The 116,454-nt window shown below is 37.7% G+C and overlaps 3 protein-coding genes and 1 long non-coding RNA gene across 38 annotated transcripts; 2 read left to right on the top strand and 2 right to left on the bottom strand.

Annotated features, from left to right (window-relative positions):
- Window positions 1-957: 957 nt before the first annotated feature.
- Window positions 958-39,979, top strand: LOC131430975 (chaoptin). 12 transcript variants are annotated; one of them, XR_009229589.1, is made up of 9 exons: window positions 991-1,243; window positions 2,252-2,906; window positions 11,924-12,084; window positions 28,406-28,728; window positions 28,788-29,237; window positions 29,298-30,909; window positions 38,961-39,183; window positions 39,264-39,787; window positions 39,886-39,979. XR_009229589.1 is itself a non-coding variant. In XM_058596317.1 (8 exons), the coding sequence occupies exons 2-8, from the start codon at window positions 2,785-2,787 to the stop codon at window positions 39,694-39,696; spliced, it is 3,324 nt and encodes a 1,107-aa protein (XP_058452300.1). In that variant the 5' UTR covers window positions 958-1,066; window positions 2,397-2,784; the 3' UTR covers window positions 39,697-39,979. The 12 variants fall into 12 exon arrangements, 11 of the variants coding, with proteins under 11 accessions (XP_058452300.1, XP_058452298.1, XP_058452297.1 ...); XM_058596317.1 differs by having other exon boundaries at window positions 958-1,066; window positions 2,397-2,906; window positions 39,264-39,979; XM_058596315.1 differs by having other exon boundaries at window positions 983-1,066; window positions 2,365-2,906; window positions 39,264-39,979.
- Window positions 28,244-49,619, bottom strand: LOC131430977 (uncharacterized). 24 transcript variants are annotated; one of them, XR_009229602.1, is made up of 6 exons: window positions 48,987-49,619; window positions 31,522-35,002; window positions 31,443-31,470; window positions 31,247-31,361; window positions 31,036-31,180; window positions 28,244-28,740 (listed from the first exon to the last, which is right to left on the bottom strand). It is a non-coding gene; the product is annotated as an uncharacterized LOC131430977 (long non-coding RNA). The 24 variants fall into 24 exon arrangements; XR_009229605.1 differs by having other exon boundaries at window positions 31,443-31,465; XR_009229599.1 differs by having other exon boundaries at window positions 31,247-31,470; window positions 31,522-31,562; window positions 34,933-35,002; window positions 48,987-49,608.
- Window positions 49,620-84,006: 34,387 nt separating this feature from the next.
- On the bottom strand, window positions 84,007-85,521 carry LOC131429299 (uncharacterized). Its single transcript, XM_058593358.1, has one exon. The coding sequence runs from the start codon at window positions 85,519-85,521 to the stop codon at window positions 84,007-84,009; it is 1,515 nt and encodes a 504-aa protein (XP_058449341.1).
- A 19,452-nt stretch (window positions 85,522-104,973) lies between these two features.
- LOC131430972 (forkhead box protein I1c-like) lies at window positions 104,974-110,635 on the top strand. The gene is made up of 2 exons (XM_058596303.1): window positions 104,974-105,992; window positions 109,253-110,635. Exons 1-2 carry the CDS (start codon window positions 105,517-105,519, stop codon window positions 110,478-110,480), a joined length of 1,704 nt encoding a protein of 567 aa, XP_058452286.1. The 5' UTR covers window positions 104,974-105,516; the 3' UTR covers window positions 110,481-110,635.
- Window positions 110,636-116,454: the final 5,819 nt, after the last annotated feature.

Here is a 116,454-nt window from a genome sequence, read left to right as displayed (position 1 = left end):
AGCCGCGTTGTTCTAAATTTTTATCCATTATAAAAATCGCCACAGGAAAATTTGTCAACTTCTTTGTATAGACGCCAAACAAAAACTAATCGTACAATATGCGTCAAAATTTGACAGAATGTGTATAAAAGTGTTGCCAACGTTGACAGAATAAAAGTTTACCGATTGGACAAGCGCGGGAATTTAAAAAAGAAAATTCCGGTTCATTTTTGTTCATAAGGTATATATATATATATATATATATATATATATATATATATATATATATATATATATATATATATATATATATATATATATATATATATATATATATATATATATATATATATATATATATATATAAAGGTAAAACAAATTAAAGTTTTGAAAGACGGGAAATAACATGAAATGAGAAAAAAATTGAGATCAAACATTAAAGAATTATGAATGAATATTAAAATTATTCATTCATAATGAATATAAAAACAAAAATTGTTGATTGAATAGATTGTTAGTTTAGTTAAAAGTGTCGCCAGAATCTGGAAATTGCGAATACAGGTAAAAAGAAACTCCTGCAACTGTCGCATTTTACGACATGAAAGCAGGAACCCGGCGGACAATGTCGTATCTAGGGAGCGAAGGGGACATTTGCACCAGGTGTCACGTTTTCTGGGGACGGCGAAAGAATAGGTGGGATAATAGGTACTATCAATCTCCTAATGTACCCCAGCTCCTAATATGAATTGTTAACAGATCGATTTTGTATAGAAATAATTCAACCAACCTACCAACGAAAACCCATGAGCTCGGGGTAATGATCGTAGGTCCGTTTTGTGCTCAACATTCACAACACGGAAGGAGACAGAGAAATGAATACACACACTCACAAGCGATCGTGTGCTAAGTCGTTGGGCGAAGAGCTCAAGATATTAAAACAGACAGAAATGAAGTTGGGTCTACCAAAGCGAGTGTGGCTTTGGAGATTTTCGTTTCAGTTACACTTTCACATTCGTCGCGTTTGGTCGCAAACCTTAAACTTCAGCTTCGGTACTTATTCGAAGCATACGATCGTGGTTGAGTGTTTGTATGTACTTTTGTTGAAACTAATTGATCTCATTGCACTGTGCGTGCAAATAGTGGTAAACTGATCGTGTCGTAGGTGGGTGATTTGATCGCGGGACAAGCATTCACACGTTCACCATTCTGCGAGGTGCTTATCGAAGAGCTATTAGAGATTACACAACATACATCCGATTTTAGGGTATGCCAACTGTTAACAGCCTATGTGCTAATATTTATGAAGGTCACATACATTGAACAATCGATAAAACTTTAGTGAATTCGATAGATTTTCGTGGTGAACCTTGGATACACCCATGATTGTAAAAAAGTTGCAATCTGTCGCGATAAAATTGGTTACAGGTTTTTCACTTCCAAACATCTTCCAATTCATTGTAATATGATTGACGCGAGTGTTTAGTTGAATTAATTATTTACAGTGAAGCGTATAAGCGAATTAAGAAAAGTGTAATGGTCAAGCTACAGCGAACAGAGGACCGTCTGTTACCAATCCGTCCGACGGTGATCTGTCGAGTGTGCGGAGTGGGGGGACTTGATCATAAATGAATAATTAGTGTAAATGAAGAAAATGGCCCAATTGAAAAATGGAAAGGAGATCAAAATAGTATATAAATTTTGCTGGTTTTCGCTGTCAGACTGAGTAAAGAAAATGAAATAGCAAGCTGGGTGATAACCGATCAAGATTTACTAAGCGTGAAACGGGAGACTTGAATGTCAGTGGCGACGAACCTTCATTGATTTAGCGATGCCTTACAGTAGTGTGTTCGTTGAGCTCGCATGAACAGAAGTCGCAGCACAATGCTGTGGTTAACTGTGGGCTCTGTTGGTTCAATGCTTGAAATCTTTACTCATGCCTGGAGATGCTTGATTGATTTTCAAATATATAAAACTAATGATTGCTCAGGCGTTTTACTCGTATTATCCGATCCATTAAGCCTATGGTTGTTTTGGCATGGCCAGTAAACTTGAGTGACGCTGATATTATTTTCAGTTGGAATTCACACACATTTTTTATTATGGATCAATAAACTCATGCCGGTTTACGTACATGAATACTAATACATTAAATTTGGAGTTCAAAAACATTTTTAACTCAGTATAGGATTTGTGTCTAGCAAAATCTATACTTTGGTTTATCATTCTCAAATTACATATTGCACAACTCTAACACTCGTTTAAAACATTCCAGACAGAAATGTTGAACCATTAACATTTGAGCTTTAAGATTCGAACACTTATCCGGTGTGTACGAAACATAGCATAAAACCTGATTCCAACCCGACAGTTGATACGAGTTCACAGTGAAGCCCGCTGTGTTAGTGTTTTACTTTCAGTTTCAGTTGTCCAGCCCAGAATTAGAATGAAGCAACAGTCCCGGTCACGATAGTGTACCAGAACTGCCAGGAGTAACGGCACCGGGTTGCGCCACACCCGGTTGTGAATGGCAGTAGCAAAATCGACACAAACTCCCTGTCAGCATGGTCTTGAAGGTCAAACCGTTTCATCGCATGACTGACCACTGTGATTCCTGTATCAGGCAATTGATTAACGTGTTGGCTGCGTTGCAGCAGAGATTCGAAGAGAACGAAGAGAAGTGAAAAAAAAATCTAGCGGCGTTGTTTTAACATAGGCCGGCCGTTTCGCAACGCAAGCACAGTGGTAGTGAGGGCGATAGTTAAGCCCGCTTAAAAAAGTGATTGAGCATCGACATATTTTTCAACAATGAAACAACACCGACTGCTGATCGGTGTGTTGGGAACTTTAATTGCTTTTCTGCTGAGTCAGCTGCAGACCGTCGGTTCCGAGTACATTCCACCTGGGCCGAAGTACACATGTCCGGAAAAGTAAGTACATGATATACTTTCATTATTTTTTTTTAAATTTCATAATTACCCATTCCCGAACTGTTACCACCGGGAAAACTTTAATGCAACATTGTAATTTTGTTTTCATCGAATGTAAATTACCAAATATTTGGATCTGAAAGGTCAGAGTTGTTATAGTCGGATTTCGCGCGAATTTTCAAGAAACATTATTTCACATTTGTCATTCATTTGTTCGAAAAATCTGCAAACTTTTGAAGCTTGTGAGTTTTAGGAAACAAAAAAAAATAATAATGACGGGCGTCGGAAATATTTACAACATTTTTAGAAACGATCGTGAGTTCCATACAACTGATAAAATGTCGGGGGTAGGTGTTTTCATTGCTGTTTGACCAGAATTTGACGCCGAAATGATAGTTGGTTAAACTACCAAATTTAAAGAATTTGAACATGTATGAGAAAAATAGCATTCAGCCGGTGAAACGCTTTTTTTTGCCTCAGTATATTTCCCCTTAATAATGCCCAAAAAGAAACATATCCGGTTTAGGTTTTAATCAAATAAATCATGTAAGAAATTTGCACAACTGTTATTTAGATTTTTTTTATTGACTAATATTCAGGATGATTCCGTGTAACAGAATCATCAATTCCGTTGTGAAAAAATGTAGCTTTTCATACAGCAATTGAATTCTCAATATTTAAACACCAGTTTAATAGACCCAATGACTATGAGTATGAGGTGATTCTCGATTCGCACTCGGCAAATTATGACAATATTAGTCGTAAGCTACGAGAAAAAGATTGGCAAGAACTTTTTAGTCCTTCGTTTCTATGTCGAAACTTCTGTTGATATTTTTACACACTGTTGTATGATATAATAATTGAATATGTTCCATTGAAGAAAATCAGATGACAAAATAATTCCTCTTTGGTATAACGAGTATATTAGAAACTTGAGCAATCGAAACCAAAATCACATGAAAAGTACAAAGGGAAAAATAACAGTGACAGTTTATCGAGTTACATACACAACTGCAACCAACTGAGCTTAGCAATTGATACTGCATTCAAAGAGTAACTCAAAAACAGAACATAAAATCCTGCCCGAATTTCTTTTTTAGTTATGTTAGAAACAAATTGAAATCAGAAAACAATCCGTCAAGAATGTATCTACAGGAAAACTTTGGTAATAACTCACAGGAAAATTGTAATCTTTTCGTTAATTTTTTTTACAAATCTACACGAGGTTTTTTGAAGATGAAGACGCTTCGAACAGCCCAGTGATTTCTTATGGGCTCTTGCGTTTGAGCTTTCATACAATGGTAATTTATGCGTGCAAAGTCGTGCGCAACGGTGATTTTTACTGGATTTTCACTTGTATGCTTTACACAGTTTTTTTTAAATAGTTTATACTAGTTTGGATGTATGTTCTCTGTGGTTTTATGAACGAACACGAAATTTTCAATAAAAGACAAACAAAACAAAATTTAGATAAATTCTACCAATTTGTTTTGAAGCAAATGACACTGAGCAAACATGTCAAGTGGTGCTTTTACGCGGTTCAAATGTGTAAATTTTGACATGGAAGACAAAGAACCCCATATGCCCTATTTACCAGTCATTGCTCCATCCGATTGCCATTTGCTCGAAACTATGGCGCATGGATTGTCAGAGCAGTTTCAAAAACAATGAAACCTCCAATAATCGATTCATTCGCGAACCTGAAGCAAAGGAATTTGTCTTACGTTGTTTCCGAGCGCTAGCAGAAAAATGGCTAAAAATGAAACTCTCACAATATATCATGAAACTTTACAAAAAAAAAGTACGGGTGTGTAATGTCAGAGACATAACTGGATGTCGTGAATACGAATATGACACGCTTTATTTATGCTTCCGAATTCGAATTGGTAGTTCATCGATTGTTTGAATTGTGCAACTTTCCCCTCTTTCATTACTAGAAATTTAAACGATGCGCCTAGACTAAATTACAGATTAGTTACATTAAACATTCTGAAACGCACTTAAATACTATGAAATAAGCAGTATAGTTCTTTATAATAAAAAAATGGTGACGATTTGAGTTAGTTCAGCACGCAGACTCTGAATTCTAAACCCATATTCCAGAACTAAGCTCTAAAACATGAAGACGATTTTTCGCCATGACTACCAGAATGGGTTTTATAGAGTACAGTAAAGTAAATTTCCGCATAATTCTTTAGGAGTATTATTATGGTTCTAAAAAGAACCGAATATAAGAAGTATGGAATAAAGAACTGGATCCTGAGTTCAAGAACTAAATTTAGAACCAATAACAGACTCAGAATCCAGTTTCAATTCTAGAATTGCAATTTCGAAACTCAAATTAGTTCCGGAATACAGTTCCAGAATCCAGTTTCAGCACGCAAGCTCTGAATTCTAAACCTAGATTGCGGAACTACAATCTGAAAATTGAACTTCTCGTTATGACTACCGAAAACCAAATGATGGCAGGTGCTCTCTCCGTCGTTGATGGTTTAACTCCCGCGATGGCAGTCTGCTCGCCTTGAAGCCCAGCAAGCGAATGAGAGTTGCTACCTGAGCGTTTGAGGTTTTAACCACGCAGAAGGCGCTCTCTCCCTCGCTGCTGGTTGATGGTTTAACTCTCGCGATGGCAGTCTGCTCGCCTTGAAGGCCAGCAAGCGAATGAAAGTTGCTACCTGAGCGTTTGAGGTTTTAACCACACAAAAGGCGCTCTCTCCGTCGCTGCTGGTTGATGGTTTAACTCTCGTGATGACAGTCTGCTCGCCTTGAAGGCCAGCAAGCGAATGAAAGTTGCTACCACGCAGAAGGCGCCCTCTCCCTCGCTGTTGGTTGAAGGTTTAACTTCCACGACGTCTGCTCCCATCGAACGCACGAAAAGAAATGATCGTTTTTCACCACGGTTCCCCTTTTATACGCATTCAGTTGAAGATATGTGCCTGGCTACCTCAAAATCGTCGTCCTTGCGCGAAAAACCCAAGCGAAAGTAAATAGTTTTCCGCATTATTTTGAAATTTTGAGAAAACTTAATTTTTGAGTTGTTGTATGGGTATGGGTTGTATAGAGGTACAGTAAAGTAAATTCCGCATAATTCTTTAGGAGTATTATTATGATTTTAAGAACAACCGAATAGAAGTCTGGAATAGAGAACTGGACCCTGAGTTCAAGACCTAAATTTAGATTCAATAACACTCAGAATCCAGTTTCAGTCGCTGCTGGTTCTCGCCTTGGTGGCCAGCAAGCGAATGAGAGATGCGACCTGAGCGTTTGAGGTTTTTATTAACCACGCAGAAGGTGCATTCTCTCTCGCTGCTGGTGGAAAGTGTAACTCCCGCTGCTGCTGCTGGCTGGTCCTCTCGCCTCGATGGCCAGCAAGCGAATGAGAGATGCGACCTGAGCGTTTGAGGTTTTTAACCACGCAGAAGGTGCATTCTCCGTCGCTGCTGGTTAACTCTCGCTGCTGCTGCTGGCTGGTCCTCGCGCCTCGATGGGCAGCAAGCGAATGAGAGATGCGACCTGAGCGTTTGAGGTTTTTATTAACCACGCAGAAGGTGCATTCTCTCTCGCTGCTGGTGGAAAGTTTAACTCTCGCTGCTGCTGCTGGCTGGTCCTCTCGCCTCGATGGCCAGCAAGCGAATGAGAGATGCGACCTGAGCGTTTGAGGTTTTTATTAACCACGCAGAAGGTGCATTCTCTCTCGCTGCTGGTGGAAAGTTTAACTCCCGCTGCTGCTGCTGGCTGGTCCTCGCGCCTCGATGGCCAGCAAGCGAATGAGAGATGCGACCTGAGCGTTTGAGGTTTTTATTAACCACGCAGAAGGTGCATTCTCTCTCGCTGCTGGTGGAAAGTTTAACTCCCGCTGCTGCTGCTGGCTGGTCCTCTCGCCTCGATGGCCAGCAAGCGAATGAGAGATGCGACCTGAGCGTTTGAGGTTTTTATTAACCACGCAGAAGGTGCATTCTCTCTCGCTGCTGGTTGATGATTCCACTCCCACGACGTCTGCTTCCATCGAACGCACGAAAAGAAATGATCGATTTTCGACCACGGTTCCTCTTTTATACGCATTCAGTTGAAGATATGTGCCTGACTATCTCAAAATCGTCGTCCTTGCGCGAAAAACCCAAGCGAAAGTAAAAAGTTTTCCGCGTTGTTTTCAAATTTTAAGAAAACTTAATTTTTGAGTTGTTTGTGGTTATCGCACACTGTTCAAAATATTATCCTGAATTCCTGATCATATTTTTGATGAAATGGTGAAAGAATTATGTTGCTACCATTAATACAAGTCGAGATATTCACGATTAAGTTCTGCCCATTCTTCCATATGGCTAATTTTGAAAAGGCACCCCATAGTAAAGTAAGTCGTATTCACGACAAAAATGGTGACGATTTTAGTTAGTTCAGCACGCAGACTCTGAATTCTAAACCCATATTCCAGAACTAAGCTCTAAAACATGAAGACGATTTTTCGCCATGACTACCAGAATGGGTTTTATAGAGTACAGTAAAGTAAATTTCCGCATAATTCTTTAGGAGTATTATTATGGTTCTAAAAAGAACCAAATAGAAGAAGTCTGGAATAAAGAACTGGATCCTGAGTTCAAGAACTAAATTTAGAACCAATAACAGACTCCGAATCCAGTTTCAATTCTAGAATTGCAATTTCGAAACTCAAATTAGTTCCGGAATACAGTTCCAGAATCCAGTTTCAGCACGCAGGCTCTGAATTCTAAACCTATATTGCGGAACTACAATCTGAAAATTGAACTTCTCGTTATGACTACCGAAAACCAAATGATGGCAGGTGCTCTCTCCGTCGCTGATGGTTTAACTCCCGCGATGGCAGTCTGCTTGCCTTGAAGCCCAGCAAGCGAATGAAAGTTGCTACCTGAGCGTTTGAGCTTTTAACCACGCAGAAGGCGCTCTCTCCGTCGCTGCTGGTTGATGGTTTAACTCTCGCGATGGCAGTCTGCTCGCCTTGAAGGCCAGCAAGCGAATGAAAGTTGCTACCTGAGCGTTTGAGGTTTTAACCACGCAAAAGGCGCTCTCTCCGTCGCTGCTGGTTGATGGTTTAACTCTCGCGATGGCAGTCTGCTCGCCTTGAACGCCAGCAAGCGAATGAAAGTGGCTACCTGAGCGTTTGTGCTTTTAACCACGCAAAAGGCGCTCTCTCCGTCGCTGCTGGTTGATGGTTTAACTCTCGCGATGGCAGTCTGCTCGCCTTGAAGGCCAGCAAGCGAATGAAAGTTGCTACCTGAGCGTTTGAGGTTTTAACCACGCAAAAGGCGCTCTCTCCGTCGCTGCTGGTTGATGGTTTAACTCTCGCGATGGCAGTCTGCTCGCCTTGAAGGCCAGCAAGCGAATGAAAGTTGCTACCTGAGCGTTTGAGGTTTTAACCACGCAAAAGGCGCCCTCTCCGTCGCTGCTGGTTGAAGGTTTAACTCCCACGACGTCTGCTCCCATCGAACGCACGAAAAGAAATGATCGATTGTCACCACGGTTCCCCTTTTATACGCATTCAGTTGAAGATATGTGCCTGACTACCTCAAAATCGTCGTCCTTGCGCGAAAAACCCAAGCGAAAGTAAAGAGTTTTCCGCATTATTTTGAAATTTTGAGAAAACTTAATTTTTGAGTTGTTTGTGGTTATCTCACACTGTTCAAAATATTATCCTAAATTCCTGATCATATTTTTGATGAAATGGTGAAAGAATTATGTTGCTACCATTAATACAAGTCGAGATATTCACGATTAAGTTCTGCCCATTCTTCCATATGGCTAATTTTGAAAAGGCACCCCATAGTAAAGTAAGTCGTATTCACGACAATAAAACGCTTCGCATCAATTCCAATACTTGATATATTATGAATAGATTTATATAACGACATTGTTGCTGTGTTCATAAGTATCATTTCATTAAAATATTGTGAATCATTAATCTAGTTCATGCAATTCTAAATTATTTATTCGTAATTGTGTAATGACATTTAAACTTTAATCAGAGTTAATTGCGTATAAATCTCGACAATCTGCATTCAGTCGGTTCTGCGAATGATTACCAAGTTTTCAGATACACAAAAATAATAAACAACTCACCTAGTTATTTCAAAGAATAGTTGTATGATAATTTGAGAAACAAGAAGAAACAGAAAGAGAATCTGAACCAGCTCAAAAGATTTAAAAGTTCCTGATTGCCATTTATTCGGTAATTAGGAATTTGTTAGGTCCTTTGAGCTGGTTCAGTAAATTCTAGATAAAGCTTATTTACCGAATGCTTTTTTAAGCGGAATTTGAATGATAAGAAGTTTAAATTATTAGAATAATTAAATAAATATAAAATATACTAACATATTATCGTCATACAAACTCTAGCCCTTGTTTCTGCGACTTTTATTGTCGACCGCTCAAACAATGAAAAAAAACATATAAGACGCAAAACTGCGCAGGATCGCATAGTGTTTTTTGGAAAGTAGAGGAAAAATGCTATAAAATCGAATACTGAAGTTTTCCATGGGCAATTTCGGAAAAAGAAAGTCGAATAAGAAATATTTAGTGTAGTAGGCGATCTATGGGTGTGGTAAACTACGGTGGGACAAGGTTGTATGGGAAAAAGATGAAAAGGTTTATTTTCTCGCTCCACCAAACTTTATGTGTTCCTATTGGATCTCATAAGAACTATGCAAAATTTTAGCTCGATCGGTGAAACTATATTTTCGCGCCCGAGGTATAAGGTTTGTATGGGGTTTAGTATGGGGAAATTGATTTTTTACAAAAAAATAGCTGGGGATCAACCTAACAGAAGCGCCTGTTACCCTTACTCCGATTCCACGAAGGTGACACTCTGTTTTGGTTGGAACTTGCATTGTCCCGTTACACGAAACCAGTGATGGAGTGGAACGAAGTAGAGATGTGCAAAACCGTTCTTTTCAAACCGCTCAGAACTTGATAGTTCTACCGAAAGAACTAGTTCGTTTGTTCTTCTGAAACCGTTCATTTGTTCTTCTGAAACTTTGTACGATTCTTCGAAAATAATATGAGAACCACAAAAGAGTAAAGTAAAGTGATTCAATAACAGTGAGTTCTCGTTTGTATACATTTTCGAAGGTCACAAATGTATGCAACTCCTACCGAATTCCTCTCGGTTAATTTTCATATATCCTCGAGGAATTTTATCACTTCCAGTTCTATCATTCTTTAATAAAGAACTCTAGTTCGGTCATTCTTCGATGAGAACTAGGTCTTTTGGACCATTTGTGAACGGATTTTCCATCTCTAGTACGAAGCCAATGTTGATGTTTTGTCGTGAATACGACTTACTTTACTATGGGGTGCCTTTTCAAAATTTACCCTCTGAGAGAGTGATAAGTTTTTGATCGTGAATATCTATTGTTGTATCTAACGAATCGACATAATTTTTGCTACATGTCATCGGAAATATGATCACAATTTCATGATAAAATATTCAGTTGTGTGACATAATCTCAAATAATTCAAAATTAAACTTTTCTGAAATTTTTGGTATAAACGAGTATCAAAGAGGATAATTCATAAGGCGCGTTTGCCTTTCTCGTATTTTTAAAGCTCATAGCTCAGTGATCTGTGAAAGGATTTATATAATCTAACTACCAATAGAATCGAAATTTTTCAACTTAAGTGTGTATAGAAAAAGCATTGAAGTATTTCAATAGTGCACTATTGAAAAACCTGTCTCATTTGACCCATGCCAACACCAGCCAATCAAAACGCGTTTTTAGGAAGAGAACAAAATATCTGCTGCTGTACAACAAATCGTTCGAGAAAATGTTCCGAACAGTGTTTAATATCGTAGTGAGTTCCACAATTTGGTCCTTCTGAAAGGCAGGAATGAATCCCGTACAGCATCCGGATAGTTTCTTTCAATGAAATGCAAATCCGAAATGAAATAATCGAAATAAAAATTCTATATGCTACTATTTTTATAGCCGTTAGGACCGCCCATTAGTGAAAAAACTACAAACGAAATCAGGTAAAAACAAATCTCTCAACAAAAATTGGATCAGTTTGGATTCTATCGTCACTGCGAGCAGATGTATTTTGTGTCGTTTGCAAAGCTAGTTTCGCTTCCGACAAGAGCGATTACGTCACAGCTGCCAGTCATTTGCATTGGTGAAAAAGCAACGGTGGAGAGCATTACACAAAATCAGCCTTTCTAATGGCTTTAAAAGTTTTCTAAAGAACTATTAGAATTTGTTGTTCGCAAATCGAAGGGAAATATCCTCAGTTTAGTGCAAATCTAGAACAGTTTGGTTGAATTTGTGCACTTTTCGCTGTGTGGAATTCACAGTAATCAAGATCAAGTGAAGCCTACTTTGTTTTTGCGAAGTTTTCGGAAGTGTTAAGGAACATGTCAGTTGTTTTAGTATTCACGACATCCAGTTATGTCTCTGACATTACCCGCCCGCCTTTTTTGTACCGAGGGAGACAAATTCGCTAATCTTGTCAGAACTTCTTGCTGGTCGATTATAAAGGGAAAACAGCAAAAGTTTTCAAAAACGACGAGAATTTGAAGAAAGAGTGGATGAAGGTGTGTAAAAAAGATTGCGCGAATGTTGCACAGAGTTTGATTGGTAGATTTAAGCCTAAGATGCGGGTATTTACCCTTGGAGAGGAGGTTGAATGAACCAACTTTGTAAAAACATAGCTAACATGTGTTTATTTATTCAAAAATATCCGATGTTAAATGATTTTTTTTTCTTATACATTTTTTTACTACAGTCCCTAATTTATTTTGTCTGGTATTACATTGAATTAATTGATCCAAATTTTAGCTTCGATTCTTCTTTAATACGTCTATAATGAAAACATTACTACAGTATGTACCTTGAACTTAATCATTTTGAAGACCGTGAAGACTTCCGCTGCATTATACTGCAGCTTTTTTTAATACTGCACTATATAAATTAGTCAATTAACCTACCAATGTAAACTGCAATCACAAATAATTCTATCACATTGATGCAATGATATTATTTTTTTTCTTGTAGAGTAAAATTCCTGTACCCTTGCGCCTGCACTCATGGGACGGACGACGGAATCTACGTTACATGCGAGAACTCGAATCTGGCCAGTCTGTCGGTGGCTTTCATCAATCTAGCCAGCCTGAAAGTACCTGTGGAGGAGTTGCACATAAAGCGGTGTAAAATAAGTGAGTAATAGAGGACTGTGTACTGAACTGAAATGTGCATGTTGAAAAAGGTCCACGGGTATGTTTCAACAACTCACTTGAGTTGTCGTTTTGTTTCGTTTAAGATTTCACATGCGCCACATGAGCCGCCAGGCGGGCTATTGTTGTGTGGCACTTGTTCCATTTGGTAATTTGCCTGGTTTGCTCTTGCCGGTTTGCCGGTGGTTGGTTTCATTCGTTTTATTTGTTAATGCAGCATTGAAGAATTTTCGCAGATAATTTGGTATCATTGTGTACACCGCTCGAGTAATTTCAATACTGTCTGGAAATTATCTAATTCATTTGCAAACGATTCGCAAGTTCAAGCGATCGATGAAAATCCGGAACATTCATCAGGTGCTCCCAAATTCAGTCCAATCTGCACCAACTGAATTCGTGTTCCAAAATGTTTCAACTCTACGCGGAACTAGTGGATAATTCCATTTACCCGTCGACCGCATATTTAAACAAGCTGTTCCCAAACTTTCACAACATGTCATATTAATCCAAATTTTTGATCATTTCTTTCATCCGCTTTGACTTGCTCCACTAGAGAGCTGCGTGTCGCTGACACAAGGTACATTCAAAGCATATTCGACGGAAAAGCAGTTTAATGTTGAACTTGAGCCGGAACCACCAGCTTCAAGCTGCACTCTCACTTCCTTATAGACTTTGTTTCAAAAATGGCTAGTTGACAGAATAAAACCATTGCTCGAGATCTGTAACTAATTCGATATGATCCATTTCATTGGTTAAATCGCTGGCAGTTCTACAGGAAAGCATCAATACTAATGAATCTTTCAAATTAATTTTGAAATCATTATTATCAATTACTAAGAATTGGAGGTAGTAAATTGTGCTGAGTATATGATATGATTGAGCACTGCTTGTATTTATGGGCATGAAAGGTCGATGAACAATGATCCCATCGGGGAAAGTGTGCAGTTACGGAATGAGTTAAATTACATTTTACAGGAAATATTTGAAGGAAAAAAATTTCCACGATTAAAAGCAGAAAATATAAAGCCATCACACCGGCTATGAGTAAAGGTACTTTGGGAACCGTAGCGATCCGCTAGTTTCAGAAAGGTAGTAAATATCAGCCTAAGTTGTAGCAACTTGAAAGTCGTTGCTATGCATGGATTGCGATGAAAAGCATGATCGAATCAAATCGATTTGCGCATGGACACTTTGTAGGTTTGCATAATATGCAAAGTGATGGTTTGCTTTGTGATGTTCCTCGATTAAGCTATGTATGTTATAATATTGTTATATACTAGTCAGGATCGGACATTCGTTACACGCACTTATCAATTATTCATAGTATAATCGTGATTTAGTTTATTATAATGGTCGACCTAAATTAAACAGTGTATTTTTCAGATTTTGTTTCTCAATTGCGTATACAGGGTCCGCCATGTAACTTTTTTTTTAAACACGCAATAAACGGTTCATCCGATTTCAATTTTTTTTTCATATTAAAGTATAATCCTTCCGGTAAATTATGGAATATAATTTGATTCAAATGGCTGCCTCGGCTGGCCTTGCAGTACGCCATACGGTCGGTCCAGTTTTTTAGTACATTTTCGATTGTATGCAGCTTTATTTCAGCTATGGCTGCACGAATGTTGTCCTTCAAGTCTTGAATTGTCTCTGGCTTGTCCACATAACACTTATCTTTGACAGTCCTCGAAATATAATAGTCTATCGGCGTCAAATCACATCTCCGAGGCCGTCAAACGACATCCGAATTTCGACTGATATTTCGATCTTCGAAGACTGTGCGCAGAAGATCGATCGTAGCGTTGGCTGTGTGGCACGGATCGCCGTCTTGTTGGAACCAAATGGTGTCCAAGTCTTCCTCTTCAAGTAACGGGAAGAACCAATCGCTAATCATGGCGCGGTAGCGCTCGCCATTGACCGTGGCGGCGGCTTCTGCCTAATTTTCGAAGAAAAATAGCCCAATGATGCCGCCAGACCAAAATCCGCACCAAACCGTAACTCTCTGAAGATGAATCGGCTTCTCCATGATAACGTACGGGTTTTCCGTCCCCCAGATACGATAATTTTGCTTATTAACATACCCGCCGAGATGAAAATGTGCCTCATACGAGAAGATGATTTTTTTCGCATACATTCCGCAACATTACCATGATTTTCAAAATAAAACTGCACTATTTTCACGTGTTCCTCAAGCGTATACACAACAATTTTCGTTCAGCGGAAGGATAAAACTAAGTTTCTGACAAATCAGAAGTGACATTAAGGTTACTTACCTTACCTAACAGCTATAGGCCTGGGGTGTCCTTTGCTGTATCAAGCATACGTCTCCACATAACTCGGTCCATGGCTGCTCGTCGCCAGCCACTCAAAGCACGGATGCTTCTGAGATCACCCTCCACTTGATCGATCCACCTTGCTCGATGCGCTTCTCTTCTTTTTATACCAGTCGGATTAGATTCAAGAACTATTTTCACCGGGCTGTCGTCCGACATCCTTATGACATGCCCAGCCCATCGTAGACGTCCGATTTTAGCTGTCCGTACGATAGGTGGTTCTCCTAGCAGCTGTTGCAATTCGTGATTCATACGCCGTCTCCACGTTTCGTCTTCCATCTGCACTCCGCCATAGATGGTCCTCAGTACCGTTTTTTCGAAAACACTGAAGGCGCATTGGTCATCTGCCAACATAGTCCAGGTCTCGTGGCCATAGAGAACAACCGGTCTAATGAACCTTTTGTAGATGGTCAATTTCGTGCGGTGGCGTACTTTTCTCAATCGAAGGGTTTTTCTGAGTCCAAAGTACGCACGATTCCCTGCCAGAATACATCTCTGAATTTCTCTGCTGGTGTCATTATCGGTGGTCACCAGTGAGCCCAAATACACGAACTCTTCAACCACCTCGATATCGTCACCGTCTATCAATATTCGTGGCGGGAGGCGTAGTGTTTCTTCTCTAGAGCCTCTTCCTCTCATGTATTTTGTTTTCGACGCATTTATGGCCAGTCCGATACGCCTAGCTTCAGCTTTCAGTCCGATGTAGGTTTCCGTCATCTTCTCAAAGTTACGTGTCACAATATCAATATCGTCAGCGAAGCCAAAAAGTTGTGCGGACTTTCGGAAGATCGTGCCACACGTGTCGATCCTCGCTCTTCGAATCACACCTTCCAGGGCAATATTGAACAAGCTTAAGGTTACCAATGTCGAAATAACCGCTAGTTAAAAAAAATGTTAGATGGCAGACCCTGTAGTTTGATCTTATCAAAGTAGATGCCTCAACTCACAAGCTCAATTTACAAAATAGGAAGGAGTAATCAATAATCATTTTGACAATGAAGCCGCTATATTGTTTTCAGAAGTTTTGTATACCAGGTGCGCAAGTTTAAAAGGCCGATTTTCATCAATACGGAGGCGAAATATTTTGTATTCGAAGTATTGTCTCTGTTTTCCAACACATTTTGTCTATTTTTCGTGCCATTTTCGTACATCGTCGAAAGTCACTTAGCCAGTGCATGTCTCATCGATGAAAATAGGTAATAATTAGAAAGTGCCAGATCTGGTGAATATAGTAAGAGTGGTAGAAGTTCTCAATCAAGCGTAGAAATTGTTTCTTAGATCACTTTGGCTGAATGTGGAGGAGTGTGAATGTGTTGCCATATGACTCTCCCATTCTGGTCGTTGCTTCGCCGGGTTTGAGAAGCTCTTTTCTGATTTCACCACAAATATAGTCTTATTTTTTCTCAAAACAATTCGATCTTCAAATGTTTGGGGTTTCGATCTTGCACTCGATGTTGTATTTTTCGTCATCAGTTGCAATTCGATGCAAATAACTTTTTCATTCGTAGCGTACCGTTTTCCATCTGCCATTCGCTCAATTTTTGTGGAACACTTTTACCAACCTTTTTTTCCAATGTCTCTCAGGTGATTGGAATCGACTTTCTGACATTCGACTGTTTCGCCATCATTTGTAATGTGTATGTATCATTTTCGTTCTATAATGTTTGAAGCCTGTCAACTTTAAACTTTTCCGTTCGATTTCCGCATTGTTTTTTTAGAAACAATAAAATCCAAGGAGTAAATCACTCTAAACTCTGGACAAACTCAGACAAATAAACTCATCTTATCCGAAATAATCACGCGGTAATTCCACACGTTCCCTCCTAAACTTTCTTAATCTTATGAAATCCCTCCTAAAATTTTACACAATTTCGTGAGGTGTTTTTTAAACCTGCTAAATATTCTTAAGTTTACGTTTCGTCTTCGACTCATCAGTGCGTCAGCAGATTATGTTGACGCAAACCCCCGGATCAACATAATCCGCTGAGCAGACGTAAAGTTAATGCTATTTGCAAGACACTTTTTTATTACACAAAGGAGTGTAACGTCTAAACTGACGTCTCGAACGAAACAAATTTCGGCTTATTGGCCGTACAGATTGTGGTAATTTGAAGGGGAAAAAGCTTGTTTTTACCCCCAAATTTATGCTAGGTGCACAATAAAAAAGTGTCTTGCAAATAGCATTAACTTTACGTCTGCTCAGCGGATTATGTTGATCCGGGGGTTTGCGTCAGCATAATCTGCTGATGCACTGATGAGTCGAAGACGAAACGTAAACTTAAGAAAATGGTTATGTGCACCTAGCATAAATTTGGGGGCTGCTAAATATTGTTTGCGTCCAGACAAAGTTTATGATATAAACAAGTTCATTTCGCTAACACAATCCTGTTAGAAAAAGCAAGAGAAGAATCATTCGGTGTATTTGCGGCCTACAGTCACCTGGCTTCAAATCAACATAAAACACGGAAGTGACTAAGAGACCTGATCGGCAAATAGTTTTTCGAGGAAATGATTCTTTCCGTGAATACGGCAAAACCGGGTTTCAGTAAAATTGCTATCTGTAAAATGACTTTCGGTTCAACCTCTTTTTGTATAAAGGCTTTCGGTGAATCGGGTTTCGATGAATCGGCTGTCGATGAACCGGCTGTCGATAAACCGGCTATCGATGAACTGGCTGTCGATGAACTGGCTGTCGATGAACTGGCTGTCGATGAACCCGTTGCCGATGAACCGGCGTTTCATTAAAACGATTCTCGACGTCATGACTTCCAGTGAAACAACTTTCGGAGAAGCGACTTAGCCCGGGTTACCGGTTCAATGTATAAAGCACTGGACTTTGGTTTAAATGGCCCGTTTCTTCTACCATACTGTTGATTTAATGGATTTGACTAAAGTCAAAACCAGTAATCCGGAGAACTGTGAAATACCGGTTTTGACTGAAGAGTATCATCCAATCAAGCACACGTGAACACCATTATAAACACAGCTCACTCCGTTTTTCGTTTCGACCGAGATCCACTGCCCTGTTCAATCCATTCGCTCGAAGGAATTCGTTTGAAATAATTCTACATTGAAAAAAATAACAAGGTATGCAAGTCGGATAATTTAAATATAAAACAAATCATGTTCTAATTCTGTGAGTGAATAGGTAATATTGGCATTTGACCAGTTGATGGTCGTAGCTGGCAAGCAATTTACATGGAATTCTTGTACCCAGACCGGGAATCACACACGGAAAGACCGAAATCAGCATTTTGGCGAAAAAAATTGTTTTCAACAATATATGAATGGTTGAATTGGCTTCTGCAATTTGCAGCTATATGGCGCTCTGTCACCAAGAAAATGTTAAAACCGTAATGACTACTAGCCACTAGATGGGACACTACTACCGAGAAAAATTTCAGTCGCGGTTGTCTTTTCTATATTGGCAGGTATAAATACGATGTTGTATTGGAGAAAAAGACATAAACGAAACAAAAACTTCTTTTTGAAAATTTTTCTTCTAAATCGCTGTTTTCTTCATACGAGTTCGCGAAATCGACTCTCTCACTGAAAACTTTGAGCACTCGGAAAACAAAACCGAGTACAAGTAGTACACCGGACAGCGTATCCTGGAAGTTTGGAAGATACAAAAAAACATCATTTGACATATACAATTAGAGTGCAACATTCGAAACTCGCTACACTGTTCCGCGTAAAAACATTATTACGCACAATCGCTTCAAACGCGCACAAATTCTGAATAAACATACTTTCCACTAAGAGCCTACGTCATTTTTACATATCGGCTTAGAAATTTATATATGGATATATAGTAACACATGCGAAAAACATCTAATAAATTTGCAGGCAGTTTCAACAAGGCAGTCCGTTTTAGCTTTTTAATGGATTGACATTTGCTTTGACACTTCTCATGAGTTGTTGGCTAATAAACTTGTTAATAAAACCAATTTCATATTTGTTTTCTTTGTGCTGTCCTTCAGTAGTGATGGTGATAGATAAATAGAAACAAACTTTCTGATTTTAATAATAAAATTAGTTGTCAATGAGAATTTCGTGTTGGATTGAAATATTGCTGGTTTGTGTCCAGGATATTCGCCAACTAAACTTATTCTCTAAAAATAAGAGTTTTTTTCAGCAAAGTAAATTCTCAATTTTAACTAATTTTATAGTTATTTTGGAAATTTTGTTGTTGAAATCAACTAATTCAAAAACAGTAATACGAATTAGGCGCAGAGCTAATTTCGGTCGTTCCGTGTATATAATACTGTGGTATTCTTCAAAATAATTTCCTTCAATTCTTAAAAGAATAACCGAAATCGGTTTGTTTGACCGTCTACTGATAAAAACTATCAATTGGAGAAGATTTGAGGTCGATTTAGAAAACTTTTTTCGGTTTTTCGCCCTTTTCAGTGATGGTATGTAATTTTTAACACACTTTACCCTATATTTCCGGATCCGGAAATCGGATCCGGATGAAATTCAGGAATTACGTATGGGACCACAGGACCTTTCATTTGAACCTAAGTTTGTGAAAATCGGTCGCGCCATCTATGAGAAAAGTTAGAACACAAATTTTCTTTTTTTGCACATTTTACCCCATAATTCCGGAACCGGAAGTCGGATCCAAATAATATTCAGGAATTTTGTATGGGACTACAAGACCTTTCATTTGAATCTAAGTTTGTGAAAATCGGTTCAGCCATCTCCGAGAAAAGTTATTGCAAAAAACGTTACATACACACATACGCACATACACGCACACACACACACACACACACACACACACACACACACACACACACACACACACACACACACACACACACACACACAAACACACACACACACACACACACACACACACACACACACACACACACACACAAACACACACACACACACACAGATATTTTGCACACTTGACGAACTGAGTCGAATTTGTTGTTTTTTATAAAGAGTATAAACTTTCAATTAAAAAGCTTGATTACTTTATTAAATATTGGTAGTTCTTTTTAAATTTGAAAGATTCACTATTTTAATTAAGTGTGCATCATTGTTCAAATGAATGTATGCTCATTTTAAAATAAGAGGTTTTGGATTTTCTAGCAAATAGAACATGAACATTTAGGGTTTTTTGGTTTGTACAGGAAAGCACATATTTTATTTCAGCTTTCTTCACGTTTCGTTAAATGTTCATACTCTGCGGCGATCAGTAGTCAGTCGTCACTCGTTTTCGTTCTAGCCATCAGAATGGATGTTGCATCCCGGTGCAATATCCAAAAAGTCGTTTTATAAATAGTAAAGGTTCAGTTCATATATTTCATTATAAGAAAAGTTTCGGCCGATCGGTTCAGTTGTCGGAACGGTCGGTTTGAAAAAATTTTCACTATAAGAACTATATCTCCGGTAGTTTTTGAAATTCGACTTTGAATTGTGGCAATTATGTTCTAAGATAATATACCTATTGATTAAAACAATAAATATCGATTGTTCTTAGAGTACCCCTTCATAGCGTTTTGAAGCCTACACGGGTAAAAATCCATTGCCGGTACCATGATTAAAAATCATGAAATCATGAATCATGTCTATCATGAATAATAAGTCATGATGTCATGGGCAAAATGATTGGCATCATGCACAATAACACATCTTTCAAGAAAATTTTCATGATATCAATCATTTTGCTTATGAAATTTCATGAGAAGGCATGGTTCATGATTTCATGATAAAAAATCATGGTACCGATAATAGATTTTTATCCGTGTACCATCCGTGTATCCCACTTGTGATAAATTTGATTTTTTTAACAGAAGTATTGTTTAAAATGTTAAAAAAAGCACAGTTAACCTAAAATAAGCCTTACTGTAAGCTGCTACATTGCATTCCAATAACCCCGTCTCTTGATGAACAATTGATACTTTATTCTTCGTCGTGCCGACAAATTGAGGTCGAAATGTGCAAATATTACTATTTTTTGTATCGGTTACTCGTGCTTATTCCTTACCTACCGTAATTGATGCTAAAGCACTCATTAAAATTCAAGCAATTAATACAAAGCATCACCAGCGGCCAATGAACATAAAAGTCGCAATAGTCATGAAGTGTTCGTGTTCGCCAAAAAGAACGTCGTGCTTACTAATAATGCAATAAGCCGCAGTAAATATATTCGAGCGAATCCGTCGCGCATTCACCTTTCTAATGTGTGCGCTATGGGCACAATATGCTGGCGTTGGGTTTCGCGGAGATCACGTCTCACGTCTGCTGTTGGATTGATTCGACACCGATTCGGTGATTGAGCTGAGGGAATCATCACAAATGATTGCTCAAGGGTAAACTGGAATGCCAACCATTAGCTCACCCTAACTACTTCTTCGGTTAGTGTTCCAAATTAGATTGGAAAAGTATCAATTGTTATGATTGAGTTTCGATTGCCATTGGAAACGAACCGGCGCCATTAGTAAATGGATTCAAATGCATGTACTTATAAATTTAGTTTCTTTTGGTCGATCGGTGGGAATGATCATTACGATTGGCGATGGAATTGTCAAATTCACTGCTTTATTTTTGGACAAATTTCACTATTATTTCTATGCAATCTGATGCGAAATAATATCAACCAATGCTTCCATATCTTGGATTGCGCAGTTTTTGTTTCATGTTAGTGCAAATTGACCTCAAATGTAGCAAGCGGAGCAATAAGTAACATTTCCACAACCATTCACCAAACAAAGTGCTTGTTGTTAGTATGCTGTGAGGTCAAACAAATTTTCAACATGAAAGAACTCTGCACAGCTTGGAACGGAGGACCACCGCAGCAAGCTTCGTAAACCGGCCATTTAGTAAAATTATTCCCAATGATTAATGAGTATGTTTCGTTGTGTTTCCACATTTCCAATGAAGTGTTGATGTCCAAACAAATCATAAAACGCGTTCACGCATGACATACTCAACTCAGTAACCTTTATGATTTATTTTCGCAATGAAATAACATCTAATTTCAGTTGGCCTGCAACGATGCGTGCCGATTGCTTAAAATCGGATTGAGGAAGCAGCTTTAGTTCCACCCGGCTAGATAGCATTGCTGGAAATGTATGAGCAACTCGAGCACATATGTATCGTTAGTAGGTATTTGTTTTGTTTGTTCGATGTTTGTCTGCAAATCCACGTGTAAACCTAGTGCTTTAAGCTAAAACCAAGTTCAAGGTTTTTTTACTCTCTCGCAAGAGCGTATGAATGAGTTTTTACTTTAGGTATATCGATGAGAGGTTTTAAAATCGTCCGATGCTCTATTTCACGATATTTCGAGAGCTTGAAGTTGCTACTACATTCATATCCTGTGCCGGTATTAGGAAAACTTTTTTTTATCATATTTGATGTTTAAAATTCTAGATAGAAACAACCTTCAATTGTATCTTCCAATGAGTTCATTTTATTTCTGCGGCAGTTTCGATTAAGGTTTGTGGTAAAAAAATTGTGTTTATAAATTGTTTAATTTTGGTACGAAACAGATTCTGTGTTGAGTGCATCATTGAACGTTGAACCGTAGTCAACCAATGTTGGTTCATTGCGGTGCAACGTCTAACAAATAGCTCAAACCAGGAATAGGACGAAACTGAAATTGAATTATATATTTTTAAACGCGTTTGTTGAATTTCTTACTGAAAAGCGTTTATCGTAGTAAGTGTGATCAGATGATACCATGTAGGTGAGTATAAATTACCTTAAGGAGCTGGCTGAAAAAAGTAAATTGGTACGCACAATAGAGAAGGTCGAGTAAGATATTTTTCAAACCCGTGCTCGTCCCGTACCCGATCGAAAATAAAAAAAAACTTTTGCCCGTACCCGACCTGAACCCGAGATTGATTCTTTCTTCCAAACTCGAACCCGACCCGTATCCGATAAAAAATAAAAATCTACCCGTATCCGACCCACATCTGAAAAAAGACCAGAAACCCGACCAAATTTTTAACCCGAACCTGACCCGTACCCATACCCGACCCGAAACCGACAAACTTTTTTTTCCGTTCTCGAACCCGACCAATATTCGTCGGGTTCGGGTTCGGGTTCGGGTCGAGTTACGGGTATAGTTTAAAAAGTCCATTGAAGGTTGTTTAACAATACTTTTATTAAAAATCCAATGTTACAGCACTAGATAGTTGCATTTCTCCAGTTCAAACCAAATCCCGAACCTTCCTCTTGATGTAGCTCGTCCGCGCCCGTCTCGCCCTTGACTGTACCGCCGCTTCGTCGCAGTGGCTGATTTGAAAACTGTATTCCAAGTATTTTTCGATTGATCGAAATTCCGGGCAATTCTAAAGGTTCATCACTTCTGTTGGCAGCATACCACTTCTGAACCACCTTGGAGTAGTGGTAGCTGGGCATATCCATAACCAAGGCTGGTAATCATCATTGCAGCTGTTTTTGAAAGAAGGGCGAATCTAACATTGACAGCATATGAAGAAAAACGTCGATGAATGTTTCGACTTTGGTTTCAAATCCTATTTAGAAATTATCGTATATTCTCAGATCAATTGTTGATTAGTCGATGAACTATTGCTTTATCTTTAAAAGGCATGCGAATTTTACCACTTTCCTTCTATATCTACTCAATAAATCAAGAGTTTCACCCTTTTTCGATTTGTTTGCTTTTATGCTTCCTGTGTGATTATTTCCAGTATTAAAAGGTTCGTAAACCATCTAAAATAAAGAAAATAAATTGTTTCGCCCTTCCTTGCTACCAATTAAGGTATCGCCCTGTTTGTTGACATGGAACACGGAGGGCGAAACTTACGTAAACAAATGGAATGACAGTTTCGCCCTTTATAGTTCTTTGTATTACTAAGATTGAGATTTTTATAGAATCCGAACTTTTGGGCAAAATTGTAAATGAGAGAAAAGAAGAAGAGAATTTGTTTACTTTTTTAAGATTCGCCCCACTTTGAAAAACAGTTGATTTTTTTTACTTCATCATCAGTGAGCTCAGCATTTTAACAGTTCAGCAGTACTGGTTACAAACAAGCTTAAACAAAAATCGAAGAACACATCTTAAACAATCATCTTAACACTTTGCAACTAGTTCTTTTTATTTAATAAATTTCTAAAACAAACCGTACCCAATCGTGAACAAATGTTTTAAAACTCTATTTAGGCGATATGGATCGTTAATGGTCTCATCCAATTTGTCAACAGACAAACAAAAAAATCTTTGTTTACAAACAGTACTGCTGATTTGTCAAAATGTGTTCATCCGATTGAGGTTAGCTGTGACGGTAAAAAACCTAATAACACTATGCTCGTATTAGGTTTTACACGATGACGACTCAAATGAACTGCCGAAGAATCAGGTTCATCTTTGACAGCTGCCGGTGCTTTGTTTTGTTTTGCGACTGAAAATTAAAAATTGAATGAATGACGAAAAAGTACCTGTTAAAAACGTGTCCCACAGTGAAAAGCAGAGCTTAAAATTGTCACGCATTCTCAATGAAAGAAACCATTCCAACAATCTCATTTTCAATATTTTACTGTCTTATTCGTAAATGACCGACAACAGAACAAACAAAGAGAATTGAAAAAGAGTTCAAATCGATGTCACTTCAATCCAACTCCTAAAGGGTTGCGAACGGTACTGGAGAATGACACGAAACAGCAGAGAGTCAAACCGCGCAAATAGCGGCCCTTACACGTGACAATATTATTGTCAATCCAAAGTATTGTCAATACCGTCAATCCAATTGGCTTGGTAACTCGAGTCCGCGTTTTCCGAAAAAATCAAGCGTTTGGAGTTTAAAATATTGCAACTGAATATTGAAACGTTGAGAGAAAAGGGGTTTGTACATATTTAACTGTTTCCTCTCTGGAGAGAAAGTATTGTAGGATTGATGAGCAGTTTTGATTTTTTGACAATATTTTCGTCAATCCAATGAAGTTTCCATCACACGATCAAAAGTATTGTCAATACTCCTTGTATTGACAATAATATTGTCTCGTGTAGGGGCAGCTAATGACAGCAGTCGCCGATTGTACTACCGACTGTAGCAGACAGAGATGCCATTTATACAGATTTATCTGTATTATAGAGATTATTACATGCTCATACAGATTAAATACAAAGTACAGATTTTATACAGATTTCCACAATTTAATACAGATTTATACAGAATACAAAAAATAGAAGAAAAATTAAACTTTTCTGTCTGAGCTATCTTCTAGTATTTGATTCCAGTGACGAGATAAAATTCTATCAATCAACGGACAAATCACAAATTTATATGGAAATCTGTTGTGAAATCCATTTATATTATAATTTGAAACCAATTTGAACTGATATTCAAGGAAGTAATGGCATCATGAAACTTGTGACCTTCCGTTCACTTTTCGTCTGTACATACTGCTTTATCTTAGTCCCAGGAAATAATTTACATAAATATGGGGTAAAATCACTTTATAGAAAAACAGCTAGAAAGGATATATGGAAATTAGATTAAATTATGATTAAATCGTTAAAACCCTTAGAATGAAATATAAACGTTCTCAATTAGATTAAAATAAAATATATTCATTTACAAGTATAATAAGCTAGCTAGACGGCGCAACGAACATTTTAAAACAAAATAATCTCTACACACGTTAGGCATTATATTCAGTTTGTACAACCCTACACGCCACAACCACCTACAGACCCCGTCATTCGACGTCCACTGAACTGAAATTGGTAACGGTAACGACAATCGTACGAAGGCGAACTCGGGATCAAGGTTCCGGGGAACTCGGGTACAGGGAAAGACTTCACTTGGTCTTACAACAGCGAATAGAGTGAATGTGTTTTTTAAAACGGCCTAACGATAACGTTCAAGCAACCATTGAACTAATGAACAATTATTGGAGACTCTATCGGAGTGGAACCATCAAAACCATTTGGTTTGGCCGTGCTGGAAGCAATTCTCAAGAAACGGGAAAGTTGTCATCGTGTGAGCAACGAATCGGTGGCTAACCCAAAACTCCAACACGTGTCCAAAGTTTCTTCGGAGACCCGTAAGCCATTTCGATCCAGCGGGACGAACTGTCGGAGGCGCCCGAGTTCCCGGTTCATCCACTGCAACTATACGGCGACGATAAATGGGGAGCATCCGAGTTCCAGAACACCGCAACCGTACGATTCAGGACCGAATCTGATAGCAGCCGGAGGTGCGCAACGGACCCTACACTCGAAACATTTTCATTTAAAACGTAAGTGTATCAAATAAATTGTAAATTAGTAGGGTATTAGGGACGTTAGGGACCATAAGGACAAAGCGCCGAATAAACGATTGTTAGGAGTAATAAAAAAGTGATTTTCCCCCTTTCATAATGAGAAACTTCGGCGAGGATTGTGCCGACCCTGGGACAGGGCAGAGTATTGTGTGACTAAGCGGGCGGTAACGAGAGAAAGTTACAAACTTTACTGTCAAACTGAGAGTTGTATGACCCGACTTGACGTTGCATATTTTGTGTTGAAATTCCATGTCAAATTATAAAGTCAACCATTTCAAAATAGATGAATATGCGGAATTACAATTCAATTGTTGTGGATAAAAAATTTAAAAAAAACTATGAAATTTCGTCGTGGAATATTCTTGTGAGTGCGGCAATGACTGATTGAATGTACCATCCTACAACCACAATCTATTGGAATAACATCTTTTAGCATCATTTTGTTGTAAGAATTTCATTTTATTAGTGAATACAGATTTTTTATATAAAGCAATACAGATGTTCTATGAAAATATCTGGCATCTCTGGTAGCAGATCAAAAATCTCGGTTGATTTTTCATTAGGGCGTATAAGCAAGTCACAGTTTCTCTTTGATCACTCTCTCTTTCGATTATTGTAATGTGAATAAAAATATTTTCGTTGATATCACTATTCTGTTTGAAAGTCGAAAGTTTCGGGTATCATTTCATGCAAAGAGTTGGGTGATAAACGTGGAAACCGCTTGGTAAGTAATAGAAGAGAAAGTAAACATAAAGAAACTGTCACTTGCTTATACGCCCTTTTGAAAAATTAACCGAGACATGACATTTTCTCTCTTGATGTCGCCGTTTGCTCTCATCGATAGCTGCCCTTACACGAGACAATATTATTGTCAATACAAGGAGTATTGACAATACTTTTGATCGTGTAATGGAAACTTCATTGGATTGATGAAAATATTGTCAAAAAATCAAACCTGCTCATCAATCCTACAATACTTTCTCTCCAGAGAGGAAACAGTTAAATATGTACAATGACCATTTCTCTCAATGTTACTATATTCAGTTGCAATATTTAAAGCTCCAAACGCATGATTTTTTCGAAAAACGCGGACTCAAGTTACCAAGCCAATTGGATTGACGGTATTGACAATACTTTGGATTGACAATAATATTGTCACGTGTAAGGGCTGCTGATAGCTGTTCTACTCTTTTCAATCTGTGAATGGCTAGCCACAATAAACAGTAGCTCCTTCCAAATTCAACAACTTTCGAGAGACAGTCGCCAACAAGGCTCAACTTTGAAATTCGTTTAATGTCGATTCTCATGAGATGTAGTGGGACATGCACAAGAAAGTCTTGCTTCCCAATTAGGTTTTTTATCGTGACGACACAAATGAACAAGTATTCATCCTTGACAGTTCAGCGGTACTGTTTACAAACAAGTTTAAACAAAAATCGAAGAGCACATCTAAAACAATCATCTTTACACTTTGCAACAAGTCACTTTTATTCAATAAATATCAAAAACGAACCGTATTCATTCGTGAACAAATGTTTTAAAACTTTATTTAGGCGATACGGACCGTAAATGGTCTGATCCAATTTGTTAATAAACATACAAAAGAAATTTCTGTTTACAAACAGTACTGCTGGACTGTCAAAAAGTGTTCATACGATTGAGGTTAGCAGTGACGGTAAAAAACCTAATGCAGACGGTTTTTTTTGTGTATCCTAACGTGTTTTGTCTCTCTGCACTCCCGCTGGAAGGAAGCGGTTCAGTGAGAAAAGCAAAGTAAATGCTTTGAATTTGGATGCACTTTTTCGATCAAACAATTAAGCCCCTTTTAGCATGAACCAGAATGGTAGAAGTAATAAGAGCGCAAAACTTATTGTCTCTGCTGTAAGATTTCTTGCCTTTGCGTCATACTAGAAAGGCAAAAGCTGCGCTCCTAATAATTCGTGTATAAAATTTAGGTAAATAGTTGTAATATTTTTGAAACATCTGCATGAACAAGCTTTGTGATTGAATATTTTCAAAATTGAAATTGAACCGGTAATAAAAACACCGCCGTTCGCATTCAATTTATCGCCAGAGATCGGTCATTCTCGTGACATTCTCGAAACCCGTGACCGAAAATGAACAAAGCAGCTACTTATCCAGTATGTTCGTAAACTACCACAAAGCGAACGCTGTGGCTGTGACTACTGTGAGAGAGTGTGACAAAATTAACTGCTCTAAGTATTGCTGTCGTGTGTCGTGGCTCTCAGGATTGCGCCAAGCTCTCGTGTCATTGCGTGTTGGCTACTGTGACAGTATAAAAAACTGTCACTGCAACAGTATAAAAAAATGTAAAATTTTCGCACCCTTGCCCCTAACACATGTTCTCATATGCTGCACATCGCGTTCGGTTCAGTATTCACGCTAATAGTTTTCATATCTGAATGTTGTACCAAAACTCTTTTCTACTAACTTTTGTGAATTTGTTTTGTATTGAGATATATTGAAACGGACATTTCCAAAGTAAACTACACTTATCCCAATTTTTATTATACAAGAAAGTCATTAAAGGATTGTTAGATGAATTGATGGTTTTATTTTCTTCCTAACGTTCTCCATGTACAAGCAATCTGTATTACACGATTACCACCGATTGACCGATTTTTTCCGGTAACACGATCATGTACTAATAACTTGTTCATTGTTTCACGCCTGTGGTTTTCATTTCTCAACAGAAAACCTTTTCGGAACCCTGCTGCACAAGCTTAGCGTGAAACGGCTCTTCATACTCGACACACCCATCGCCACCATCAGTGATCATGTGTTCTACGGGATCAACGATACGCTGCTGGAGCTGCATCTGGTGCGCAGTGAGTTGACAGCTTTTCCCGCGGATGCTATGAAAGTGCTGAGTTTACTGAAAGTGCTCAACATCGATGGGCATCGGGTGGAAAACCTACCCAAAGGTGTGTTCGTAGGCATGACCTTCGATGGGGCACTGGAGAAGTTCCATTTCGTTAATGGTCTGCTGACCGATATGGCGATGGAAGTTTTCATGGTAGGTATATTTCTGTAATGACAAAAAATGAAACATTATTTCGCATTTCTTCTTCACAGGCATTTAAAAAGATAAAAACGTTGGATCTGCATGGTAATCAATTAGCAACTCTAAAAAAAGGACAGTTCAAAGGTCTTCGGGAGGCAGAGATCTTAGATATAAGTTACAATAACCTAACGAAACTGGACGCTTCACACGTTTCCGATTTGACCAAAATGACATGGATCAATGTATCGCACAATGCGTTGTCGGAGATAACGAGAGGCACATTTGCTCGTAACGCTGTTCTGAGAGTGCTCAACATGGCCCATAACAATATCAAGAAAATTGACGCAAACACATTCCGTGGGATGAGGTTTTTGCGGCGACTTCATTTGAATGACAACATGATAAGTGATGTTGGGCGAGGAACGTTTGGATCAGTTACAAGAATCGGAACCATCGATCTAGCGAGAAACAGGATCAAGAAAGTTGACTACCAAATGTTCTACCAATTGAATTATATTGAGGTCAGGAAAATAGATTTCAGTTTAAAGCAAATGTTGATGATTTTATTTATTCCTTTTCAGATATTGAACCTAGCAGAAAATGAAATTACAGAAATACAGAAAGATTCATTCAAAGATCTGTATCTGACCCACATTAACATTTCACATAATCGGTTGGAAACGATAGAGCCAAAGTCCTTCATCAATTGTGCTAATATGACTGTGCTCGATTTGTCTCATAATCTGATCAAAAGCATTCCTAGAACAGCATTTGACGAAACAACGTACGCTTCAGAGTGGCTGCTTACGCACAACCTGCTGACGAACATGTCCCAAATACCATTGAGCAACATGACCGGATTGAGAGTGTTGAACGCTTCGTACAACAATATTGTGGAAATCCCCAAGAATACATTCCCAAAACTCTACGAACTGCACACGATCGACATATCGCACAACAACATATCCTTTATTTACAACGCTGTATTCCAGAATTTATTCTCATTGCGAATACTAAACCTGAGCAATAATGCCCTTGAGAAAATAGGTCCGTCGACCTTCGGAACGCTTCCAACCCTTCTCGAAATGGACATGAGTAACAACAACCTCAAGGATATAACTCGTGGTGCATTGGCCAAAACGAGTGGGCTTCGGTTTTTAATCATGTCTAACAACAAACTGGAGCGGATTTTCCAAATTCCCATATCACTGAACCACTTGAACCTGGCTAATAACGAAATCAGTGAAATTCCCGACAAAACTTGGCCCGTAATGAATTCTCTTCTTACGCTTGATTTAAGTCACAATAAACTTCAGAATAATCTTCAACGAGGTAGCTTCGCTGGTTTGCTAACTCTCCAACGTTTGAACTTGGAAGCAAATGAAATTTCTGAACTACCGCGTGAAAGTTTGGCAGATCTTGGTACCCTGCAGTATTTACATTTAAAAGATAACAATATCACCAAATTACCGAAAGCGGCCCTAGGAAACCTTCCGATTCTTTTCGAGGTACAGTTGATGAATAACGGTTTGAGCATTATTAGCGGGAAGGCTTTTGAAGGTCTATTACAGCTACTCACGTTGAACATGTCCAATAATCTACTGGATAACATTCCAAATGACGCTTTTATGGGACTTGTGTCTCTTCGGAAGCTGGATGTATCGAATAACCTTCTGAGCACTTTGGACAACAAAACGAATGGACTGTTGGATGACTGTCTTAGTCTGGAAGAGATCGATTTGAGTAACAATCGAATCAGTTTCATCACAAAAAAAACTTTTCCCTCTAATCAATACATCCCGTACCGTTTGCGGAAAATCAACCTCAGCTATAACACGATGTCGATTATAACCCACGATCTGAAATTCGGTACAAAAACTGTGACGCATCTTAACCTGTCTCACAACAACATCAAAGACATCCGAAAGGGTGTGCTGGGAAACTTGACCTCGCTTCAAACGCTGGATATGTCTTATAACGAGCTGACCAAGCTGGAAAGTGATGTTTTCAGTATGCCGGAGAACTTTTCGGAGCTGATATTACACCACAATCGAATTCGAAATGTGTCCTACGACAGTTTGTTGAAGTTGAAACAATTTGCGTTGCTTGATCTGCGGGAAAATCAAATCCGTAGTTTCGACAAGGAACTGGTGACCAGTATGAAAGCAACCAACTTGAGTGTGCTCTTTGAAGGTTTGTAAAATGTTAGTTAGAGACGTTAGAATGATTGGATGAATTTTGATTATGATTATGATTATGAATTTTGATCAGGCAACTTAACGAAAAAAATGACTTTATTATTTTACCATTATCACTTACGTTTTGAAAAACCTATTTCACTTCACCGACTGATAACATTCTCATTACCGCTTGTATCCTCGGTGTAATTAACATTTTGGAGCGTTTAAGGCCATTACTGCTGGTGTTTCCGGAACCATAGTACGGGTATCAGTGTAGATTGGCACTGAGGATAAGAGGAAAATAGGTGCATTCACTTCGAGTTTTCGCGTTGCTATAACATCAGGATTACCAAATAATTTTCAATTTTTTTTCCTGCGATATTGCTCCTTAGGGCCCAAGCAAAGATATTGTATTCGGTTTCATCTAATTTGTTGACAGAATGATTCACAAAATACAAAGCGACTCTACTAATGAGATGATTATTACAATAACAATAAATATTTTCGTCAATTATATGACGATTTGAAATTTGTGAAATTCATTACCGTGTTATTCCGGAGCCGGAGGTCTGATCTGAAAAAAAGACATCGTCATTACTGCCCTTTCACGCTCATTAAAAATGACCTTATTGATCCTTGTGTTAAGTCCGGTAATAGTATTATAACCTGTAATCGAAGACTGATATAGACAAAATGTTTTCAGGAGGCCATGTTACTAAATATCCCTGTCATAATAAAACACTTTGAATTTAGCTGCAAACAATATAGAAAAAGTGATGGTTCGCACTAGGAATGTGCTACGACAGTTATTACATTTTTCAAATCTTACGAATTACTTATTTATCGTAAATTTATTGTATGTGTGTATGCGTATGCAATAAAAATATGCACTCACTTTCTCGAAGATGGCTCAACCGATTTTCACGAACGTATGTCGTTTTCGCTTGAGGAAACTTAAACTGATCCAGGGTTTTTCATTAAACAAACACTGAACAACGAAACTGTGTTGGATTCGCACTTAGCAACGGAGGTTTGAGTAAACCTAATATCAAAATCAGGTTCGAAACTGACTATATTTTTAGTTCAACAACGTTGAAGCTATGTCTGAAGGTGGCTCAAACAAATGGTTTGACAGCAGTAAGGATGGATACTGAGTTAGGTTTGGTATCAAACGAAAACGACATTAGATTCAAATAAAAGGTCATATAGTCCCATAACCTGCTATTGAATTTCATTCCGATCCGTCTTCCGGTTCCGGAGATAAAGAATGATATGCACCAAGAAAATGGAAAAAAATATGCACTCACTTTTTTCAGATATGGCTGAACTGATTTTCATACGGGAAAGGTCTTATGGTCCCATAGTCTACTATTGAATTTTATTTGGATTTGAAATTAAAATTGTTAAAAATCCGGATCCAAAATTAAAATTGTGAAAATTAAGGAAAACTGTGCACTCAATTTGCTCGGAAATGGCTTAACCGATGTTCATAGACTGAGATTCAATTGAAAGGTCTTATAGTTCTTTAAAAGTTTCTGGAATGTGAAAAATTTTCAGTTCTTGGGGTATTTTTTCACAAACGATGGTAAAACCAGGTACAAACAGTTTAAAACTGACTGATCAATTTTTCTAGTTTGTAGAACTTGTTAGTTTGTAGGCATATAAACTTATTCGGTACCAGAGCTGCTAAATGTCACTATCAACGAGCAACTTTGAACGACGAAGATTGGAAAGTTTATGTCACTGGACTGCTGCCAACCAGGCTCTACCAATCATCATATATTGAGTGTCTGAGAGCCGATCTGTCATAATTTGAATTCTCTTGATATTATACTCACCAGGACGCTCATTGAATGCCGATGCGATTGATATTATCTTCATTTCTCCTGTCACTGCTTGATTACGATGTGACTAAATATTAATCAAGTAGCATAAACATTGAATTAAATTCATGTACACCAATAAACTCCGAAATCCAATGACTTTTTACAAAGAACAATGAACTTTATCAATTTATGTTTATGTTAGTACTCTCATGCATTGTTTTTTAATTCAACAGGGAATAGGAGAATGAGACAGAGAATAAAATGCGTCACCTGTCTTTGACTGAGTATACTTCTACTTGGTCATTGAACTATCGAGTATCTCATTTAACAGACACTTTGATTGTACCGCTTACAGTTGACGATGATTTTAGTCAGTCTGTCAAGGTCATTTGACATGACTGACAATTTGCAGCTCTGTTCGGTACTACTGGCCCCCCATTTCCAGCTCTGGAAGCATCGAAGGCAGTGAAGAAAAACTCGAAAAGTAGAGCTAACCTTGATTTCTCGGCGATACTTGATCCGATTTTCGCAAATCTTTCTTTAAATTAAAGCTTACATTGAACAGTGGTTCGAAATGGGAAATTAACGTGACAAAAATGTTTTCACTATTTAATACTAGTTTTTTGTAGTTGGCGTCTTCACAAAAGTTGTTTGTAATCAAATGGCGCTCCTTTTGATGAGAAAAGTTACTAGCAGAGCAAAGTCTTGGCATTATATTCCTTTTGTGGAATTTGGCCTTTCTGCTTCAACAGACTTCGCAGCCGATCCTTAGTGTACAGAATCATTGCATGGCTAGTACTATGGATCCTACTGACACTAAGAATCCTTCCAGGTCGGGACTCGAACATACGACAACTGGCTTGTAAGACCAGCGTCCTATGCATTGAACCGCCAACCTGGGACAAGTTACTAGGGTGGTCCTTATTTCGATTGAAATCTGAAAACTAACTTTCTTAATTGAACTCAAAAGTGATTTCGCTGTACAGTAAAGTTGTAGGAAAGGAAACTTTTCATTTGACGTCTCATTTTGTTTTGAAGTTTTTTGAAGGTATTTTTAAGACTAATTTAAGTAAGTTAAAAAAATAACACCCTTTCAATTTTCTCTTAAATTTTTACTCATATTATGACCTTTCAGAAACCGTATAAAATATATTTTTATCGATCTGGCATTTAATGAATATTGGCATTTGAAGGTTGACTAGTTTTTGATGAAAAAACGATCATAACTTTTTACTGGTAGCTCATATGAAAAAGCTTGGTTCAGCAAAATTGTGCGCAGTTTCCCCAAATACAGGGCGAAGAGTTTAAAAACTTTCAAACCGTAATATAAAATGAGGATGCAAAACCGGTACGCACCGATAGGTGCTGGCACGGTAGAAGTAAATACAGCGCGCCTTTCACGCAACGTACTATATTCAATTTCCTACAGGCTATAAAGAAAACGGTTACGGTTACGAATGTCTGCTACTGGTGTGTGATTTTGGTGAAACACGGTGTTGCTGTTGAGAAAATCTTAGCTTTTTTATGATAAGTGCGACTAAAAAAATAGAAGAATATCAAATAATTAAAATTTAATTGAAAAATAAACATACTTCGGAATTTCATGTTTAGCAATGTAGATGCAATCGTCACAGCCGTTAGTACAGTAATACTGGGCTGGTGTTGTAGTGATGTTAATGAAAAACCGAAAATAATTCTGACATACATACTGTTACGGAAATTATTTACAATGATAATAATTACAACAATGGTAATAATCCTACTACATGTTTTATGCTGCTGACCCATGCTGCGTAGCTTGAATTACATGTACAAAAGTAACAGAAATGCAGGTTCGTTAGATTTCGTTTAATTGATTTAATCGAAATAGAGCATGAGAGATAAGTTGATTCAAGCAAAGTCTTTGTCGCTATAATCAATCTTCAAAATAAAATGTTTTTTTTCACGGGATTTTCGTTCTTCTCATACACAAGGGTTATACAATCACTGTGAAAAACCGATCTTTGAACCGAGGCTTGAATCAGTTCATTTAGTAGGCAAAATGGCTGTGTAGCATTTTTGTGCACGCACTTTACTCGGAGATAAAGCTAAACCAATTTTCCCAAACTTGGATTCGAATAAAAGATCCCATAGGAAATTTCAGAATTTCAAACTCATTTACAGGGTGATTAATGTATTTGACTTTTGTGTTTCAATTTCGGAATACTTACTTTCCTCAGGTAGTGTGACCGATTCTCATAAACTTAGGTTCGAATTAAAGGTCTTACGATTCCATTAAATCTAAACAGGGAGTAAACAGGATTTGTAGATTTTAGTAGATTACGTCCAAACAAACTATCCTGCTTCTATTCAATGAACAGTTGTTTATTCAACATTCAACAGAATTCCACAGCTATATTTTTGTACACATTCCACAGAAATTATTATTTATTTATTTGGAGCAGCAAAAAGCCCGATGGAGCTGAAATATCACAATCTCTCACTCCAGCAGGCATAAAACCTCCTCATCGTATATACCAACAGATTACAACAATCTAACAGATGCATGTATGTTCTTGATACTATCATTTAAAACTACGCCACTAGGTGGGTAAAAAACAGTTTTTTTTGTATTTCGGAGTAATCTAGTAATTCCATTTTTCCCCAGTGTCAGTCGTAAAGTCTTTCTTGTATTCATATTTCTTGCTTGGCCTTCAAAATGGAAGTATTACAAAATTTTCCTTTGGAAAAATCTTCACTTATAGTAATGTTTTTTTTGCATTTATCATATAGGTTATGCAATCAACCGATTTTTTAACCGAGGCCTGGAAGGCCGAGACTCATATACAATTCGATTCAGTTCATCGTGTTGAGCAATGTCTGTATCGAACTATTTTACAAGATTTTCACGGAGAAGACTTGACTAACCATCTCAAATATCTTGTGCCATACGAAATTCCTAAATTTCATCCGGATCCGACTTTCGGTTCCGGCATAGCAGTGTGCAAAAGGTTAAAAGGTGAAAAAATTGAAACAGGGCTCAAAATTATTCCAATCGCAAGACATTGTTAGTAAAAGACCAATCAAAGCGATTCCGGTTATCCTGGTTCGAAGTTTCCGGAGGCACCAGAAATAGAGATCATATATTTCAAATGAAACTCACTCACTTTTCTCAGAAATGGCATGACCGACTTTCACAAATATAGGTTCAAATGAAAGGAATTGCCAAATTTCAATCGGATCCAACTTCCGGTTCCGGAATTACACGATGATAACTATAAAACTTCAAACAGCCGTTCAAAGTACGATGCCAAAACCGTATAAAATCTTCGAAATTTGACGAATAACTAAATGATTTTGAAGGTGTTGTTAATTGATGGTAATACGAATCTGCAACAGTAGGGTACACTTCGTTTTCCCAGAAATGGCCCACCAGACCTGAGAACTGTTTTATTTTATAGTTGATGCACAAACAAATTATTTTGTTTTCTTTCATAAATCAAAGAAAAAAAAAGTTATATGAGAAAGGCATCGTTACATAACCAGGTGGAGTAAAACCGGCGGGTATTTTTCTGTCATCATCATGCGATTCCTATATCAGTAGTAAAATCCGGATAGTATTCAATAGCAGCCGATGGAACCATAGGACCGTTCATTCGTGCCCATATTACAAACGATCCTGTTATCTCAAAGAAATAAGAAGGAACATTTTTAGCATTCATTTCGGAACATTTTTATCATTTCAATCGTTGATTCCGTTATTCCATCGTATTGGTGTAACTATCAAGTTGCACTAATTTTGGGACAAATCGGAAGATTTCATTACTTTTAGTGCGTCGTCACTAATGTGACGGATGGACCTTCCTAAACTTATTACCCTGTAATTCGGAAACTAAAAATCAATGGGAACCGATCAGACCATAATCCCTTTCATTTTAATTAAAGTTTTTGAAGACTGAAGTGAGCTTCGTTTTGAAGTTTTTTGCAAGTGCTTTAATGGCTTTCAGAACGTTTTTTTAAATAACTATTTATTGGAATGAATCCTTTGAAGCGTTTTCTTCCTGGTGGAACAACAACTTGACCAAATTGGTACTGCATAAAGCATGGTTGGTCTGAAAATTTGTTTATAAATTAACAGCTTGTTTTTTAGACAGAGCTTAGAATTTCTGTTTATAAGAGGATATAAACATTTAATATGCTTATTTACACTTTGCCTGGATTCCTTCAATGTGATCCCTGAAAGTGAGTTTTTTGTCATACGTTAAACCTAAGTATTTAGCTTGATCAGACCATGTCAATTCCAAGCCATTCAATGTGAGAATGTGATTAATGTTTGGTTTAAGAAAAGGAGCTCTTGACTTAATTGCGTTTTTGCTGCATTTGGTTTAATTTTCCATTTTGACAGATAATCACTAAAAAAATTTAAACTTTTTTGTAGGCGACTGCAGATCACTCTTAGATTCCCACCTGTGGCTAACAGACTTGTGTTGTCACAGAATAGCGATTTCCGACAACCAACGGGTAGATTTGGAAGATCAGAAGTGAAAATATTATACAAGATTGGAGCTTCGCTCGAACCCTGCGGAACACCGGCTCGTACGGGTAGCAATTCAGATTTACAATTCTGATAGCTAACCTGAAGAGTACGATCAGTTAAATAATTTTGAATCATTTTGATCAAATAAATAGGAAACTGGAAATCAGACATTTTTGCTATTAAACCTTTGTGCCAAACACTGTCGAATGCTTTTTCTATGTCTAGAAGAGCAACTCCAGTAGATAACCCAGAAGATTTATTTGCTTTTATCATGTTCGTTACTCTGACAAGTTGATGAGTAGTTGAATGTTCATGACGAAATCCAAACTGCTCTGGTAAAAAAATTGGATTCTCATTTATATGAGACATCATTCTCAACAAGATATTTTTTTCAAAAAGTTTACTGATAGAAGAAAGTAAACTAATTGGTCGATAACTTGATGCTTCTGCTGGGTTTTTATCAGGTTTCAGGATAGGAATTACTTTAGCGTTTTTCCATCTTTTTGGGAAGTAAGCTAATGAAAAATACTTGTTGTAAATTTTTACCAGGAGTAGTTAAAAGGCAACATCGTGAAGATTTTTAATAAGAATATTAAAGATTCCATCATTACCAGGAGTCTTCATGTTTTTAAGTTTGCTAATAATTGACTTAATTTCATCAAAATTCGTCTCAACAATGTCATCTTGTAATAACAGTTGAGTTGAAATATGATCATATTTCAGTGAGACTTCATTTTCAATAGGACTCACAACGTTCAAATTAAAATTGTGGACACTCTCGAACTGCTGAGCAAGTTTTTGAGCTTTATCGCCATTTGTAAGAAATATTTGATTTCCTTCCTTGAGAGCAGGAATTGGTTTCTGAGGTTTCTTAAGAACCTTAGAAAGTTTCCAGAGAGATTTAGAATACGGTTTAATTTGTTCAACTACTTTAACGAAATTTTCATTCCGCAAAAGAGTAAATCTATGTTTAATTTCTATTTTGTAAATCCTTAACTATGTTTTTCGTAGTAGGATCACGAGAACGTTGAGATTGTCATCGATGATAGGAGAATTTATTTTAGTTTGATCATTGGGAACTGAAAGATTTCTAGCTTCGATAATGTAATGATTCAAACTATCAATTTCTGTGTCAATATCCGCAGAATTTTCTAAAATAGTTTCATGATCCACATGATTTTCAATGTAAGATCTGTAGTCCAACCAATTAGCTTTATGATAGTTGAATTTAGGACTAATTGAATAATTTATAGCTTCGTTGGAAAGTCTGAATGTTACAGGAAGATGATCTGAGTCAAAGTCAGCATGTGTAATCGGTTCACTACAAATGTGACTTTGATCTGTTAGAACCAGATCAATTGTAGACGGGTTTTTCATGGAAGAGAAACAAGTAGGATTACTGGGATGAAGAACTGTGAAGTAACCAGCTGAGAGTTGATTATGAAGTATTTTACCATTACTGTTATTTTGCCTACAATTCCACTGGACATGCTTAGCATTTAAGTCCCCTATTACGAAAAACTTCGGTCGATATCTTGTGAGTTTTTGAACTTTTAGAACGTTCTTTTCTCTTCACAAATTGTATGTTTTATTAACAAATAATTGCATTGTTGGTGGTGATGATATCGAAAGGTGGACACTAGGGACCATCTATTCGATTGATTATGTACTAATTATTAAATATTTTAAACATATCAATTTCTTATTCTATTTACTAAACAGGCAACCCATTACTCTGTGATTGCTACACCCGACCTCTGTATAATTACCTGAAAACTTTGCCAACGATTCCTGACCAATATCAAAGCATAGGTTGTTCGGAACCAAGTACAAACTCGGGAATGCGCCTGTACACAGTAAGCGATGAACTTTTGTCGTGTGTACCTGCAGTGAATCAGGATATCTACAAAATTCTTCCGGACCTCCGGTTCCGAGAAGTGACGTAGTAAGTTCTATTCTACAATACCTAACTCCAACCCATTTCCAGAGCCTTTCTGACCAATGATCTTTTCTAATACTTTTCAGTTTTCGGGGTCAACTGATTGCTCACTGGTACGTCACCTCAACCAAAGACATCGGAGACTTCTATGTGTACATTCGCGATCGACAAAATAATATCATTTTCGAGCGAGTAGTGTCATACAGTAGCCGATTGGCGACTATCAAAGGGAGGGATATCAATTCGAACGATTTGTCCTCGCTGGAGCTCTGTGTGCTTGCCAAAAGCAGTAGCGAGGAGATCAATTTTCTCGAGACGCAGTGCGTTCAACTGCCGAAAGATTTCGATGCGGTGAGACAGAAGTACAACGAGAACTACAACTACAAACTGCCCTTGAGTCTGACGGGTGACCGGAATGAGCGATCCGGTAGCTGTGATAATGCTGTAATAAATAGTTTAGTATTGTTAGTAAGTGTAGCCATCGGTGTGCTTAGTGGCCGTGCTTGCAGGTTCAGTTAGCGTTGGTAGTATGCAGAATGAAAAGTTTAGCACCTAAGTGACATTTTATTTTTCATACCACGATGCAGCAATGCAAATAAAATATTTATTGGTAAAATATCGTTCGTTTCTAATTCAGTTAGCACATGGTTGAAATTCATGCCATCCGTGAAAGTTTGCAAGAGAAATGTTAGTACTTGACATTGATAGCAATAAACTCGTCCAACAAACTGCTGACGCGTGAATAAATAAGTGCGATATTCGACAACCAAAATTTCCAATAAAAATGAATTACAATTTTTCATTAACTTTTTCTTTTGCTCGTTTACCGCTCAACGCCATTCTTCCAGGCAGCGCAATGAAACTCGGTGGATGAATTTAATCAAAATCTTGAATAAATATTAAATAAAAGAATCTTCCACTGAAGCAGATCGAAAAGAATGAATAACAAACGGCAAACGGAGTGGGTGGCAGCGTGGTTCTCTTTGTAGTGGTGTTCGTGAGTTTTGTGGGGGAAAGTACATCGGAGACAGCTATATTTTCACCCACGATTCACTTTAAATTATCACTTGTCGCTAGAGGGCAAAGACCGATTTTTCTGTTGTATTACGTTATTGATTGTTTCCTCGAGACGCAGTGCGACAGTAATCACACTACTATCGAAAAAAGTGAGGATCAAAATAATTTGTTTTAAAGTTTAAAAAAATGGACACTGGTTTGGTGTATTAATCAATCAAATTATTATATTAAAGCAGTGCTAAGAATTCGTGACGGAAAATTCTGGAAACGAGAATTAACGATCCACCTAGAACCGTTTACCGAATATGAAAAGTATTATTATTGAGGTACTAGATATTTAAATATTAAAAAAATATCAAAGATAAAAAATGAAAACACAAGCCAATTATAATCTACCCGTTTACCCACATTACTCAAATATAGACACAAGGGACAAGACAGCACACAAGACGTCATGCACAAATTATGTCACAAAAATTCAAATAAACTATACTCTCCCTTGTCCAAATAAGTCACAAATTTTGATACTACCCCTAAAGAATTATGTAACAACTTTCGAGATGTGTTAAGTACACGCAAAAGCCAGTGATCGAAAAACAACTAAATTGTAAGTTGTTTTTTTTTGAATTTGATTGGTTAAAATTTGGTACAACTAATCGATTACTGTTTTAACTAAACTGTCATTTTTGATTTATCGTGATGGCAGTTTAGTAATGACACCCAGCAAAGACACTCACTACAAACGAGTAATGAAACATTACAGTTGAGCAATGACATACACCCTAAGCGGAAAATGAAACGTTTCAATGACAGCATCCCAACAAAGTTACCTGTATGCATGAAAGCAACAAATGTCTCAGTTGTTCTAACCAACTATTTGAACTTAAGATTATTGCAATAAATATTGTTCTACTAGTAGTCTCTTCGGAGGACAGCTAATCGTTCACTGCTGGATCAACGAAATTTTGCCTAAGTAGCTGCTTATAGCTTTATCAAAGCTTACAATTCCCAAGAAGAAATTCAGCAGCAAAATGTTCACATGGCATTAAGAAATTTATCCTCCACTTGCAGAATGGTTCGCTGGAAGATACTATCACTTTACTTTAGCAACAATTTTCAAGCGTTAAGCGTTTTAATTACTGTGATATGAACTGTCCGAAAATACGTTCAATCAACAACATTTTAGTTGAAAAATAAAACAAGACGTGTATCAACAATTGCAATATTGTAATTTTGTGATATGCGGATTCCCCGTGTAGTATTAGTATTAGTCGAAATCTACCATGTCATTTCTTATTATATTTGATGATTTTTCAGAATGTAAAGCCTCCTTTAACATCGGTATGTTGATTAACTGGTTGGTAGCATCGGAAATGTTGCAGATAGGAAAGAACGTTTCATTAGATTTTTTTTTTTTTTATAACTATTTATTGGAATATGAGTTAAAATTAAATTATTAAGATTTAAATTGGGTGTTCAGCCACAAGTGGTGACTTTTCAGCCCTGTTATATATATATATATATATATATATATATATATATATATATATATATATATATATATATATATATATATATATATATATATATATATATATATATATATATATATATATATATATATATATATATATATGATTTGGTTATTACCATGAAGACATCATTTGCTTCCGCAATTCTGAGATTTTTGTGTAGGGAAAATTCTAAACCTACTTGTATTGTGTAATGGGGAAAAGGAACTTATATACTAACTTACTAACTAATACAGAGAGCGAATCGATTCAATTGAAGATTGCATCGATTTTTGTCGGAATTTGCTTATAATATTATGTGACATTACATCTAATGGTTCTATATTTGTGAGTCTGTGTAACTCATTTGTACTAAACCAGGGAGGACGCTTCAGAATCATTTTCAGAATTTTATTCTGAATCCTTTGAAGCGTTTTCTTCCTGGTGGAACAACAGCTTGACCAAATTGGTACCGCATAAAGCATGGCTGGTCTGAAAATTTGTTTATAAACTAACAATTTGTTTTTTAGACAGAGCTTAGAATTTCTGTTTATAAGAGGATATAAACATTTAATATATTTATTACACTTTGCCTGGATTCCTTCAATGTGATCCTTGAAAGTGAGTTAACGTTTCATTAGATGTTCATGAGATATATTTGAGACACCGATCGAATCGATTTCTAACTCTTTGGGCGGCTACTGGAACAGGTAATTAGAAACCAATGGGCTCAACAGAGCTTCAGTCAATCAACTATCGACAAGACCTACAAATCGAAAAAAAATTGGTTTCTTTTTTTAAGGTTCTCTCCTTTTAGTGTTGATTATCAAATTGCTATTTTTAGCCAACCCGAATCTCCGGAATCCGTAATCAGATTTGAATAAAATACAATAGCAGTTATTATTTTACCTGATATACTTATCCGGTTAAAATCGGTCGGTATAAAATTATTATCCTCTATAAGTTGTAGCTGGCATCAAATTCAATCTACTGTGAACGATGTGAATAAAATTCAAAGTTCATGATTATTTTTGTATTTTGAGTGGATTATTGTATTAATAGGATTGGAGAATCGCAATGGTTGATAAACTTTCATTTCCTTTTTGTAAGAGAGAGCGTAAGTGTTTCCTTAACCTATCTCTAGAAAATTTGTCTCACACAAAAGCATCGTTTTCAAAGACTATGTCGTATATAAAAGTCGGAAATTTGAATAAAAAACATATTTCAATAGTAAAAATGTCACAATTTGTCACAATATTTTAACGACCTCCTTCCAAGCGTAACGTAATTTGTGAATGACGCCCAAGTTTAGCTCGGGTATTCGCGACTCTCTCTCTCTCTCTCTCTCTCTCTCTATGTTTTTGACATGTTTTGTTTCCCCACTTTCACGTAACATCGTTTATCAACTGTTTGTATTAGTTTACGCTATTTATGTATTATATTAATACAAATAATTACAATTTCATTACAAGATAGATATATTTTCACTTTAGAATCGCATAATCACGTAGCATGTTAAATACAGACGATTCGACCAAATTATTTTATGGACATATGCCATTATACTATATGACACTAATGTAGAATTCTGTCAATTATTTTAAACTAAAATAGCTCGAATCATATCTGACATGTCAAATTATGACTTTTGAAAATATGTAGGGGAAGGTGTTCGGTTGCCGGCACCCCACCGTAACTTTTGACAGAAAGCAGATAGCGTCAATCCGATAAATGTCATGTGTGTGTAATAGCAGCACGTTCTTTTTAAATTACGTGAATATCAACACAAAAGTTTACACATCCTGCACGCTAAGACAACTTGCCGACGACAGCGTTGTTTCTGTTATAGGACCCAAAGCTGCTGATCTTCAAGGACCATTACAAGATACCCTCGAAAACTTGTCGACATGGGCTCTTCAAATGGGTATCGAGTTCTCTATGCAGAAAACTGAGCTGGTTGTATTTTCGAGGAAGCGAGAACCAGCACAATTACAGCTTCAACTAGGGGGTGAAACCATAGCTCAGGTCTTCACATTCAAATATCTCGGGGTCTGATTCGACTCCAAAGGCACCTGGGGATGTCATATTAGGTATCTGAAACAAAAATGCCAACAGAGAATCAACTTTATTCGTACAATAACTGGATCATGGTGGGGTGCCCACCCAGGAGACCTGATCAGGTTGTACCAAACAACGATATTGTCCGTGATGGGATACGGATGCTTTTGCTTCCGATCCGCGGCGAACACTCATTTCATCAAGCTGGAAAGAATCCAGTATCGTTACTTGCGTATTTCCTTAGGTTGCATGCAGTCAACTCATACGATTTGTCTCGAAGTGTTGGCGGGCGTCTTATCCGATGCGATATTTTGAATCCGATGGTGATTGAAAACTTCGAAAGGCTTGTCGAGCTAAATTCTCAGACCCGTTTTATGTCCTTGTATTTTGATTACATGTCTCAGAATATTAACCCTTCTTCGTTTGTTCCCAACCGTGCTCATTTTTTGGATACTTCTGATTCCACTGTGTTTTTCGACACATCCATGAAAGAAGAGATTCGTGGAATTCCGGATCACGTACGCCCTCAAGTGGCCCCCAATATTTTTTATAACAAATTTAGAACAGTTAACTGTGAAAAGATATTCTACACTGACGGATCAAACATCAACGAGTCCACAGGCTTCGGCATCTTCAATCAAAACATCACCGCTTATTACAAATACTCAGTGATCCGGCTTCAGTTTACGTCGCAGAACTAGCTGCCATTCAATACACCCTTGAGATCATTGAAACCTTGCCCAAAGACCATTACTTCACTGTCACGGACAGTCTAAGTTCAATAGAAGCTCTCCGGGCAATGAAGGAAAATATCCCCCTATTTTCTGGCGACAATATAGGAACACTTGAGAGCTTTATCTGGACGGTATTATTCGATATCGTTAGTTTGGGTCCCTTCGCATTGTTCCATTCCGGGCAATGAAAAGGCAGACTCGTTGGCTAAGGTAAGACCCTGTCAGCTTGGAGCGATCTCAATCTTCAGTTCAGCAACGCCATCGCACGGCATCACATTAAACATATCATGTCAATTGTATGGGTCATTTCGCCAAAAGGGTCATTTCGCCGAAAGGGTCATATCTCAAGCATGTTATGTTTTCTGTATAACTGATGTGGCGCAGCCACATAACCGAAGCCAAGATGGCTCGGCGGCACAAAGCCGCCGAGCCGACGCCAGCTGATTCGGCCGCCGACCCGCCGTCGGAAGCGGCGGCCTCTTGCATACAAACTTGTAACCGCCTCGTTTGCCCGGTCTACTCAAAGCTATTTTTCTTTGCTTTAGTTAGGTCCGAACGAGCGGTAGCGAGGTCGGACAGCACATGAACCAAAACGATGTGGCGTAGCCACATTAGATATTTTTTCATTTTCACTTAACAAACGGAAAATACCACCTACATTTGCTGGTAGATACACCTATGCAATTGCTTTGATCCTTAGTAGCTAATAGTCAACAAGTTTCCTTGGGAACTACAATGGTAGGTCAACAAAACGGGTGTTAACGCTATCATCTTTCGTTTGTCTGTAATTTAAATCAATTCTAATTACGATTTCAAGACGTTTTCAGGATTCGGCGAAATGACCCTTTCGGCGAAATGGCATTCGGCGAAGTGACCCATTCGGCGAAATGTCATTCGGCGAAATGTCATTCGGCGAAATAACTCTTTCGGCGAAATGGCTTTCGGCGAAACGGCTTTCGGCGAAATGGTTTTCGGCGAAATGACCCTGATCCGTATGGGTGCGCAGTGCTGCTGTTTTGGCGCGCATGAATTTGACATTTCTCTCCCCTACTTCTATGTACGAGATTCGATGCGGACTCGTCTGAGGGCACCATGCTCGCAAAAAAGGATGTTGCCAATGATTTGTTCGGGAAATGTGAGAGCTGGATATCTTGTTAATATGATGTCTTTGCTAAGGTGGATGCATCAGAAGGTGATATTTATGAAAGACCAATATGCTTCAATGAATTTTTCAGCATCTCTCGTCAGAAAACTCTCGAAAGTTGGCAAACTTCATGGAGCAATGGCGAACTGGGACGATGGCTACACTCCATTATCCCTACACAGTTCGAAAAATTCTTGTGATTTTACATCTTATCAGATGCACATAAATGGAGCGTCATATTTCACACAAATTTATATTCAAGAACATGTAAAATTGTGTGATTTGAAAATTACATGGCTTTAAAACGAAAGGAATAAAAAAATCAAAAGATCGACATAAACCACGCGACTTGAACCGAAAAACATTAGATCACAAAGCACACCAGTTAGTCGACTGAGTCACAGAAGCACATATCTGCTTGGCTGGTAAATTGTGCATATAATTTCATACAGTCTCACTTGCTAGCCGAGTGCAAATTACACTCGGAGCCAGTAAATTTCTGTACGAATGGAATATTGCGTCATTTGAGAAGTTAAGTAGTTATGAATTGTATCGTTTGAAGAATTATGTCACCTGTAGAATTCAAAATTTCTTTCTGTGTAAGGTATCGACGAAATCTTGGTTCAGGGGGATGAACGTGAGTCGCGATTTTATTCGTGTTATGTCGCGGCTCATGTCAAATCACTACACTTTCAACGCAGTGATTTTCAGACTTTTTTAGAGTATCATGAATTAAAGAGCATCTATCGGAAAGGTGAGTGGATTGAATATTTATGAGGTGAAATAGATCTATTTCGTGATTCAATACCGGATGCTATCAAAATTTTCACAACCAAAGATTTTTTTTTTGTAATTCGTTACCGGCACCCCAAGATGTTCGGTTACCACCACCCCATTTTTTTTTTCGACAAATCGTGAAAAATTGTCAGTGATATGCAGGCTGCTGTCGAGACAAACATCTAGCTGCTCATACAGCAGATGCTCCGGCTAAGAAAAAACGTTGAAGACCGGCCAAATTAATACCAAAGGCGCCACCATCCAAATATTCGACCAAGAGAACCAAGGCGAAGTCACAATCAGACAATGAAGACTTTTGTCAAAAACGCTTCCAAAAAGAATAAATTTTGTTTTTTCTTTGAATAGCTGCAGTCTTTACTCATATTTTCCCATTTTTAGCGATTTTTTTCTTGGTGTGCCGGTAACCGAACACCTTGCTTAAAATGGCCAAAATTTATCGCTTTACTAAATTGATCACAATTTTTTTTTTCAATCATATGAATCAACTTATTTTCTTAATCAGTTGCTAGCCAAAGACTTTAGCTTTCCATTGATGTATAGATGTCCGCATAATGTGCACTAAGTTAGAAGTTATGAGCTAAAATGAAAAGGGTGCCGGTTAGAGATGGGCAATTCGCTCCTGAGCTGTTCCAGTGAATCGAATCATTGAAGTGAGCTGACAGCTCACAGCTCTTTTCAAAAGAACCGCAGCTCACCAGCTCACTCATTTGCTACCCAGTTCACTGCATTATGACGAAGGGAACACGCTACGAGCTGATCGGATCTTCGGCTCTTTGAGAGATTCAATTTAGTCGACATAAATTAAAGATAAATTAATTCGCATTGCATTCATTGCATCATTGCAAATTAATGTTTCGATTTCGATCATGCATATGAAAGAAAACCGGTGCATGAGAAAAGCGGCGCACAAAATGAACCTTAAGTTCAAACTAAAAGAGCTGATGAGCTGATACATCGAATCGATTCACTTTGGTGAGCTGATCGGTTCGGAGCTGTTCACCAAAATGAGCTGTTTTGCACGCCTCTAGTGCCGGTAACCGAATACTCTCCCTTAACAACATTACTTCATCATTCAACGCGAGTTCTGGAGTTCCTCAGAGAAGCCATCTGGGATCGTTCATTTTTTGTTTTATTTCAATTATTGAGGTTTCAACCTTAAGATTATGCCGAGTTGGGAATCGAAGCCAGATGTGGCTGCGTGAAAAGCATCGAGTTCATATTCTTATTATATTTAAACATAAATTTCTCGTTGTAATGCATTTGCCGATGACTTTATTTTTTCTGTTTTTTTTTGGTCCATCATGAATCCTGAAGACCTCACTTTCTTGCAATTGCAGTTAAATGTATTTACTAACTGGTGCAACAAATATTTACAGAGTGGTACTGAATACCTTAAAATGTTCCGTCATTTCCTTCTCTCGCAAAACGAAACATAAAGACGTATGACTACACTATTTAGGAAGCGGTCATGAAACGAGAGTCGTCCATCAAGGATTTAGGAGTGTTAAACTTTAAATATCAGAAAAATCGCTATATTGAGCTTTAGTGAGCTCAACACTTGAGTATGCTGACATTGTTTAGTCACCATATTATCAAACAGATAAGTAGCGAATTGAAGTTGTTCAGCGAAAATTGGAAGAAGATTGAAGAAGAAGAATTAAAATCTCAGTTTCACTGGGCTTCACTCTTGCTAATAAAATTATTAAATAAAAAAATGAATTTTTATATTGATTATCCTTTTTTTCAAAGACTGGGAACATATAATAGATAGTCCGATAGAGTTTTGATCAACAGTTGTAATCTGAATGAGCCCTAGCCATTACAGTTTCTAAACTTCTGTTTGATTTTCTTTGCCATTTCACCTAAAAATATACCGTTGATGCGATATTTATCCAAAATTTTATGTTTTTAGGCAACGAAATGTGTTTTTCGAAATATTTAATATTTTACAAATTCTCAGAATTTAAGAAATGTCGACCAATATACGACTTTGTAAATTCCTATGTTTAACAGCCTATAGCTATATAAACTTACCGAAATCTCGTGAAACAACTTTTTGACAAACGAAACTCGGTAGATCGTCTTTTTTAAATCAGTTCAAAACAGAACATCATCAATAATTTCATTGAGAAAAATGGAACACTTTGATCGGATTAAAATATATTTCAAATTTATATAAAGTCTGATTGATGTTACATATTATTACGACCGTCTAGTACTAAAATGACAAAATGAGTTAGGTACATATATGTTTTAATTTTCAATTCATTATTCATTAATGTCATGTGATTGTGTTCAATTTCTTTTTTTAGAATTTAAAGAAAATTTTCTACTTATGCTGTGTTCTTCAGAGCTGCCTATCTTTTCTCGAAGCGTTTATTCTCACGCGTGAAAATTTTGATTTTCCAGTGAAAACGAATTGGGTTTATACAAAGCTTGAGCCTAAAATAAACAAACTCCGGAACATTTGAGAACAAACTAGGATACTTAACTTTTCCAAAAGTCTATTTTTAAAATTTAACACATTTTGATTATCATACTTCCTACCTTAAAGCACTTCGAAAAATCACCGAACCATTGGCAATGACTTCGTAACAGCCCAATAATTTCACAATCATGTCACTCCAACTCCATTGCTGTACTTTGCGAATGAATATTTGACAAGAAAACTTTTTGCTGTAGCCTAGCAGATTTCCCATCTCGCTATTTAAATATTATCATATTAGAAACACAGTTTTCTCATCACTCTACAGTGTCATCGTCCTTCCTGGCCGCACTCCACTCTTTCTTTCATTGTTGTTGGAATAGGCAGAAAACAGAGTGTCTATTTTACCAGCATCCGTTTGCTCTCTACTCACATCATCTCGCCTTATGTCAAGTGGATGCTCCAAGAAAACTTCGTTATTATATTCCTCTGCTGCCACCTGGCAAGTTTAACACTACTGATTTTCATCAGTATTCCGCTCAGGTTTTTCCAGTCCCACCAGCACCCGTGGATCGACAAACAACTAACTATAGGACGCCAATATTCTATTACACAACATTTTACGACATGGCCGGATGGCAAAGAGAATTAAATTTGTTTTGTGCCTCATTCCTGCGTTTAGAGATCTGCTTCAACCAATGTTTTCTTCTGCAGCCAAAAGTCCTTCGGTGGCGTGAATTTACGATGCACATAGTGCTGTCGCTATCAAATCACTATTCGCCGTCTTGCTTTTGCTCAATATACAATCCTGAAATTGAAACATTGCCTCTCATTGGCTGTCCATCTGAGTATGCTGACTTCCCCTTTCTATATGATTCACGATTCACACTTACACCAGTAAGGATTTCCTTGTTCATGTATACTCGGAATATGGAAAACTCTACTGGTTAGAAGCATCACTATAGCAACCCCTTGACTGCGATAGTCCACGGACACATCTTTGGCGATTAAGGCGACACATATAAGAACTTTGATGTGTGATATATTTGTATTAATCGAAACTCAGTTTCCGTCGCTGTCTGTGCCAACCTCAGTTAACCAAACTCGTTACTCACGAACATTGTTATGAAAATTTTTCTACTTTCAGCTTGTCATCACCGAGGAACACAAGCTAAACAACGTTCATCAACAAAAACACAGCGGTCACATAGAATTATATTTCTATACAGCTTCTATACAGTATCTCCACAAAGGTGACTTTCCACCATTTTGTTGTTTGCTTTGGAAACCCCACAGAAGGAAATTACAATATTATCGGTAACTAGACGGTATACATCTGTAAACGGTATGAAGAGGCACAACACGGTCGAGCATCTCGAGAACCTTGAAAACTTGGGGTTCGCATTCAATTACATTTGTAATTACTACATCAGTATTACACTTTTCTGCAAAATTGAAAACAAACAAATAATTTATGTCTTTCGCTCGTTATGACGTAAACACATCATGCTCTTATTTGTTCCAACGAAAGACAGAATTAGGGAATATCGAGCATGAAAACTTTCGAAAAAGTGTATTCTATAAACAGAACATAAACCTGCATACCATTCCCAATGAGATTTTATTGATTACATACTAAGCCGTTCAATCATTTTCCTCAAAACTCTGCATAAGACAATACCCAAATCTTTAGACTTGTGGTCTATACCGGAAAATTAACAAAAATTTTCATAGTCTGTCACTTGCTTGCTTGGCCGTATTTAAAAAAATTCCTGATATGTACTTTATTCAAAACTAAGTTAAAGCCCGGTATAAATCAACGATATAAATTAAAAATTAGTTTATTCAATCGACTTCTGAAATGTGCTTCGTCACTTCCAGAGTACACAACTTTTTTCGGTAGTTTTCATTTGCGGTATTTAATATATTTGTCTCTTGTGTAATCGGTGTTATTTATTTGTCTTATAGGGCGCTGAGAAACTGGTTCAAAAGTAAAAAGCATACAATGATGGCAAAATTCATCTGAAAAAAAACGGTTGCACTGGAACAGAACTGTGTGTTATCTGTGATCTTTGAAAGCTTCATTCGAATGTGTTTATCTGTTGAAAAATGGTACGATTTTGTTGAAAAAGTGAAGAAAAACTTCATTTTACAATAACTTCCAGAAATTATTTTTCAATGTTCCTTTGGAAAGTCATTTTAATGATCAAATAGAACCAAATCATCAACAATTGAATAATGTATAAAACTAGTTTTTTTTTCTGGGCGATTTTACGAATTCTGACCAAAATTGATTACATCCGCGAAAGAGACTAAATTGATTACATCCATATTGATGAATTATTGTGACCATGCTTAACTAGAACGGATGTAAATATAGTTTAGACTGCAAGTAGAATCTATTCGTTTTTTTTTGGTTTTGGTTAGATATTGATATTACTTCGTATCGCATAAGGCATTGTTGTTCTATTGATGATGATCAAGTGATATCTTACAGTTCGCTTTCACATCTCATCTACGTCAGTCGATTAAACACAAAACCGCTTACGTTCGAGACGAAAGAAACCAAGTATAGTATTGTGTAGAGAACAATAGAACGATCTCAAAATGAGTGAACAAAACGAACCAAAGCTACCGCCGACACGAAAGAATACAACTGTTGTTGACTTCAGGCAGTGCAAAATTCGACCTTCGATACGAGAACTTGAAGGTTTGCTTAAGGAGCAAATGCATCTTGACATTAAACGTGTGCATTTACTTCAATGCAATAAGACGAATAATGTTGTTTACATCCAGTTTTATAAAGAGTTGGATGCAATTCAATTCACAAAAGACAATAACAATGTGCACTATGTGAAGCACGAGAACATTAAGTACAACATTCCAGTATATATGGAAGATAGTACTATAGAAGTGCGTGTGCATGATCTTCCCTCAAGCGTCACCGATTCATATATTCGCAAAACTATGTCCCAATACGGAGAGATTCTCTCTATGGAAAAAGAAAAGTGGAAGAATTTTTTCCCCGGTATTCTAAATGGCGTACGTTTATTACGCATACACTTGAAGAAACCTATACCTTCTTATGTTATTTTCGGTCAAGATACAAAAATTCCGTGCAAATCACTTGTTACCTATGACAATCAGATGGCCACATGTCAATATTGCCAAAAAGCTGTTCACTACGGTAAGCCATGTGATAAACTGGACAAGGAGACAACTACACCAAAGGACAACGGTGCTTCCTTCACACAAACCCCAAGCAACCCCAGTACACCTGTGACAGCCACCAACAACAATGAAGCATCCTCTTCAACGATCTGTATCCCCTATAGAACAAAGTACACCAGCTGCAGTTAACTACTTACCACCCAACCAACCAGCAACTGCAAACAACCCGATCAGATGGTCGAAACAAGTTTATAACAAATTGAGATATTTATTTCACATAACAAAATTAGTTTTATATTTGGCTGGTTATAGGTTAAAATAACAAAAAATATATCTAAAATTGGCTTAGATGACAATTAATTTATAACAAAACTTAATATGGTAATATCAATATTATATCCAAATTTGTTATGAATTCTGTAGGTTTTTCAACTATTATTACCAATTTTATGGTGCGTAAGATTTCACCGTGCAATTCTAAAAATAGATTTTTATGTGCCATACAATTGCATACCTTTAGGCAATTTTGCTTGAAATAAAAAAAAAAAAGCATCCGGCAATCAGAACCAAATTTCAATCGGGAAGATTGCAATTGCTAACTCACACTTCGAGTACACGAGACTGTGAAGGTTACCTATGAGTGGATGGAAATATCACCAATACATGATAAGCGGTGTTTAATAATAAAACTGAATGTAGATGGTTTCCATCGTCGCACACTTCTTGCGTCGCTTCTTTTTAATCAGAGAGTGATCATGTAAGCGGATTTTTGCGTGGGGTATGTAAACCTGAAATGTTTAAATGATTATACGCTACAGATTGAAAGTTGGTTTGTCTTTTTTAAACTGTGTATTCCTGTAAATAATGGCATCCGCGATAAAGCATGATCGCAGATTGCCTAAAATAGCTACTTTGTCTATATTAAGGGCTGAATATTTCTTACAAGCTATTCCTGGAACTTAGAATTCATTCTAATTTTTGTTCTTCTTTGTACTTGTAGCAGTGAAAGTAATTATACAGTCCCTTACGATAATGATGACATTTCCTCTACTAAATTTAAAAGTGGCAGTTCAAAACTAAAGGAGGATCTTTTAGCAACGGAAGAGATTAAATGAAATGTAATTGCCATTTTTTCTTACAGGGTTGATAACATGCCACTGATACCACTCATAACATGTTAGTGCATATTTTATCAATTCGATCAATTCTAAATTCAATTGTTGTGCGTGTTATATAGATGTGAAACGGGATAAATTCAATTGTTGTGCGTGTTATATAGATGTGAAACGGGATGTATATAGAATTAATGTTTGCCTATGTATGAAAATATATTTTATATGACTTAGTGAAAATTTTATATGGCTTCAAATCAGTCGAAACAAACGGAAATTATTTTGAATACAATACACATTAGATTCATATGAAATTAGTTTAATCATTTTGTTTTAGATTAGCACTACCTTTCTTAAACAAAAAAGCAATGCAGTCACTACGAAAACCAACCTAGCATTCGATATATGAATCGAGTGAATGAGACAAGTATGTGCACATAATTTTTATGTAGTTGACTAAATCGACATATACGAAATATGAACTGTTTCATAGACCATGATTAGTAGCTACTGGATGTTATACGTCCTCGATTTCCGGTTACGGAATAACAGATTTGTGAAATCTGTGAAAATAGCCTCCAACCAAAAGTTTGCAAGTTTCCAGTTAATTTTCAAATCCGAGGCTTACAGTGATGACTACAAAATTGTTCTATAGTGACGAACGTGAAATTTGCAATATTGGTCTTATTGTTTTGGATTACACCCAGATCACCGTTTACGAAATTTTTTTACGTTACCTCTTTTTACGTAACTCTTTTTACGAAGTAAATCCCAAATAACGTTAACATTTTTACGAAGACAATTCCAAATTACGTAAACCTACGAACCTACAAATTACGTAAACCTACGGAACCTACTTCGTAAAAAGAGGTTTTTGCATACAAGGAAAAGGAAAAAAACGAAAATGAACGGATCTTGATTCTTCAAAGCTAATCGCAAAACGCACGTTGGTTTCATTGTTCTTGAACCTCGTTTATTATTTATCTCTCTATCTCCCTCTATTCTGCTTTCCAATCTCCTATGTATTTTACTATATTCACTTCATCCCGACAGAAAGCTAGAAATTTGCTCATGGTACCTATTTTCAATGAAGAAACTGAGCTTGAAATATTGGAATTGCTCTTAATATACCATGAAAACTATTAATCCAGTTCCGAAAATGCACATATTGTAAGGGGTTTTAAGGAATAACAATAAACCGGAAGTCGCTATCTTGTATTCCAAATCGCCATCTTGGATTTATGAACCACCTCAAACATCATTTTCCGACGTCTACTCATCGGTCCCGTTCCGAAAATACCCATACTGTAAGGGTTTTCAAGGACGACATCTTCTCATCAATTCTGTTCCGAAAACACCCATATTATAAGGGTTTTTTATGACATCTCAATAAACCGGAAGTCGCCATCTTGGAATTTGAAGCTATTTAGAACATCCTTTTCCTGCAAATAGTGATGATTTTCGTTCCAAAATTATTCATTATATTATACATACCCAATAATAATAATAATAATAAAAATAATTCCAAATAACGTAAACTTTTTTATGTCATTATTCGATTTACCAACCCCCGATTATAACGTAAATGGAGGTTTGGGTGTAATAGGTCAATTTATGTTGATGAACAAATAAATTTGCTTCGTTCTAATCGGTCCCGGGTTCCGAAAATTGTAAAAAGACTACCAATTGCACTATAATAATGCAATAAAATGACAAATCGAACGATGCACATAAATTCATCAATATGTTGTTTTTATATTAAAGATAGGTGAACATTTTTTAAGTGAGTGCGTTTGTTAAATGTAAGAATTATTCACGATTATTCTTTAATTCGATAATTCATACTCAAATCTTAGGAACCAATGGCGGAGTGTTGCTCTTCTCGAAATGTATATAATTTTGCTCAGTTGGCTTATGTGTACAGTAACTAATTGTAATTCAAATATCTGATCTATATTGGAACTAAACTGTAAGTAACATATGCATGTTCCAAGAAAATTTTTGTGGAATCAGCTGTTTCCTAACATAACCTTAGTATTCAGCAATTTGCGTCAATATTTTGAATAATTTTGTCGTATTTGAGAAAAAGCGATATGTTTGTTTACCTCAAGGTGCGTTTTATCCCATCTTTCTATGTAAGATGTCAAGACGATAAACTATAATAAATATTTGACTTTAACAGTATACGTTGAAAGTAAATGTTACAGACTGTGTTATAATATTGATATTGTGCGTTATTATAAACCGACAAATATACTGTACAGATAATTCAACATATCATATCATATCAACATATGTGCCCCTCAATCCTCGCAGGAGGGAAATGGAAGCTCCTCTCCCCCTGGAAAAAGGGTGACAACGAGATCCAACCCAAAAAAATATTATTTAAAAAATCGGCTCAATCGGCCACACAAATAGGCCTGAATAAAAATATCTTTTAAATAAAGAAAAAGTGATATCTTTCTAGTATTACGGCTGTCTATTGCAAAAAAAAAACAGAAAACAATTAATTAAATGTATGAATTGATAGCGAACCTCCCGACAGCCGGCTGTCCGGAGTTTTAAGAGTTTCGGAAGAAATTTCGTATTCTAGTAACAGCACACATTAATACAAAACGAGATAAAATTGCAACAAATTCTCGGTAACCGGCTACCCAGAGCAATAAACACATGATAATATTATAAGTAATAAGTAGATCACATTATCTACCAAGATAAATCCTGATCATTTCTTCGCCCCACTAACACCACTCCTTTTCTGTGACACTTGTGATGATGCAGAGAATACCTCGGTCATTAGTAGCAACAAGTGTTGAACTAACGTTCCTTCCCTTACTATATTGACCTGCATGGGCGTGGCCATCTACGTTATTGATCAGGCCATGTTCTAAGTCAGTTTAGGTTGCACGTTGAGCATGATCTACGACTCCCCAAGTATCATGCATTCGGTTCAATATGCAATTTCAACTGGTTTCTGATCAATCACAGGAAACTCCTGGGCGGTCAACTAAGCTTAAGCTAAGTTGTATGTGTTTTAAATATATGTACAATTTATCAGTACGCATTTATGCATCATTTGAATTATTTTAAATATTGATACGAAAGGATTTGCGCTCATTTGTATAACTCTTTTGTTTACTCTAGAATGTCTTTTATTGGTCAAATGAAAAATGCAAATACAAAATGAAGAAAAAGAGAATTCGGACATCAATTAGATCCAGTAAAACTAAAATTCTTACTTGATTTTTTTTTGATAAACATTGCCATATACTGTCATATACTACTTAACTCGTTATTATGTACATCATTAACAACTGAGCCAGCTTTGAGTCATAATAGAAATAAGTGAAACGAGAATCCGAGCTACAACTAGTTTGTGTATACCTTTCCAAGTAGATTCTAGTAAATCAGGGCTAGACGCTATGTGTACTTATGACTTTTTCAACGGCAACGAGACCACGAACGATGAAGAGGTCATTACCATCGTTGGTCATTTACTTAATAAACTGTTGTTGATTTTCTATCGACAAGATATCCGAACAGCACACAACCACCAATCGCAAACAAAATAGAGGAAGTCGTGATAAAACGGGTCATCATATTGAAACTTGTCGCATACTGCTGTTTTGGGAAAAAAAACTTCATATTTCAACAATTCGATCGAGAATTTCACCATCATAGGACCACAAACTGTTCGATTTGGTAGCTTTCCACAGTAGAAAATAATTATCTATTTAGCTGTAGTTTTTATAATACCCATATTAGTAAACAAAATCCTTCTTCCCTCACTTATTTATTACAATCCACGTCACTCATAAAAAAAACAAAATTCATCGTACCTCGGTTCGGCTATAGTGTATAAACCATAAATCTTTACTATAAACAAGTCCTCGTTCGAGAGTGATTTTCAATGATTTTCGTTTTATATTGGGTTCGCAAAGTAAAAAGTTCAACCGAGCCGATTTCTTTCGATTGACCTATTGAATATCGTTTACAAACTGAGCAGATTATAGCATAGGAAAACATTTTCCCTCTTATCGCTACGTTGCGAGACAGTACGGGAAAACAACGATCCAGGTATTCATTAATTGTTTTTACATCCATGGTTGAGATCAATGTCATCCTTAATCGCTGTATCGTACTGCACCAGCTGAGCGAATTAATAAAGTGATATTAAATCGAGCGAATTAAAGTCCCCTCGGTAGACACAATGATTATTGTCCTTTGTGCTGTCCCGCTTACATACCAATAGGCCGTCCCCGCTCTTTTAGCAGACCGGAAAGCACCAGCAAGAGCTTCGCTTTAAATACAAATTTCACGCTCCATTCAGTTTCCATACTCGACAAAAACCTGGCTCAGGCATCATCAGCCAGCATCGGAGTCGAAGAATCGTCCTGCTTTCAATCATAACTCAGGGGCACGGCAGAAGGCAAAAGGTTCCATCGAGCAGTCAAAGCGAAGGGAGCGATAATCTTATCCTACTTAACGGCCAGAAGTGGGTCCTTGGTGATGCGAATTTTCATTCATTTGTTCGCCGCTTCCTGGCACTACTGCAATCTCAGATGCCCTTTTTTAAGGCACGGCTAGTGATGCTGGATGGAACTTAGGGGTGTCCGGATCGTAATCAGTAAGTTGGTTACAATTTTCCGATTATACGTGGATTTATATAATTTCTGTCTGTAGGTATTGTTGAGTTTTTTTTTTTTTTTTATTCAAGAATATAATGTTTAAGGCACACTGCTTAAGCTCTAAGATGCCAAGGGCATTTACTAATTTAAAATTTACGACTACCTTAAAACTAGGGTTGTATCATTAAGTAATGTCATATTTGGGTCGCAGTGGTTGACTTTGGCAGATCCAGCCTTCATGTGGTGATCGGCCGGTGATCTGAATATTTCATGAGAGTCTTCCATACGGCGTTGGTGAATATTCATGTTGGCCGCATTCTTCGGTCCGTGTGGGTCCGCGGGAAACACCCCCAGGTTACGAATACCCGGCGGGTGGCCCGCATGCTGTTGATAAGCTTCCGTGGGCGATGATGGTGTTGTTACAGAAGAAAATGAAAAAAAAAAAAATATAGCGAAGTAAATATTGCGGAAAACGGAGTAAAAAGGGGATATGGGAATGAAATGACTAAAACGACAGAGATCTAATTAGTTGACATCGAGATGGTGAAGAGACGGGGAGGGGGGAAGCGAAGGTTAGTGACAGCAAAAAGATCTTGTTAGTTCCGATGAAGATGGTGGACAGATGAGGAATCGGGATAATCGGCGGAAGTTAGTGTCGAACCTGCAGTTGAGAAATAATTCTTAGCCACAGTTGAAACAACGTCGATAAATAGGAGGAACTTTCTAAGCAAGATGTAACAGATTACACTTGTATATTAATGTGTTTGAGAAACTGGTATATGAGAAGCATATATGAACTATCCCGACTCGCCAACACATCCCGAACCGGAACCTCAGGCGGTCTACCTCGGGCCCTGAGGGATTCCAGTAGCTTCGACCTGCCGTCGCGATACTCTACGCACGACCACACGACATGCTCGATGTCCTGATAACCGTCGCCACAGGTGCAGAGCCCGTTCTCCACGATCCCGATACGCCGGAGATGTGCGTTGAATGTATAGTGATTTGACATGAGTCGTGACATAACGCGAATGAAATCACGACTCACGTTCATCCCCTTGAACCAAGGTTTCGTCGATACCTTAGGGATAATGGAGTGTAGCCATCGTCCCAGTTCGTCATTGCTCCATGAAGTTTGCCAACTTTCGAGAGTTTTCTGACGAGAGATACTGAAAAATTCATTGAAGCAGATTGGTCTTTCATAAATATCACCTTCTAATGCGCCCACTTTAGCCAATGAGTCTGCCTTTTCATTGCCCGGAATGGAACAATGCGAAGGGACCCAGACTAACGATATTAAATAAGACCGTTCAGATAAAGTTCTCAAATGTTCCCGTATTTTCCCCAGGAAATATGGGGGATACTTTCCTGGCTTCATTGCCCGGAGAGCTTCTATTGAGCTTAGACTGTCCGTGACAATGAAGTAATGGTCTTTGGGCAAGGTTTCAATGATCTCGAGGGTGTACTGAATAGCAGCTAATTCTGCGACGTAAACTGAAGCCGGATCACTGAGTTTGTAAGAAGCGGTGATGTTTTGATTGAAGATGCCGAAGCCTGTGGACTTGTTAATGTTTGATCCGTCAGTGTAAAACACCTTTTCACAGTTGACTGTTCTAAATTTATTATAAAAAATATTTGGGGCCACTTGAGGGCGCACGTGAGCCGGAATTCCACGAATTTCTTCTCTCATGGATGTGTCGAAAAACACAGTAGAATCAGAAGTATCCAAGAAATGAGCACGGTTGGAAACAAACGAAGAAGGATTAATATTCTGAGCAATGTAATCAAAATACAAGGACATAAAACGGGTTTGAGAATTAAGCTCAACTAACCTTTCGAAATTTTCAATCACCAGAGGATTCAAAATGTCGCATCGAATGAGCAAACGATATGAGAGATCCCAGAACCGGTTTTTCAATGGGAGAACACCCGCCAGCACTTCGAGGCTCATCGTATGAGTCGATTGCATGCAACCCAAGGCAATACGCAAACAACGATACTGAATTCTTTCCAGCATGATGAAATGAGTGTTCGCCGCGGATCGGAAGCAAAAGCATCCGTATTCCATCACGGACAATATCGTCGTTTGGTACAGCCTGATCAGGTCTCCTGGATGGGCACCCCACCACGACCCGGTTATTGTACGAAGAAAGTTGATTCTTTGTTGGCATTTTCTTTTCAGATACCTAATGTGACATCCCCAGGTGCCTTTGGAGTCGAACCAGACCCCGAGATATTTAAATGTGAAGACCTGAGCTATGGTTTCACCCCCTAGTTGAAGCTGTAATTGTGCTGGTTCTCGCTTTCTCGAAAATACAACCAGCTCAGTTTTCTCCGTAGAGAATTCGATACCCATTTGAAGAGCCCATGTGGATAAGTTGACAAGAGTATCTTGTAACGGCCCTTGCAGATCGCCAGCTTTGGGTCCTATAATAGACACAACGCTGTCGTCGGCAAGTTGTCTTAGCGTGCAAGATGTGTTGATACATTTATCGATGTCGTTTACGTAAAAATTGTATAGAAGGGGGCTTAAGCATGAGCCCTGAGGAAGACCCATGTAACTGAATCGTATTGTCGACAAATCACCATGCGCGAAATACATGTGTTTCTCAGACAATAGATTATGTAAAAAGTTGTTCAAAACTGGCGAAAGACCATGCTGATGCAGCTTCTCAGATAAGATATTTATAGAAACTGAGTCAAAAGCCCCCTTAATGTCTAGGAAAACTGAAGCCATTTGTTCTTTACGAGCAAATGCCATTTGAATTTCTGTTGAGAGCAACGCAAGACAATCGTTCGTTCCTTTACCCCTGCGGAAACCAAATTGTGTATCTGAAAGTAAGCCATTAGTTTCGACCCAATTGTCTAGACGGAAGAGAATCATTTTTTCGAACAATTTCCGGATACAGGAAAGCATAGCAATCGGCCGATACGAATTGTGATCGGAGGCTGATTTTCCTGGTTTTTGAATGGCGATCACTTTCACTTGTCTCCAGTCATGTGGAACAATGTTGTCCTCAAGGAACTTATTGAATAAACTCAACAAGCGCCTTTTGGCGGGGTCTGGCAGATTTTTCAACAAGTTGAATTTTATTCTGTCTAATCCCGGGGCTTTATTGTTACATGACAAGAGTGCAAGTGAGAGCTCTACTATCGAAAACGGTGTTTCGTTTGTATTTGGTGTCGCGGCGCGGGTGATCTTCTGTTCCGGAACAGAGTCTGGGCATACTTTTTTAGCGAAATCGAATATCCAGCGGTTGGAATATTCCTCGCTTTCATTCGTGGTGTTATGATTGCGCATTCGTCGGGCTGTGTTCCAAAGAGTACTCATAGATGTTTCTTTCGTTAAGCCGTCTATAAACCGACGCCAGTAACCGCGTTTCTTGGCTCTAATCAAGTTCTTAGTTTTAACGTCTAACGCCGCGTAATTCCGGTAATTATCAGGTGTTCCATTTTTTCTGAATATTTTATACGCGGAGGCTCTCTCCGCGTTTAAATTTGTGCACTCTTTGTCCCACCACGGGTTGGGAGGACGGATGTTAGTTTTCGCGCCGGGTACACGTTTCGTCTGAGCTTGAGTCGCGAATCAAGCCAGCCAAAAACGTGTACTCTTCCTCCGGAGGAAGTTGTTGAGTTCTTTCAAGTTTCTCAGATATCGAGGTCGCATAGCTATTCCAATCAATATTTCGTGTGAGGTCATACGAAACATTGATTGTCTTCGATGGTTTTGAGCCGCTGGTGATTGATATTACGATCGGTAGATGATCGCTACCGTGGGGATCAGGAATTACCTCCCACGTGCAATCCAACCGTAGCGATGTCGAGCAAAGGGATAAATCCAGCGCACTTGGTCTTGCTGGTGGTGCAGGAATCCGTGTCATTTCTCCCGTATTCAAGATTGTCATATTGAAGTTGTCGCAGATATCATGGATCATAGTTGATCTGTTATCATCGTGAAGACAGCCCCATCCCGTACCGTGTGAGTTAAAGTCTCCTAAAACCAACGTCGGTGCAGGAAGGAGCTCTACGATATCACTGAGCCACCGATGCCCAACCGAGGCTCTTGGGGGAATGTAGATGGAAGCAATGCAAAGGTCCTTACCTTTGATTGTAACATGACATGCGACAACTTCAATACCTGGTATCGAGGGGAGGTTAATGCGATAGAAAGAATAGCACTTTTTGATCCCCAAAAGTACTCCTCCATAGGGATTATCTCGATCCAGACGAATAATGTTAAAATCGTGAAAGTTTAAGGGTATTTCAGAAGTTAGCCAAGTTTCGCACAATGCAAATGCGTCACATTTCAGATTGTTTACTAGAAATTTAAATGAATCTATTTTTGGGATAATACTTCTGCAATTCCACTGTAAAACAGTGATTAGATCCGTGACCTCGGTGGATGATTTAGCCATCGAAAGATACAATCGCTGAAAGAAGGGGCCAATTTGCAGTCAACTGCTTCAAATATGTTTTTACTGTTGGCATGAAAGCAATTAAAATGCTTCTAAGAGGGTCTGAAATATTGAAAGTTGTAAAAATCCAGTCCACAACATCAGAGAACTTTATAAGTCCAGCACCTAGTTGGTTCTCTGGTGGATTTTCAGGGACGCTTGGGGATTTTTTAGTCCCTGGAAGCGGTGGGAATTCCATCTCGGAATTGAGTTTTCCGAGACCAGGAGCTTTTTGCTTCGGTGATTTTTCCCGATTCCCGTTAGCTGTAACTTTTCGAAGCCCTTCGGAAGACACCTTCGAACCCTTACTAGGTAGCTTATGAGAAGATTTATTCATTCTTTTCCTACAGCTATGAGGGACCGCTGAAGATGGACCTTCCAAAGGGTCGTCAGAATCGCTCTCGTCAGTTGACAAGCAGGCATATGGATTCGTTGCCTGTTTAGGAGGGGTGGCACTCTTAACCATCTCGGCAAAGGAACGCTTGGAGTGTTCCTTCAGGGAACGCTTCATCCGATCTCCTCGCAGTTTGTAAGCGGGACAGTCAGAGAGGTCATGCGGACCCTCCTTACAGTAGAGACACTTTTCAGCATCCTTACCGCAAGAGCCGTCCGCATGAGCTTCCCCACAGTTAGCACAACGTGGCTTATTGCTGCAATGGGTAGCTGTATGCCCCAGTTGTTTGCAATTGGTACAATTCATTATCCGGGGTACAAATAAACGAACAGGCAAACGAACCCGGTCCAAGAGGATGTAGTTGGGCAATGCCGAGCCGGCGAAGGTCACACGATAGGAGTCTGATTGGGGATAAGACTTTGTTCCATCCCCGGCGATCGATACTGAATGCAATCGCTTGCAATCCAGTATCTTGACATTCTTAAGTGAGGGGTCTTTAAAACAACCCGCCCCGTACTTAAGAATATCCTCGCAAGTCAAACTCGAATCGGTGACCACACCGTCGATTTCGACTTCACGAGCTGGCACGTAGACGCGGTACTCCAGCGTAAAAGGATCATTTTGAACAAGCTCATTAGCCTGTTTTGAGCTGGTAAACAGGACCCTGAGCTTGTCAGGCCGTATTCTATCTATACTTTTTATGGTATTATATCGCGAATTCAGGTCCCGCGATATTTTTAAAATATTCAGTTTTTTTTCCTTTGATTTGGTCCGGAAATAGACCGCGTAAGGCCCGGCCGGTAGTGCGAGCCCATCAGGATAGCTCTTTATGCGGGACTTTTTACTGACAAGGGAAGTCTCCATTTGAACATCGGGAGCGGGGGGGCAGGTTTTAAATTAGACATAGCGGAACTACTTCCGCGCAAAAACAAATGATTCGGGGGGAAATATAATGGTCAAATAAAGAAATAAAAATAAACGAAGTAAAGGTACTTAACTAAGATCCAACGGGGGACACCAAGCTGGACTTCGTCGATCGGCGTATCGCCGCTTTGATGATGTGCAAAAAACCTCCGAGATGAAAAGGCACACTTATTTATAATCCTCACACAATGGCCGCTTGTTTATAATCCTCACACTTGGCCTTGATCGGCGAAACAATAATCGGCTAACGGTACCGTTTCGATCGACCGCTCGCAATAAGGCACTGTTCTATTATAAAGGGTGATTTTTTAAGAGCTTGAGAACTTTTTTAAACAATAAAACGCATAAAATTTGCAAAATCTCATCGGTTCTTTATTTTAAACGTTAGATTGGTACATGACATTTACTTTTTGAAGATAATTTCATTTAAATGTTGACCGCGGCTGCGTCTTAGGTGGTCCATTCGGAAAGTCCAATTTTGGGCAACTTTTTCGAGCATTTCGGCCGGAATAGCCCGAATTTCTTCGGAAATGTTGTCTTCCAAAGCTGGAATAGTTACTGGCTTATTTCTGTAGACTTTAGACTTGACGTAGCCCCACAAAAAATAGTCTAAAGGCGTCAAATCGCATGATCTTGGTTGCCAACTTACCGGTCCATTTCTTGAGATGAATTGTTCTCCGAAGTTTTCCCTCAAAATGGCCATAGAATCGCGAGCTGTGTGGCATGTAGCGCCATCTTGTTGAAACCACATGTCAACCAAGTTCAGTTCTTCCATTTTTGGCAACAAAAAGTTTGTTAGCATCGAACGATAGCGATCGCCATTCACTGTAACGTTGCGTCCAACAGCATCTTTGAAAAAATACGGTCCAATGATTCCACCAGCGTACAAACCACACCAAACAGTGCATTTTTCGGGATGCATGGGCAGTTCTTGAACGGCTTCTGGTTGCTCTTCACTCCAAATGCGGCAATTTTGCTTATTTACGTAGCCATTCAACCAGAAATGAGCCTCATCGCTGAACAAAATTTGTCGATAAAAAAGCGGATTTTCCGAATGGACCACCTAAGACGCAGCCGCGGTCAACATTTAAATGAAATTATCTTCAAAAAGTAAATGTCATGTACCAATCTAACGTTTAAAATAAAGAACCGATGAGATTTTGCAAATTTTATGCGTTTTATTGTTTAAAAAAGTTCTCAAGCTCTTAAAAAATCACCCTTTATAATGCGAAAAAAAATCCTCTCAGAGGAAAAAGCACTATTGTCTATCACACAATATCGTCCGACCACTTTATCACACACACACAACTGGTTTTCAATGCTTTCGCAGTAAATCCAAATCACGTCCGTTCGCTCGGAAGGTTGAAACGGCAATGTATTGTTGAGTTGATACTGCATTCAGTATGTGTCGCTTATTCAACAGTGGTTCTAACGAGTTCGATCTTCATTTACCTCGAAATACTTTCAAAAACCTATTTATTGGGTTCTTTTCCTGCTAACTTTATTAGTTTTACTATTCGATTTCCTTTTAAACATACATGACTAACGTTAGCGTTGAAGTTTTAGATTAGGTTAGTGATAGGACAAGATAAGATCAGATGATTGTCACCTGTCAGATTAGGATTTATCTGGAACCGTTAATATTTTATTTTCATTCGAACCCCATTCCGTCTCTCCATCATCTTCATTTGAAACTAACTAGATTCGCTCGCCTAAATTAACCTGGTCATTATTTTCTCGTTTTTTCTGTCTTCCACCATCCATTTTGATCACTAATTAGATCTACATGCCGATTCTAACCTCGTCGTTTTTTTCTGTCTTCCACCGTCTTTTTGATAACTAATTAGATCTACATTCTGATTTTAACCCCGTCGTTCGTTTTCGCTCGTTTAGCACCCCCTCCACCAACCCTTATTTTCAGTTTACCTAACCACTTTTCTCCTCTCTCTCATCTTCTAAGTAAGAGTACTAATACTGCTATGCTTGGTGTCATCAACTACACAGTTCGAAATAATCTTGTGATTTTACATCCATCTTATAAGATGCACATAAATGGAGCGTCGTATTTCACACAAATTTATAGTCAAGAACATGTAAAATTGTGTGATTTGAAAATAACATGGCTTGAATTTGAATGAAATAAAAAACAAAAGATTGATAGCAGCAGCGCGACTTGCACTGAGAAACATTAGATCACAAGTACATCGGTTACTCGACTGAACCACAGAGCTCATATCTGTTAATTGAATAATTGATACATTTAAAACCATAAAGCGGTACTAGGTAGACGAGTGCAAATTACATTCGGAGTATGTAAAATTCTGTGCGAGTTGCATATTACGTCATTTAGAAAATTAAGTAGTTGTGAATTGTATCGTTTGTAGAATTCTGATACCTGTAAAACTCATAATTTTTTTCTGTGTAGTTATAGTGTTATAAATTTAGTTTTAACTGTTAGTTTTAATTGTAGTGTCAAGTCTAAATGTTGGATCATTGTAATCTGTTGATACAAATGTTGAGGAGGTTTTATGCCTGTTGGAGAGAGAGATTGCTAAATTTCATCTCCACCGGGCTTTTTCCTGCTCCAAATAAATAAATAAATAAATAAATTCATGAAGAACGATAACGATACTGTATTCATAAAGAAACCCCTAATTTCGTTTTTTTTATTCATTTAATTTTTAGTATAATTCAAACTGTTTTGTTTCTACAGTCATCGCAAATAATTAACAATACTGAATGATAGTTTACCTAATATTCAATCGATCGAATGCCATAGAATTCTATTTTTCAAGCACCCCTATCCCACGTTGGCAGTGCCCTTTTCAAGTTCGCACTTACTGATTTTTTTTTCTATTGCACATGTATGTCACGATACAAACAAACTCAGTCTCTTCGATCATCAAACATGGCTTTTAGGAGCTACCGCTTACTTACCGTTTGAGGTCAAATTATTATCGGAGTATGAATACAAAAAAACGGTAGGTATCTAGTTTTCATCGGACGGGGCGGGACGACGTAAAAAGCAAAAATCAAACATGCGTGTGAGTTCGATCAAAGAAACGCAATGATCCGGGTATCATATGGCGAATTTTTCTTTTCATACGTTCCAGAGTGATCCCAAAATGTTGAACAACAATATAGTACGTCAAAAAGTGCCACTTGAAAAATTTGCAACGGATAGAGGAAAGGGGGTTTGCTTAGCCACGTAAGCTTCAAGGAAATGAAAATCGGGTTGCAATCGTTACTGTATGTTTGCCGAAAGGATGTGAAGTTGGATAAAGAGAGTTTTATTATGCGATTACTGACTAACATTATTCTTTGAGCGAGGGATGAAATACAACAGTTGGTTTAGAGAGCATAATTGCCGGACGGTTTCTTCAAACTATAGAAATGGATTTGTTCGAAGTGGATCTGGTTCTGAAAATGGTTAAATGAATTAAACGCTCGAAGATGGGGTTAGCTTTTCTACTTTGCTATATATTAATTTTTGCATCGCATCGATACGAAACACGAAAATCGTATTCGTTATATTGTTAAATTTTTCATTCTGTATTCAGGAAAATCACGGGAAAATTCTTCAACTCAAGAAAATAACATCTAAAAGTAATCTTCGAATTCCTTTGTACCACACGTGACTAGTCCATCGAAGCGTGATATTTATATTAAACATTTGGTCACGTGCGAACACTCGTAATTAATTTTTTAAGCAAATTCGCTGTCGCCTTAGATCGGTTGACATGGGAACAGGATACTTAGCGTTTCAGATAGCCGTATCATAAAAGCGGTGACAATACAGAGTAGCTTGTAGATGGTGTTAAAACAAACTGATATTAACACCACCAACAACATGATGGTCACGTGTCAATACTTCGAGCGAAAGTGCTCGCACAAAGGAAAGGAATCAATAAAAACCGTAAACGGTTTGATATTTGTTTGTTGTTGGAATCTGATAAAATTACGAATTTTCATTTGCGGAAAAAGGTCCTGCGGTGTTGATTCGATTTTGATTGATTGCAGAGCAATATAATAAAATTCAAATTGACGGTTTCGCTATCAAACATCTGCACGATTGGGCGGCCGCCATATTCGCAAGGGTGCTTAAATTGAGATCTCATACGATTTCAATAGCACTTTGAATAAACAAAATCTAATTTACACAGCATGTGATTGCCAGAGTAGTCTGTCTAAGCGCAAACGATACCGGCAGCAACCCCCTTCCATAGAATAATCCCATAGTGTGGAAGGGGTGAGCACAATAAATTGATCAAATGAAATGAAAGTGTCCACGGTTTCGAACGCAGTTTCACCGCTATCTACATCACCACTTAATTAAACAGCAACAAAAAATCGAGCTCCCGCTGTCAAACGAAAATCTTTTTGAAAAAAAAAAGAATGTGACACCCGAGTTATTCATACAGCAATCGATATCCAGCTGGCCTAGCACTACACGTCGTATGATCAATTGGAACAATCAAAATTCTTGTTGAGTAGGTTTGCTTGAATCTGTTTATTGGGTTTATTCGTAAGGGCTAACATGCAACTCATATAAAAAATAAGACATTTAGAAACCGACTAAAGCTGATGGTGATAGATAAAAGAAGATGTAAATATATGTTCAATGGCAATTTCTACATTAGAAGAAAAGAGCGAAATTGTCCGATGCTCTGCCTTCACGATGGCTCAATGTTTCTTGAATGAGTGAGAGAGGTGTACAAACAACTTCATAGTAGACTAGTCAAAATAAAGACAGGATGTTGAATTTGGTTGTAAATGTAGTTGACGGCATTAATTTTTGTAAATGTTTTCCATTTTTTGCATTAGATATTTTGAAAAGCTTAATTGTTTTACCACATTCGTAAATCGCTTGCCAAACCAGTAAATTCTTGGCGATTTTTAATAATATCTTCTTTTGAAATCTCTCAGCTTCAGTAGTCCTGTATTCGATATTGTTGAATTAGTTTTTTTTTCTTCGTTTTCTCCGGTAAATAAGCACTTGAAATTTTGAAACTTTAAAATTTTCGCGGCAAGTACTGCTTTTGCAATATTTCTTCTGTTCCCGAGAAGAAGAAGTATATTTTTGTGTATATTTCGATGTGGATCAAATTTTGTTAAAACATTCTTCATAAGATCCGATCGATTGATTTGGTGTGTGGTTCAATCAACAATTTCAACACCTAGAAAATAGAAAACAGAAAGCACATAAGATTTGCAAACAAGAGAAACTGACGCTAACCTTTAAAATTACCTAGGCGGTCGAAAGCAACTAAGGAGTGTATCGAAAAGTAGTTAGTAACATTGATTACAGGGTCCGGCACTCGAAAGTAACCAACTTCAGACCTTCGAGCCTGGCGTCAAGGTAAATGCGACATATTATCGGGAAAGTATTCTGGAGGTTGCTTTGAATCCGTGGGCAGACAAACATTTCGGTGGCAGACCATGGACGTTTCAGCAGGACTCGGCACCGTCTCACAAAGCTCGAGTGAACCAAGAATGGCTGAAAAACAACGTTCCGAACCTCATCACGTCCACACAATGGCTCTCGAATTCACCAGATGCGAATCCAATGGATTATTCTCTTTGGGCCATTTTGGAGAGCAAAGTCCGAACTAAAAGATACACCAGTCTCGAGGCGCTGAAAAAAGTTATTGTCCGCGAGTAGGCCAAAATACACCTGCAATTCACATTCGGGCAGCTTGCGATTCGTTTTTTGGCCGTCTCAAGGCCATAGTCAAGGCAAAAGGTGGTCATATCGAGCAAAAGTGAATTGATTCTGAATTTTGTATTATTTTTACACATTTTGTACTTTGAATTAAGTAAAAGTAATTTTCCAAACTGAATTTATGGCCTTTTTAATTGGTTACACTTCGAGTGCCGGACCCTGTATTGAATAAAAAAGCGAAAAAAAAGCATATTTTGACATCAGTTTTCGATATATTGTAGAAAAATTACATTTTTATGCATTTTACTGATTATATTGAAGAAAATCCTAGTTTCTGTGAAACGCTCGCACTTTGGACTTGACATTCTTCATTAAATTCTGCACAGTTACTTTTGTGACTTTCCTGGTGGCAGCTGTCCAGTTGTTTTTGAACTTCTGCACGTTTTGGGACACTGTACCTTCCTTCCGAAAGTGCCGCTTGACAATTGCCCAATACCTTCCGAAGATCCGGACAGTTCGGTGGGTTGATGTCCTTTTTCACGAATTGTACATTGTTTTTTGACAACCATTGTAGAACGGAGTTGGCGTAGTGGGCCGAAGCCAAATCCGGCCAGAAGAGAGGAGGAGCCTTATGCTTTCTCTTCTTCAAACATTCTTCCTTAGCATTCTCTTCTTCAAACATTCTTCCTCGTACACCTTGACGTTAATTGTGCCCTTCGTGAAGAAAATCGACGACCGCAAACCACAGGTACAAATTGCTTGCCAGACCAACACCTTCTGCCCAAACTTTTCCATCGCCACCGTGGTGTCAGCGTCGTCCAGGTCCTGGTACACCGATTTCGTATAATATTGCGATCCGGGCAGCGCTCGAGAGTCTTCCTTGGCGTAGGTTTCGTCGTCGATCAGGATGCATCCGTCTTTATTCTGTAGAATCCGGTTATACAGTTTTCGCGGTCTTGTTTTGGCCTCAACTTGCTATACCAGGGACTTTTTCGGCACCTTCTGTTTCTTGTACGTTTTCAGGGAGTTCCGAACTTTGATCCGTTGAATCATCCCGATGCTGGTGTTGAACTGCTTGACCAAATCCCGCGTCGACGCCGATGGGTTTTTCCTGATGTACTCAACCACTTTTAAGTCCCGGCCGGGCTGGATGGGATCCGTTTTCCTACCGGATCGGGGCAAATCCTTCATGGAAAGGGTCTTCTCGATAATATTTTTGACACTGGTGTGGTGCACTTTCACCCGTTTTGCAATTTCGTTGTGCGTGACACCACTTTCTGAGCACCAGGTGTGCAGAATTTTCTTTCGCGTTTCCGGATCAATTCGACTCATCATTGAAACGATAAACCGTACCGAACCCAATCGATTGCACAGTTGTTATTGACATGTAAACAAACATGTCACCGCAAAAAACACGCTGCAAAAAATTAAGCCATTTCAGAGTTATAACTGTTTGAATGTTGCTAACTACTTATCGATACACTCCTCACACTAACACGAAACTGAAAAGCAACAATTTTCATCTCAAATGCGTCTCTATGGGCAAGTAAGAAAATAACATTGAAATCTGCAACCAATTTGCAAAATTTGTTCATAAAGTATACACATCTCGAAAAAAGTTCAATTTTTTCAAAATAATTTTTTTGAGAAGACACTAAATCTCGACATTTCATGCAATTTGCTTTAGTTAGGTCCGAACGAGCGGTAGCGAGGTCGGACAGCACACGAATCAAATCGATGTGTGCAAAGCCGCATTAGATATTTTTTCACTTAGTAAACGGAAAATATTACATACATTTGCTTGGTAGATACACCTGTGCAATCGCTTCGATGCTTAGTGGCTAATAGTCAACAAGTTTCCTTGGGAACTCCGCTCTGAAGTTCATGAATCAATCTTAATTAAAGAGTACAAGAATCAATATTTATTCAAGAAGTACAATTGTAGGTCAACAAAACGGGTGTTAACGTATTATCATTCATTTTTTTTTCTTCATAAATACGTTTATTTCTCAAGGCAGTTTACATAAGTTTTTCTTCGCCGTAGCATCACTTTTACATAAAATTCTTATCCTAATTTAATTCTAACATAGTCATAACGATTTGAATTTATTAAAACATATTCCTCTTATTACTTAAATATCATCTTAGGTAACTCGTCATTAATTATGAAATCTACTCGGAAATATTATTTGAACCAAACGATTAACTTCTATAAATTATAAAATAAGCTGTAGCTGTTTGCTTGTATCATTAGTTAATTTTTATTCTAATTTAGCTATTGGTTGAACTCATGGACGCAGCTGGGATCAGAACTAAGTCTTAAGAGGGGCCTTTATTAATTTGAAACTCCAATTTTCTTTATGAAATGATAAATAAGTTTCATGTATGAAAGGTCACGACAAGCAAGAATGTCTCGAACTGGGATATTGGATAGTCTACCTTGGGTACGCAAAGAATTTATTAGTTGAGATCTGACATCACGATACTCCACGCATGTCCAAACGACATGATCAATATCCCGATAACCTTCTCCGCAAGCACAATGATTTGTCTCGGAGAGCCCAATTCGAAGGAGATGTGCATCTAACGTGTAGTGATTGGACATGAGTCTGGACATCACACGAATGAAATCCCTACTCACATCCAGTCCCCTGAACCATGCCTTTGTCGATATTTTCGGAATAATTGAGTGCATCCACCGACCCAGATCATCTTTATCCCAAGATGCTTGCCAGCTGGCAAGTGTTCTTTGGCGAGACGAACTATAGAATTCGTTGAAAGCAATCGATCTCTCATAAATTTCACCCTCAATAGCACCACATTTGGCTAAAATATCGGCTCTTTCATTGGCAGGAATGGAGCAATGAGCCGGGACCCAGACTATAGTGATTAGATAATTATTGTTCAATATGTCGTTCAGGCACTGTTTTATTTTTCCCAAGAAAAACGGTTCAGTCTTGCCAGTCATGTTTGAGCGAATGGCTTCAATTGCACTCAGACTATCTGTGAAGAGGAAATAATGGCTTGGAGATAATGTGACGATTACACTCAAACTATAACGAACATCTGCTAGCTCTGCTATATAAACAGATGCAGGTTCTTGAAGCCTAAATGAGGCCGAAACATTATTGTTGAACATACCAAACCCTGTCGCTTCTTCAATTCGCGATCCGTCCGTGTAAAACATTTTCTCAGAGTCAATATGCCTGAACTTACGTGAAAATATTTTTGGGATTTCCGTCGAGCGTAGATGATCCGGGATTCCACGCACTTCGCGCTGCATGGATGTATCGAAAAATAAAGTTGAGTCAGGGGCACTCAGGATGCTGACACGGATAGGAATATATCTTGATCGGTTGATTTCCTGTGACATATGGTTAAAATATACTGTCATGAATTTTGTTTGAGATCGAAGCTCGACTAATCGTTCGAAATTATTAATTACCCTGGGATTCAGCACCTCACATCCAAGCGTGATGAAAGCTCCCATAATCGATCTTTTAATGGAAGAACTCCCGCCAGAACTTCAAGACTCATTTTATATGTCGAATGCATGCAGCCTAAGGCGATTCGCAAACGACGATACTGAATTCGCTCCAGTTTAATAATATGAGAGCTTGCAGCGGAACGAAAGCAAACGCATCCATATTCCATCACTGAAAGTATCGTTGTCTGATACAATTTTATTAGATCTTCCGGATGTGCACCCCACCAAGATCCTGTTATTGTTCGAAGACAATTTACTCTTTGTTGGCATTTTGTTATCAGAAACCTAATGTGTCCTCCCCACGTGCATTTGGAATCAAACCACACCCCAAGGTATTTGAAAGTCAAAACCTGTTGGATCATTCTTCCCATCATATGAAGCTGAAGCTGCACGGGATCATACTTTCTTGAAAAGACGACCAGCTCTGTTTTCTCCGCAGCGAACTCGATACCCAGATGAACAGCCCAAACGGACAATTTATCTAAGGTATCTTGCAATGGTTTTTGCAGATCAATAGCTTTGGGTCCAGTAACTGAAACCACGCCATCATCTGCCAATTGTCTTAGTGTACATGGGGTTACGAGACAGCTGTCACTTAAAAATTATAAAAGAGCGGACTGAGGCATGAGCCTTGCGGTAGACCCATGTAGCTAATTCGGAATATTGCTAAATCGCCATGTGGAAAATGCATGCGTTTCTCTGACAAAAGGTTGGGCAAATAATTATTTATAACCGCTGGTAGTCCATGTTGGTGGAGCTTGTCTGAAATAACATCAATGGAGACTGAATCAAATGTTCCTTTAATGTCTAAAAATACAAATGCCATTTGTTGCTTTTGAGCGAAGGCAATTTGGATGTCAGACGAAAGTAATGCAAGGCAATCATTCGTTCCTTTATTTCTACGGAAGCCAAACTGAGTATCTGACAACAAACCGTTCGTCTCGACCCAAGTGTCGAGACGTTGAAGAATAATTTTTTCGAACAATTTTCTGATGCAGGACAACATTGCAATGGGTCTATATGAGTTGTGATTGGAAGCTGGTTTTCCCGGCTTTTGAATGGCGATAACTTTCATTTGCCTCCAGCTAGGTGGAACAATATTTTGCTCAAGAAACTTGTTGAACAATTCCAACAAACGTCTTTTTGCAAGGTCGGGCAGATTCTTCACCAAGTTGAATTTAATTCTGTCCAACTTAGGAGCGTTATTGTTACAAGACATGAGTGCTATGGAAAATTCCATCATTGAAAAGGGGTTATCAATGGAACCATTATTTGCAAAAGATTCCCTAATAATGCTATGCATAGGAACAGAATCTGGGCAAACTTTCCTCGCAAAATCAAATATCCATCGGTTCGAGTATTCCTCACTCTCATATCCTACGTTACGATTCCTCATTCGTCTGGCCGTATTCCAAAAAGTGCTCATTGAGGTTTCACTTGACAAACTTTCGACAAAATGTCTCCAATAGCTACATTTCTTGGTCCGAAGTACTTGGTTTCTAAAGTCAAGAATTTTCTGAGGAGTTCCTCCTGCTCGTTTAAAAAACGCCTTGAAAGCATTTTGTTTTGCGTGTTTAGCATCTGAGCACTGTTTGTCCCACCAAGGGTTTGGAGGCCTTCTCTTAGACGATGGGCCAAGAAATCGTTTGGTTTGGGCTTGTTCTGCGGCCTCCGGAATCGAACAAACGAGGAAGTCATATTCTTCAAGTGGGGGGAGCTCTTCCGTTGAGTTCAAGGTACTTGAGATACTACTTTGGTATTTAATCCAGTCAATATTTTTTGTCAAATCATATGGAATATTAACTGAATTAGCAATGCCTTTGTTACTGCTAATTGAGATGATGATTGGTAAATGATCGCTACCGTGTAAATCAGGAAATATTTTCCAGGTGCAATCTAGTCGAATTGAAGTCGAGCAAAGAGATAAATCTAATGCACTTGGACGTGCAGGAGGTCTTGGGATCCGTGTCATGCTACCCATATTTAGTATCGTCATGCTAAAATTGTCGAAGTCATGTTGACATTGTTGCAAATATTATATAATAAAGATGATCTGCTATCATTGTAAACGGAACCCCACATCATTCCGTGCGAATTAAAATCTCCCAGAAGCTGTCGTTGTCCAACTTGAGCTCTTGGAGGAATATATACCGAAGCAATGCAAATGTCCTTTTTGTTGATTTGACAAGCAACAACTTCTATACTAGAAGTCGAAGGAATGTTTAACCCTGCAGTCAGGTTAAAAAAAAGTTACATTAAAAAGGTTCGTGGACCATTTGGTCCGTTGTGTATTTTCCATAGAAAATACACAACAAACGCTATACTGTTTAGTATTTTTTGTGTTACTGTCTTTTTATATAATTTTGTTACACGAAATATATTCGCTAACACAAATATTCCCAAATAACACACACGCACAGCCAGAAACGCGCGTTGACATTGATAATAATAACTTTTTCAAATGTAAACAAATGAGTCTGTGTGTAAAGTGAGCGCCAACATATGACAGCTGCGGATCAGCTAGGCAGTTTGTGTTCATGTTTTGTTTTTTCTTGACGTGATTTTTGTTTCCGATAAGATGGCAAGTTATAAAAGATATTCAACAAGAAGTACAACTATAGCTGATCGTGAAAATGAAATTCAATTGAACCGTGATTCTGAAGAAGAAGAAAGTGATTTGGATCTATCGGATGTTGAATTTTTACCGACAATTTCCGATGAAAATAATTCTGATTCTGATTCGGATCCAGAAATTGAAAAAGAAATTGATAACAATATAAGCAACCAAACTGTTGCTTTGTCTATCGATCCCATGTTTGTTTCGAAGAATCAATTGCAATGGAGTGCAACTCCTTTTCCGCAGCCAATTGGAACATCTGCACATAACATCATGACAACGCATCCAGGTGTAACGAGATTTGCAGTATCGAGATGCTGTGATATTTTGTCTTCGTTCACTTTATTTTTTCCAACGACAATGGAGAGACTAATTATTGAGAACACAAATAAGTATGGTCGAAACAAATTTGATGATAAATGGAGGGATATTGATGAAGTCACATTGCATGCATTTTTTTCCATTCTGATTCTTGCGGGTGTCAGTCGGTACGTACTATATTTTTATTTGATTCTCAATAAACATTTTATTTTTCATATCTTTGTTTGTACATTGACAGTGGCAAAGATGAAGATATACATGGAATGTACGATAAAATGTTTGGTCGTCCACTGTTCCGTGCGATTATGTCCGAAGACACATTTCAAATGATCAATAGAGCACTACGATTCGATGATGTGATGAGCCGAAGACAAATGAAAAGTAGTGACAAATTTGCACCAATTCGTGATTTGTGGAACCGCTGGGAAGAACTCCTTCCAATGTTTTACAATTGTCATGAAAACGTGACAATCGATGAACAATTGTTGGCGTATAGAGGAAGATGTTCTTTCCGACAATTTATGCCATCAAAACCGGCCAAATATGGCTTGAAATTTTGGCTAGCAGTTGATTCGAAAACGGGATATGTTTGGAAAATACAACCATACCTTGGAAAAGAAGCTAATGCAAATCCAGAACGCAATCAAGGCCAACGTGTTGTATTGGATTTGGTTGATGGATTGCAGGGACAAAATGTTACATGTGATAATTTTTTCACAACTTTAGAGCTCGGAGAACAACTGTTGCAAAAAAAATGACATTGGTCGGCACAGTTCGAAAGAATAAAACATTTATTCCTGCCATATTACTTGATTTTAAAAAGAAACCGCTATACTCTTCTACATTTGCTTTCAATAAAACAACGACATTAGTCTCGTACATCAGTCATAAAAATAAAGGAACCGTATTGCTGAGTACCATGCACAATACACCTGATGTTGATAACGCTGGAGAAAAAAAGAAGCCTAAGATCGTGTCTTATTACAATGCAACAAAAGGTTTGAGTTTTTGTAAATTTTTGGCCAACTATATCCTTGTCATTCATTGTCTTTCATTAGGTGGGGTGGATACGGTCGACCAAATGATAGGCTACTTCAGTGTCAAGCGCAAAACAAATCGGTGGCCAAACGTAGTATTTGCGAATATTTTAGATGTTTCTGCATTGAACGCCTATATAATATATTCTGAAATCGATCCATCATGGTATACAGGAGATACAAGTAAAAAACGTCCAACATTTCTTCGACAACTCGCACTTGCTTTGGCCGATGAATATATGAAACGGCGTACGGGAGCGCCAAGATTACAAGCTTCAAATGATTTACTAACACATATTCGATCAACATCAGCGCTATCAATGGCCTCTTCCAGCTCGATTTTATCCCGTTCCGATTCTCCATTGACTGTTCGCTCGAATATAGCAAGTCACTCACCGACTTCCTCACAAATCGGCCGAAAACGTGGCCATTGCGGTTGTTGTAAAAGTAAAACTGACATAAAATGTGCTTTTTGTAATAAATTTGTTTGCAAGAATAATCGTCACATGATTTGCTTGGCGTGTAGCGATAGAGTGATGTAGGCTGCGAAGTCTGTTGAAACAGAAAGGCCAAATTCCACAAAAGGAATGTAAAGCCAGGACTTTGACTTTGACTTTGTAGTGATCGAAATTTCCAAGCAATCAAAAAAAATAGTTTCATTATAGCGAAATCAATGAAAAATATACTATGGACCAAATGGTCCTCGAACCTTTTTTATGTAACTTTTTATTTTTATCGAAAAATAATTAAACTTTTTAACTCAAATTTTTGATTTATCATCTTTTACAAAAAAATAAACCATAGCTGAAATTTGAAATCGATATATGCAACTGTTCAAGAAATATCATTAAATAACTATCGATTTTTGGACCAAATGGTCCGAACCCGACTGCAGGGTTAATCTATAAAAAGAATAACATTTCCTAATTCCTGTAAAAGCACTCCGCCATACGGAGAGTCTTTACCGAGACGTATAATGTTAAAGTCATTAAAATTTACGGAAGGTAACGGATGCAACGAATGATAAATCCACCAAATGATACAAAACCTGAAAGAACTGGCCATTGAGCTGAAAATTGTTTCAAAAAAGCTCTAGCTATTGGAAGGAATACCGTTATGATGGTCTTTAGAGGTTCAGAAATATTGAATGTTGCGAAAAACCGTTCTATAATTTCTGAAAACTTCAGTAATCCCGTTGGTGAATGTGTAACGAAGCAGCACTGGATTATTGTCTTTTCTTGTGCTAGTTCCTGGATTGGTTTATGAATATGACAAACCAGGAGGCACAGTTTCTGCTTTTAAATTTGGCTTTTTAGATTTAACACTGGGATCTTTTTTAGAAGATGTAATTTTCTAGTTTTGAAAAACCGTTTTCTGTTTCGTGTGGGGGAACATCAATAATTGTTTTAAGCATTTCTGCATATGTGCGCTTAGAGCGTGCTTTTAAAGAAAGCTTAATTTTGTCTTTACGCAACTTAAATGCTGTGCGTACTGAGAGATCATCATGAAGACTCTCCCCACAATAAACACATTTTTCAATATCTTTATCGCAAAGATTATCCTTATGAGGCCCTTGACATTTTATACATTTAGATTTATTACTATAATAAGTAGCTGTATGCCCGAATTTTTTACAGTTCGTGCAATTCATAACATGCGGTACGAAAAGCCGAACAGGAAGATGAATTTGATCGATATAGACATGGCTAGGCAACGCAGATCTGGTCAATATTACTCGAAACGAATCTGAGGGACGATAAGACTTATTTCCATCGACAATAGATGCTGAGTACAATTGCTTGCACTCGAGTATCTTAACTCCCTCAAGCAACTCCATTTTTAAGTAAATCATCGGCTGTTAGACTTGCTTCAGTGACAACACCGTCAAATTCCACATCCTTCGATAGAATGTAAACTCTATAGTCAACAGCAATCAAAGATACTTATTGATGAATATTATTTGAGTAATTATTTTTGGTATTTCACCTCCTATCTAGCACCACATTCCGATGTCGGATTACAGAGTAAATGTTTGAAACAAAATATCAATGCTTTGTTCTAGCGTCCGATTATACTCGCGCAAGTGATAATCAAATTCCACAGTTACAATAAGGTCAGTACACGATTAATGAATGTCTATATCAAAGCTAAATATTTTTTATGCTGTTGCTACAAATGATTACGGCACGTGTTCGAACGAAATCAATATGTGTTCATTGGGAAGCATTCTAACGTGTATCATGAAAACACATTCTTTTGCACTGATGAATGTATATACTCCGTTCCCCTTCACCAGTAGTGTACATAGATAAGAGTGATGGTAAGAAATCTCGGAATACAAATCATAAATGAATGTCATCGGTCTTTATGACATTTTTCTTTCTTCTTCTCTAACAATTACCACTTTTTTACTATTACACTAAGATTGTTATAGCTGTTTTCATATCTATCACTTTCTTTGCTAGAACTGTCATAACATCGCTATATATTGACATACTTCACTGATTCAGTAAGCATCAAACATACGCCCAGTGAAACTTCCTCACACTACTCAATGGCGTTTTCCAATAAACAGTCGCACCAACCCATTCCCACTGGTTATGTCTCGGAGCCACACGTGTTCCCTTCCAGTAGATTCAATAGATTTTTAATGTCATAAGTCCCATTTATATTTCAGAATTATCCCACTCGGTCCCGTCACAAAATTCACGCGAAAACAACAACGGCATTGCCAGGGGGCGATGATGACACGAATGAAGCGGATAATACGCCCAGCATAAATAGAGAGGATGTTTATAATTAAATACTTTATTTTCATATTTGTTTTATTGCTATAAAGACGAAATTGCTGCATGATTCGTGGTTGCTGCGGCGGCGACTGCTGCAGTACGACGATGGTTAAATCGGAAGGGATGCAAACGTGAGGGTGCGTTTTCATTCGACCATCGCGTGAACGAACGACGTGGTGGCAAAATAGTTCTTGAGCTTCGCACACATTCTGGTAGAATAATGTTCCTGTTCGACAATATGCAGGGAAAGCTTCCGTAGAGATAAATCATCTCTCAACTATTTGTCACCAAATTAAGGATCATAAATTAAAATAATCTGCTGGGTGAATTGGTTTGATGTGACAATTAAAGACATATGAAATTATAATTATGAATTTGGGTTGCATTCGTGGAAATATGTGCTATTATGCGGTTTAGTCCTAGAGGATTTCAGTGAATTCTGTTCGGCTCTTCCCATTAAAATTTGCATTCTATATTATATTGCCGACCGGGGAACATTTGCAATGAATAAATTGAAATCAATTAAAGTTATTTAACAACGGAATATTCGAATAAGTTTTATGATCGTTGTTCTAACATTCATTCAGACTGCAGACTCCTAAGCAAAGGTAGCTTAAAACGCTGAGGCTCGTCATTTAGAAATCGCATCTTTGCTCCCGATTACTGATGAATCTAATGGTCATTCTTACGTTGTTTTGTGAGGATGGTCTTGATGGATTTCATACTAAATTCATCATGTTTTATGCTAATTAGATCATATAAGTTTCATATTTTGTATACGCATATTTTAACAGCATGATTGTCATCATTACCGGAAGCCCCAATCTACATAATTTACTGGAAAGGATAAAGGTTAGGAAGAGAGAAAATGTTAATGCTTCTCCTATTGAACAGAAGGATGGCCGACTAATCAGACTCTTCCATAGGTGTCACGGAACAATCAGCTTGGTAACCTAATTTGGTAAACGACAATGTTTCCGACCAGTATCTAAACTGGAATATCTTCGTGATTGAGCAGAGATTCTTGCCTATTCTTACGAGTACAGAATCTTTGCATCACTAGTGCTACGATCCTATAAACACTAAGAATCCTTCCTTACTGGCTTGTAAGACCAGCTCCGTACGCATTGAATCACCAACTCGGGGTAACAGCGACACCGAAAAACAATATTTGAAATCATTTCAAAATTCAAACTGGCTACTTTCAAATAGTCGACATTCTGTGTCAATCCAATGGGACGGGTTTGAAGACTAGATGCCGGAAAACGATTTATGTAACCGAATTATTTGCAAAATGGGTATTAACTATTACTAACTTATGTTTGAAGTTAATTTATAATCCAAGAGTACGGTATCTGATTTTTCGACACCATTTATTGCGATATAGGTAACTTTGAAGCGTGTTCGAAGATTAAATGCCGGAAAACGATATTTGACGCCTGGTAAAAATCTAAGATGATACTTTCCGAATAATCGATAATCTTTTAACATCTTGACGATATGAGTATTTTCGGAATGGATTTCACAAGTAGATTCTGTGGAAACGAACGTTGTTTGTATGATTCAAATTCTAAGATGGCGTGTTCCGGTTTATCGACAATGTTTGACAATTCATACGATATAAATATTTTCGGAACGGATTTTACAAGTAGATGCTGCAAACCGATGTTTGAATTCGTTTCAATGTTCAACATGGCGACATCCGGTTCATCGATTATCTTTGAAAATCCTTTCAATAAGACTTTTTTTACCGTTTATTTATACCCGGTTTTAACCTAATTATGGTCGTTCGCCGGGTTTCAATAAGACTATATTTGGAGCTGATTTCACGAATAGATGCCGAAAAACGATATTTGAAGTTATTCCGAAATTCTAACTTTACGATGGCGACTTCCGGTTCATCGATAAATTCTTTCAATTTTTACTATCTGGTTATTAGAAATATGATCGGACTTGATGAGCAGTTGCAGAAAACAGCGCTGTTTCAATCCGCAAGATGAAGATTTTCGATTTATGTATGTTTTTCTAAAGCCCTTACTATATAGAGCTATAATACCAATAGTCATCTTATTAGAAGAGTCGTCATGTTGTTTTGCAGATTACTCAACTTTTAATCAACGAATTGTGATAGAATCGAATACAATGTCTCAGATTTTTTGAGTCGATATGTGATAATGGATAGAACATGGATCCATCACTTCACTCCGGAAACAAAACGATCACCATCTCACCTGGGAAGGTTTTGGCTTTAATGTTTGGGGATGCACATGGTATAATCTTGAATCATACTTAGCGGTGTTTGATCGTTTGAAGGCAAACATCAAGGAAAATATGTTTCATCAAGACATGGTTAAATAATGCAAATTACACTTCCAATTGCTTCCTTATCTACCTATAGTCCAGATATGGCCCCCAGAGACTACTCGCTATTTGCTGATCCCAGAAAAAAATGCTCGTTTAAAAAAATTCATCTCAAATGAAGAAGTAATTGCTGAATGTAAAGCCTATTTTGATTCAAAAGACAGCACAGCGTCGAGAAGTTTGAGAATCGTTGAAATGTATTGTATTCAGGGGCGACAAGTTCCTCAAAATATTGGGGGGGGAGGAGGTTTGGCACGAAAAATTATTACTAAAGATCAATAAATTTTTATAAAGGGAACGGAGAGGTTAGAGCAAAAAAGTATAGAGTTATTCACGTTATAGTAAATTAGTTTAAAAATGTTAGTAACTTAGCTAAGAAATATGAACGATTCTGTATACAATGCTACTTGACGGATTTTTACTAAAATTGAGTATAGAAAAAAATGTGTAAGAGGCGTGCGTAACATAAGAAGCATAGAGTTCTTTAAGTGCATGCCTAACAAAGGAAAGAAAAAAACAGAATTTGTTTGTACTGTGATATACTTTTTCGAATATATTCATTGATAGCAGTGGAGTGCAATTCAGAAAAATACATTTCTTCACATAGATTGGTATTTTATGTTTTCATGTTCCACATAGTGCATTCTGTCATTATCTTAAGTAAATGATTTGCACTTCATACAGAATGAATAATAGATAACATTATCCGTTTTATTCAGTAGAAGATAATGCACCAAATCAAAAAGCATTTGCACCTTAAGAAAAGCTTAAATTTCTTGTACATCAACAACGGTAGATTATGTAATATAAAAATCGTTTCAAAACATCTTCAGTGATAGAACTGTATAAAATAAATGAATGACTTTATCCGACTTTTGCATTGAAATATACTTACATCGGTTTTTCAAATTAGGTTGCATTTTTCCGAATTTTGCGTTCAACTGTTACGTTGTAGTATCTTGATTCGGGTGTTTAACATGAGACTGCACTAAACTATGTTCGTCAAATTGTGAATCCCACTAACAGATCCCTATTTCATGCCATTCGTGTGTCAATGAAAGATTGGCCTTGACTGAATGCTTGAGCCTGCTGCGTTAGTAGCTGATTGAGATGGTGTAAAACCATTCCTTTTTTTTCTTCCACAAATCCAAGGAAACTACTTAAGGAAGACGCTTCGAAAGTTTCCCTTTTTCAATTATTTCCCACTTAAAAGACATTTATCTAAATCGCACCTACATCACAAAATTACTCAAATTGTTTATTCCAATTGCTAGTTATCATTCAAATTTCTAATATCTGTGAGATAGACTCCATTCTATGTTCACAAATATACAAAACGAATTCAACTTAGTTGACAATCGGTATTCGATTCATACTCATATACAAAGGATTTCCGCTTCAACCAAACATGCACATCGTTTCGATCGAGCGAGCATACAAATATTGGTTCCGATTCGAATTGCGCCGCAGGATCACATTTGGTATTGTTTAGAAAAGGTATCGATAGGATGGAGCAGGAGTGACGCAAAATGCAATATCTCGCTTCGCTTCGGAAATACTAACTCCTGAATAGATGCCAGAAGCTTTGCAGTGAAATGTAAGCAGAAGCTGGGTTTTATCGATTCCATTCTACGCTCAAATCGCATTTGGGTGCTGTGAAATGGAAAATGGAACCGTTACCGCAACGCCGCCCTCGTCTCCAGCTACGATTTCATACCACGAACAGATAGTCAACAGGGGATCGAAGCGAAGCGAACAATTTATTTTATTGCCTACAGTTAGTACACAGAAGAGCTTCGATTCATTGGTTCCCCGAAAGCATTCCATATATAGGTACGTATTGATACATCACGAATATCGCATAGGCATCAATACGAGATGATAGCACCAACGATGATATGCGGACGGAGACTAGAAACCCCTATCCGGTGATTGGTTTCGCATTCAGCACACATCAACCGACATCCGCCATACATTTCGAATCGGGTTGAAAATTCTCAATTTTTGGATCGCACACAATGTATCACCACATTTCCGCTTCTATGTTGCTTAATATTGACACAAGATATACTCAATATTGAAACGAGTTCCAATGCGAATCAATGGGAATAATTAGGTATTAGTTCACTTTATTTGCGAAAAGACATAGAAATGTGTTCTAAAAATTTACTTATTTTTATTGATTTCACGCTGATGAAATAGATTTTTTTTTCTTATTGAAAGGATTTTTACAAAGACCAAACTTTAGTAGAACTCTGTTGTGGTTAACTAGTTTTGCCGGTTTCCGGATACGTCCAGTCAGGGAAAACAAACTTTTATTTTTGCATGTTTTGAAAAACGGTGTTTTGCTGAGCTGCACTAGTATGCCACCATGCTTCTGATATGCATTTAGTACTTCTTCATCACTTATCGTTACATCGTCCAGCTCAGAATCCGATGACTTTGTTTTACTCAGAATGCTCACAGTAGAAGAAGCTACTGCCTTTAGTATCATTTCTTCGATAATTATGCGAACTTCATCTTCATCTATGACATCGGAGTCCGCGGTAAATTCACTGATTTGGTCCAAGCTCATGATGATCAAATCGATAATAATGTCTCGTGTTTCTTTCATGCCTAGTAGACCAGCATCTTTAAGCGCTTCAATCTTCTCCTCCAAATCTTTTAAAAGCAAATCGTCTATCATGTACCGCACATCTGATTCATCAACAGTATCACAAGATGCACCTGATGCAACCAACTCACTTCCCGAGTCTTCACCTTCAACGAATTTTACTACGGAATTAACAAGCTCATCCATGTCAAAAATCTGTTCTATATTTCGTATTCCAATGCATGCATAGAACGGAACTATATTTTCCGTAATTTCCGGTAAATCGTCCAATGTCGAAAAATGTACCCAAGAGAAATCTGAGTGAATCTCCATAACGCGTCTTTTGCGCGCCTGAATTAATCTCACGTTGAAATCCATCCCATTCTGTGCGGCAAGTCGGTAAATTCCATTGAAACCATTTTGTTCCGATCTGTAAATCGCCATTCCGACATGTTGAGCTACCCGCAGATCAGCCAAATCGTTCGCCATACTGTGTGATACAGTGTCCCATACCTTTTTCCCTTTAACTTTGTAGAATTCTTCTGCGTTCATCTGAACAACATGATCATATGTGCCAAAATGTCCCGAAATTCTACCACCGAGATTCAGAACGAACCGGTGAGTAGTCTCAAATGGTCCAGCTCTATCACTGACCACCTGATAACTGATTTGAACGAAGTTATTGAATGACACACTAAATCTAACCCGTATCATTAAATTCCTGTAATCGGCTAGGATCACGTTTGTGAGAATCAAATCAGATCCCGAAACGTAGGGCAACCAAATCCGTTGAGACACGTCGGTGTGTCGTTTCAACGCTGCACACTGAACCGAACAGGATAGATTTTGACTAGCATAATGAAGATATGCTTTTAGCGTTCCACTGCACAGAATCACTTCGTCCGGAATGAAATCCTTGTCCGGGGTACGTATGCTTACTATGGCCGCATCCAAAGTGATTACCTCGAAGGTGAACCGGTTCGTTGTTTCCCACGTAAATTTCTGCACTTCAAAGCATTGTCCCGATTTTTCGTCTGAAAGTTGACCAAATTTTGATACAAATAATTTTACTTTCTCAGAGTTGAAAATCACTTTCATGTCAGACATTTTTCGTTATGAATAACCATAACTGGTTGCTAGGATGATTGAGGGGCATTTTTCACTTGCGGTGGAACTCTCAACGGGTGAGCACGTTGTATCGTGTTAGTCTGGAGAAAATTCGAGTATTTTCCAAGAAAGAAAAGATTTTTATCCGTACTTTGTCGACTCGACGCAGCCACACAGAGAGATGTTCGCTTGTAGTCCAGTGAAAAGAAAGTCCATTGGACTATAAACGAAAATTAACTGGCAATATAGCCTAAGTTGCTGTGCCATCAAATCGGCGTCATCTCTAGTGAGGTGACGCTAACCAGAACAAGAAGAACAAAAAAAAGCAAAAGAAGAAGGGGGAGATGCATTTTTATTATTACGTATTAAGTGTTTTAAATTTTACAATTAAGTTTTGTACAAACATGACATAACCTCTCAAAATTCATTGAATGAACATTATTTGACAGCTAACGGCAGTTTATTTACATGTCCATTCTAGTTGAACACGTGTTACTGGAAATGTATACAAACCAGAGGTACATTTCAAACATTAACCCGTTGGAACTATGCATTTCCCGGGTTTCCAATTCATTATAAGCCAGTTGTCGTATGTTAGAACCCCGATCTGAAAGGATTCGTGGTGACAATTTCACTCCATTGTTATGTTCACTAAGAATTCTTTTGAAACGGAATGACCAAATTCCACAAAAGGTACATTCGGTAAGTACCAAAACTTTGTTCTTTAGTAACTACGCAAAATTCGAGCTCTATCGGTGAAAGTATTTTTTTGCTCTCGCGGGTTAAAATTTGTATAAAATTGAGTATGGGGGAACTTACTTTTTATTTTAAATAACCATATAGACTTAAAAATCAATCAATGCTTTATTTCTTTGATAATTAAATAAGAAAACTAACCTTTGAATACCGCAAACGATTCGACGTTTGGAGAAGAAGTTATTAAACGAAAACCGAGTGGTGATCCATTGAATAGCTCATTCTTCAATATATCTAGCACCACAGTAATTAATGTCATAGAATATGATTTGTACTTCTTTTCTGATCGGGCTGCGAAGTCGCGCTAGCAGTTCAATATCAACTCGAACCTACAGTAGTAAACGAGTGCAAGTCGAGTGCTAAAAAACAATAGTAAAAACTGCTGCAGTTTATCGATTTTGAGACTACTATATGAGATACAAACATGCATTAAGGAGTGTAGCAAAAAGTAGTTAGCAACATTGATTATTGAATAAAAGAGCGAAAAAAAACCTATTTTGACATCAGTTTTCGATATATTGTAGAAAAATAACATTTTTATGCATTTCACTGATTATATTGAAGAAAATCCTAGTTTCTTTGAAATGCTCGCACTTTGGACTTGACATTCTTCATTAAATTCTACACAGTTACTTTTGTGATATTCCTGGTGGCAGCTGTCCAGTTTTTTTTTTTAACTCCTGCATGTTTTGGGACACTGTATCTTTCTTCCGAAAGTGCCGCTTGACAATTGCCCAATACCATTCAATTGGCCGAAGATCCGGGCAGTTCGGTGAGTTGATGTCGTTTTCCACGAATTGTACATTACTTTTTGACAACCACTGTAGAACGGAGTTGGCGTAGTGGGCTGAAGCCAAATCCGGCCAGAATAGAGATGGAGCCTTATGCGTTCTGTACAGTGGCAGCATTCTCTTCTTCAAACATTCTTCCTCGTACACCTTGGCGCTAATTGTGCCCTTCGTGAAGAAAATCGACGACCGCAAACCACAGGTACAAATTGCTTGCCAGACCAACACCTTCTGCCCAAACTTTTCCATCGCCACCGTGGTGTCAGCGTCGTCCAGGTCCTGGTACACCGATTTCGTATAATATTGCGGTCCGGGTAGCGCTCGAGAGTCTTCCTTGGCGTAGGTTTCGTCGTCGATCAGGATGCATCCGTCTTTATTCTGTAGAATCCGGTTATACAGTTTTCGCGGTCTTGTTTTGGCCTGAACTTGCTGTACCAGGGACTTTTTCGGCACTTTTTCAGGGAGTTCCGAACTTTGCTGTACTCAACCACTTTTAAGTCCCGGCCGGGCTGGCTGGGACCCGTTTTCCCACCGGATCGGGGCAAATCCTTCATGGAAAGGGTCTTACCGAACTCGATAATATTTTTGACACTGGTGTGGTGCACTTTCACCCGTTTTGCAATTTCGTTGTACGTGGCACCACTTTCTGAGCACCAAGTGTGCAGAATTTTCTTTCGCGTTTTCCGGATCAATTCGACTCATCATTGAAATGATAAACCGTACCGAAACCAATCGATTGCGCAGCTGTTATTGACATGTAAACAAACATGTCACCGCAAAATACGCTGTAAAAAATTAAGCCATTGCAGAGTAATAACTGTCTGAATGTTGCTAACTACTTATCGATACACTCCTTAGCATTAAAGACTGTCCGTACCAGGCTCCTTCTCAGGACTTGTGAAGGACTTGAAGTTGCAAGACGTTTATGCAAGCTGGATTGATCCCTGCATGCCGATCAATACCGTCGCCGGCCTGATCTACTTGGAAAAAGAAGGAATGTTAGCTCGGTGCTTGTTGTTATTTGTAACGGAGAAATGCTATGCATTTCCACATGCATCACCGGAAATGATATTGTGTTAATAATATTATCATGTGCTTATTGCTCTGGGTAGCCGGCTGCCGGAAAAGCTTTGAAGTTTCATCGTGCTATGTCTTTCCGTTGAAAATACGGTGCACTTTACGATGAATTTCCGACATTTTAAACACCGAGCCGACGGCTGTCGATAGTGCTATCACTCATACATTGACGTTTCCACTTTGTGTTTTGTTATTAAAATAGATAAACTTATACTTGCAAGACATCGAAATTATATAAGAAAACGGGTTCCCGTCCGACTCCACACCTTTCTTTTTTCTTTTGTAAGATATGGTATGGAAACCGCATGATTCTCATAAAATGTGGAAAAAATGTTTCAAAAGTTTTTGTAACAAGAACAGCAACACTGTTTTTGTTGTTTGTGTATGTTGCTAAAGCCGCGCGGGTTGGTGGTTCAATTCAACTGGTCTTACAAGCCAGTTGTTCTATGTTCGAGTCCCGGCTGGGCAGGATTTTTAGTGTCAATAGGATCGTACCACCAGACATGCAACGGTTCTGTACGCTATGAATTGGCTGCGAAGTTTGTTAAAATAAAAGATCTAATTTCACAAAAGAAATGTAATACCAAGGCTTTTTACCTTTTTTTATATATATAAAAAATTTTCCGAGGCCCGGAGGGCCGAATATCATATACCAATCGATTCAGCTCGACGAACTGAACAAATGTCCGTGTGTTTGTGTGTGTGTGTGTGTGTGTGTGTGTGTGTGTGTGTGTGTGTGTGTGTGTGTGTGTGTGTGTGTGTGTGTGTGTGTGTGTGTGTGTGTGTGTGTGTGTGTGTGAGAGTGTGTGTGTATGTATGTGTGTTGTCAACTAAGAGGTCGAGATCTCAGAGATGGCTGGACCGATTTCGATCGAACTAGTCGCAAATGAAAGGTCTCCCCGTCACCCAGAACGCTATTGAATGGTTTTGAGATCGGATTTTTACTTTTTGAGTTATACGTCAAAATATGTCAAATTTTTTTTTTCTTTAAAGTATCTGTCACATTTGACCTTGAAAACAGAATATGTTGCTATACTTATATTCCACACGGTAATAGCTATCCAACAAGCCATAGATTGTTAAAATCCGTCCATTTTCAACGGAGATATCGACATTTTTGTATAAGTGACTTTTTCCCCTATTCCAGCAGTAGAAGTTTTGAGCGCTCTATGACAAAGCAATGCTTGGGAGCAACGTGAAACACGATTTTTTATACTGTTACATACAATTGTTTCTAAGTACCAAAAAGACCTGCCTCGGACCGATTTTAGCACGGTTCGTTTTTGGCAACATAATCGTTCGAATATGGTATATGTAAACCAGATGATATCAGCATTTTCGAGTTGGAAATTATTCCATAATTATATTGATTTAAACTACTTACAGCAATAAATGCTGGAAGAACATGAATTCCATATACCATACGACTCAGGCCGTCGAGATCAGCAAATGCGTGTGTGACAAATAATTTCACTCAATTTTCTCGGAGATGGCTAAACCGTTTCTACAAACTCAGATTCATATGAAAAGTAGTATACTCCCAAACAAGGTTTCTGAATTACGTTTGGATCCGACTTCTGATTGCGGAACCACAGGATATGTGAAATAATGCAATTTATTTTTGTCGTAGATGGCTGAACCGATCTAAGTTTCAAATGAAATCTAAAAACCATCTATGATTCAAATGAGAGGTCTTAAAATCCTATTAAACATCTTACTTTTTAGACAGATACGACTTCTGGTTTAGGAGATACTGGGTGATTAGTATAAAAATGTCCATTTCACATAAATTAATCAGGTTTATCGGGTTTGCAGATTTGGATAATCCATTACCAAAAAAATTTATTTCAGTTTAAGCGGTATTTGTTTCTGGATTCGGAATGTATCCCCAAATTTTAGTTCGCACTACAATTTCTCAAAGATGTCTACACACTCCTCAGGTGAATTTAACTGATTTCGACATCTCATGGAATGTTCAATCGATTGTCACACGTTAAGATTGAATTTCGATACGATTTGCAGTTTCGACATTACAGGATAATGAGTGATTAAAATCTCAATTTGCCGTTTAAAACGACGATAATTAAAATAATGTCATGAGAACTAAAACACCTAAGAATATTCATGCAAAAAGCACACGGGGTTGATAAAAAAAGGTATCATCTCACTGCTAGGTGGATTAATCACGTTTTTGTTGGTATATGTTGCTAAATATTTAACATTCATATTTTTAAAGGTGAACGCACTTGAAATAAGTCTCGTGATCAATTTTATCAATCATTTCAATGTATCAGAATTGAGATTCGAACGATACTACGGGAACGGTAAGTCACTATTTTTTTAAACAGGAGATGCTCAATATGTCCGCCATCGAAACGAAAAAAAAATTTTCCTACCCCTAAACTTACATCTACATATAGGGGAGAGTCGGCAGCCTAGGGCCTCATGTTTTATAGAAAAGTATTGAAGAAATTTATTTCAATTTTTTATTGTAAGTAAAGTGAGTAATTTCTATGACTTCCATTTCAAATTCATCAAACATTTTTGATTACTTGAAGAAAAAAAATGCTCCAAGGCTACCGACTCTCCCCGACTTCAAAGAAGAATTTTCATGCCTTTTTCAGGTTTTGTGGATCAAAATAATGAAATTGTAGTATTTTTTAACGTTTTCTATGAACCACTAAATGAAAAATCGGTTAATTGCGACTTAATTTGAAAATCCTATTTGATCATTTTGGAATGAAAAATCTGAATAAAATCATTGAGACCAAAAGCCGGACTTGGATTTTGCAATGCAAAAATCGGTTAGAAACATAAAATCTTACCCGGTTCTTCCGATGCAAATGATTTTATCCGGTGTTCTGCCGTCTGTCGCAGTGGAGCGTAGCTTGGATCTGGCCGCCCGTAACAAACAAGAAACCGGTGCGTTCAAAAATACTTAAACTGGTTTCCCAAGCTAAATTACACTTATCCGATTTTTGCATTCAGCTCTTCATAGTGACCACTTAAACCACTTAAATTGGCACATTGACGCAAAACTGAATTACCGGTAGCGACACCTGCCAATGAAAAATGGAAGCAAGAAAAGGGGGGTTCTACCGAGAATTTTCATAGCAACAGTAGTGATTTGAAACGATTTTTTCGTTCATTCAGTAGTAAAAACAGACATCAGCAATAAAAGTGAACTCGGAGTAGAAGAAACTCTATTTCAAAGTGCTTACTACTATTTTTCCAGTGTAAACTACGATTAAACATACACAGTTCGAAAAGATGCACATAACTGGACCGTCTTATAGATGCTGGTCTTATAAGATGCACATAACTGGACCGTCGTATTTCACACAAATTTATATTCAAGAACATGTAAAATTGTGTGATTTTAAAACTACATGGCTTGAACTCGAATGAAAAAAACAAAAGATCGGTAGCAACAGCGGGACTTGAACCGAGGAACATTAGATAACTAAGCACATCGATTAATCGACTGAACCACAGAAGCACATATGTGTTTGCTGAATAATTGATAGATATAAATCCATACTGCGGTTATTGGTAGCCAAGTGCAAATTACAGTCGGAGCGTGTAAAATTTTGTGCGCGTGAAATATTGCATCATTTAAAAAATCAAGTAGTTATGAATTCCATCGTTTGGAGGTTTATGTCGCATGTAAAATTCATCATTTTTGTCTGTATGGAAAATTTCCAGAAATGTGTGAAATTGGGTAAGGTTAGGTTTTTTCGGACATTTTTTAAACAGAAACCAGTGTAATGGTGATTTCTCGAGTACTAGAATGTTCAGCGAAATACGTACCTGTATTATAACGTTTGATACACTTTTGTGAAAATAGTGACTGTGAAAAAAGTGACTTTGTGAGAGTGTAATGACGTGACATAGTGGAATTAAACGGTACAACAACAGTACTATTACTAACGAAACTGCCAATATTTTGGATAAAATATTTTGAATTGTTGCCAACATAACGGATGAGATGTCGTCACTCTGGTTATAGACACTCTAGTTCTAATGGTTGATGTTGAGCACTCCGTCCAGACAAGCCCTTATCCTTCGGGACGTCAGAAAAGGCATTACGCTTCGGCACAATATAACAAAGTGTTTCACAAATAACGTTAACTTTACGTCTGTTTAGCGGTTCAAATTGAACTGCCTAAGTTCTTGTACTAAGCAGTCCAACTTGAACTGCTCTGCACTGACGAGTCGAAGACGAAACGTAAAGAAGCCTTGATAAATAGAAATGTCTTGACACCCAAAACAAAATAATCGTTGTATTGAAAATCGTTAACTCAACTTTTTTAAATCAAATTTAAATTATTTGTATTTGGTGGTAGATCAAGTGCCTTTGTCGTGGGATAGCAAAGCTAGATTAAATTTAGGTTTCAATCCCAGTAGGATAATTCTATCTGGCTACGCAACTATCTCACCACACATTTGATCTTCGAACCTGATCAACGAAATAATAGTTGCTTTCAAATGAGTCTAATGGCATTTTCGTTTTTAACGGTGGCACTACACCGGTGTAGGGAAGAAAAGGATGCCTTGATTACACCCAAATTGGAGCGAATATAGTCACTGCTACACTACACCGGTGCAGTGCTGAAAACAAACACGGCGTAAGATTGTTAAAATAAAAAAAAGGTGCACACCCCTTTACATGCGCAAATACAGTCATTTTTCCAATCTCGTCAAGCGGAGTCGGCTGGGGTTTCCAGGGCTTTGATCAAATATCGGTTTTTCAGCGATTCCAGCTATATGGCCAAAGTTGCCGACTTTTTAATTGAAATAATTTTTGTGCTAAGAGAACAGGGGTAAGAGATTCGATCTTGTATTTCTGCACCAAACAATTACATTGAAAGATTCCGAAACAAAGCAAAAATCCACGATAAGCCATGTTTAGAATCAGTGCGATAACATTACTTATTATTGACTGCGCCCGCCCACAACATTCATAAGGATCATCTAAGTGAAATGCATAAGAATTTGATTTAATCAAGTTTAAAGTGAAGTACGGTTCAAATTTATGCTTAAGATGGTCAACGCACAGATTCAAGAAAAAAAATCAAATTCAAGATGCTCCGGTACGGCTGTTCTGATTAAGTTTATTAGGTTCCGTTTGATCCCATATTCAAAATTGAAATAAGATCAAGAGCTTCCTATTGAACGAACAAGTGGGGAGTCTTACTACTAGAATTACAAAGAATTTTCCCCCTGAAAAGCAACCATCCACAAAACACATAAACACGATAAACCAATCTGATTTCCAGCACATGTAGGTCTGAACAACTATATACGGCGTAAAAATGAAACAATTTTGCCGCAATAATTGAACCGAATACCAATACATTTCGCAATGGATTCATTTAGTAGGCTAATTTTTCTCTACTATAGTATTTAATATAAACAACCAGTAATTCTTACTTCATCCAACAAATTTTTACTGTTCCTTAGCTTTGCATTAAAAAATCGTATTATGCAATCAAATTTGAAGTACGGTCCATATCCCTGCATTGATATGGTGGAAAACAGAAACATCAAGCAAATAAACACATTTGCTATTTTCCCGCTAAACGTCTACTTTCCATACAGTCGAATGAGGGGCGAGGTGAAAAACATTGTCGCATAATCTCACTCTCCACCTGGGGCTATTTACCAACGCCGAAGAGCTGATCCGGTCTGCAAACATATGAACAGAAATGAGTTTTGATGATGTATTTTTGCTGCCAGGCTCTCGGGAAAGATCACTCCCCTCTTTCTTCGCTAATCCGGACAAGAGCTACATGGCAGTGTAATGCCAGAGGAAGCAACAACATAAAACAGATAACATTACGTACATTAAAAGGTAAATACGCCGAACAACGGAGAACAAACAGACGAGATACAATATGCGAGGCAACCGAACTTTGTCAAATGCCCTGTCCCTGTCAAGATAGCCTCCGAATAAAAGTTAGATTTGTAGCAATAAAATAATAAGGGTTTTCCGTTTGAGTGAATATATTGCGCGAAAAGTAAATCAAACAAAACATTGAGCAATCACTACTTTGAAAGATAAACAAATAATCAGATTGCTCCCAAGGCATGCAGAGATTGTAAACGGAACAAACATTCATTCGATGAGGGCTAAGCAGTTCTCGAGTTAGGTGCTGTAAGCAGATGAACTTTTTCGATGATGAGTTTGGTATGTGGAATCAAATTAAATGAATTGAAAACATTCATGCAATTCAAATCGTCTAGAAATATAATTGAGCTGAAATATTGCTTATGAAGTTTTGGCTATTTGTTTTATATGAAACGAATAAAAAGGTTGTTCTTTTCAGCTCGATGGATTGAAACTACGTATATATTATGTGCTTTCGTTCAAGTCAGCAAAGTTATCTAAATGTTTAGTCATCTCATTAGTAGAGTCGCCATATTATTTGGCCGTTTTCTTGACTATCAACGAATTGTGATGAAATCTGATACGATAGTTTTGATTTGGCTCTAATTAGCAACACCGCAGAAAAACAGTTCGAAATTTTTTCAAAACTTACGAATATTTAATCGAACAGAGACAGTAGATCTCACTCTAACTAATGGTTTTCGTATATGAGATGACTACTGGATCTGAGATGACCACTGGAACTATTACCATTTTACCATCTAATTTCAGCATTTAAGAAAGAAGAGATACTGTTGAGAATTCTTAATATGTGAATAGATATATTATTCATATTTAAATCTGGAAAGAATGAAAACTGAAAAACGACGAACAATCTCTTGAAAACTGAGGTTAATGCTGAAAAAAGGAGGGTCTAACATCGTATACCATTCGTATCAGTTCGCCGAGATCACAGAATGTCTGTGTATGTGTGTATGTAACAGGTTTGTGAACTCGAAAATGACTAAGCACGAGAGAACGATATTGTGATCCCACAGGATGAAGGATATATAATCCTATATCCTATAAATTCCTGAATTTTATTCGGTTCCGACGTTCAGTTCCAGAATTACAAAATGCAAACAAATGAAAATATGTGCACTAACTTTTCTCAGAGATGGCTAGACTCAAACATAATTTCAAATGAAAGGGTTCGGGATCCTATAGAATATCTCTTAAACTCATTTAAACCTGACTTCCATGATCGGGGTTACAAAGTGGTTAATGCAAAACATTCAATTTAAGGAGTTTTGTTTTAGGTGGCCATGTTTAGAGAAGCGGTTTCGTCGAAACTGGTTGACAAAGTTATCAAGTTTGCAAAGCTCTTTAGTTCATAGCGAAACAAACTCATTTTGGCTATACCCATATCCGCTGTCCGGCTCTTCGATATATCGGAGACGGTTCAACAGATTTCCACAAACATAGAAAACAAACATATGTCGGATAGATTCAAATAAAAGATATTATGATCGCTAATATCTCTTTGGAATTCCATCAGGATCCGACTTCCGGTTGCCGAATTATAGATTGAAGAATACAAAAAATTCACTACCATTATTCAGATGACGAAGCAAAGAACGTAAACGTATTACTAAGCCGTAACAAGATCATAGGATAAAGTAAATTTCGTAGCAGATGCTGATATAAGTTTTATCTCGTTAGTAGTTAAAATAACAAAATTTCCTGATCAGTAACAGAAATGGAAATTGCTTAGATATGATATGCTAAGTCTTGGTAATTAAAGGCCAAACGAATCAGTTTTAGATATACAGGTTCCGGTTTCCTGTTCGGGAAGAACCTGAAAACTCAAAGAAAAAAATGGATACAACGATTACTCAGGAACCGGATTTCACAAACTTAATATCAAATCTTTAAGCTGAGTATCAAAGGTTTAAGCTCCCATGAAAGCTTGCTATAGAATTTCAGATGAATCAGAATTGTAGGTTGAATCGTGTGTGTGTGTGTGTGTGTGTGTGTGTAATGATGCATTCATCGAATGCATCATAACTGGTGATGAGATGTGGATTTATAAATATGACTCGAAACCGCACAACAATCGATCGAATGGCGCTTCGAAGGCGAGCCGTTGTTCTAAATTTTCATCCATTATAAAAATCGCCACACGAATATTTTTCAAATTCTTTGTATAGACGCCAAACAAAAACTAATCGTACGATATGCGTCAACGTGTTGCCAACGTTGAGAGAATAAAAGTTTACCGATTGGGCAAGCGCGGGAATTTTAAAATGAAAATTCCGGTTCTTTTTTCATCATAAGGTACATGGAAATAACTTTAGTTTGAGATCCACTCAATTAACTTGAATTCCGATGACCCATTTCGTATACAGAGCGTATCGTGTTCTGAGGTCACCGTTCCTTCGATCAGTCCCGCGTTAATGCAATGTTTGCATCAAATAGATTCAAACATTGCATAAAGACTTTCGATCTCTTACAAATGGCAAGCAAACGAAGCGTATTTAGTTTATGTTTTTCAGGTTTGTGTATACGATTACCATTTTCCTATTCTTACCAATACAGCTGTTTGCACCCGAAGTCCTATTTTTTACCAAACGTATCCAAATATTCAGTCTTCGGAACCAGCCATTTACACTCTTGGGACATAGTATGATAGTGCACACATCCGAAATTTGTTCCTATAGACGCTCCTACATAAAACTCGTTTTTTTTTTGGCAAATTTTAGAAAAATTATATGGCTAATTCAAATGGTTTTGTTCGTTTTCAATTCGTCATTTATAAAAACACGTTTTTGAAACTGAAATTATAAAATTCAACAGCGTTCTTTGGGATCATAACTTTTTTCATTTCAGTTTATGTTTGTGAAAATTGTTTCAATGATTTCCGAGAAAATTGTGTGAATATTTTTTTTAAAATTTGCTAGGAAGAGTCATAAGTTTTAAAAGCCCATTATCGGTTGCTTTACATCACTTTTATTAAAAATAGTTACATTACTCCAGTTCAAATAAAATCTGAAACCTCACCTTGATGAAGCGTTTCCTATTTTCTGCGTTTCAAATGAGTTATTACTTACAAACCAGTTCGCCCCCTCTCGTTCTGCTACTAACGCAAAAGGCGATAGCACCCAGTCGATGCCATTCTATGAGATAGGAACTTGTTAGCAACTTGTGTATTATACACGCAGAGAAATTGAGCTTGTTTAGAATAACAAAACAGTCAGCAGATTTTTAGAATATGATTGTTTTGAACCAATTTCTCCCTTCTACATCAACAATTATATCTGTTTGATTTGAAGCAAAATTCTCATCCTAGCTAACGAGAAAGTGGTTTATTTCGGAAGATTTTATTGTTGAAATAAGTCAGTCATTTATTACATGTCAACAAAGTTGACTATTGGCAACGTATTTGTTGATTCAATTATCTTTTACATTTATATCAAGGAAAAAATTGGTTCGTTTTATCTATGATCTTATTTGTGTGAAACAACTAAGTTTATTGCTTGAATTAACTGTATCAGTTTTGTTTCTTATACACCAGATAATTTTTCTCTCCCGTGGATAATCAAAAAAGTTTGCACGTATTTTAGAAAGAAAATTTATGTGCTTCTTTCGTTTCCTTGGGGCTTTTTAACAGTTCAAGTGTATGTATGGATAATTCAAAATATTACTAAACTTGATTCAAATTACATAACATGTTTTTACAGCAAATATTTGATGCAGAATTTCTATCTTGGCCAGACGGATGGAGCACCGAATCATTTGATACAATGAAAATTAATATACCAGCATCTTGATTGTGGCATGTGAAAAACTCGATCGTTCCATAACAAAAGGACCCAACAGCTATTGAAAGCAAGTAAACATTTGAAAATGGATAAAATTCGAAATGAAAATCTTATTCATTTCAACTTCCAAATTTTTTTAAATTCAAAGCACTAATAATATTACCTTTATCTAAAGTTAGTTCATGTTAAACTTATTTTCTAAGTTTAATTTACCATGAAATTGATTGCCTAGAAATCGACAGGAACGCGCAAGTAGAATATTTGTTACAAAAAAATTATTGAAACATACTAATTCACTGAGCAATATCAAATATCCAGTTTTGTAGATTCAAGTGATATTATTTGCAATTTCAAACCATATTTTCTTTTGTCATTATTTCAATAAAATAAATCGTTTCGTGAAACCAAAATTTAGTTACTTTTACAATATTTATCCCTGCGTGTAGATTGAATTATGTTAAAAATTTTGAGCTTGCATTTGAAACGACGACGCCAAATAAGTTGCATCATAAAAACTTATCCAATTTGTATGACTTGGTAATATCTATGGTCACTTGACTATTCCAATAGGGAAATAAAAGTAAAAGGAACGGGAATGAAACTTGCATCAACTTTTCAAATTATGAGTACTGAGAAAGGCATCATTGTACTACTAGGTGGATTGAAATAGAATTTTAATTTAAGATGCCCATCACCCTGCAATTTTTTTTTTTGTAATAAAATTTTTATTCTGGCCTTTTTGCGTAAAAGCTTTACGCGGCCGATTGGCTTACATTTTTGTTACTTAAAATTATTGGATCTCGTTGTCACCCTTTTTCTAGGGAGAGATGAGTTTCTATTTCCATTCAACGAGGATCGGGGGTCACTTCGTCCGCGGCTTATCTCATCATCCATTGCTTTATCGTCGGTGTTGTGTGTGATTTCCGTTTTCTTTTCGTTGTCCTTGTTGATCGTAGTCTTGGGCTCGTTGAGAGTTGCTGTAGATGCGCCTTGTTGTACATTGGTTGCAGTTGCTGATTTGTTGGAGGGTAAGTTGTACTTTGTTCTATAGGGGATACTGATTCGTTGAAGGGGATGCTTCATGGTTGTTGGTGGCTGTCACAGCTGTACTGGGGTTGCTTGGGTTTGGTCTGAAGGTAACACCGTTGTCCTTTGGTGTAGTTGTCTCCTTGTCCAGTTTATCACATGGCTTACCGTAGTGAACAGCTTTTTGGCAATATTGACATGTGACCATCTGATTGTCATAGGTAACAAGTGATTTGCACGGAATTCTTGTATCTTGACCGAAAATCACATAAGAAGGTATAGGCCTCTTCAAGTGTATGCGTAACAAACGTACGCCATTTAGAATACCGGGGAAAAAGTTCTTCTACATTTCTTTTTCGATAGAGAGAATCTCTCCGTATTGGGGCATAGTTTTGCGAATATAAGAATTGGTGACGCTTGAGGGAAGATCATGCACACGCACTTTTTTTTTGTTTCAATTATAGAGGTTTTAACATTATTGTCATTCGCCTCTTCGGGCCAGAAAAACTTTCTGACCCTATGTGCGGGGTTGGGAATCGAACCCAGGTGGGCTGCGTGAAAGGCATCGACTTACCCATCACGCTATACCCGTCCCCCTTACACACGCACTTCTATAGCACTATCTTCCATATATACTGGAATGTTGTAATTAATGTTCTCGTGCTCCACATAGTGCACATTGTTATTGTCTTTTGCGAATTGAATTGCATCCAACTCTTTATAAAACTGGATGTAAACAACATTATTCGTCTTATTGCATTGAAGTAAATGCACACGTTTAATGTCAAGATGCATTTACTCCTTAAGCAAACCTTCAAGTTCTCGTATCTAAGGTCAAATTTTGCACTGCCTGAAGTCAGCAACAATTGTATTCTTTCGTGTCGGCGGTAGCTTTTGTTCGTTTGATTCACTCATTTCGTGGTCGTTCTATTGTTCACTACACAATACTGTACTTGGATTCTTCCGTCCCGAACGTAAGCGGTTTTGTTATATCGACTGACTTGGATGAAATGTGAAAGCGAACTGACCCTGTAATTTTTCAACCAGAAGTCAGATTTGGATTGAATTCTATAGCAACCTATGGAACTACAAATCCTTTATTGTTTGTGAAAATTTGTTTGGCATCTTTTAGTAAACGATGTAAGTTTCTTTTTCAAAATTTTTGGCCACACTTTCTGGTACTTCCTGAACTGGGATTCGGTATACCCGAAACTATTATTTTTTTGCATTTTTTCGATTTAACATCGTAATTATATTGAGCATATGAGGAGGTTAGTTAACCCAAGAATGCAAAGTATGGAGAATTTAGAACACCTTTACGTAAAACGACAGAAATGAACTTTTCGCATTTAAGAGTTAGCAGTGAATTCCAGATAGATATGAAATTCAAATATATAATATTTTTGGTTAGGCAGCAGTATTTTGAGTATAAAAAGAGGCCTTTTTGCATTTATCGGGGCTTCTTAATTTAACTGTTAAGAGTACCCATGGGCGACCGGGTAACACCGTAATCAAATTTGGACTTCAGCGTTCGTGTAAAAGCAGAAATTAAGACTTAAAGCATATTTTAGTGAAACTAACATAATATCAGATAGTTATTAGGTCAGGCACAGAGTTTATGTACTTTAGAAAAGTTATCGTATTGTAGTGTAAATCTATGAAAGTGAATATAAGTGTGTTGAAAAGTTTCAAAAACCTTCGTTAAAACTATAGATCACATTTCGTGACGATATATAAAATACCCCTCTCGCCGCTCAGGTTGTTGCACATGAGAATACGTTCATGAAACTGAAATTATTCTACATATCATCCTGGCAATTTGAACCCGGATGTCGCATCTGGATAAAATTCAATAGCGTTCTATTGGATCATAAATCCATTAATTTCAATTTATGTTAGTGAAAATCTATTCAAACGACTCGGAGATAAATTTGCGCATGTTTTCTTTTCATTTTCGCCTTTCTCTTATATAGAAAGGTTATACAATTACTGTGAAAACCAACTACCATTCGACTTAGTTCGTCGAGTAAGTAAAATGTTTGTGTGTGTATATGTATGTAACATATTTGTGCACTTCTTTTTCTGGGAAATGGAAATTTCTCGTAGATGGCTTGACCTATTCTCACAAAGTTAGTTTTAAATAAAAAGTCTTATGAGTCTATCCAAAAAATCTTGATCTTCAACCGGATCCGACTTCCGATAGCAGAATGACAAGGTGATGAGAGTCAAACATATCAAACCGTCATATGAAGCTTATCAACACGTTCTGATGAAGTAAACACTGCACCTGGTTTAACAAACAAACTCACTGTGGATGAACTGATCCTTATTATCCTACTGAATGTGGTTTAATGGACCTGTAATTCGTGATTCAATAAGTTGAAAAAACCCAAAGTATTCTGCGATTGGTTGAAATTTCAGGGAACTCATAGTATTCATTAGGTTGGGGACAAAATCGAGCTTGTTGGCCGAACTCCAAAACCACCTTCGAGTAGTGGGAGATGGCGAATCGCGCCAAAAGTTTTCTTTGTCCCTATGCTTGCGGATGAACGGTAATACACTTTTTTTTCGAATATGACGAATGGTTCCATTTTCAGTCCACAACAGCTAACCGGTTTTCAAATCACAGCCTTTTTCGCGAGCTTGTCGGCAAACTCGAACATCGATCAAAACGCAGTCATGCACGTTTTCCAACCACGGAGTTCTGCCAAATACGAATAATAATACCACTAGGTCCCATACAAACGGATCTGTTTTTCTTGGTTTAGTAAATAAACTAGTTAGGCTAGCCCAATCGTCTATTTCGTCGTGACTGTTTCAAAATGCCGAAAAAGAAATGATTTGGCAACGCAACAACGAAGTTGCTATGAAACGAGACTTGTTTGTTTGTTGTTTTGAAGTGTCGACAGCGCTTTCCATTCATCAGTGCCTCTTCTGATTTGAACTAAATTTTACATGTTCAGCCTACCTGCGATTTGCGGATGTTTACATCGGATACAAAGCTTTGACAGTGCTATGCAAGATTCACTACAGATTACCTCCATCATGAAATTCAATTCGAGCATTCACCTGGAATCAAGTACAGTCAAAGATTCAAACTTAACAAATTATGGAAATCGACTCTAAAATGTCGGCAGGTCCAAACATTTTTCCGAATGACTGTGGACTTAAAAGACAGGTTGATAATTTCACACAACCCATGATGATGATACTAATCCATGATTATCCATTTTCAGTGAAATGGAACAGACTAACCTGATTTCTGCATTGGAGTTAGGTAGTTGTGGTTGGTGAACCGGATAGGAAACTCCACCCATCATAAACACTAACTGATTCCTATGCGTCTTATGCAATATTATTTTAAGAAATCGTAGAGCTGACTTGAAAGATTTCTAGGTGCAATCGTTATTCATGAGAACGATATTAGTATGCCTTTTTCTGTCGTTTACCTACTGTTTCGCTAAGAGGCAATAGAATTTGTAGAAGCGATCTCCTCCTACAAGAATATGTACAGGCCATCGATAACCTGAAGCAGCTTAATTTTATTAATTAAATACAAAACAAAAAAGTTAACAATGATTGAGTATGCCAATGAGACCCGCTTTCGTTACTTTCGAATGGTCATCAGGATTGAAGTGGTTTTCTATGACCAAGTACAAGATCCAATTCAATCTTATTTATCAAATCTCTTGACTTGGTTTTAATAGCTATAAAACAATCAGGTTGGATCTGACCGAGTTTATGATCGTAGCCCTCATCATATGAAGCAGCTGTTTGACAAAGACCCTTTAAAAACAGACACGATCAGTAGCTCAATTGACCATTCTGAATATTTTGATTCGATCAGAAGCGAGAAAGCATTCTTATTGAGCGGATTGAAATTCGGAAGAACGACGTCTATTCCATTCAGTTTGCGTTTATTTTGTAAAATACTTAAATATGTTTTCGCAGTATTTCGTCTCATACTCCGCAATGTTGTAGTTTAATTTCCTTTTGTGCTGCGATAAACTCAAGATTGTATTCGGCTCTATGAATTCTTAAAATTGTTTTTCTTCGACACTTAGTGCGTCTGTGGCATGGCGATTCAATATGTTGTTAAAAATGTCTGTGTGCTTAGAATTATCGGGTGAACACATTTCTTAGCGGTATTTTACAATTTCTAGCATAAACTAAGCACTGTCTAAAATCCGACGAATTGAAAAAGCTCGATCTTAAATCTTCCATTTATTTTCTGCAATAAATTCATAATTCTACGATACGATGATATGACTAATTGACTAACGAAAACTTACCGAATCATGATTTCTTTAATTCGCACAAGTCAAATCAGAAAACAGTTTCATCAATGTCGAGTCATTTATTAGAATATTCATTACAGAATTTATCCCCTTTGATATATATTAAACTTTTTTTCTGTTTATTATAAAAATAAACAGCTACCATGGCGAACTGATTTTCTACATTCAGCATTGCCAGTTCTATAGAAATTTCACTAAAGGTCTCTGTCACTCTGACAATATACCTCTGTCAGTGTACCACATAGCGCAAAAGATGTCCTCGATAATATGTCGAAGTACTCCGTATTATAATTTGTATTTGGTTCTGCTGCATGATTCGGATGACTACTAGCTTTGCACTACTTGTATCCTTCCCTGACAAGGATGTTCCGCGACGTTTGAAAGTAGACGTTGTACTTTTTGGTCACATCTTGAATAAAAAAAACCGGCTTTAAAATACCTCATTACATGACGATCCCTGGTTCAATGTTCAAGCTGATTCCTTTCCACATTTGAGGTTTTCGTGTAGTTTTTGTAACTGTTGTTTTCGGCATCTTGAGCACTTTACGGCCAGTCCGGATTTTTCGGTGTACACAATTTTTTTTTTCTTTCGAATTCCATTTAACGGTATTTCTGAGTTTGATCGATTTCTGAGTTTTGATAAATTTGTTTGAGATAATAAGGGACCCTGAGAAAATGACGTTCTATTAATCCTACTGTCTAAACTAAACTGTCTAAAACCTTCATTATAATTGAAATGCACGTAAACAAAACTGTCACTTTTTATGATATGAGGAAGGCAACCCGGTGACCTAACTGTTAGCTATAAGATAATCAGAACAGCTGGTAGGATGGATCAACTATGGTCGTAGCCTGTCAATTTGACAAAACAAAGTGTCAAACAAGAGCGCAAACAAAAAATAATTATCAGAACATCAGTCGGGTGGCACACGGTTTCAAAAATAGTTTTCTGATAACAGAATTTTAAACCGTTAGTTGGCTTAGAGAAGCCTTTAAATTTTTTTTCCAAACCAATTTGAAAAATCTTCCGAATTAATTTATGGTGTAAAATATCATATGTCATCCCCGAAACATCGGGGTGTTTTTGTAAAATGAAATCAGATGAGATCCCCAAATTCAAACTCTTGGTTTAGGAATCCAGACATTACGAAAGACAAAGAAACATAATTTTCCTCTCACTGTGACAACCATGGCGGAAATGTGCCAGTCACACCAACGCATTAGGGTTGTTTTCCTTTTCCAACAACTCTACAATATCAACTCACAGTTTCAGTTGTATTGGTTCAAAAGTTGTGTTATATACCTTGTTCCCGTTACTAGTGTGCTCTCATTCGCACTCAAACATATCCTGCCATCGAATGAACTATAGACACACCCAATTATTTCCTTTCTTTCATATTACCGTCCCCGAGACGGGAAGGGATACGACACAACACACACTCACAAGCCATGGTAGTCGTTCAACTAATATCCCATTTCGCATTTGGCGCTGGCGTGGTTTTGCCTAAAATAAATGTTTTACTTAGCAAGGAACACAGTTTTCACAAGTTTTTGAAGCCAGTATGCCCGCCAATGTAGAGATTTCTCGTTTTGTAACAGAGGCCGCCGATGGATAGGAGGGGATCGATGGGTGGGAGATTTTCTCATGTGCGCCTTATGCTGTTATCCTGGGATTGGTACTTTGGTGTGGAGGTTACAATACAATCTCGCTGCCGATTTTGGCTCACTTGATGGGATTGGGTGAGGGTTGTACGGGTGCTAGGTCTCGGTAGGCTGTTGAAGCGAGGGTTTCGCGTTCAAGGCGGAAAGAGAAATTATTACAACATAGCAAACGGATACTCCATCGTACAGGGGTAAGAGGTGCTGTGGCCTACTCGAGAGGGAAAATATCGGTGTCCTGTATCGACATAGTTGAGTGAGAGAAAACGAGAATCTCCGAGCGAATAGATAACATTTAGTTACGAGTTTTTGCATACATCAGACGCGCGCGCCATTATCATGCATACGTGAGCGCAAAATTTTCACAATTTTCCACAAAGTTAAAATAACATTATCATTTTTCTCTCGAACGTTGACATGGGACGTGGTGGCTCCGCATAACGTGAATCTCGGAGAGTGAGTGTTTGACACTTAGTGAAAGCTGTGTGTTCCGAGGATTCAGCATTTCAGTACAACATCAGTCATCAGGCCGAATAGTTTATATCAACGGATTTTACTTAGTGAGAGATTTACTTGAATATTTCGAAACGTTACTGGTGGTTTTTACTGAAACTAATTGATACACCGTTTATGTTTGAGAAAAAACGTTTTTATGAGAAAATCTCATAACAGTGCTTATAATTGTGAACTTTACTCCGGAGATGCATTCTTCAGGTTCGCCACTTTCTTCGCCCTCTCCGTTGGATTTACGACCTGTACTCGGCGGACCCGCTATTCCCGCTATGCACCATTCACACGAGTCCATACACCGGGTTCAAAGTCCTGGCAACGCTGCCAATAGTACCAATCAGCAACATAATCATCATCCACGTCAACATCATAACCAACATCTTCAGAGCATTGTGAACGGAAACACTAGTAGCATCAACAGTACTACGATAAGCGGAAACATTACTGGCAGTAGCTCAAACGACAATAATAGTCATCATGACGAGGGTGATGGAACCGACGGTACCACAGGCAGCACTTCCAACGGAACAGGAAGTACAAAGACATCACGCGCCCAGGCATTAGTGAAGCCACCTTACTCGTACATTGCACTTATTACCATGGCAATACTGCAATCGCCCCAGAAGAAGCTCACACTTAGCGGAATATGTGACTTTATAATGAACAGGTAATATCACCAGTTGAATATCCTCCAAAAATAAATTATGCTCAAGTTTATGCACAGTGATCGTTATATCGCTCATTGTTCAAAGGTAAAGAAACGAAATCTAACAACGAAAGTTCAGTTACTCGTACAAACATTGCAATATTTTTGGAACCTTTACATTATCACATTTTTTAAAAATCCAAGCAATGAAATTTTACAAATTTCTTGTGCCATTCGTCATCAGAGAGAAGCTCTGTTCTTTTTCCTGGCATTAATATTATTTTTGATCAGATGAGGGTCTATATACCTTCCGTCGCAAAAAGAACGAAAAAATCTTTCGATTAATCTAAAAATAAAATGCATTTCGATGCATCCAAAAGCATCGAATGGTACATACTTTGTTATGTTTATAAATTCGTCGTAATATGTGGAAAATTGTAAATTTGTTTTTGTAGTCATTGGAGTTGACGGTTATATCACGAAAAATTTAATAAAGTTCAAAGCCAGGGTTTTAATTGCTATAGCTAGTTAGTGATCGTTGGTTGTCGGTTCATTGCATAGGACACTGGTCTTACAAACCAGTTATCGTATGTTCGAGCCCCGACCTGGAAGGATTCGTAGTGTCAGTAAGATCGTAGCACCAGCCATGCAATGATTCTGAATTGCCTGCGAAATCTGTTGAGACAGAAGGTCAAATTCCACTACAGGAATGTAATACCAAGGCTTTTTTATTTAGTGATCGAAGGGTTTTGCAGAACAGCAATGTTTTGCCTGATTGGTAATGTTTTTTTAATATAAAAAACCCTGTTTCAATCCACCCAGTGGTGTAATGATGCCTTTATCTCTTATATATTACAGCAAGATTCATCAACATACTACAAATTAAAAAAGTTTAGAAACCAGTTTTGAAGATTTCTTTTGTATAATACTACTACATTTGGATTTAAGCTAATGAAAATCGATTGAATCATATATGAGAAAGTGAAATGAGCTCCATTTTAAAGATTTTGACCGGTATTTCCGGAACCGAAAACTGGATCCCGGTATAGTGAAATTCAGATCATTCAACCATCAGATAATATGAACTACAAACTGAAACAGTTCTAGGCTCAATTTTTAAATAATGTCCAAATTTTCTGCGCGTACGATTTGAATGGCGATTTGAAATAAATGACGCGTCCAGCATAACGAAGAACAGTTCGTATGGCCATAAACTAACATGACCTAAAAATTGGAACAGTTTTGAGCACAAATTAGAAGATTTTCAGATGAATCGCAAATGGTAAAAATCCGTTGAGTCATCTTGGAGAAAAGTGACTGACATTATTATCATTTTTTATGCATATCACCGGAAATCAGATCAAACTGAAATTTGGGAACTGAGACCGTAAGACCTACCATTTCAATCCGGCTTAGCCATTTTCGAGAAAATTGAATAACATTATTTTCACTTTTTTGGCACATTTCACACTGTAATTACAGAACAGGAAGTTGGATCCAAATGAAACTTGGGAACTGTGTAAAGGACTATGAAACCTTTCATTTGAATTTTAGTTTGTGAAAATCGGCTTATAGATTGACAACATTTGTCACACACACACACAGAAATTCACTCACTGAATCGAATGGTATACAACATCCGGCTCTCCGGTCAATTGAAAAGTCGATTTTACACAGTGATTGCATAGCCTTTCTATATATGCCTCAATCGCTCCAACATTTCACTTCTTTCAAAAATATATGACTATTCACTTCGAATAACTGAGATTGCTTACAGCTCGGTTAGAAACAGATATCCTACACACTTAAATGTTATTGCTGATTCTCTATGAAAAATGACCGAAATTTGCACAGTCGATTTCTCGGTAATCATCTCGGCAAAATGCATAATCTCGGCAATCCTAAATTTGGTAACTGTCAATTATAACAAATTTTGTTGTTAACTCGGCAAAAGCGATCGGGATTGAATCATTAATTGCCGAGTCATCAGTAATCGAGCGTAGAAATGATTTTACATTAATATTGTAATAACTAACTATCACAAATGCGAATGCAAGTTTGAGAAAAAGGAATCTTTTATTAATACTTATTTTAATAAAAAAAAAACCCGAAAAAATATGTCGGATAAAAACATTTGTTTCAAGTGCTTTTCAATGCTTTTATTAGGAAATAAACAAACATATTAAAGCATATGTTATAAAAGTAGCTAGTTTTTTATGCCGCTTTTTTCTATTCAAAATCCTCGAATTTCACATACTGTTCGAAATTTCGGTTTCCAACTTTTCCAATAGTTCCTATATCGAAGTTTTCACGATTTATATAGGCAACAGTAATTCGATCATTGTCCGAAGTGGTAAAGAAATTGAATACGACTTCAACTTCGTGGTGTTCAAGTCAGTTGTTAAGTGAAAGAAAAACTCCGAACATTCGTTAAACTCACGTTATAGTTGTGTTTCAACTGAACATAAGCCCTTAATTATATTCAGAATAAAAACAATCATGATTGTCTAGAAATAAATAAAATAATCATGAATCGACTACAATGAAACTTTAGTCCTACTTTCACTAGAGAAATTTTGAGAATTAAATACATTTTGCATTCAAATTCTTGGTGCTTCTCAGGTGCGATCAAGACATGTTTTAATAGGAATTTGAGTAATCATGCAAATATGAACTGAAATGTAGCTCATTGATACATTATTCGGCAAGAAAAATAAACGCTCATATAATAAATTCCAAATGACAGAAAAAAGTTCAAGCAAAGTTCGCTAAAACTAAGACACATTAATCATTTAGGTTTTGAGACCCCGTTGGTACAGGTTTGTGCTGAAGTGGACATGTTTGCGGCCATCAAATCGTAAATCTATATTCACTTTGCACTTCGGTGCAAAAATGTGCGTTGTAGTTACACTGACGTAAACGCTTAGCGAATTATGTTGATTCGCGAAGTGGTATTAGCAATCCAACATAATCTGCTAATGCACTGATGAGCTAAATGTGAAACGTAAAACAAACAATGCATATTCGATTCTAAAGTCATTTTTCACTGATTTTAAATCTTTGTTTTTATTGTCTTTCGTAGTTATCCATTTATTATTTTTCGCTTGAAATTGAAATGGTTGCCTTTTCCATATAGCATAGCTATACAAACGCAGTGAAGTCAGGTCCATGTAACACAATTTCTATCAGTCACCGAAATAAATTCTACAAAATTTGTCCATAGATTGAAATAATTACTAAACCGTCGATGAAAGGAAATAATCAAAATCGTTTCTTTCCAGATTCCCATACTACAAGGAAAAATTTCCCGCCTGGCAGAATTCCATCCGGCACAATCTCAGCCTGAACGATTGCTTCATTAAAATACCTCGCGAGCCGGGCAATCCTGGCAAGGGTAACTTTTGGACGTTGGATCCACTAGCGGAGGACATGTTCGACAACGGGAGCTTTCTCCGCCGGCGAAAACGCTACAAACGCACCACGATTCCGCCGGGTATGAACTTCCCGGCGGTGTTCAATCCATTCGCTCCGTTCTGGATACGGAAACCGGTTCCGGTGATACCGATGCAGTTTCCACCGCATGCCAATATGGCCGCGTTCGGTGATGGTCTGCCGGTTCCATCTCGAAGCGACTTCATACTGGAGAGCAAACTAAATTTGTTCGGAGGGAAAATGGATGATTTGAACGCGGCCGTGATGGAGAATAGTGAGTTCCTTCAACGAAATGTGGACAGTTTGAAGATTTCAAGTGCGATGAATAAGTTTTTTCATGGGTACAACAGTGACGGTAGTGGTCCCAGCGGGTCTTACGAAGACAATGTGAATAGCTTACAGTGCAATAACAATAACAACAACAGTAGTTCAATTATTAGAGATAGTATGAGTGGTTACTTCACTAAAACCAACAATAACGTTCCTATGAACATTCACAATGACCGGTATCCGGTGTGTGTAAACCGAAATGAACCCTCCCCGTTAGTCATCGGAACTGGGGACAATGCCAATGCATATGATCTGGAACTATCCAATGACGACAAAATTGATGTAGAAAGTGATGATGATTTCAAATCTATGGGAAAAGATTACGACCATGAGCAGAAACGAACCGAAACGTACTCCATTCGCAATGGCCATTATTCACCGACGGAGAGAAAACCTACCAAACAGTATGAGTCTACGAAACCTTTGAACGATGTCGAAGAAGATTGCTGCGAGGATGATGATAATTCTGATAAGGCTAGTAGTGGTTCACCAGATCCTCAACAATCGTCTCATAAAAGCTTCTACATGAATAGTTTCGAGGATACAGGCCATTTTCTACCGGACGCTATCGGCGGAAAGTATGAAAACTTAAAAAGTGCAGCTGAGAATGACGAATTGAATGTAGTTGACACCTACGGGGAAACCAAACTGGTCGGATATGATTACGTGAGTCGAAAACGGAAATTCGGAAACACTAAAGGGTTCAGTATAGAGAATTTGATTGGCTGCAATGTTGACGACAGATGAACCGGCGGGAGGAAGTACCTAATATACTAGATCATTGTAGAAGGCACCTTTTTAAAGCATTCCAAATTCTGTAGAGTAACGTTCTGTAAATAATAAACCTAAAAGTGTATTGAGTATTTGTGATGGTATATTAAATATATAATTTTAGCATTTTACAGAGCTTTTTTTCGATTACTTGAGAAAATATTCTCCGAGCGACACGATAACAAGGTTCGGAAGATTCAGGAAAATGTAATCATACCGACTGTGACCTACTTTTTCTAACTTAGATCTGCTGTCATGACAGCAAACATTTTAATCACATTCGTCGAAGACTTTAACAGTTTTAAAGGGGATCAATTGAATTATCTGACATAGTATTCTAGTGGTACATGTAATAAAAACTATAAAACACCTTGGAACTTAATGTAAATTTCGGATACTTTACTTCAGATTTTGAAATATTTCACGGATCGCTGAAACATTTTACTTATATGTCAGTTGAAACTCTCCACTTTATTTCGTGATTTGACAAGTTTACATTCTTGTTACAATCAGTAATATGATGTCGAATTAAGTGCATTTTACACGAAGGGTAGTAAGATCTGAACTTATCGATACGCCATTTTGTCAAAATACTAAAACTACCGTGTTTTGTGTTTGCGAGTCATTTGACCAGCGCTTGACTGTGGGGCAGAAGGTTGAAAGTGGAACAAATCGAAAAGTATTCTTCCGAAAATGAACGTTCTATTGAAGGTTGTACTGAAGGCGTAAAAAGTGAAAAAGGTGATGAAAAGTAAAATTTTACTGCAAAGAAGCTTTTCACCAAGCTCCCGGCCCAGGCTTTTGATACCGCAATCCGAAGGAACGCCATTGCCGAGCATTTTCGGATGAAGAAGGTGTCCAAATTTCCAAAGAAGTATGTGATGCGGCAGCCCGTAAGCAGTTGCGGTCGAAAATCCAAAACTTTGGTTTCTACTGGCGTTATCAATAAAGATGTATACGCACGGAACGACCGAAATTAGCTCTGCGCCTAACTCGTATTACTGTTTTTGAATTAGTTGATTTTAACAACAAAATTTCCAAAATAACTATTAAAATAGTTAAAATTGATACTTTACTTTGCTGAGAAAAACTCTTATTTTTAGAGAATGTATTTAGTTGGCGAATATCCTGGACACAAACCAGCAATATTTCAATCCAACACGAAATTCTCCTTGACAACTAATTTTGTGACTAAAATCAGAAATTGTCTCTATTTTTCTATCACCATCATTTCTGAAGGACAGCACAAAGAAATCAAAAATGAAATTGGTTTTATTAACAAGTTTATTAGCCAAAAACTCATGAGAAGTGTTGAAGCAAAACAATACATCAAAAAGCTTAAAAGGACAGTCTTTTTGAAACTGCTTGCAAATTGTTTTGATGTTTTCCGCATGCACAGAAAGAAATACTGAAATTTACACGACATGTAAATCAATAGTAACATGAAATATACATGGGTTGAATCGAAAGTTTGATTGAAAACCATCATCGATGTAAAACTAAATTCGATTGCATTGAATTTTCAATTAGTAGAACTGTATCTTTCAATTAACACTTAGTTTTGCGATAAAATTATATTCAAACGTACAGAAATGTAAAGTATATTTATGTTTAATTACCTGCTCTAAACATGATGTAAATTTACAAAATATTTTTATCTGTGTGTGTTACGATATATCTATATTTAAATTTCTAAAACGATATGTAAAAATGCCTTAAACTCTTAGTGGAAAGTGTATTTATTCAGAATTGGTGCGCATTTGAAGCGATTGTGCGTAATAATGTTTTTACGTGGAACAGTGAAGTGAGTTTCGAATGTTGCACTCTAATTGTATATGTCAAATGATGTTTTTTGTATCTTCCCACCGGCTGCGCCTTCCGGTGTACTACTTGTATTCGGTTTTGGTTTTTCGAGAGAGAGTTTTCAGTGAGAGAGTCGATTTCGCGAAGTCAAATGAAGAAAACAGTGATTTAGAAGAAAAAAATTTATAAAGAAAGTTTCGTTTATGTCTTTTTCTCCAACACAAAATCGTATTTATACCTGCCAATATAGAAAAGACAAACACGACTGAATAATTCTTTTCGGCAGTAGTGTGCCATTTAGTGGCTAGTAGTCATTACGGTGTTAACGTTTGTTCAGTGACAGTGCACCATATAGCTGCAAATTGCAGAAGCCAATTCAACCATTTATGTTGGTTGAAAACAACGTTTTATTTCTCTAATTCAACTAAAAAATTAATTGAATGGAAATGAAATGTACCTTAGCTAAGAAATGACAGCATGTTTAATTGGTGAATACAACTAAAAACAGTCATTTCAACAAATATTTTATTATTATTCAGGGAATGAGAATTCAAAAATCTAAAATAGCAAAAGTAAGATTTTTTTAGTTGTCTCAAAAAATAACTAACTAAAATCAGAAAATCAACTAATTTTTTCGCCAAAATGCCGATTTCGGTCTTTCCGTGCGAGAAAAACTGTCTATAAAAACAGTTGCTAGCATTAGCACTACTTTCCAGCTTTGTTTTGGTCTGAGTTAGTTTATGCTTGAAATATCACTTTGCGATATCCGTCCAGAAATGGTATAACGTATACAAGAGATTAAATACGTGCCAAAAACAGCCAATCTATCAAACTGTCCAAAACTTCACCCAACAGTGAAGTACTGGGCTCTTAAAAGCTCTTCGAAACTAAGAAAAATGCAAACAAAACCGTTGATTTCGCGGGCGTATCTGAGGATACCGTACGGAACCAAATGAGAATTATATTACAGAAAGTTCGAGAATTTTTTATGCGGCTTTTTTAATGACTAATATCTTAATCAATTGTTTCTAAAGCACATACAACCCTTTTATTCTGAAATAAACAATCAGTTTTTTTTCAGTACGTGTAAATCTTTGTTGCTGCTACTATTTTTGTGTCCGAAATTTAACGTGGACAGGCTTTAATAACCAAATAGTAGCAACATGTCATGTCTAAACTATATTATTATTATTTTATTTTATTATTTTTTACCTACTACGATTTATATCAACACTTGTTGCTTTTTGTTATAAATTTATGTTTGATTGCTGATTGGGTATCATCAATTAAAAATTTATCTTTTGACAAATCAAAAGGGTCATAGAATGAGATTAACTGCATCGTTTTATTGATACAAACATATGCAAAATAAGGGCAATGAAAATAAAAAAGCTGTATGAGAAAAACACATTTCGTTATCGAATAACGAATATAGGCATAACTTCCCGAGTAGCCAATTATGATTGCATTAACCAGTTTGCAACTAAAGCTCTGAGTATTTTTTGTTGCAAACTAGTTCGGAATAAGTTATCGTAACCATCGCTATCTTTCCTTTTTTGCCGGCTAGCAGGGCTCAATAAGTGATTTTTCTTTGTTTAAGGATTATCGTATTGCCGCTTTTCGTAATCAGTTACTATACGATGGAAGAACAACTTCTTTTTATGCAATTTTAAGCATCCCTCAGCTCTATTCGGTTCAAACCGATATAAACGCAAAAATCAGTTCGGTTTTACATCTCATCCAAGTCAGTCGATAAAACAAAACCGCTTACGTTCGTGACAGAAGAAACCAAGTACAGTATTGTGTAGTGAACAATAGAACGACCCCAACATGAGTGAACCAAACGAACAAAAACTACCGCCGACACGAAAGAATACAATTGTTGTTGACTTCAGGCAGTGCAAAATTCGACCTTCGATACGAGAACTTGAAGGTTTGCTTAAGGAGCAAATGCATCTTGACATGAAACGTGTGCATTTACTTCAATGCAATAAGACGAATAATGTTGTTTACATCCAGTTTTATAAAGAGTTGGATGCAATTCAATTCGCAAAAGACAATAATAATGTGCATTATGTGGAGCACGAGAACATTAAGTCCAACATTCCAGTATATATGGGTGATAGTGCTATAGAAGTGCGTGTGCATGATCTTCACTCAAGCGTCACCGATTTTTATATTCGCAAAACTATGTCCCAATACGGAAAGATTCTCTCTATCGAAAAAGAAAAGTGGAAGAATTTTTTCCCCGGTATTCTAAATGGCGTACGTTTATTACGCATACACTTGAAGAGGCCTATACCTTCTTATGTCTTATCGAGTAGCCGCCACAACACCGATTCGAGTCGTCGAGGCGCCAGCGAACCGGAAGCCATGCTCCAACCGGAATCGCGGGACCGACCTCGGCACTCCATCGGGTGTCCCGTGTGGTGTAAGAGACTCGGTGTCGGGAGATTCTCCTTCGCCGGGGAAATCTCCGTCGGAGTAGTCTAGATCCTTTGTCGGGGACTAGATAAGTAGATCGTCGCGTGATACCGATAGAATCGTCTGAGCGCCAGTGAATCGGAAGCCACGCTCCAACCGGAATCATTGGATCGACTTAGGCATCCTTTCGGTCGGGTCGTAGACGCGTACCGTAAGCGTCGGTTCGGGAGGACTTCCCTCGTTGGGGAACCCTCCGTCGGTGTAGACTAGATCTTTTGGCGGAGACTAGTCGAGTAGTTCCGCGACGTAGTATCAGTTTTGGGTCGTCGAGGCGCCAGTGAACCGGAAGTTACCCTCCAGCCGGAATCACTGGACCGACCTCGTCATCCAACTGGTCGATTCCTCGAGAGCAGGATGCTGATCCCCATTCTGCATAAATCTGGGGAGGGTGCTGTGAGCACCAATAGCCTTCCACCCCGAAGTAATACCTAGCGGTGGTGCCGGGGAGGTAGGGTTGGAGATCCAAGGTGTTTTAGTGGGTAGTTCCAATCAACAGTTGGGTAGTCCTGTGGAGAGTCCCACACTCCGTGCGTAAATGCATTTCACCTTGTAAAAAAAAAAAAAAAAAATACCTTCTTATGAGATTTTCGATCAAGATACAAGAATTCCGTGCAAATCACTTGTTACCTATGACAATCAGATGGCCACATGTCAATATTGCCAAAAAGCTGTTCACTACGGTAATCCATGTGATAAACTGGACAAGGAGACAACTACACCAAAGGACAACAGTGCTTCCTTCAAACAAACCCCAAGCAACCCCAGTACACCTGTGACAGCCGCCAACAACAGTGAAGCATCCCTTTCAACGAAACCATCAGTATCCTCTATAGAACAAAGTACACCGGCTGCAGTTAATAACTTACCCTCCAACCAACCAGCAATTGCAACCGATATACAACAAGGTGCATCTACAGCAACTAGCAACGAAAAGAAGACGGAAATCGACAACAATACCATCGATGCGGCAATGGATGACCAGACGAACCACGAACGAAGTGCCCCTCAATCCTCGCAGGAGGGAAATGGAAGCTCCTCTCCCCTTAGAAAAAGGGTGACAACGAGATCCAACTCAAAAAAAAATTATTTGAAAAATCGGCTCAATCGGCCACGCAAAGCTTGTACGCAAAAAGGTCTGAATAAAAAATATCTTTTAAATAAAAAAAATAAACGCACAAATGAACAATTCCATAAATCAACAGGAGAAAGGTGGTGAAATCAGAAACTACATTATTATGCGAACGATGTTTTCTAGAAGCGCTTGTACTGAAAAGTCGAATAGGCTTGATTACATAATGCTACAATTTGGATGAAACTTTGCACACATCATGAGTAGGCCAAACCATTCGCTTTTGCACAGATGGAGAGTTTACCCTGGCAAAGAGAGGAATATGAGCGTGTACTAATCCTATTCAACGGAGTTTACAAAAAACGTAAGTCGAATATCGATACACAATCTTGAAACCGCGACTATATCAACAAACCCGCACGGTCTTTTGACTACCTGGACAGCCATGGCCACCAGACGGCTACCAAAATTGATTCAGTGACGGCTGTCAAATCCAATTTGGTAAAACATAGTCGCCTGTACCTTAGTTAGCCGAGCGTTTTCATCTTTACACCTTTGCTGATTCGATCGGTATGACAAACGGCTGGCAGACAC

Source organism: Malaya genurostris, chromosome 2 (genome assembly GCF_030247185.1).
Source record: "Malaya genurostris strain Urasoe2022 chromosome 2, Malgen_1.1, whole genome shotgun sequence".
In the NCBI taxonomy this organism is placed as follows: domain Eukaryota; kingdom Metazoa; phylum Arthropoda; class Insecta; order Diptera; family Culicidae; genus Malaya; species Malaya genurostris.
This window is presented reverse-complemented; position numbering and strand designations above follow the sequence as displayed.

Excerpts from the sequence above, each read along its gene's own strand:
- LOC131429299 (XM_058593358.1), bottom strand. The coding sequence starts at position 85,521 with ATGTCTGACATGAAAGTGATTTTCAACTCTGAGAAAGTAAAATTATTT.
- LOC131430972 (XM_058596303.1), top strand. The coding sequence starts at position 105,517 with ATGCATTCTTCAGGTTCGCCACTTTCTTCGCCCTCTCCGTTGGATTTA. Across the intron at positions 105,993-109,252 it reads TGTGACTTTATAATGAACAG|ATTCCCATACTACAAGGAAA; the intron begins GTAATATCACCA and ends GTTTCTTTCCAG.
- LOC131430975 (XM_058596317.1), top strand. The coding sequence starts at position 2,785 with ATGAAACAACACCGACTGCTGATCGGTGTGTTGGGAACTTTAATTGCT. Across the intron at positions 2,907-11,923 it reads AAGTACACATGTCCGGAAAA|AGTAAAATTCCTGTACCCTT; the intron begins GTAAGTACATGA and ends TTTTTCTTGTAG. Across the intron at positions 30,910-38,960 it reads CTTGAGTGTGCTCTTTGAAG|GCAACCCATTACTCTGTGAT; the intron begins GTTTGTAAAATG and ends TTTACTAAACAG.